Source organism: Delphinapterus leucas, chromosome 7, assembly GCF_059928025.1.
Source record: "Delphinapterus leucas isolate spDelLeu-1000000601 "Yukka" chromosome 7, BTC_Dleu_Yukka2, whole genome shotgun sequence".
Classification (NCBI taxonomy): domain Eukaryota; kingdom Metazoa; phylum Chordata; class Mammalia; order Artiodactyla; family Monodontidae; genus Delphinapterus; species Delphinapterus leucas.
This window is the reverse complement of record NC_143135.1, coordinates 103,499,855-103,621,750: the sequence shown is the minus strand read 5'-3', so window position 1 is coordinate 103,621,750 and position 121,896 is coordinate 103,499,855. Positions and strand designations below refer to the sequence as shown.

The 121,896-nt window shown below is 46.2% G+C and overlaps 1 protein-coding gene across 4 annotated transcripts; it reads left to right on the top strand.

Annotated features, from left to right (window-relative positions):
• The first annotated feature begins 2,168 nt into the window (after positions 1–2,168).
• ETS1 (ETS proto-oncogene 1, transcription factor) lies at positions 2,169–116,141 on the top strand. Of its 4 annotated transcripts, XM_022556292.3 has the most exons (9): positions 2,169–2,251; positions 16,266–16,410; positions 83,112–83,231; positions 85,035–85,235; positions 88,193–88,270; positions 89,187–89,435; positions 93,799–94,059; positions 110,931–111,049; positions 112,331–116,141. In XM_022556292.3, exons 1-9 carry the CDS (start codon positions 2,183–2,185, stop codon positions 112,544–112,546), a joined length of 1,458 nt encoding a protein of 485 aa, XP_022412000.1. In that variant the 5' UTR covers positions 2,169–2,182; the 3' UTR covers positions 112,547–116,141. The 4 variants fall into 4 exon arrangements, with proteins under 4 accessions (XP_022412000.1, XP_089771929.1, XP_022412002.1 ...); XM_089915803.1 differs by lacking the exon at positions 93,799–94,059; XM_022556293.3 differs by lacking the exons at positions 2,169–2,251; positions 16,266–16,410 and adding an exon at positions 50,120–50,511.
• The last annotated feature ends 5,755 nt before the right edge of the window (positions 116,142–121,896 follow it).

Below are 121,896 nucleotides of genomic sequence, written 5' to 3'. Positions count from 1 at the left end.
GATAGAACGTAAGGTCCAAGAGGTGCGGGGTCTTTGTTTACCTGTGTATCTCCAGCACCAGGGTAATTATTTACTGAATGATTAACAAGTTCCTGGCAAAGGAAGCCTTTGACGTGCCTGTTGAATAAATAATTGGGGTCTGTGATGACTCAGGGGGCCTGGGGGGGGGCTTTTTGGGAGGAAATTGGAGGGCTGGATGGGTTGCGCAAAGCAGCACTGCCACACCTGGACATTTCCCAAAGGTTTAGGTTGCCCTGTGGGTCCCTGGAGGGATGAGCAACTTCTCCCTACGGAATCAGATCTTGGTTATGCCGTTCTCAGTATGACACAATCTATGTTGTCAACTTTGAAGTCTCATCTCTGAGTAGATCCAAAACTGTGAAGTGCAGGTGGATGGGTGAATGATGACTCATTAGGACTTTAAAATTTGAATTTAAGACGAAAAGCAGCAACGCTTCTGTACAATATATGGGCAGTGTCCACACTGACCTGTGGTAGGCTTCTTCTTACTCCGGGCCCTCTACCCAGCGCGGGGTCTGATACTTGGTAGCTGCTTACTATTTTTAGAAAGAAGCACTGAAGAGGGGACCACGGCTCCAGATGGGAACATTGTCCTTGGACTAGAGACTTTGATCTTTTTCTACTCTTCCGCTTTGCCACCTGGGAATTCTTCCTAAGGGCCATTTTTGGCAATCAAGTCCCTGAAAAACTAGAAAACAACATCTTGAGAAACATAGGTACCCTTAGCTATTTTACTTTTAAAAAATTAGTATTAATTTGACTGCTTCTACTTTGGGGAGAAAAGACGTCATAAAAAGGTACCATTTTAGTTAAAAACAATAAGCACAGCTCTGGGATAATTTACGTCTTCAGAAGATTTTTAACTTACTTCTCAACTGTATGATATTAGTTGTTATGTGACGGTAGCCCTTAGTCAGTATAACTTTGTAGTGCAGAACTTTAATTATGTTATTTATTTATTTTTGAAGTCTAGCTTTTTTTTTTTTTCTCCTTGGCCACACTGCGTGGCATGTGGCATCTTAGTTCCCCAACCAGGGATCAAACCTGTGCCCACTGCAGTGGAAGCGCAGAGTCCTAACCACTGGACCACCAGGGAAGTCCCTTAACTATGTTATTTAAATACATTTCATATGAGAGAAGATATATACGCTCATTGGCTGTCAAGCTGTATCAAGATGGTGAACAAACTTGTAAATTGAACATAAGACATAGCGTATTCTTTATATTTCTTGAAATGGGGTCAGTGGCTTTAATTATTCCCAAGAATAAAGGAAAAGGACAGACAAATACAAAGTGGAAAGTAGCTAAGTGGAAACTCAAATGCACTCCCTAACGATAGGAATTTGGCCTCTGAATGACATACCTAGGAATTTAATCTTCTAAATCATTCAAGAAAGACATTTTTTTAGTGTGTAATATTGAACTTATGAAAGTGTGTAAACTAGTGTACTTTAGAGAGCGTTTGGCTCAACAGAAATGTTTGTATATAAACGATTTTCCTGATGACCGACAGCTAACTGGAAAGTCCCTTCGGCTAGAACATTCCTCAAACGTGATGGTCATTCAGACTTTGAATGGAGATAGTAGCTCTCAACAAGACATTTAATTAGCCCTTCTCCTTTTTTCAAGATGGATAATATTCACTCCCCTTTTCGGGTCTTCTCTCTGTTTATCTGTCTCAGCGTCCTGGTTGACGTGCCTCCTCGATGGAGGTTTTCCATTACTCTTTTCTCCAATCCTTTCTCTATTCCGTCCTTCATCAGTTGATAAATGCCACACTTCATATGGAGGGCCAGACCTGGTTGGGGTGGAGGGAGGGAGATACAGGAATGGAAATGTTTTTTAAAAAGACACCCAAGACCCATTCCTGCCCAGAAACCCCTTAAAGGGTTTTTTATGGACTCTGACTGCTTACTGTCTGCAGCCATCACCATCCAGGCTACCTTGCAGTCAGGGGACTGGCTCTGTCTGGGGTCTGCCTTACTCTCTGTTGGCCACTTTGTTTTTCTACGTTTTAATTTCTTTCTCTGTAACACAAAGAAGTGAACGCCATGGTTCCTAAGGAGACCTGCTCCGAGCCCTCCTTTGGTTGCTGGTCCACACATGTTCTGCACCCAGTGGCTCAGTGAATGCTTTTTCCCACACAGGTGCTGACAGCGTGATGAGCTACTTTGTGGAGTCTGCAGTCAGTGGCCCTGCCCCCTACTCAGCGGTGCGACCTGCAGCAGTGGTAAGTGGGACCCCTTCCCTGCCCTCCCCCTGCCCACCGTGCCGTCCCCTCTCCTCCCTCGGTTCCTGCTTTCTGATCTCTCCTAGACAGAAGCAGCTGGGGACCCAACTCCACAGTTGGAATGAGCTTTGAGTTTTTTGGAGGGGCTACATTGTGAGATTATCTGTCGTTTTATCACCATATAAAGTAAAACATCCAAGACTGATAGATTTACTGAGAAAGATTTTTGTGTTGCAGAGAATATGACTCAAACATGAGTAACGGTTAAAGCCAGGTGATTTTTCACAGCTCAGTTCATTTGGTGAAGACTTTTCACACATTGAGGTACCTTAGACCTATTCTTAGCATAATTGAACTTATTTTTCTTCTCATACATAAAAGCTAAAATATACAAGCTTTCTAATAACAGAATTTGAAACTGGAAATAAAGTACAACAACAAATTAGTAGGAAAAATTCCTGAGTCCTAGAATAAGAGGGGTAAAAGGAACTTTAAAATTGGACTAAAGGTTTTTTGCTCTTAGGGAAGAAGGCTTTCACACAAGCTATGTGCTGACCAGTTGAAATATTCAGCTAAATTTCTTATAAATTTACTGTGTGAGAGATCCCGTAATGCTGTCATTCATCGATTCCAATGTTAAGTGAACTTTTAATATTAGCATTGAATCATTAACTATTGATTCTAAATTCTGCATGTTTTTGTATAAAGATAGCCATCATAAATGTTGACCTTTTTTTACTTAATCTCGATATGGACAGATAAGTTTACTGTTAACTCTTCCAAATACGTTTATGGGTCTATATAGACTCCAGTCTACCAGAGCTCTTTTTTGACTGCAGGCTTTGTCCAGTCTGAGGTTCTGCAGAATTTTTAACTGGTACCCTTCAGTTTGCCATGACCTCTCACTGTAATTGTATATCAAAAGATCTGATGTGTTTGAAAATTATTTTCTGTAGTATTGAAAAAATAATTACTTAAAAAGGTATTTTATGTTCAAGGAATGATTAACACGTCTTCCTTCACTGGCTCTTCTGTAATACATATTTCTTCTTTTTTAAGTGGCTTCTGTTTTCATATAAACGCCATTCACTATTAAAAAATTAGAATCAGGAAAACGTTTAGAGTACAATTTACTTCAGAAATATGTGTAAAACACACACACACAGAACAAGTCCAGACCAAAAGTTATTCCATTCTGCTTAGAAATTGCCAAGAGGCTTGCTAAGGTCCATAGGGCTGGAGGCATTGCCAGGGAAAGGCTCCTTCTGCTTCTCACACAAAGGTTATCGTCTAAGGTCAGCACAAATGACACTAAAGTTTTCTTAAAGGTGATTTTGTAGAGATTTGTTAAAGTAAACAAGGATATTGTGATTTCAGGGCAAAATATGTCATTGACTTGGAAAGGTAGATTTAAAAGCCAGCCTATGCATATACACTGAGAAAACCATAATTCAAAAAGAGTCATGTTCATTGCAGCTCTATTTACAGTAGCCAGGACATGGAAACAACCTAACTGTCCATCGACAGACAAATGGATAAAGAAGATGTGGCACATATATACCACGGAATATTACTCAGCCATGAAAAGAAACGAAATTGAGTTATCTTTAGTGAGGTGGATGGACCTAGAGTCTGTCCTACAGAGTGAAGTCAGTCAGAAAGGGAAAAACAAATACCGTATGCTAACACATATATATGGAATCTAAAAACAATGATTCTGATGAACCTAGGGGCAGGGCAGGAATTAAAAAACAAAAATGCCAGCCTAATTCTTTTTGCCCGTATTGTAATCCAATTAAAAAAGTTCACTAACATGTCGGAAAAAGTGATGCCATGTGAATTTGCATTTATTTTATTTTAGGCACTGAAATAAATTTTATTACACGTATACACATTGCAGGTATAATATTAAGTTATCCTAGACAGCGCATCTGGAAATTGTATGAGATTTAGAAAAAAACCAAGAACAACTCTTAAGTGTGTATTTTCAACTGAAGACCCCAGCCCTGGCTGAATACCCTGGATATTTTTAAGGCCTTTTGAATGGTTTCCACTGGTTTCACAACAAAGAACCCATTTATCCCCAAACCCAGCAGCCATGCCTGAAAAACGTTATCAGCACGTGGGATCCTTTTCACTCCCATATTTCAGAGTTGCTTGGGTAATAGCAGAAAGTTACATGGGAGAACTTCTATGTCATTGTTCTAGCACTTTCACTCATAACTTCTCTGTGGGCCTCAGTTTCTCCATCGCTGGAACTGGTTAGGCAAACTTTCAGAACCATAGAACATGAAGAAAAGTCCTCTGACTTCTTCATTGACGTCCTTTTTAATTAAAAAAAAAAAAAAAAAAAAGGTAAATAGGGCTTCCCTGGTGGCGCAGTGGTTGAGAGTCCGCCTGCTGATGCAGGGGACACGGGTTCCTGCCCCGGTCCGGGAAGATCCCACGTGCCGTGGAGCGGCTGGGCCCGTGAGCCATGGCCGCTGAGCCTGTGCGTCCGGAGGAGCCCGCAATGGGAGAGGCCACAACAGTGAGAGGCCCGCATACTGCAAAAAAAAAAAAAAAAAAAAAAGATAAATAAAATTGATGAGTACAACCTCAAGTTCAATGAGCCAGCTGCTACAGACAACCTCCATCCAGCTTTAGGCTGGGCTGTAATAACAGTCAAAGAATTTGTACATTGCCTACAGAATGTAACTTTGGGACATTGGCGTATGAGAGGAACTAGCAAACCTCACACTCTCAATCCCAATCTAAGATTTCTCAGAGGAGTGAGTACAGATTCATTGACTTTCCCAGACAAGAGCTTTAACGTCCCAGGCACCTGAGTCTTCTCAGTTCTGTTGGAGCCTCACTGTCTGGAGCTCAACCAGTGGTGCTTAATCTGATCATTCAGGTCCTCCTGCCCGGCGCCCTGGTCTCTGGGTTAGTTAGCCTGCGCCACCAAGAAGAGAAACTGTCCCAGGCATGGGAAGTTTGAGGGTGAAAGGAAAACCATAAGGACAGTGGGTTTTTAATCTGGGGGTGATTTTTTAAAACATCTTTATTGGAGTATAATTGCTTTACAATCTGGGGGCGATTTTGTCCCCAGGGGATATTTGGTGATATTTTTGCTTGTCAAAACTTGACGGGCACGGGTGCTCCTGGCCAGAGGGTAGAGGCCAGGGATGCAGCTAAGCATCCCGCACCGCACCGTCCAGTTCCCCATGACAAAGAATTGTCCAGCCTCAAATGTCAGTAGTGCCGAGGTTGAGAAACCCTGCCCTAGAATACACACAAGATCAGGTTTGAAGGTGGGGTGGTACTGTGTGTATTTACTTGTAATTATTGCGTGAGAAAGGGAAATCTTAAAAAAGAAAAAAAAAGTGAGACTGTATCCATGTTATGAGGGGTTCTGCTAAGCAGGCTGCTTTAGTTGTCCAAGAAACAATCTTCTAAACTAGGACACGAATACTTTCCAGGCTCTGAAGACTGCTAAATCTCAGATTCCTTATTTGTGTGTTAGAGGTAGCATTAGCGTGATTTGATCATTTGCCGTACCAGGGGAAGCCTTAAAATAATCACAGCAACAGTTGTAAAATTCGTCCCATACTTCGGGTACTGGCCATTGTACACAGAACTCACATTATCTGCCTCGAGACCCCTTTGTCAAAAGCAGGACACAAGTTCTCTCCCTTGTAAGGTCAGCCTCTCGGGAGACCTTCATGAAAGAAGTGATATCACAGCTGGGGTGGTAGGGAAATGACACTTCTGGAAGTTGTCTGGCCATTGTGTTGGAGGGGGTGACGTTTTCAGGTACTTATGTGGGTTGTGTGTCAGGGACCCTTTCATCCAAGGGGAGGAAGCGCTCCTTCCTGTTATGCTGGCTCAGTGAGCCCGCCGTGAGCCCTGGAAGTCCCTCGAAGCCCTGGTCCTCTCCTGTGTCATCCTCCCCTTCGTGCCGCTGAGTCCGCAGAGCTGGGGGAGGGCCGGTATAGGAGGATGGGCCGCCCCTCATTTTGACCAAACACGTCCTTGTCCTTGGCTACCTCCCCAGCAAGGAGGATGCGGAGGAGGTCCTTGAGGATCGATGGCCCCCGAGCCATGTGAGCTTAGGAAGCACCTTGAACTGTACAGAGGGAAGGAATAGACGACCGCCCACTCACCTGCTCTCAGCGCTCAGGCCTTTGGGAATATAGCGATACGCCGGGCAAGTAACTGTCCAGGGGGCCAGACCACATGGAAGGCTCCGAGCCTTCCATCCTGGGCCAGGCAGCTGTGGGACACAGCCCGGCAAGTACCATGGAAGACACTTAGGCTTTGGAGTCAGAAAGACCTGAGTTAAATTCTGGTCTGTTACTCCTCAGCCATGTGACCTTGGGCACATTACTCCCTCTGAACCTCAATGTCCTCATCTGTAAAATAAGCACAGAGTGTAACTTACCATAGCAGGTCATTGTGATACCAGCCACAAACATGACCTCAGTTAATTCCCTTTCCCTGTGTTTACCATCACTTCTCTATTTTTCTCTGGATTATTTGATCGTGTGAGATGGCCACATACAGGGAGGAGTGGAGATGGTTCCACTGATTGCCCATACAAGGGTGTTTCCAGAGCAAGACGGGGCTCTGGGGGTCAAGATGGAGACATTCTTGTTGAGAAACCTCCTTGCTTCATCAGTACCCTGCACTAGAAATAGCTCCCCTGCCACCAGATCAAAGTTCTCTTGTGATGGGCTGGTGGTTTACAACCCCATTGTGTAAACAGACCTGGTTCTCTTATCTTGAGTAATTGCAGTTTAATTGGGCTTCCTTGGGAAGCAGTTCCCTTCTTAGCCAGTGCTGCTCTCATTCTTCACTCCACCCCACATGCCTTAGGCTGTGCTCACAGGGATGTCTGTGCAGTCCCTGCGCTTCTCGGGAATTTGGGAAGGGCTGGTGCTCGTTTCTATGAAGCTTAGCACACATGCCTTTTCCTTCTCTCTGGGAATCCTGGAGAGCAGTGGATAAGGTATTCCAGATTAGAGAAATGAGAATACAGAAAAAGAAATTTAGAATGTAAATGGAAACTGGAAAAGAAAATTTTTTCTTGTCGCTTGGGGTGGTGATGGCTTTACCTCTGGAGAGGTTGCTGGAACATTATGTTTAAGAAATGATCTATAGCCATAACTCTTAGTGGTAGTCAGAAAATGTGAAGGAAAAAAGAGAGATGTGTCTTTTTCCAGCATCTTAGAAAGTGGGGATTTTCTAAGATACTGGGTTCAGTTAGCACAAACTGGAGAATTTTAGAGCCAGACTATAACCTAGAGGCCATCTCCCAATATCAGGAAATTCAGGTCCTGAGAGGTTAAATTAAGTTGCCTGAGCTTAGAAGTATGATCTGGAATATGGTCCAGATCTCGCGGCTCCTGGTTTAGGAAACTCCTTACCATCAAACGCATCTTGATCATTCTTAAGAAATGTGGAGATGGATAAGAATTTATGACAATTCATGGATTCATATGCTTTATTCATGCTGAATTGAATTTAGGACAAAAAAAACCCCAGAACTCCATTTTGTAGAGCGCTGAGCAAATCGAAATTCCTGCCCAGTTTTTCCACCCTGGGAGGTTCTCCCAATGTCCTATCAGGAGGCTCTGAGTCAGCTTCACCCTCTGTCTCCACACTTGGGATGGATGCCTGGGGCTGGCACCCCGTGGAGTCACTGGGAGTCTGAAGGCTTCCCGCTAAGCGAGTGGAAGCTGATGTGTGACACGCATCACACCCCATATCTCTCAGCAAGAGAATGTCAAGTCCAGGCGCCCAGAACTGGGGCAGGTCCCACCGAGTAATGTCTTGAGTGGAGGGGGCTGTGGTCTCAGGCTGGCGTGAGAAGCTGCAGCATCGGTCACTGCCCCCCTCCCCTGCCTTGGTCTGCAGCCCCAGGCCTGGGGGCGTCTCAGGGTGGCCTCAGCTGTGGTCCACGTAGCCCGTGTGGAGGCCAAGCACAGCTTTTCATGGAGAGCAGAATCCGCTGTTCCCATCTCTGTTCTCTCTGTGCTTCAGATTCTTTTTTGTCTCAGAAACCTACAGTGGTCTGGCCTGCCCTTTCACCAAGGCCCAAGCCCATCACTCTTATTGTTTTAAAAAGAATTTCCTGGCCTTGAGTCTAAAATTAAATCGCCCTTTGAGGGTTTCCTATTTTGTCTGTTCCTGCCTCTCCTGTGGCTGCAGCACCCTCGCCCCCTCCCCCTTGGTGGGAGAGCTGAGGGGTGTTTCGGTGTTGCCTCTTTCCTTTCTCGAGGGAGCAGGATGCATGTGCCCCCTGAAGCAGAGGTGCCCCGGATACAGTTTGCCCCAGACTCCTCCCCAGCGATGCCAAAGCACTTCTCCGTGAATGTAAAGAGGTGCTGACTGGTCTAGCGTCTTCTCAGGATGAGGAAGCCCAGACTCGATGACAGGTCTGCGGAGTCGGTCAGGCCAGCCTGGGAGGGCAACTGCCTGCAATGAGGTGAAAGGTTTTAAGGTGAGAAGTTCCCCATTTATTGCACAGACTTGCACCTAGCATGTGAGAGCCCCTGGACGGTTCAGCAGCTAGGCAGGCACTTCCTAACTTCACTTTCTCTACTGAAAAATGGGAAAGGTGGTGGCAGAATGGCATGTGAGCACATTTCAGGGAAGAATGAAGACAACCGACATGAAGGTGTTAATGCATTTGAAGGGGACCTTGTATGTCATGAATCTAAATGATGACAACTTCCGGTTCTCTAGGCTTTTTTTTCCACCCTGGGGTGGCTTTTTTTTTTAAATCAAATGAAGGTTGTCAGTTACAAGGTCAGGAGAAAGAATGTGGATGGATCAGCAGAAAGGAGACTTGCAGTTGGAAAGGAACTTGGTGATCACTGGGGCCAACCTCCTCAGGAAGCAAAGGTTTAAGGAGGTTAAGAGATGGGCTGGAGGCTACGCAGCTCCTTAGGGGCAGAGCAGGACTCAGACCCAGGCTTCCTGATTTCCAGTCTCCTGTCTTCCTACCGGAGGGTATGAACATCTATGCCAGGCCTAGAATGATGTGGAGTTATCCCCGTGGATGGCAAACCCCTGCACTCATCCATCCAGTGTTAACTCAGCTTTGCGTCTGGGCATGTATATTTTTTTAAGCAGCAGGATCTAGAAATATTTATGTGTCTTATATGTTTATGGCCCGGTACTAAGGCTAAACCCTAAAATTCTGAAGTCGGTTAAACGAAAGACAGATGCACTCCCACAGAGTTTGTGCTCTGAGTGACACATACACGAGAAGGGTCAGGAAGGGTTTGCGGAGCAAATGCCTGGACATTTAAGGCTGCTTGGCTCAAGACAGAAACGAACTCTTACAGAAACGCCGCCGCCATCAGTTTGCGATGTAGTGTTGAAAAACTACTCCCCTGTTCCCTCTTTTCCAATTGGGGGGTCTTTGGAGGGGGTGGAGGAAAGGAAGCCTCTGGGCAGAGGCAATGCTGGGAGGTTTGGCAGGGCTGGGGGGTAGGTGAAGAGCAGCCACAGGGAGGGGGCCGCGTGGGTGGGGCGGGGAGACGGAGGTCCCTGGTGGAAGCATCGGAGAGGCGAACCGGCGGGACAGGGGAACAAGGGGGACGTAATACCATACATGAAGCCCTGACTGCAGCAGGGGGGCAGTGGTCGGCTGTGGTGATGACGTCACAGCTGGCTCATGTTGGAGCAGAGACAAGTGTGTGTCCCTCATCCTAGTAGTTTCCAGACTTCAGGGCTTTTATGCTATTTCTTTCCAGGATCGGAAAGCAAAGCATTTAGGCTGCAGGCTCGAGTCCTCTGAAGCCTCTCAGAGGACAAGGACAGCAGTGCTGGTCCCTGGAGATGGGGTGGGGAGGCTCATCACAGCGTGTGACACAGCAGGGCAGGAGTGCACGCTCTCCTGAGACACCCAGGGCACCCAGGCCCTCCAAGGCTGCATGGATACCACCCTCCCCTTAGCAGCCGCTTGCTAACCCACACGGTTCTGAAGCTCTGCCCTTGGTGTCTCCCACACCGAGCACTTTTGTGTTTTTCCTCCTGTGTCTTTAACTGGCCCTTCGTTGTTGTTTCTCCCTTACTTTTCCTCCCAACGACAGGCAACTTCATAGATCCATTTTTTCAAAAGTGAAATATAATTGACTTAATATTATATTAATTTCAAGTGAACATAGTGATTCAATATTTTTATACATTACGAAAAGGTCCCCACGATAAGTCTAGTAACTGTCTGTCCCCATACAAACTTATTACAATATTACTGACTATATTCCCTATGCTGTACACTGTAGTCTCATGACTTACTTATCTGATAACTGCTCTGAATCCCCTTCACTTATTTCACTCATCCCTCCACCCCACCTCCTCTCTGGCCACCACCCGTTTGTTTTCTGCATCTGTGAGTCTGTTTCTGTTTTGTTATTGTTCATTTGTTTTGTTTTTTGGATTCCATATGTAAGTGGAATCATACAGTATTTGTCTTTCTCTGTGTGAGTTATTTCACTCAGCACAATACCCTCTAGGTCCATTCATGTTGTTGCAAATGGCAAGATTCTATTCTTTTTCTTGGCTGAGTAGTATTCCTGTGTGTGTGTGTGTGTGTGTGTGTGTGTGTGTGTGTGTGTGTATGTGTACCTTATCTTTATCCATTCATCCATCAATGTGCAGTTAGGTTGCTTCTATATCTTGGCAATTGTAAATAATGCTGCAGTAAATATTGGGGTGCACATATCTTTTCAAATCAGTGTTTTTGTTTTGTTTGGGTAAATACCCAGAAATGCAATTGCTGGATGGTGTGGTAGAGCCATTTATGATCCTTTCTCTTTTCTTTTTTTTTTTTTTGCGGTACGCGGGCCTCTCACCGTTGTGGCCTCTCCTGTTGCGGAGCACAGGCTCCGGACGCGCAGGCTCAGCGGCCATGGCTCACGGGCCCAGCCGCTCCGCGGCATGTGGGATCTTCCCGGACTGGGACACAAACCTGTGTCCCCTGCATCGGCATGCGGACTCTCAACCACTGCGCCACCAGGGAAGCCCTCTCTTTTCTTTTTAACTGCCATTTTCCCTGACTCTATACTTTAACTAGATCCTTTACACTTCTAGATCTAACTGTATCCTTTCCTGTCTTCTCCTGTCATGCTGCCACCTTAAGGACCTCTGCACCAAATTGCTCTGCCATCTTTCCATCTGAACACAACCAAAAGAGAAATATCCTTCCAACCTCCTTACTTCCGTACTTAAACTCACCATTTTCACTATCATGAAAGCAAGCAATCTAAGCATGATCTTGGATCCCCCCTTGCCTTCATCGCCAGTGAGCCATAAAATCATGTTGACTCTTCCTTTGAAAGGTATCTTACACTTCTTGCTTCCTCTTCACCTCTACATTCATGACCTTAATCCAACTCTTCGTAACTGGCCACTGCTCAGCACTGGCACTGAGGGGAAGCATTCAAATGGGGGCAAAGCCGAAGGGTGGCCCCCAAATGCAGTACTCAAGCTACGTAAATCTTAATGCAATAATTTTGACAATCAAAATGAATGCAAAAATTATTAAAAGAACTAAAAAATTTAAATACAGTAGGGGGACTTCCCTGGTGGCACAGTGGTTAAGAATCCGCCTGACAACACAGGGGACAGGGGTTCAATCCCTGGTCTGGGAGGATCCCTCATGCCACGGAGCAACTAAGCCCGTGCGCCACAATTACTGAGCCTGCGCTCTAGAGCCCGCGAGCCACAACTACTGAGCCCATGAGCCACAACTACTGAAGCCTGCGCGCCTAGAGCCCGTGCTCCGCAACAAGAGAAGCCACCACAGTGAGAAGCCCGCGCACCGCAACGAAGAGTAGCCCCGACGTGCCGCAACTAGAGAAAGCCCGCACGCAGCAGCGAAGACCCAACGCAGCCAAAAATAAATTGATTAAAAAAATAAATTAATATAAATAAATACAGTTAGGATCGGTAGTACTGATTTTTCCCTTTACGCCTCAGGCTGTGACCTGGCTCTGCAGGCACCGTGGCTGCCTTGTCATCCTCCTCACCTGATCCTGCTAAGTCCATCCGACTTAGCGCTATCGAATGGGTCCTTCTAGGACATCTTGAGTCACCATGTCACTCTTACTAGCTTTAAGACAACCTCTAATGCCTTTCTCCTGCAGCCAAATTCTGGTCTGGTGTTTCTGGCCCTCAACACTGTCCCTCCAGCTCTCATTCTTGCTAGTTGCTCTCCATTGCAAGCGTTCTCATTGCCATGAGCACACTTTCCCCTCATGCTTGTCACTTCCAAACAGCAGTCTTTATCTCTCTATATCCCCAAGCCGAGTCTTTCGGATCCTTCCTTACATCGCCATCTACGTTCCTTGGCACCTTTAGGTGTGTCATCTTCTTCTGCTCTCTACACCTTCATGTTCTAGGCTAAATCTTACCTGACTTTTTGGTTATTACCTTAATCTGCTTCCTCTAGGAAGTCTTACCTGCTGTCACTCTCCTCCCCCTACACATCAGTACTTAACCCTGTCACATCTCCTTGCTGTAATTTCCTGTTTACTAGTTTGCACTGCTGAGGGTAAAGTTCATATATTGCTCATACTGTATTCTTAGCATCTAACATAATAGTTGGCACAGACTAGTTGTGTGATACAGATTTGTTCACAAGTGTCCATTATCATAATCCATCTAGTACTTACCATGGGATGGCAGCCTCCCTGCTTGAGCAATCCGAGCCACACAAGGTTCACATTGCACAGATACAGAAAAAGACAATCTGAAATCAGGTAGACCTCGACTAGAATTCTATCCCCATTGTTTTACTAGCTGTGTGGTCTTTGGAAATTTACTTGCCCTCTGCAAGCCTCAATTTGTTCTTCTGTAAAATGAAGGTAAGGATACCAATCTTGCACAGCTATGGTGAGGATTAAACATGACCATCTCTCCATCATGCTTAGATCACTGATGGGCATGGGGTGGTGTGCAATGTACGTTAGCTCCTTTCAATAATCCCCTGTGGGATGAATGAGTGAGGACCCATCAGATGGGTTCCCTAAACTGTGATGGGGGCTAGGAGGGTTGCTTGCATCTCCTGAACTCACCTCCATTCTCCAGCAGCCAGGAAAGGAAGATGTTGAACTTGTTTTGGGTGGTGCCCTTGTCAAGCATGGAGGTGGGTGCTTTGCTTCCCAGATTTCTGACTTGTTAATAAGCAGCTTCTTTCTCCTCAGCTGAGAAGGTTTCATAATGAATTGGAACTGGCTCTGTGGTTCTCTTGAGTAAAAATGTCATTTTCATACTCTGTGAAATAGGTATTCAGTCAGTTTGTGAAATGTCTAATAAACAGGCAGGTGTCTAGGTGACAAGGGTCATGATGCTCCCAGGAGCATCTGTGAGCAAAGATGTTCATGGTTCATGGTAAGCTTGGTGCATTATCTCCTGCTCATTCTTAAAAATAGGTTCCCCTGGCACCACTGAGGACAGCTAAGGAGGAAATATGTCTTAAAAATTGACTTCCCTCTATAAAATAATAAGTGAACCCTCCCTGACAACAAAGAGCCTGCTATGGGAGCTGGAGAGACTCCACAAAAAATGCCAATCACGAAACTCAAGGAGATGCTATATGTGGTTGTTGGTCAAAGCTGTGTGCTGACTCGCTGTATGGCCACGTGGTCATCACCTGGGTCTGGAACCTCATTGCTTTATCCCTAACCCACCACTTACTCCCACCCTCTATCTCCCCTCTACAGCGCTCTCAGATCATTTTCCTTCAACACCTCTTTGCGAATCATGCCTCACCTTCAGTGACCTTTCCTTAGCAGAGAAAGCCTCAACTTTTTCACCTGAATTCAAGTTCTCCTCTTGTCCCCACCATCCTAGCAGGGCCTGCACCAAACCACCCACCACCTGTCTACAAGGATCCTACTGGTACCACCTACTGCCTTCTTACAAGGACTTTGTGGTTTAGGCAAACCATGCACACACTGCTCCCAAAGAAGACAGGGCCAGGTCACTTAGAGTGCTCCTTTATGCCATTTAAATACAAAATTTCCTCGCTCGAGACCCTATTCCTACAACTCTGATACTTGACACTGAATTTTGAGAAATACTGTATATGAAAAATGGGGATAGACATTGAGAGCACAGAGCTCATCTAGGAAATGTGCTTGAAATTGATTCTGTTGCAAAGGATTGTCGGGGATCCAAAAAGAAAATCTTAATGTAGCTGCTTCAGGAGCTTACAGTATTAAAATACAATGTCAGCAATATGGTTTTATGCCAGAATTAAGGAAACGTTTTCTGACCGGAGCTCAGCTGAGCGTTCTTTCTGATGTTTTCCCTAAATCTCGGTCCCAAACACAAACGGCAGGACTGCCATTGCTCTGTTTGTATTCTTGTGGCTCTCACCAGGGCCTCCTGGTAGCAGAAGCCAAGGACATTAGCCTTTGATAGACAAGAACTCAATGTGACTCCGTTCAGTCCCCAGGGTTTTATTCCATTCTCAGCACCTTTAACCCACCTGGAAGAGGAACAGCCCCGAAGTAAACTTCATCCAGCCGTAGTCTGAATGATTTTATGAATATTATGAAAAATATCACGTAAATTAATGTGCACAAAACCTCCTTTTACATTTTGGTCTTGATTGCCATTTTTCTCTGTGCCAATATACCCTCTTATGCTATTTTTACTGAGCTTGAGCGAATGGATGGTTGCAAAATGGGGAAGAGACTGTAGACAGTGAATGATTGAGTCTAACGTAATAGGGCTGCCGCTCAAGGGGAGAGAGGATGTAAGAGGTTCTCCAATTAGAGGCTCTGACCGCGGGTTAGCAAGCTACTCTTCAGGGATGAGAATTCCACCTGAGGGGTTACATTTATTAATTAGCGCCTTAACGTTGATAGTTTTAATCACATCAGATTCTGGCAAAGTTCCGTTTCCTTAACTGGGGTCTTTATGGAGGTGGAGGGGCCAAACAGAAGAGAGAAAGAATAAAAAAGAAGAAAAGAAAGTTGAGGGTGGGCCAGTGTAGACTAGACTCCTATTCTTAGGAAATCTTCTTTCCATGAATTTGCTCCTTCTTTTGTGTCTTAATTGTTAACCTTCTTGCTTAATCCCAGGAATGTTAAGGGTCTTATATTAATACCTACTTTATATTAGGCTCCATGTACACTCCTTATTACATGCATTTAATATAGGAATACATAATTTTATGACATGCATTTCATATTTTGTTTTGCTTTATGTATTATTTTCTTACACATATTATTTCATTCAATCCTCCTACCTTATGGGGTAGGTATTATTATTTCCATCTTATAATTGAGTAAACTGAGGTTTAGATAAAGGAACAGGCCCAGGCCCCCATCAGTAAGTGATGGAGCCAGGATTTGAATCCATGTATATGTGGCTTCAAAGAATAGGGTCTTAAACACTTCAAATCATGGTCTCCCACACAGTGTATTTGTCCTACTTAGAGAGTACTGGGTGGAGAGTATATTTTGTGGATTCTATAAAACTGATAAGAGAGTTGCACAAGTACCCAAATGTTGGGAAAACCTGAGAATTCCAGTCTATCAATCAATATCGTTAAAACCTATGCACATCGATTAACTGAAAAAGGAGTGATTTGTATCATTTAGGTCCATTTTTTGTTTTTCCTTTGGCATTTGTCACCTATTGGTTCTATGATAATGGAATGTCTCGTAAGAATATCCTTTCATGGTATTTTTATAGAGTAAGGTTACATAAAAAAGAAAAAATGCCAGGACTGTGTAAAGATGACCAAGATTCTGCCTTGCTATTAACCATGGGTCCTTATTTGAAAATTTAAAAAATTCTTCAAATGCTTGGGGATGAAAATAAATGTATACATTGTCTAAGTCAGAAAGCCTTCCTATTCCCTGTGTCTTTTTTTTTGGGTGGGAGGTACTGATCAACAGTTGGTTCTATCCTGTTATCATCTGTGGATGAGTCCTACGTATGGATGATATGAAGTTGCTGTTCCATTAGGGAATCTTAATATATTTCCTTTTTCTCCTGATCACAGAGGCAGGGACCTCTCAGCTCTTACGAAGATCCTCGAATGGCCTGTGGTTTCCAGTCCACTTATCACCCGCCGAGAGCTTGCTACCCCTTCTGGGATGAGACGGCCACTCAGGAAGTGCCCACTGGTCTTGAACACTGCGGCTCAGGTAGGAACATAAACGGAGGCTGAGACTGAGGATGGAGTTGAAGGACAATGGCAATTGGATGAGGGCTGCATCCTTCACCCTCTGCTGTCACAGCTGCCCTGGCTCACGTGGGTACCAGATGCTATTATTCTATGGAAAGTCCCAGGACTTTTCAGTCACGTTGAGTGACTTTATTCTCCAGTGACAGGAAGACTAAACTCTAGGAACGGGCCCACGCGAGGTTGCTTTAGGTCTTCATTTTGTAGATAGTTCTCTCCACTGTGCCTGTCCCGAGCCTTATCCACTTCAGCCTGGCTGTTGACAAAGGACCTAGAAGGTTTGCAGTCATGAAGTGTGACAGATAGACAGAGGGTGTGTGAACTAGTCAGCCTTCTTACAGGACGTACTTTCTTCCATTCGTCTTCTCTTTCCGTCATCCTCTCCCGCTCTGCCCAGGCCCGCCTGCATCTGTCTTCTTTTCCCTCGTCCCCTTTCTCTCTCTTCAACTCTTCCTCACAGAAGCTCCTCTCGAAATTCCCTTCACTCCTAACCTGCTGGTCATGGTGCTGCCCTCTGGTGAACAGAAGCCACTCTCCCAAGGACTGGAGAAGTTCAAAGTCCTTACTCCATTCTTTTTTGCCAGAGTCACTGTGTTTCTCACAAATTCCATTAGCCCTTGCTTACCTGCCAGCTTTTTTTCTTTTTTTGGTTTATTTTTAATACAAAATGTAAATCATAAATTTAGGGCTTCTGAAATGATTGATTCTGACATTAAGTTCAATGTTTCATGAGATCAGGGTATGATAATATATCCAAGTACCAAAAAGCCAGTGTTTTCTCCCAGGATGAATTCTTAGCACAAGAAATTTCATAACTCTTACAGATTGAAAACATGTAATTCTGATGAAGTACATAGGGGAAAAGCCACTGGAAACTAACTTAAATGCAATTTTGTTTGTTCAGTATCTCTCTACCCTATAAAACTATATGGTAAACTTCTTTTATAATAGTGGAGAAATAAAGAAAATGTTTGCTTTGTTGTCCATACTGTATATTTCACTGAAAATAGACAGACACACAGTGAGATGCTGTAGCGCTTGGTGGAGGTTGAGAAGGATGGGAGTCCGCTTCTCCGGGGCAGAATGAAATCGACTCCTGTGTTCCATATTGTCTTGACTCAATAGCCCTTGATCTTGGAGGTATTCTTTGGTACTACCTTGGATCTCAGACAGGATAACATTTATGCTGCCACTTCCTGCCTGGCATCTCACTTCCCCCAGGCATAAATACAATGGTCTCGGCTATCTACCCATTTCATGAGGCGGCAGAGAGGATATTGTAGCTGCTCACAGGTTAGACTTAAGGACTTAAAATTTTAACAGATGAAAAAGCTGATCCTTTAAAATTCTAAACAAAATATAGATTTTGTTTGTATAAGCATGAATCCTGTTCATGCCACTAGGCTTTCTTTTTTTAATCAATAATTATCTTCTCTTCTTTTATTTATTTTTTGACATCTTTATTGGAGAGTAATTGCTTTACAATGGTGTGTTAGTTTCTGCTTTATAACAAAGTGAATCAGCTATACATACACATATATGTCCATATCTCCTCCCTCTTGCGTCTCCCTCCCACCCTCCCTATCCCACCCCTCTAGGTGGTCACAAAGCACAGAGCTGATCTCCCTGTGCTATGCAGCTGCTTCCCACTAGCTATCTATTTTATATTTGGTAGTATATGTAAGTCCATGCCACTCTTTCACTTCATCCCAGCTTACCCTTCCCCCTCCCCATGTCCTCAAGTCCATTCTCTACGTCTGAGTCTTTATTCCTGTCCTGCCCCTAGGTTCTTCAGAACCAATTTTTTTTTTTTAGATTCCATATATATGTGTTAGCATACGGTATTTGTTTTTCTCTTTCTGACTTACTTCACTCTGTATGGCAGGCTCTAGGTCCAGCCACCTCACTACAAATAACTCAATTTCTTTTCTTTTTATGGCTGAGTAATATTCCATTGTACATATGTGCCACATCTTCTTTATCCATTCATCCGATGATGGACACTTAGGTTGCTTCCATGTCCTGGCTATGGTAAATAGAGCTGCAATGAACATTGTGGTCCATGACTCTTTTTGAATTATGGTTTTCTCAGGGTATATGCCCAGTAGTGGGATTGCTGGGTCATATGGTAATTCTATTTTTAGTCTTTTAAGGAACCTCCATACTGTTCTCCATAGTGGCTGTATCAATTTACACTCCCACCAGCAGTGCAAGAGGGTTCCCTTTTCTCCACACCCTCTCCAGCATTTGCTGTTTGTAGACTTTTTGATGATGACCATTCTGACCTGTGTGAGGTGATACCTCATTGTAGTTTTGGTTTGCATTTCTCTAATGATTAGTGATGTTGAGCATCCTTTCATGTGTTTGTTGGCAATCTGTGTATCTTCTTTGGAGAAGTGTCTGTTTAGGTCTTTTGCCCATTTTTGGATTGGGTTGTTTGTTTTTTTGGTATTGAGCTCATGCCACTAGGCTTTGAAGTCTTATATCTCCCAGTGCAACAGAGATTAAAGCTCCCTTGCCTTAACGCTTTCAGCTCTGGATGGTGTTTCTGTAGCTACCAATTTACAGCTCACTACATCTTATTAATACATGCTAGGAGTAGCTGAGGTCATCTCCACACTCACCCATAGCCTCAGGATCAGAATGTCTCATATTCATAGCAAAAAGTCTTGGCTCATCTCTTGTTTTAGCTAAGAAGTATTGATACATAAATTCCCAAGTGAAGATGATTTTTGATTCTCCTCCTTGTCAAAGTTCTCAAAGGTAAAATAGTTTTTATTTCAGGGCCAATGAGACACAGTGTCTGTAAAGAATTTTAAGCACCTCAGGAGGAAGCTGCCTTAAAATGCAAGGACTGATAGTCGTGTAATAGAGTCTACTTTCCACAGTTTACTTGTTCAAGAAGGAGGAAGCCGGGGTCACCCAGACTGATGGTTCTTGGGTAGGATGGGAAGACGAGGGCACATAATAACCAGTCCTAAAATGACCTGGGTTGTCACCAACTGCAGCTTAGAAATGCTAGCAAGCTTCCATGTGGGAATGGTGCTTTGGTGGCACACGTGATGTCTGTAGCTCTCTCTGTCCTAGGCTTCTTCTGATGGAAAGATCTCGCAAGAACTTTTAGCTTTCCCAGCCCCTCCTTTGCCTTTTGAGCTGTCCAAGACTAAGGGGTTGCGATGATTATTTCTGGGCTGTGGTCCAGCCCTCCTCAGTGATGGGTGTCCTTTGGAAGGAGATCTTGGGGTTACAGAGAAGGAAGATGAAGACATAGACCAATCGATGATTTCTCCAGCTGCAGCGCATTTCCTTGGAGATGTGTTGAGTAAGAAGAAAAGAGAGAAAAAAATACTCTCCAGTTTTGTCATCTTCTTTTATCCTATTTATAACTTCAGTTTCCTTCCTGTCCTCCTGGCCACCCCTAGCCCTGCTTCCATCTCACGTTTGTGCTCTCAGAAGGGCTGAAGACACTTCTTTTGTAAGGACTACACGTCTGTCAGTGCCTGGAATGCCCGGCAGGAGGGGCCATCGAGGATTACGGTCCTTCCTCTGAATGTTGTTCCTGTTCTGAAGGGACTGAGGCTGAGAGGGGGGAGAGGAGTGGAGAGAGGGAGGGGGGGAGAGAATCAAGCTGAGAGAGAACGTGAGTGGGGGAGAGGTTACCAGGCGAGTGGGACAGAATACTCAGTAATCAAGACTAGTCGATAATCGGTTGGCTAGAATAGCTGGTTCTGAGGAAACAAGAAACGGTGTGTGGAAATGGACAGAAAAGAAAAAGTGGGCATTAGTAGAGAGATGGAGGATACAAGGAAGATAGACTGAAAGATGAATGGGAAGGGGAAAGAAGGGGAGGGGAGGATAACATGAAAGAGAAAAAGAGATGAATCTCAGGACATTAACTCTCCAGCTAAAAAAGGAAGCCACATTTGCATGCAATTGCCCGTGCAGCTGTACATTTCTTCATGACAATCTTGTAGTCATCATTTTCTTTCATTTCTACCTCCTCCGGCTCGCCTCTTCCCCCTCCTCCGGATCAGCCTGGAGCCATTAGCGAGAGCCAATGGGGACGGAGAGTGGGGTTCTGCATGAATGAATGGGCTCTTTCTGTTCTAAGCCTCTCCTCATCCCTCTGCCGGGGAGACTCGTGAATCAATGGAGCCCCTTACATGAGACACGGCTGAAATGTCTGTTGCTGTGTATAGTCCGACTAGAGTGGAGTCCACTGGCCCTGCCTCCCCTCTGTTCTCTTCCTCTGTTTTGTCCCCCAACCTCAGCCCTTTCTCTCAAGCATCATAGCAAGAAGCATTGTATTAAAACGTCAGTCTCTTGTTCCTCGTCTCCAGGAGGTCACCTGAATTTCACTACCATTAGCTGTCATGACTAGTTCTTATCCACGGCCCCACGGAAGGGATGGAGTAGATGGCAAACTATTTTCAGACAGAGGCAGTGAGCTCAGAGTGGTGCCCAGACCCAGCTGGAGTCATGCGATGCCTGCTTTCCACAGGGAAGCAGAGGAGCGACATCAGAGACCCAACTGAACACCCGGCCGCACGACCGCAGTCCAGCCCATCCACTGATAGCTGTCCAAATTTGACTTGAGCCTCATAGCTAGGATGACCGTGAAAGACAATAGTGTGTATCAGAAACTATGACACACTTTCAGAGTGATAGACTATCAAAGTAGTTTTCATTTCAGGGATGGATCTGTCTTGAAACAGCTAAACTTACAGAGGTGCTCTCTGACCAAAGTTCACTTTTGCAAAATAGTTGCTTAGAATTGGAAAGCAGTCTGCCGCTTCAGAACACAGTAAACCCAACTCACCCTCGTGGGACTGAACCTATGGTCTCGTTACCGTGGTCCTTGATTTGAGAAGCAAGACAATACTTTTTTTCTCCTTGTATCATGCAGTTTGGAATGTTTTTGTCATGGGTCACAGTAAAAATCTCATCTACCCACATTCATACTTCTCATTCTTTGTGAGAGAGGAAGTATACACAGTCTAAGGTGAAGACTCCAGCCTCTGGACCCAGATCGATGGGGCTTGCCCATCAGCCCTTCCTGACTGTGTTACCTTAGACAACTTACTTTATCCCTGTACTTCAGTCTCCTCCTCTAAACCAGTGTTTCCAAGTGTGTCAGAGTCACCGGAGGGCTTGTTAAAATTCAGGTTGTGGGGTTCTATCCCCACGGTTTCTGATTCGCTGAGTCTAGGGTAAGGCTCAAAATTTGCATTTCTCACAAAGTTCTCAGATGGTGCTATGGCTGCTGCTGGTCTGAAGACCATGCGTTGAGAACCACTAAGTTAATGTATGTCAATCGTAAAGCAGTGCCGTCACTAAGCAAGCGCGATATGAATGTTTGCCACTGTAACTCATTGTCCCAAAGTGCCTGAGAGTCCAAAAATGTCTGGGTATCATTGAATCAGAAAGTGACCCCTTGATGGGACGAACACTTTGGGTGGCCGGTACCAGGCACTGGAAACTGAGAAGATAGAGAGAGAAAGGGGAAGATTCATGCCTTGTCTCTCAGCAACTTTTATTCGGATGTGTATGTGAGGCTACATTTACGCGATGAGGAGAAATGGTTCCTAGATGAAATATCACACTTATTTATGAGATAAAGTTTGGGGTGACTTTGGCTCTCACTACAGTATTTAAAATTTCTAAAAGAAATTTACTAGCAAAGTTGTAGAACAAAAGAGTGTCTTTCCCAAGTAAACTTTGGAAGTTCAAGTGGGAGGTGTATTTAGAGTCCGAGTTCATGGTCTCTCCCAGGCCAGACGGCCAGGCGGCTGGGAGAGATCAAACCTGGGCCAGTGTTTGGAAAGGGCTATCGACAACCAGGTGGGAAGTTTCAGCAGGAAAAACAGATGCCTCTAATTTGGCTTTTAAGTGTTGAGATCATTGAGGGAATGCCAGAGAGGCTTGTTAAATGGAGATTCACCTTGCTCTGAAATGTTTATTCTCCTAGCAGCCTTGTTCTTTCTGCTGGCCATCTTAGACGGCCCTGTGGTTTAAAAAAAAAAACGGTTTTTCAAAATCTGTCTGCTGCACATATCTGTTCTTTCCTCATTTGCGGTATGTTTTCCTTTTCTAAAGGATCTGTTCCAGGTTCTCTGTTCTTCAAAACAGTTCTGATGCTGTGTGTGTGTGTGTGTGTGCGCACGTGCCTTTGTCTGGGATGTCGTAATGGGGACCGTTCCTCTCGGGGAAAATTTCGACCTTCTCAGAATCGGACTTGGTAGTTGTGTTTAGAAGGGGGAAACTGTAGCCCTGTCTTAGGTTTCAGCCTTTCACGGGAAGCTCCCGTTGGGGCCGAGATGCCCTGACAAGCAGCCTCCAGGGGACAGCGCTGATGGAAGCTTAATGCAGGAAACCCTCTCCTGACCTGCATCCCACCTCCGAGAGGACCAAAGACTGCAAGGAAGAGAGGCTGGAGGAAGAGCCGCAGATCTGCCTCGCCCTAGTAGTGCATTACGAAGAGCATCCGTGTACAAAAACTAGCCTACGCCCTTGCTCTATCATTTTGTTCTTCTGATCATGAGATTTCTACAAATGCCTGAACCTCTTCTCCATAAGTGAAGGATGTTTCTCTGGCTGTGGATTGAATTTGCTCCTATTTGCCAATGTTACACTGTCGCATCCATCCTATTCCACCCCTCCGCCACCACCTCGGTAGCTTTCCAGCCTCCACTATTTCATATTCAGATTACAATCACTTTCAGTATAAGTTTTTTTTTAATTAATTAATTCATTTTATTTATTTATTTTTGGCTGCATTGCATCTTCATTGCTGCACGCGGGCTCTCTCTAGTTGCAACAAGTGGGGGCTACTCTTGTCGCAGAGTACGGGCTCTAGGCAAGCGGGCTTCAGTAGTTGCGGCACGTGGGCTCAGCAGCTGTGGCTCGCGGGCTCTGGAGCACAGGCACAGTAGTTGTGGCGCACAGGCTCAGTCGCTCCGCGGCATGTGGGATCTTCCCGGTCCAGGGATCGAACCCGTGTCCCCTGCATTGGCAGGCGGACTCTCAACCACTGTGCCACCAGGGAAGCCCCAGTATAAGTTTTTGAGTATAAGCTGAAAGGTACTGGGTCCTAGCAAAGGGTTAGGGGGCGTGGTGGAAAGAGCAAGAAGTCACCTGGGATCTTGTCCCCTCACCTTTAACAGGTGGGATCCTTACACTTATTTCAAGGAGTTCTTGTGCTATTAAATGGGGTGCTATACCTCAAAGGGCCTTATAGAAGGTTATCAGTAGATGCTACCTTTTCCTTTCACCATGATCTGAGTGTGAATTTAAGTGACCCAAGAAACCTGGTGTCCCACCCTTATCTCAGGAGTCTTGCCCACGCTCACCCTGCCCCAGACTAATCTGACACCTGCCAACTTTACCTTCCCTTGTGTCCCATTTTACCAGTGAAAGGAGAAGGGAGCCGGGTGAGGACCAGAAAGAGAAGCTGCGGGTTAGAGACCTGTGTCTCTCTGCAGTGATTCCAGCAGCACAGAGTAGGAAGGGTTGTAAAGACCTTCACAAATGTAAATCACCTCTGTAGCTCCGCGGGAGGGAAGGTAACCTAGTGGGAGAAACCGGGGCCGCGGTTAGTGAGTTACGAAGAGGATGCGAGCTCTCAGTTGGCAGTCCTCCAGTGCCGCTTCTCAAAAATCCTAGGAAGTAACAGCATTGCACTGGAAGTCCCAGGGGGCTGGGGAGAAAAAAGTTCTCTTAACTTTTTCAAACCACAAATATTTGGTTCGAGTTGGGAAAAGGTCCCCGGGGCACGGAGTTCTTATTTGATTCAAGCGGTCTGACCCCTCTTAGGAACTCGGCGGGGGTAGCGGGGGCTGGGGACCCTGGTGGAAGCCGCCTGGCGTCAGTCCTCCCTCTGCCGCCCTCGGTGAATGAAGCGCTGGGTGGGTGAGGGAGCGGGGGCTGCAGTCCGGCGGGGGGAGGGATGCGCAGAGGCAGCCTGTTGTTCTCAGCGTCTGGCCGCCGACTCTTCCTCTCTCCAGATGTTCGCTGTGTTTATAGCTGCTGAAGCAGGAGACCCAGCTCCCTCATTAATAAGTTTCTTTCCTGCGCTGCGGCCAGGGGTCTCAGCCCCAGCCTGCAGCTGGGAGAGGCGCGGTGGAGGAGGGAGGAGGGGAGGCGCCCCTCCCCCCCTCCCGCCTCCGCGCGCCTCACCCCCTCCCCGCCTTCCTCCTCTGCAATCCTCCCAAAATACACGAGCACACAAAAAGAAAAACACCAGCAGATTTTTTATTTCAGAGAGTAAACACTTGGGCCGTGGGGGTCTGGAGGTTATGGGAAAAGAGGAAACCATCGGGCTAATCAGGCCGGCACACACTTCCCCTGCTGAAATAAAACAGAAATCATTGCTCCGCAGGCCGGCGGTTTAACCCCGGCGCTGCCAGCGAGGCGGGCGCAGGCAGGGCCCGCCCGGAGGGAGGCAGGGCGTCCGGGAGGACGGGCTGCAAGATCCCGGTCCGGGCGGGGAGGAGAGCCGCGAGGAGCGCACAGCCTTTCCATTCCGTCGTGGGTAGCGCATCTGCCCCGAGCCGAGCTTGAGAAACAGACGGTTGGAACAGAAGAGATTCTGGGCGTAGATTCAGTTTTGCAAGAGGCTGGAGGGAGCTCCAGATGGGTTGCGGAGATCCATGAGGTGGCTCAGGGAGACAACGCTCTGTCCGGCGCGCACGTGCGCACGGATCCTGCTGGGAAACGAGCTCGGGCGTTGCTGAGACTCGTCTGGACCGAGGTTTTCGCCCGGCCACCTCCCAGCTCAGCGAGCCTGGCCCCATCACTGACCCCTTCTGGGTCTCAGCGTCCTCATGTGTGATACAATAGTGCCTGCCTCACAGAATTACGGTGAGGGACAGGAAACCGTACTGAACGTGGAAACGGCAAGCACCAAAGCATGGCTCTCAATTCATGATTTCATAGATTACTTTCAACTGATCAGGTTCCTCCCTCCGCCCGCCCCCCTTTCCTTCCTTCTTCCTTCCGTCCTCTATTCAGTGCCTTCAGCTTCCATCTTCACTCACTCGCCTCCTTGCTGCCTGTCTGGAGATCGTAAATATCGCATGGGTCAGAGGTCATAAGTCAAACATGGGACCTAATTGCACTCTGCGAGAAATTACCTTCCCACCGATGTATAGGGCAACCTTTGGCTCTCTCTGAGGCTGCCAGTGTGAGAGGCCCGTCAGCTTCGGTTCTGACCCTGCCCCCATACCATGGTATAGTCAGCTGACCGTTCCCCAGCCCCCCACCCCCCTTCACTGTGAGGATGTGGAATGGGGACCCTTCCTCCACTGGGTTCCTGCACAGCCCGGTTAGATTCACTCAGCACCTCCACAGAAACATTTGACTCTTTTGGACTTTCTTGCTATTTAAGAAAACAGACCTTCGGAACCTCTGTTCATCCTTGCAGGGGGCATTAAAAAAAACAAAGAAACAGGGGGCTTCCCTGGTGGCCCAGTGGTTAAGACTTCGCCTTCCAATGCAGGGGGTGCAGGTTCGATTCCTGGTTGGGGAGCTAAGATCCCACATGCCTCCAGGCCAAAAAACCAAAAACGTTAAACAGAAGCAATATTGTAACAAATTCAATAAAAACTTTAAAAATGGTCCACATCAAAAAAATCTTTAAAAAAAGCAAAAAACAAAGCTACCAGTTCCTGAAGTTGTTTTTACCAGTCTTTTCCATACCTCCTCAGACTTGCTGAAGTGGACCTTAAGAAACAGACCCCAGTGATTTCAATATCCACAGACCCAGGGTTCTAGTTCCCTTTGCAGTTGTCACTTGATTTCTTACCTGCTTCAGACATGTTTTTTATCAACCCTGACAACTTTCTGCTGAGTCTCAGACCTGCAGATTCTCAGAGAGCAGGGGTGCTTGATGCAGATGAGTTTCGGAAATGTGGGATTCCCTCTGAAACTGTGTGCAAGGATGTTTCTAAGGGTCTGCAGCTTTCCTCTGATTCTCAAGTGATCTGAGGTCCCCAGGAGGTTAGGGTACCTTTGTACCCCCTGGTAGCACTTAGCATGTTGTACTTAGCGAGTACGCCAAGCATATTTTGTTGAACTGGGTTGAATTCACTTGTAAAGCTTCCTTCCTCTCAATCCCTTCTCACCACTCTGGTCGGTCCCAAGAGATTGTCTTTAAATCTGGAAACTGTTTCCATCCCATTGTCTCGGAGGCATTGGGCACGGACGCCTTGTCTGAAGTGAGGCCACTTCTCTCCTGTTTCCTTTTCAACATTTCCCTTTATCTCACACTCCTCAGAATGATCTCTCCAAACGCCCATGAAGGGTAGGGACCTGTGGTGTCTCCACTGGGAGGTGGAGGCGGGATGGGGCAGAGCCCTTGGGCCACTTCAGAGCAGCACAGGAGCATCACACTGTGATCTGCTTCTCACGGACTAGCCACTGAATGAGAGATTTTCCCAGCATCGCTGTCTCATGCAGTGGGGAAAAATGAGCGGTAGGGACGGTGCCTCTGAAGGGGGATGGAAGTCCAGAGCCAGCACCCCTCCCACAATGGGGGGAGAAGCCACTGCGGCACGTAGAGTTCCTTCACTCCCCCAGCCACTGCCTCTGATGCTGGCAGTCCTTTGGAGTCTTAGCTCTAATTTCTGTTCTTTACCTTCTCTTGGAACCATTGGCTGTTACATCCTCTGCCACAAACAAACTTAGACAAGTGGAGACCATTTTCAGAGTCTCAAATTGAGCACGAGGCATTACCCCACACTGGTCAGCTATTTGGAGCTGCCCAGGGATGGCTCAGCATTTCCTCCTATGGTCAGTAAAGATGGACATTCTTAACCGAGCAGGCCTATAGCCTGCATCCCGTTGATAGGCTGAATATTGGGTTTTACAATGAAAGTGGCTGAAATGCCTGTAGCCTGTTCCTGGTCTGTTGAGTAAAGATTGGAAATTACAGAAAAGTTGTCGTGTTTCCATCAACCACATCCAAAATATTCAGGCATTTCATCAGTACTTTGTGCTTTGAGTTTAAAGTTCCTAAACAACAAAACCAGCCTACCATGGTGCAAAGTTTGGTTGACGTTTAGTGGTAGTTTTTTGTTTTGTTTTCAGCATGGTTCAGATCCCTCAGAATTTTCAGTTAGATATCTGTGCTTATCTCTCTTCCTTGTTGCTTATCTACCAATCAATTAAGAAATTAAAAATGTAGAGTAAAAATAGTTCCTATCCCATTCTTCTTCAATTTTAAATAATCTTATTGTAGGACGTCCAGGAGAAGGTCTGCCTTTTTCTAGAACAACTTGAGAGGTAGAATAATTGCCATTCATGAAATACTTTCTCTAGGCTAAGGATCACACACGTGTGGTCTCTTTGACTCTCACAATATTCCTAAGAGGGCGATATTATTCCCATTTTACAGATGAGATGAATGAGGCTCAGAGAGTTACTTCCCCCACAAGTCTAAATATAATTCTCGAAGGTGAGGAGAGGGTCAGTCAAACTGGGATCTTCCTTCAAAGCCCATGCTCTTAAGCATTGTACAAACTTTACTGCCCAAACATTTTTTTTTTTAAAGTCTGCATCGTTGCCTAGTGGCTGATGTCCACCCTATAGGATAATATACGCTTTCCTAATTTCCCCACAAACTAGAGACCCTTAAAAACCTTGCAGAGGTGAAATAGAGGAAATGAGCCTCTGTGGTCTACTTTTTGGACCTTCTCTCTGGTTTCTGTTGGTTCCACATTGGTTCCTTAAGGGCATGAAGGAGCAAGGTCATCTGCAGAGCTGCCGTGGAGAATGGTTTCCTTTGCTGGCATTCACTTCGGGTTTGTCACCGAAGCATGGCATTCCCTTTGCCCCTTGCCCCCTCCTCCATCAGCCAGCTCTGTGAGCAGATAGAGTCGCTGAGCCCAACTCAACCCTGAGAAGTTTCTGAAAGGTTATACCCTTGAAGCTCTTCACAGTGCAGGCAGCACGTGCTGAAGTTTACACAGACTCCTTGGACCTCTGAATAGAGAGACTAATTGTGGGGAAGCTGCCTTTCAGCGCACAGGATGGGCTGTTCTCTGTGGGTTTTACTATCAAAAGGCTTTCAAAAGTGTAGTGGAGCCATTGTTGAATATTTCACAATGAATTAAATACCATTTCTCTCCTCACAGCTGTTCCATGTGAGTGAGCGGAGTGCTTTTTTTTTTTTTTTCCCTGGCAGAAGACGTCTGCTGTATAAACCTAAGCACTGGGGTAATGAGATTATTTGTGTGCGAATTCTTTAGGAAAAGCATTTCTTTATTTTAAACTCAATGTGATGCAGGGCTGCTGCTCCGGAGATGGCAGGGAGAGCCTCGGAGAAGAATGCGATGGAAATGTCTAAGCAGAGCTGGGAAAAGCAGGGGTGAGGGGCTCAGGGACCAGACCTCCAGCCTCTGTACATTCATCCACATTTCCCCAGGGCCGCCTGCATCTCCCAGACCTACTCACTGGGCTATGGAGGCGGGAAATTCCATATATTTTTTTAGTAACAATTAATCACTTTTCCATCTGCCCTTTCAAAATTCCTTCCTGATCTCACAAGTTTTTAATGGCATTGAAAGAACCCTTGTTTTGCTCTCTACCTATTTTTATATCAAGGAGCATTTAAAAACTTTAAAGTGTAAAAGACACAAAGAAAATCGCTTTCTTGTAACGTTGAGGGCGGTTTCCACCCTTAGGACATATTTGACCTTACTGTTGCTAGAACATTAAGTGCTTCACGGAGTATCCAGTCATCTTCCCTTGCTTGAATTACTTTCCTCTTCAAATTTTTCGTTGCCTTCCGTAGACATTGAGCTTCAGGTAATCAGTGAATTGGAACTAAGTATAAAATTGATTAAGATTAAATACTAGCGTAGCCTTAACTCTTCTTAAAGTATCATCGGGGAGTTACCAGCTATTCTTTAGATCCATTGAAATCCAAGAAAAAGACAGGGGAAAAAAATGGGAAGAAGAGGGATTTAGATTAGCCACGGTGAAATTTAGCTCTGAAATCTATTATTAAAGGAATTTGCAAATTGCCTCTCCCCTCAAATATCCTTCAGGATATTTCAGAAGTAGTTTAAGTAATTTTTTATTATCCTTCTGCTTCTATCACATAAGACAAAAATTTTGAACCTTTTGAGAGAAGTTCAGGAGAATGTTTCAGGATGCTATCAAATGGGTAAGAGTAGGCCAGATAGGAAAAGAAGAGGACAGAGCGTTTCAAATGTAATTCTGAATTTCTCCCATTTTGATCCCTTACTCCCTCCGCTTCCCAAATTTCCCAAAGTCTATGGCAGGGTGGGCAGGTGGGAATGAATCATTCTTCCCCTCGCTCTAATGGATGTGAAAGATCTGCTGGAAAGGCAAGAGCGAATCTATGCTGTTTCCGTTGCTTAAAAACACCTAATCTTTTCCCTCTTCCTGGCTGTGTACCTGTACTTTGCCATGTGCGTATATACCAGGCTTTGTTTATTTTGTTGTAACAATCACTATAAAAATAATACATCTCTTTAAAGAAAATGTGTAAATTAAAGACTAGTTGGGAGGGGAGGGGGAGGCAGTTCAGTTCCATCACTAATGGTTAACACATTGAAGTCTCTTCCGTGGATATTTTCTCTGTGACCAGTTCACCTGGATATCACACAGGTATCTCAGTTACCACTGGGCTTATCTCTTTCTCCTCTGCCTCTGTAGGAAGCCTGTCTTTACCCTCTACCCCAGTGTCACGTCCTCTGCCAATCACCAGGCTGGAAAATGGGGAGTTACTATCCACTCCTTGCTTTGTGCCTTAAGCCTTGTGTTGGTCAAGGCTCTTTTTGTTTGCAAGTGGCAGAAACCTGGCTCAATTTTATTTTATTTTTTAACTTTTTATTTTATATTGGAGTAGAGTTGATTAACAACGTTGTGTTAGTTTCAGGTGTACAGCAAAGTGATTCAGTTATACATATACACGTAGCTATTCTTTTTCAAATTCCTTTCCCATTTAGGTTGTTACATAATATTGAGCAGAGTTCCCTGAGCTATACAGTAGGTCCTTGTTGGTTATCCATTTTAAACATAGCAGTGTGTACATGTCAGTCCCAAACTCCCTAACTATCCAATTTCAGAAGGGGATTTATTGAGTTATAGAACTGAGAGATCCAGTAGAAGAGCCAGCCTGGGGAACTCTAGACAATCAAATAATCTTGTCAATTCCCCTTTTCTCCTCTCCCTCCCCCCCTTCCTCCTCCTTCCCTTCCTCCTTCTCCTCTTTCTTTAGCTCATGTCTTTGCTTTAGTAGAGGGGGGCTGGGAGGGGTCCCGTGCTGGAAGAAGAGGGGGAAACTCTCGGGAGAGAAAAACAGTAGATGACCAAGTCTGTCAACTTTATCTTCTAAATGTCTCCTGAATTTATCCCATCTTCCCTCTTATTATTGTCAATACCTTGGTTCAGGTCCCAGTACCGGTGAGCTAACCTTTTATTGTTGAGATCATCACAGTGTTGCAGTCACTGATTTTTGTCTTCCCTGTTAGTCTACATGCACCTTGAGGGTAGGGCTTTGTCCTTGTCACGTTCACAGGACGTGGCAGAGGGCCTGAACTGTCATAGGCACTCAATTCAGGTGTGTTGGGTAAAGAGACCAGGGTTATTAAATTCATCTGTCAGGATGATTGTGAAAAGGACCCAGGATTTTAAAATCAATTAAGTCGCTAAATTAAAAAACAATGAAACACCCCCTGCCCCAAACCCTTCAAAAGAAAATTCCAATATTGTCCCAGAAGGCCCTTTGTGTTCCGGCTCTTCTCCTTCTAAGGTCGAGGGACTTTACCATTTATTCCCGTGTCCCCAATACTGAGCCTAATACTTGCCATGGAGCAGAGCGTTGATCATTATCTGTATCCTGCTTGTCCAAACTCACCATGGCTTGTGGTGGGTGGTTGGTGGCTTGGTAGTCAACTGGATCAGAAATAATTCAGTTTTGGACTGGGTTAGGGTCTAAGTTGACCTTGGTTAGAGCCCTTTTATTCTGTCCTTCGTCAATCAGCACATACATATTGAGCTCTTGTTCTGCACGGGATACTGGGCCACAAAGTAGGGCGGCACACTTGTCTTCAAGGAGCACCAGCACAGCCTTGGTGGGGAGCTAAGGGAGACACAGCTACGCCGGGCAGTCGGGTGAGCCTGGGAGGAATGGGGATGATAAGGACAGCATTTTTGCTGCAAACTCCGGGTAAGGAGAGACCAGCACAGCCAGGCTCCCCCGGGGCCTCTTTCCAAATTGAGCGAAAGGGAAGGTGGTGTGGGGGGAATTCATCTTGAGGTTTGTGCAAACTTGGTCAGGGGAACAGGACAGAGTTCAATTTGAAAAGGGGCTGTTTTACTGATGTTTGGAATAGTGGCCGCTCTTGTTCTGCTTTATGTATCCTGGTTCCTTGTCAGTCTTTCCTGCGTTCCTCTCTGTTGATTTTCACCTCCCTGGCCCTAATCTGCCTGCCTCCAGAGATGAGTTTCTCCTCTCCTCGGGCTTCCCAACCTGAGTGCGACGTTCCATTCCCTGGGTCTGCTGCTTCTCACTTCGTTAGCGTTGCCGATGTTTATAAAGCCAGGAGATAATATTTTTAGGTTTCATTTGGAGTTTCCCGGGCAGCCGCTCTTTAATCCACTTAGGAAGTTTAGAAAAGAAGGTCACAGAAATGTTAGATGTTTTTCCACTGAACTTTGGTTAAGCACATGGTCTTGGGGTGATGTTCACAGACTCCACTGGGCAGACTTACCGGATGATTGGAACTCCTTTCTCTTTCTTTTATTCGTCTTGCTTCACCTCTGGAAAAGCACAGTTGTTTTGTTTTGTTTTTTTCTTTTTCAAACAACTTTATTGAAGTAAGCTTCACTGAGATACAATTCATTACACGATACAATTCACTCATTTAAAGTGTGAAATTTAAGGGTTTTTAATATATTCACAGTATTGTGCAATTATCACCATAATTTAATTCTAAAACATTGCTGTCCCTCCTAAAAGAAACCTCATACTCATTAGCAGTAAGTCCTATTCTCCCTCCACCCGCCCCCGCCTTGCGCTAGTAACCACTGGTCTAAGTTTGTCTTTTTAAATTTACCCTTTCTGGACTTCTCTTGTAAATGGAATCATACCATATGGGAGCTTTAGTGACTGATTCTTTCACTATTTTCAAGGTTCATCCATGTTGCAGCATATGTCAGTACTTCATTCTTTTTTAATCACTGAATGCTCTTCTGTTATATGGATATGTCACAACTTACGTGTCCATCATTTGATGGACATTTGTTGGCACTTTGTATCTGTTAGAAATAATCCTGCTATGAGCATTCATGTGTAAGTTTTTGTGTGAACATGTTTTCATTTCTCTTGGATTTATGCCTAGAAGTGGAATTGCTGGGTTGTATGGTAACTCTATGTTTAACTATTTGTGGAACTGACAAACCATTTTCCAAACTGGCTGCACCATTTTACATTCCCACCAGCAATATACAAGTGTTCCAGTAATGACATATCCTCACCTGGACTTGTTATTGTCTGTTTTCTGGTTAGATCTCATCACGGATATGAAGTAGTATCTCATTGTGGTTTTGATTTGCATTTCCTTAATGACTGATGATCTGGAGCACTTGTTCGTATGCTTATTGGCCATTTGTTTATCTTCTCTGGAGAAATGTCTATCCAAATCTTTGCCTGTTTTTTAATTGAGTTGTCTTTTTACTGTTGAGTTCATCATGTAGTTTAGACATAAGTTCCTTATCAGCTATATATATATATATATATGATTTGCAAATATTTTCTCCACTAGTATGAGTTGCCTTTTTACTTTCTTGATGTGATAATTTGCAGCATGAAAGTTTTTAGTTATGATTAGCCCAATTTATCTATTTTGGTTGTTTGTTTCATTTTGTTGTTGTTTGTGCTTCTGGTGTCATATCTAAGAAATCATTGCCTCACGCAAGGTTATGAAGATTTATGCTTTCTTGTAAGAGTTTTATAGCTTTAGCTCTTAGGTTTAGATCTAGGATCACTTTGAGTTCATTTTTGTGCAGTGTGAATAAGGGATCCGATTTTTTTCTTTGGCATATATATATCTTATTGTCCCAGCACTATTTGTTAAAAGATTTTTCTTTCCTCAATGTCTTGGCCCTCTTATAAATTTTAAATACATAGGCCCCCTATGTTTATGAACTGTCTTCTTAATCTATGGCATAAATAATAATTTGTAGGGCCTCCCTGGTGGTGCAGTGGTTAAGAATCCACCTGTCAATGCAGGGGACGTGGGTTCGATCTGTGGTCCGGGAAGATCCCACATGCCGCGGAGCAATTAAGCCCGTGCGCCACAACTACTGAGCCCGCGAGCCACAACTACTGAAGCCCACACAGCTAGAGCCCATGCTCTGCAACAAGAGAAGCCATCACAATGAGAGGCCCGTGCACTGCAAGGGAGAGTAGCCCCCGCTCACCACAACCAGAGAAAGCCCACGTGCGGCAACGAAGACCCAACACAGCCAAAAATAAATAAATAATAAATAAAAATTTGTATTAAGTGGTTTTTTCAACATTGTTCACTATGATAAATCAGTATTTTTTTGGTTTATAGTGAACTTGGTGGGTTAGGATACCAGAATTCTAAGTCTGGTTTGAAATGTGATTTTTTTGAACCTGAAAAATCCCCCAAATTGCCATTCATTGTTTATTTTGAGCCAGATACTGTCAAATATTTTACATATATTATCTTATTCAAATCTTACCAAAACATCCTGTGAGTTATTATTAGCTCCATTTCATAGATGAGGAAGCTGAGCTTTACATAGTTGAAGTAACTTGCCCAAAATTACACTGTTAGTAAGTTATAGACCCCGAATTTGAGCACAGGTCAACCTGACTCTGTAGCCTAGTATTAAACACTGTGCTGGGACTTGAGCAAGTTATGTGAAGTAATAGTAACCAGGAATAAGAAACAGAAAGCAGCCACTATGTGTGCAATTTGTGAAGAATGCAAAATCTGAAAATCTAGTTATGCTAAATGATTATCAATTTCCACATCTCTAAATAGGAACATAACACCTTCCCCTGACCTCCTGTGTTACAGTTAAACCAAGACAAACAGTATTTAATTTTGAAGTTACTTAGTGTATTTTAACTCCAAGGAGAAAAAAAAAAATCAGCAGATTTTTTAAGGAAAAAGTCATTATGGTTTTATGAATTAATTGTACAAATCTCAACTTAATGCAAGTGTGTTTGCCAAGACATCGATATTTCTATTTCATCCTTTTGGTCTTATGTTTGATAAGTTTCTAACAAAGTTACTAACAGTTGTCTGGAGAACGCCCTGAACTTACAGAGTTGACCATACAAAAGACTTTTAACCAAATTAATATGTTCAATTTGGGCATCTTGAAGGAATAACCACTGTGAAGCCCAGGGAAGCAGAAACCTGTATTTCTACTGTATTACACCTGTAATATTGGAGGTGTCAATACACAGAAGACCTGAAATCACCCCCACATCCTCTCTCCCATCTCTTCTCTCTTTCTCCCTTCTTTCCAGTGCTCACTTGCCTTTGGTGAAGAATTTGGGGCCTGTGACTTTACAACAGTGGAATGTCTCCCAGGATGTATTGTTTGTGTGTTTGTGATTGCCACGTCCTACTTGTCATGAAGTCTCTCCTGGAACGTGTTATTATAAAATCCCAATAAACATATATAGGTGGGAAAAAAAACTATTAGAAATATGTGTTTTGTGACCAGCTGCTCTTATTGCTAATGCGTCCCCACATTTTCCTGCTGTAGCTGCAAGGAGATGGGAGGTTGACTGGAACGTTCTGGGTGCAGGAATCCTCTTGTCAATTTCCCTTGCCCTGTAGTTCCCGTGGGAAGGGAGCTGACGCCATCCTCCACTTCCCCTTAATCCCCAATCCTGATCTCATTCCTCCTCTGGTTCATCCTCGAGTTCAGGCAGATGCATCACTGGGAGTCCTACTGTATCCTCCTCCCAATGACAGCTTCGCTTAATTCGATTTTGAGTGGAGATGGGTAGGAATTAATGCATGAATCGTCTTCTCTCCGCTGCACCACGCCTTCCCTCCTTCTCCCCCTACACACACTTTCTTGGTGGGAAAATGATGACTCGGTTTGTGATACGTAAGTGATAAAAGGTCTAATAAGAAATCCAACAAATGATGACAAAAGACTTGGCAGGAGAAAACCACATCTGAAAGTCCCCGAATGATAGAGGAGAGTAACTCGGGACATAGGAATAATCTGAAAGAGTTGCATGAATGTGCGCCTTCAGCATCTTGCACAGCTGACTTGGATCAGAATCATGCAGACTAGGAAAGTCTCGGTACCCTGGACGGATGCTGTATGCTGAGGACCAGGAGGCTTGCCTTCCTCTTGGACATTTCTCAGAGGTGCTGTGAGATGTTGATGGAAGTGACCTTCCAGGCTATAAGGTAAAATGTTGCTGTTATCTCAATCAGAGAAAAGGAACTGTGCTTACTCACATTTAATTCTGAGGTTTGGCACATAAAGGACTTAAAATGACCCAAACTCTATGAAGATAGTGTGAAAGGGATATCTCCTAGTTGCTCTTCTAAGGGACCCCATTTGCAGAATTACATGGCCAGCTTACCCTGAAGTCATTGCTTAAATAACCTGCTGACTGGAATGTATTGACAGGAACTATCAACGCAGCTTCTCCCAACGGTCAATTCCAATCTCTTCCTGCTCCAAATAAGAGGTTCCTTGTGTGTTTTGATTTGTCTATATTGTGCGTTTTAATATTGCTCCAAACCACAACTGGATTTAGAAAGCAGCCATTGCTATCACACATAATGTACGCTAGTTTCTAAGACCTTAATAATATTGTGTTTACCCGTTGTACTTAATTCTTGTACCCAATAGCTTCATGACAGCAGTCATATTTGCAATACATATTTCTTTCCTTATGTTCCTATTCTTTGATTAAAGTTCATTGATGATATACATCTGATAGTTCTACTTGATTAATGCTATGGCATTCACACCTACGTTCATTTCCAATCATTCGTCTCTTTCTACTATGTTTTCTATTTATCTTTGTTGTTAGCCGTTTATTTCTGCCATGTAGTTTATTTGATCTGTCCTTGATAAATTAACAGGTGGGATTTTTACACTCTCGACGCACAGTGGCTGCTTTGTTGTCATACTAAGTGGTACGTTGAGGAAAAAGATCGCTATAAAAATGCAGATCGATTTGCCTTCATTTATTATCCTACTTTATACAGATCTTAGAGGTCTTGGATGAGTCTTCCGTAAGGCAAGACCTGAGGATGGAGGCGCACTGTGGTAAAGGCAAGTAATAAAGAGCTTATTGCCAGCCAGAATCTAATTTTACAGCTTTCAATCCATTATGATCATTATAAAGTGGACATTCCACTTTAGCAAGTAGGAGGCTTGCCAGAACAGAGTGGCTGCCAAAGGAATGGCAGTGTTTTCTCCCTTGGTCTTAGGTTGGAGGTTCTGTACTCGCTGATATGATTACTCATCGCTGTAAGATCATGGAATCTTTCTCTGTGCCTTTATCCCCTTGCTTTCTCTCTATATATAGAAGGTACCCTCAAATATTAGAAAAACGCATCTTTCTAAATGTTGAGGTTGTGATGGTAAAATAACAAGGGAAGAATTGACCCCAAATGGCATTGTGCATGGAAGTGAATTTATACAAGAACCATCAGGGAGTGATTGTAAGGCTTTATGTTTTAGGGATGGGAATCATTCAGTGACTCTGACTGTTTTTAAATGTTTGTGGATTTGGCAGAGTTCAAAATCTGTTTTGCCAAGTGCTTTAATTTTTTTTTTCTGCTAATTTTGAGGTCCATGAGTATTACGTGGGAAACTTAAATTGTATATGGGATTACTTTATAATTTAGCCATCCATTCATCTGTATAGGACATTTGAGAAGATTGGTGACTCTTCTTAAAAACACTTAGAAGGAAATGTTGGTATGGTTTGATGATTAAATGAGCTACAAACCTCAAAGACTGGAGTTGATTTGAAAAGTTAAGCTCTAGAACTATTAAACAGATTTAGAAAAGGGCTGGTCTCCTTTCATTTTATTATTAAAAATTTTTTTGTGTCTGAAAAGTGTGTATGTGTGTGTATGAGATTGGACAATTTCAAATGGGGAGAACCATGTCATAAGGTAATAATGCCCTTTTCTAAACACGCAGGGCCATCTATAGTGAAGCTAGAGGTGGGCCTGATTTTACCATCTCAGGTCACTTCAAAATAAATATATTTTATTTATTTATTTGGTCGTGCTGGTTCTTAGTTACGGCAGGTGTGCTCCTTAGTTGTGGCTCACAGGATCCTTAGTTACTGCATGTGAACTCTTGGTTGCGGCATACATGTGGGATCTAGTCCCCTGACCAGGGATGGAACCCGGGCCCCTTGCATTGGGCGTGTGAGTCTTAACCACTGTGCCACCAGGGAAGTCCCTCAGATCACTTTTAATATCAAATGGTTGTTTTAGTCACTCCTCCATTTCTTCATGATTTCATTCATTTATTCAGTTATCTATTCTTTCAATATTTATTAAGCATTTACTATGTCACCAGGTCCAAGTCACTGTGTTTTAAACTGGAAATTAAAATTTGAGTAGAATATGACTCCTGACCTTGAAGGGCTGAGATTATTTTAAGCCAGGTGGTTAAGTGCTCAGTCAGAAGCCCATGGGCACTGACTTAAGTCAGTTTGTGTGAGAGTGCAAAGGAGGAAGTGCCTGATTTTATCCCAAAGACCCAGGAGACCTGCAGGGGGGTGGGGGTAGGGTGGGCAGAGTAGATGTGATGTTTGCTGCTGTTTCCTGATGGATGAGTGGGATGGGTGGACCAGGGCTTTCCAGAAAGGGAAAGGCCTGTAAAAGTACACAAAACGGTGAAACACTAGGGCATGTTCAAGGGATTCCAACAAGTCCAGGACTGTTGGAGAGCAGGGGAAGAAGGTGAAACCGGTCTGAGAGATGGGCGGGTGCCAATTTGGGCCATTTGCCCCATGCTTGGATTTCATCTGGTTAGCACTCCAGAGTCTTTGAAGGAATTTGTTATTTCTACATCGCGGTAAAAAAAAAAAAAATGGGTTGAGATGTTCCCTCATATCTCTGCTTTCCTATATAGTGTCCTTCTGAGAAGCTTGTGCTTCTGTTTCACGCAGGTCTGGGGGGATGTCTTGGCTGCATCCTCCCTAGGCTCCTCGACTTCCATGGAAAGTCCTTCGGAAACGCTCCACTGCTGGGGTAGCACTTCCAGACTGCGATGTGGGTGGATTCCCACTAAAGGATTTGCATTGTGACAGAAGTGTTGCCTTCCCAAATCATTTATTTATCTATTTATTTATTTTTGGCTGTGCCGCGGGGCGTGTGGGATCTTAGCTCCCCGACCCAGGGACTGAACCTGAGCCCCCTGAAGTGGAAGTGGAAGTGCGGAGTCTTAACCACTGGACTGCCGGGGAAGTCCCTTATTTTCAAAATAATATAAAATTTGTCTCTTTCTTTAAGCTGAGTATAACTCAAGCCTGAGCTCTGGATGAATGTGGAGCCTGAACAAACCCGGCAATACTGATACGGTGGCTTTTCAAAGGCCAGCGATCTGTGATGGGGGAACAGTAGGAGAAGTGGAACATTAGCTTGTCTATCTCTAGGCGCTTTGCAGAGGTTCTGGATGGAGGAAAGCTAATCAGGAGACCTGCATGGGGAGAGAGGCGTGTTATTTAATTAGCTTTACAATGGGCTGACTTGAAGGCACGTGGTGGTTTTAATAGAGGCAGATAGATGTCCTTTTTTGCAGGGCTAATTGTTGGGAAAAAGCAGCGTCTTTGTTCCGGCCCAGCATGAGGGCTCTGATCTCTTGGAGCCCAGGGCTGCCCCTGCTTATAATTTTAGACAGAGCTATTCAAGTCTGCCCTGTAGAGAAAAGAAGAACAAGAACAGTATTGTGTATGCAGGATCTGTGCCCAAACCTCCCCAAAGTCACTAGGAAAAAAAGAGAGAGAGAGAGAGAGACAGAGAGAGAGAGAGAGAGAGAGTAAGAGGACCCAGCCATGTACATCTTAGGGTATTTCCCCATCACTTATTTGCTATGTTTGTTGGAAAGGGCAAAGCCATCCTTTAATCAACTTGGAGCTGAGGTGGGATGACTAAACAATTTCAGAAATCCAATTAAGTCCACTTTCCCAGTGATATGGCATTAATCTTGCCAAATGGAGCAGGCAACTCGCAAGGAGAGTCTGTGCGTTCCATGGCCAGATGCCAGGCATTGGTGATGCCAGAGTATGAATTATGTAGCGGATGCCCCTAAATAGCAAAATCTGTGTTGCTGAGGGGCAGGGTGGGCTATCTTCCCTTAGGGTTCAACTGGTCGGCACAGGTAGTGACACAGCAAGTAAAACACTTCATCTGAATGCCAGGAGGCAAGTCCAAGCTCAGAGAGGGGCCGCTACATGGGCCCAGAACCCTGTAGCTAAAAAGGCATGGGTACAGCACAGTTAGAGATGGTTAGAGGTTCAGGTTTACAGCACAAGTTAAGTTGTTAGGAAACTTCTAGCTGTCAGAAACAGAGGGGATAACGTAAGAAAAGACTTCTGTGAAGTGACTGCAATGGTGTGTGGATGGGGGGCGGTGAGGTGCTAGTTTGGGGAACGCTTCAGGCAGCAAGATACAAGGTAAGTACTGGACAGTGTGTGTAAGATTCTGCTAAGTTAGTGATTGGCTCGGAAGCCAAATAGTGAGGCCGTTTGCTTGGGATCTTATTTTGCTCAGTTTGTATGAAATCACTGAATGGGTATCAAACATACAACCCAGAGTGGGGAGAACCCAGTATTGGAAGGAGTCCTAGAGGGTGTATCTTCCTCTCTGCCCTGCTAGTGTGTGATGTAGCTGTGACCATATGTTTAGAACTTCCATAACCATATTTCATGTCTATAGAATGGGTATCAACTCCCTTTCATCCAAGGGGCCTGGTGTCCGGATCTGCATAATTTACATACTCAGACTTAAAACTATCTTTATTATTATGTCATGACTTTCATGGGACCACCATATCCTCATCTCTTGGTGAGAACACTATCTACCACAGCTTGGATTAACTTCCATGAGAATTTTATGGTCACGAAATCCAAAGTCACGATTCCGATTTTTTAAATTATTAATAGCGGCGAAGCTGTGTCGAGTGCTCATTCTGCGTTAGACATAGTGCAAATGGCGTGGCACAAATTCATTCCATCCTCAGATCAGCTCTGTGAGCTGGGCACTATGATCAGCTCCATTTTACAGATGAAGAAACTGAGGCTTTCTGAGGCCAAGGGACTGACAGCTGGAGAGGGGCCAAGCTGACTCAAACTCTTGTCCACTGCGGCCAAAGCTTGTGCTCTTAACCGCTCTACCCCACTGCCTCCTCAGTTCTTTTAGAGTTTAAGGGCATTCCTTGTAGTTAGGAAACCAAAGCCTGATAGTTGATCTGGCAAAAAAATGGGCTCCTCGGAAGCAGGGACATTTATTTGGAATTGTTTCCTTATCTCCACACCTCAGTTCCATTCCATTCAATTAAAAAAATACTCTCCGGGAGAGAAAATGTTAGCTCAATAAAAATGGGGAGTATATGTGGATGCTGGGCCTTTCCTGGATCTGGAATGGTGGTTGCCAGCCATCTGGTCTCTCTCAAGGTTGTGGAGTTCCCTGAAAGAAAAGTCCATGATCCTTTTGATTTTTCAAAATTCTGAACATTATTTAGAATTTTTAATTCCTGGAAAGGGACCTCTCCTGGGAACCTGCCACAAGAGAGCCCCTTGCCGTTTGCCCTCCCACTCTCTGCTGTCAGCTCCCCAAGCAGCTGGACCTTCCTCCTTCCTCCTCCCCTCCCCTCCCCTCCCCTCCCCTCCCCAGCGGGTCCCTGGTGGTGCTTGCTTCCACCCAAGGCCTTTGTGTGATGAAGTCTTTCAAGATGGTCTCCCTGTCTGGGGAAAACACGTGTTTCTGATCAATCTGATGAAATACATTTCCATTAAGAAATAACTTCTCTGTTTTCTACTTTCTTCCTTCTCCACCTTACCTATCATTACCCATCGTCTCGAGCCCTCAAGGCTTGAAAGGACTTCCCCGGCCCGATTGATTACATGGCGCCTTCTTGCACGTCACATATGCTGGATTTGCTTCTCTCCTCTTCACCAGTGTGAAGGGAGAAAGGTTTTCCTTGTACAGGAGCCAATCCAGATAGATGAGATGTGAGCTGGGGTCTCTTCCACCATCCGCTACATTCCGACACCTTCATAAGGGGTGATGCAATGTGCCTAGTGAGCCCAGCTGTCTTCTTGTAAATTAAAGACGGCTTCATCTCTTTGGCCCTGGAGAACAGAGAATTAAATGGGAGCTGTAATCCCGGAGAAGTTGACATATCCCTTCTTGAGATTGTTTTTCAACTGTCGTTGTTCTATCAGTGGCATATTTGGGGCTCAGTACATTCTAAATATGAATAATTACTCAGGACACCCTAGAGTTGTTTTTATGGATTTGTGTTCCTGCATATTTATGAAACTTAGATTCTGTGCACATTTGTTTTCGGGACAGTACACATACAAAAAGAGATTCGAAACAGCAAAGGACTTTAAAAAGTGCTCTGCATCCCACTTCCTCTGTTACTAGATTTAGCATCAACAAACGGAGAATTCGTATAAATTCATTACGAGGCAGTGATGTTGTGCACTGGAGGATGCTGAAGGCCAGGGAGGGGTAGGTGTCTGAGTGAGATATTTGTAGATGACAGCTTCAAAGTATGTTAATTTTCTTGGCTAGTAAGACGTTCTCAGTGTGTTCTCACATTTCATTTTTTCTTGGGTCGATTATGTGTAACTAGCTCAGAGAAAGTGACGTAAAATGATGTGTGTCTCTAATTCTCTTCACAGCTTAGTGGCAATGGTGGACCCTAACCAAACCCATTACTTCCTTGGTTTCCATGGTTTAAAATCAGCCTGCATTGCCCTTGCAACATTTCCATTATTGCATCAGCAGATATAACAAATTAAGTGCAGGTAGGTGTCATCTGCTATGGTCCAGCCAGCCAGAGAGGTTAGGCCTTCTTTGAGTGTCTTTGTGCCACCTGCTAGGTGGTAGCAGCTCATTTGACTTTCCCTCCCCTCCCCTTTCCCATCATCTCTCAACATATCCCCTTTCTCACTGGAGAGGATGCCTATAGCATGGCCAAACAATTAGAAAAAAAAATGCATTGCTTCTGGGGACCTGACAAGTTATAGTAAATTTGAGAAGGTGGAGGGGATTTGTAACAGGCACTGGACTCCCTGTAAAGTGTCTAACTATTCTTTCTCACAAAGATGGAGAAAATTGGGTTCATTCCATGTATTCTCTTATCTTACGAACAATGGATATAGCTATTCTACACCTTCCCTTCGTGATAATCAGTGAAATAAAAGATTCAAGTTAAAGTTCAGAAATTCCTGAAGCCTGCTTCTGACAATATGAACAATGTGCTGTGTAAAAGTTCAGACCGATGACAAAATGACTGGTTTGCTTGGTGGTAAAGCCAAATGCCATTTTCCACAAACAGCTATACCTGTATACACTCAGATGAAAAACAAAATGAATACGGTGACCTTAACAACATTTTCCTTTAAGGGCATGAGAGGCAGGTGATGAGGACAGCAGAGTAAAACTTTATAAAGGCCTTTCCAGCTGGAAAAGAGTCACCCGGTTATCTCTTTAGTCTTAAACTTCGGGCGACTTTGAGTCTCACATTACACCAAAAAAAAAAAAAAAAAAAGACTGATATTTGAGTTCAAGATCGGTATTTGGAATTTTAGGAAGTTATCTGTTCATTAAGTAAATAAACAGCATAATTTATTGAGTTCATACTGTTTTGAGCTGAGCACTGGAGGTGATGACAGAAACTAATCACTGCCTTGAGGGAGTGTAGGAGGCGGACGTGCTTATTCAAATATTCCCTTGGGGTGTGCTTGGGCTGTTGGGCAGAAAGGGGCACCTTGTGGGTGTGGGGAGGAAAATTCTTTGCATACAGAAAATGTCCATGTTGGGGAAATACTGAGAAATACCCTCTGTGTTTGGTGTAGATTTTCAGCTTGACCTTCCCTTGCATCTTCTGTGGTCACCTCCTTTCACTTCCATTCTGCTCTGAATCCTTTGCAACTCTTCCAGCTTGAGGACCTCCTGTTGACTTGTTTGACTGTCATCCCTTGACTGTTGGCCACGCAAGTCAAAGAAATCGACTCTGTGAAGGTACTGGATCCATGCCCAGGCCTCAGTTTCATTTTGGAATCTTGGAGATTTAAGTCCCAGAATGACAAGGACATAGAATCCCTGGTGACTCTACCTTCTCGTGTCCCCCCTCACCGTGCATCCTTCCACTGTCCTCAGCAAAGTTCCCCTCTACTGCTTCCTCCTGTACTATCTTTCCTTTTTCTCTTAGAGCTATTCTTCTAGTACAATCTGCTTCCTCTGCCTAACTTCCAGCATCTAGAACTGGATGGAGAAACTCTCCACCCCATCCCCGCTCCTTCATCTCTAGGGTGGTAAATGCTCCTCCTTTGGGGCAATGGACTTGGCATTTCAAAATGAAAGGGGGAAAAGAAAGGGGAAGATTCCACAATAAAATTATCTTAAGATTTAGACCACAACTGCAAAGAACATCTGTTTTGAAATCTGGTGTTGTCTTTGTAACCCAAGAGAAAAGCAGGGTAAGATCAGAGGAAGGCCTTAGCCTTCCACCAGAAGAAACCACCTGCCGTGTGGGGAAGGAGCCTGGATCCTGTCCTCCTGGGGTTCAGAGCTCCCTGCCAGGAGCCTGGTTCTCTGCTTCCACCCTGTTATTAAAGAATATTGGGTCTCCTGCCATTTGTGCTAATGCCATCGTCCCTCTACCTCCTCCAGAGGCCAATTTAGGACAGCTTACATTGGAATTCATACTACATGATCCCAGAGGCTCCAGGGTAGCCTGCATTCTGCATGACCCAGGCCCAAGAGGGAGCAAAAAATCCTGGGAAATGTGCTCCGTTCGCTTCAAGGAAGCCAGCTGACCGTGGTGTGGAGGGAGCCTCCGTACCCTGCAGCCTTGATCGGCAGCCCCTCACCTCCTTCTGTGTGGGCAGAGCCTGAGCTGCTTCAAGAGGAATACGTGCCGTCTGAACTGGTGGATTTTCAAATGTCGCTTGGTCTGTGGATGAGGCCCATCCATCCCACATCGCTGGGGCTGAAGCTGCAGCTGAGTGGTTCATAATTACAGTCTAAAGAAACTGCAGACAGCAACAGAGCCAGCCCAGACCCTTTCTCTCCTCACAGCCCATGCCAAGCTCTCACCCACAGGGAATGCTGGTGTGGTTACTCTGCAGCGTGCTTGCCCAAAGACAACACGTCCAGTGCAGAGGAGACTGTTAGATTTCTAGAAATTGAGGCTGATCATCTATCTGTTCCTGTGTGCTTCCTTTCTCAAGAGTGTCTGGGAACAGACCAAGCTGAACTGCAGTGACTTCCCCTGCAGTGTGGTATCTGTAAACCCAAGGAGATGCCCGGAGAGAGGATCAGGGGATCCCATTCTAGAACCGACACTGTCTTTTTCAGGCTGTGTGGCCTTGGGCAGAATGACTTACTCTCTCACAGTCATTGTTTTCCTCTGGAAATAAGAGGGCTGACCTTGACTATCTCTAAGAGTCTCCATCTCACTCTAACATGTGACAAAGCCAAGACCTAAGGTTTTGTCACCACGAACGTGATCTTCCTTCTGAATTTGAAATACAACTTTTCGGTGACTCTTAAATACAAGTCTGCAGTTTTCTCTCCTAACCAGGTAGTGCTGGAATTTCTCACCTGAGGCCGAAGCTGGGCAGGTTCCCAAATCAGGAACTGAGGGGAGGGGCTTGGAGAGATTTTTTTCAATTAGATATGATCGTTCTCCTTATCTCTCCATAAGACAGTTCAGGTGAATAGGGGGTCCATGTTACTCTGTAAAGGGGCTGACCATGCAGAAGATTTTTATGTGGTTCCTCCTATAGCCTATGGTCTACTGGCTCTTAATAGCAGTAACAGTGATTTAACTTTGAGCTCCTCTTCTGACCTAGACACTGCTAAATGCTTTCCATGCACTATCTCATTTAATCCTCCAAAGGACCCTACTTTAAGCAGAGAGGGACTGAGGTTCAGGATGGTTTAAATGACTTCTGCGTAGTAATTCAGCTGCCTAGTGGGTAGAGCTGGAATTTGAATCTGAGCCTTATTCCAGAGCCTATGTTACTCACGCTCATCTTGGTTTTATCCTGGAGAACTTTCCCAGGGCAAACGGGCCCCGGTCCTCCCCTCTCCCAGCCCACCCTCGCTCTCCTCCCTGGCTTCCCTCCTTACTTATCGCTCATTGTTTATTGTACCTTCTAAACAATAGTTAATGAGTCTGTATTACATGGTCGGGAGAGCCAGGGGTGATTTTATTCCCTGAAACAGAGATGAGGTTGTGACACAAAAAGGTTAAGTGGCTTTGGTGAGGTCACAGAGCCAGCCTGCAGTCGGTGACAGCAGCTCCGATCCCCCACTTGGGTTCCTGAACTGACCCTAAGGCCTTTTGGCATCAGAGTTTAATTAAGAGAGTTCTTTTCATTTTCTCCAATTTTCCATTTTATGGCAGCTCCATAACTTAGGTAGATATCTAAGCCCCAGGCGTCTTTCTCCCCCCACGGTGCTTTTCAGTGACTCAATTTATCACACAGAAGCCACTTGCTTTAGAGCTAAGCTTTAGAAGCCTGTTTCTGTGTGTGATGGAGGACTGCTGCTTTTTTTCTCAGAGAAAAAACAACCACAAATGCAAAACGGGCAGGTTGTTAATCGAGGACTTTTTTTTTTCTTTTCTTTTCAATCTTACATTTAAGCCAGTAAATGAACATCTGTGAGTCATAAACTTGCTCTGGATCAGCCGTTAGTGGTCTGAATGTTTTTGCACCTACCTCTAATAAAGCATATTTTAGCTCAAAACTCAGAGATTCTTCGGTTTGTTGACGGTCAAGATGTGGGAAATAGAAAAGTAACTTATTCTAGCACGCTTCTGGAGGAGGAGAGTCTGTCTTTCAGGATTGTTTATAATTAGTTGTATTTTTATATTTCTTTTTTATTGAGGTTGGAGCGGGAGTTGAGGGAGGAGCATAAAAGGGAAAGTTTATGTTTTTTACATACTCTATGTTTTTGAGGGAATTCTTATAAAAAATGTGACTGTTTTCTTGATGTCATTAACGTCTAACTTCACACCCCTGTCCCTCAACTCCTGCTGGCTTTATTTTAACCCCTTTGACATGAGGCGTCTAGTTTAAGGAATTTCAGCCCTTGCTGGGTGTGATTCCCAAGTTTTGGGAATATTTGAAAATACAATTCTGGTTTCTCCCAAGTACGGGAGGAGCAGACTGCTGCATTACCGGCAAAAACAAAAAGTTGTCCCTTGGTTGATTTTTCTTGAGTGCCTTAAAAATTAGATACAGTCTTGAAACAACTTGCCCAAGGGGATGGAAGGCAAAGCTCCTCTGATCTTGTCTTGTTAGTGGGGAAACTGAGGCGCAAATGAAACCCAGTGGACAGGAGTGCTGGGGAACAGAGCTTCTGGTCGGCCAAGGCCAGACCTAGAGGCAGAGTGACTGACATTGTTTAGCTCATTTTCACAAGCGCTAGCATATCAAACTCACTTAACCTTTGAATTGGAAAGCCATGGTGGCAAAGTAAAAGCCCCTAGTGACCAGGAAGGTGATAGCTCACTATTCAACACTATTGATTGAGCATCTACAATGTGTCAGGCACCAGGCAAGGCACTGTTTTTTAGGATACGGTAAGATAGAAATATCATCTAAAGTTCACAGGAACATTTAGAAAAACCTACCTGTGTCCTAGAAAGAATAAAAATTTAGTTGATCAAAATTGATCAGATTAATCAAGTGGGATCATTGCAGGCCTGATCAGATCATTAATATCCCAAATATGTAAAAATACTTTCACTTGTCCCTATTAAGTGCTCCTTGTTTCCACCAGATCCGAGGTTAGATGCATAACTTCTGATAACATCAATACTCACAATTGGCCTCCTGCAGGAGTAACTTTCTTGGAAGTCTGTGGTGGCCTCTGGCTACCTTCCAAACCCCACTCCCTGATTTGCACAGTCAAACCTTTCAAACTTCTGTGCTTCAGGACGGGGTTAGAAAGGATGATTGACAAGTTGAGCTGTCATCCTTGAAGAACTGAAGGAATAAATTCCCCCATTGCTGAAGTGCACAGTGTTTTCGGATTCATCATGGCGGGCTCTTTTAGTGTCTAGTTTGGGGGTGAGGGAGGTAGCAGCCGTGTTTAGGCTAGCCTGGGAAAGAAAGCTGAGAAACCGACTGAGGGAGAGAGACAGGACTTGCTCTGAGGAAGCTGCTTTTGAAATAGAGCAGTCACACCTGGATTAAAAAAAAATACCAGCATCTCCTTAACATAACATCAATAAAACAAAACTCCACAAAGCAACTCCTGATTTGCACAGTTCTTTTGCTGATGTATTCACAGCGGGTAAGGCAGGATTGGTTCAAGATCCTTTCCTTTGCTGGTCATTTGAATGTGTAAGTGCACAATTCATTCATGCGTTGTTTCCCTCAGCTTTTCCCAGGATCAGACGGGTCTGTTCTTGTCATCTGGGGGCCAGCATTGTTTTCTGATACCTTTTGGAAACACAGCTGGATGACAACATTCCTTCGACAATTAGGATTATCACATACCAATACTTCCCTCTGGTCACTGGAAGACTAGCATAATCGGCAGTTTGAACCAGGAGCCTGAGATCTGAGATTTATCTCCTATTCTTGGCTCCTCCCCTCCTTGGCTGTGGGAAACCTGTAAGTTACTAATACTTCAAGGGGACAGAACTGGAATTAGATGAAGGTAAGCAGGTGTGTTAAAACTTATCAGAGCTTGAGGTTACAGTTACAGCCAAGTGGTGGGAGCTGAACATTTGCTTAGAAATCAGGAAACAGTATTAAAAATAGCTTTCTCTGAGGTTGTTCAGAAAGATTTATGTTTTTAAAAAAATTTTATTTATTTTATTTTTGGCTGCATTGGGTCTTCGTTGCTGCACGCGGGCTTTTCTCTGGTTGTGGCGAGCAGGGGCTACTCTTCATCGCGGTGCACGGGCTTCTCATTGCGATGGCTTCTCTTGTTGCGGAGCACGGACTCTAGGCGTGTGGGCTTCAGTAGTTGTGGCACGCGGGCTCAGTAGTCGTGGCTCGCAGGCTCTAGAGCGCAGGCTCAGTAGTTGTGCCGCACAGGCTTAGTTGCTCAGCAGCATGTGGGATCTTCCCGGACCAGGGCTCGAACCCGTGTCCCCTGCATTGGCAGGCGATTCTTAACCACTGCGCCACCAGGGAAGCCCCAGAAAGATTTACGTTTAATCTTTTAGTTCATCAGAGATAGCTATCAGTGCCTGGCTCCAGCTATACATATGTGTCTAGGGCTGCACCTCTATGTCTAATGCTTGATTTATTAATTCAGACCAACTCTCTCCATTTATGATAACCAGTGTGCCACTGGCAAACCATTAATTATGCAGGATCATGTTATGGTGTCTGAAGTGTCTGGGCTTCCCAAATGGAAAAGGGGTCTGTGTACTGGGATTCTGTCATGGCTGCGAATGACGTACTCCAGAAATTCGAAACCACAGAGCTTGTGCATCACATTTTTGATGGTGGTGCTAGGAAGGTTGTCAGTTCTTTCTAGTAGAGGAGAATCTGTGAAAGGAAAGACAAAACTTTTGGCCAATGGTGACATAATTAGAGGAACAGAATAATAGTTCTCCCTGCCACCCAACCACTGCTGTAGGGAAACTGGAAGCTTAAGGAAGCCCAGGAGTGGATGCTAGTTTGGGGGCCCTGTTCCTGACTCTCCCAGTAATAAAGACGACGTTGGGCCTTTGTTTTGGGTCTCCAGAAGGCTGCCTTGGGCTCCATCCTTATCAAGGGCAGGTCATTTTTAACTAATTTCTTAACGATGACACTTGTTGGCCCTTGAAAAGTCGAAGGCTCCTCCAGCAATCCAGTGCCGATCCCTGACTCATAATCGGCTGGAGTCCAATATTCCCAGAGCCCTTTGAGGACACTGGCTTGGAGCCCCCTGCGCTTGCTCGCACGCAGGCCCCTCCAGTCGCTGCCTCACGTCCTGTGTGTCAGTCTTTGTGAATGAATGATAGACACGCACTTGGAGAACTATGCCGCTCCCGGGACGGGGCGGGAGCGGGTGACCAAGCCCTCAAGAATGCGTGGAGAATCTGACGGACTTTCCCGAAGGGCCGGAGCGGCCTGGGCACCCGCTGGCTCCGCGTGCGGCTTCTCTGCGGCCCGGCTGCAGTGCCCGGGGGGCAGAGGGCGCGGCGGACGCCGAGCTCCGCCCAGCCTTCCTTTCGGTTTGGACCGCCGCCGGCGATTGGCCGCGGGTCCAGGGCCCCGCCCCCGGCCGTGCCCGCCCCTCGCCGCCCCGCCCCTCGTCCCTCCCGGCCCCCCCCCCCGCGGAGACCCTGGGGGAGGGGGCCGGGCGCGCAGACCCACGGCCGGGGCTCGGCGCCTCGAGTAACGCCCCAAAGAGGAGGGGAGAGCGCGCGGGCGAGGGAGGGAGTCGGCTCCGGAGAGCGAGGGCGAGGGCGAGCGCAGGCGGCTGCCCGCGGAGAGGAGGGAGCCGGGCCAGGACTAGGAGGTAGCCGGCGGGGCGCAGGCGAGGCGGGCACCCGGCGCGCGCACTTTCCCGCAAAGTGCCAACTACCCGGGAGAGAGTTCCGGCCGCTCACCTTCTGGGCGCCAGGGAAAGTCAGCGGGAATTTGAGATTTTAGGGAAGAAGGTCCGATCCCCCCGTCCCCTGTCCCTTGTTACTTATCCCCATTAAAAAGAGAAACAACAAGAATAACAGCAAACTTGCTCTAGTCCCGTCTGTCCCCCCACTCCTGGCACCATGAAGGCGGCCGTCGATCTCAAACCGACTCTCACAATCATCAAGACGGAAAAAGTGGATCTGGAGCTTTTCCCATCCCCGGGTGAGTGGTGACTGCCGAAGCCCCCACTCCAGCTCTCGGCCAGAGGCCGGGGTCCCCTCCGCTTCTACCCCCTTCGCTCTTCCCTTACAGGCAGTGGTGCGTTTCTGCCAGAGCTTCTGCCTGAGCAGGCGATGCTGGTGGCAGCTGGAGAGAGGTAGAGAGGAAGAAGAGGACGTTGGTGGCCCGAGACCCTTGTTTGGGGGGTGGTATTTATTTTCACAGCTGTGTTTTTGTGAGTAATGGGAAAAAGCTTTTAGAATGGCCAGCACTCCCATTCCTGCTTTTTTATTTTTCCAAATGAGCGGGAACCCTCTGGCCTTATTCCTTAACGTTAGGGGGGTGGACACGGCCGCCGAGGACATCATCCCCTGACCCTGCAGTCATGCCCCAGAACTGGAGCCGGATGGAGGGCCTTGGGTAGTAAGAACCCAAACGGTGTCTAACTGGCTGGCCTTCATGCACATTTTCAAATGTCTTGCCTTCCTGAGCTCCTCTGTCACATGTCCCTTTGCTATCTAGCTTCTCTTTTCTGGGTTGAGGATAGGGAGGTGGGAGCAGAGCTGAAATGATCATCTTAACTGCAGGAAACATCCCGATTCTGTTCATGCAGGTTACTCACTTTATCCATCTTTCTAATCTGCCGTAAATTTGTCCCTTGGTACCAAAGATCTGTTAGAAGAGGGAAAACCTCCCAACACCAAACGTGACTTTGGGTCTTTGATTGGTGTGTTATCCAACTCTTGGATTTGTAGGATTTGAAAAGGAAAGGGGTAGGACAGAAATTTCATTTTGTCTTAGACACAGTTTTTGGTGCCAAGCAGTTTAATGGACGCTGGAGCTCCAGAATTTCTGGAATAAATGCAATTGGAGAAGAAAAGATGCTTTCTTATAGGATAGGGAACTGCCAGCTATCCTTAAGAGATTCATTATTTTGGAGGTAAAGGTATATAGAAACATGTAGGGAGAAGGTGGTGCTTTTTGGAAAAAAATTAATCGCAGTAATGTGCTTCTCTATTGTATTGGATTATCAGTAAGTTCAGCGGCTCCCCATGTTTAAGACTTCTTTGCCTCCGCCATAATTAGTTGCTTATTTTAACCCTTTCTTAATCTGCTTAAACTTTCAACACAAGCCAAGCTGACGTTTTGTCATTTGGAGATCCTGCAGAAATCTTAATAAAGACATGGTAGTGGCTGGTGTCTTCTCCTCTTAGACCCCCTAACACTCAAGCCCAGGGTTGCTCCCTGGGAGGTGCAGGAAGACTAAGGCTGTTTGTTGTCACAAGGATGCTGAGATGAACTGGCACCTCGGAGACATTTCGGGTACATAGAGCTACAGTTCAGAAATGATGCTGCTGTGATGGTGGTTTTGGGGAGTTCAAGGCAGCCAGAATAAATTCTGTTAGTCACAATTGATTCAGACCATTTATAGAGGAAGTGAAAGGATAGTTCCCAGCAAAGATAGATCTCAACCAATAGGTCCTTTCCTTAAGTATGGCTTGTTTATATGTGTGTTTATGGGGAAGAGACAGATTTGGTCGTCTGGGAAATGGTGTCAATATGTCAGTCCACGAACCTACAATGGATTTGGCATGCTGGGAAGGAAAAAGAGCCCCTAGCAACACATGTTTTAGATCACAGTAAACAGCGGAAGCATTTTGGGGGAGTAATTTAGTAAACATTAGAGGTTTTAAGTATATGGTACCGTTCTGTTGATTATTGATAAAAATAAATCCTGAGCAAGTAACTATTCTTAGCTTTCCCATCTGTAGAATGGGGACAGTGAGGCCTACTGCTGCAGTCATACCCATTATAATAAGCAAATTTACAGTGCCCTTCTTTTGCAAAAATATTTTGTCAGCAACCTTCAATACAAGAAAATTTCAACTGATCAAAGAAATTAGGCAGTCTTCTGCCATTCATTGTAACGAGATTTGATTTCTGGCGCTATCAACTAAGTTTGAGATCATTTTTTTCTGGAGGTTTAGTAGCATATACGTGAATATTATTCCCATAACCCAGGAAGGGAAATGGAGGCACAGAGAAGGTAAGTTATTTACCTAAGAATGTCTAGTGAGCCAGCAGCTCAAGTAACATGCATCCCGGTTTCTACCATCTCAGTGTACAGTTGCCTTGAGTAATACTGCAAGTTAACTCTGTAAAGCTTAGCAGAGAAACTTCAGTTGAGACTTAAACTTGCAGGTGCAAGGATGCAGGAAGCATTGGCCAGGGCTGCTTGCTTTTGTTGGTGGGAAAAGACACTGACTGGCAAAGTGGGGATTTGCTTTGCCCATCAGACCATACAGGGCATTTTTAAAGTTTAACTTCTCATAGCGTGGCTTTGTGTCTACAGCTGTGACAAGTATTTGTCAGAATGGTTCTTTGGGTTGTTTAGTTTCTTATGTGTGGAGACAACTATTTTGGGAACTTACCTGGTTTAAATAATTAAACCAGGATTTCTCCCTCCCTCCCTCCCCTCATATATGAGGGCTGGAGAGAGGCAAGAGGGAGGTGGGTGTCCCAGCAGGAGCCTGGGTCATTTGCCAGTCTCAGTGGCTAGGACCTTATCAAGAACCTTTATTCACTTTGATTCTGGATTGAGACCTCACCAGGAGTTTTGACAGCTTCACGTGCCAAATTACCATATACTTGGAAATAACATTGGCATTGAATTTTCCTTGTAGGTGTAAAGTTGGATATATCATTTTGATTGTAATACATGATTGCCAGGTTCTCAGAGCTTAAATAGGTTAAAACAAGCAAAGCCGTAGAGTGTCCATGGAGTTCCCTCCTGGTGTGGAGTTTGCTGAGAAGGGGTGGAGGCTGGGTGCCAAAGCAAATACATTCCCCAGCCGCTTAATTTTTCCTCTCCTTTCCCACTCCACTTTCTCGGTGAGGTGAGCATAATGCCCAGGGAAGATCAGGAATTCTAATTCTGTTTGTTTGCGCTTTTACAAGAATGAAAAAGGATCAGCCCCCCTCCTACCCTAGGAAAGGATGTCCATCCCTCGGGGACCTGTATTGCCCTTAGAGATAGGAAGAAGCTCCGTCCCTCTCCCAGTGCCTTTGGTCAGTCTTTGTATCTTCATCTGTATGGACCAGAAAGAAGGGCAGAGCTTCCGGGCTCTTAGGATCGCCTGTTCACTGTGCTTCCAGACCCCCACGGACCACGCGCCATTAGTGAAAATGAGCCCAGCATTTCCGAGCAGGGACTCTGTAGCCAGCCTGTCTGGGTTTGAATCTCAGTTCTGCCACTTACTAGCTGTGTGACTTTGGACAAATTACTTCATCTCTCTCTGTGCTCCAGCTCCTGCATCTGTAAAATGAGTGGGATAATCCTTCTACGTCATAGGGTTGATGTGAGAATTAAATCTATTACTGTGTGCAAATCTTAAAACTGCTGATCCACAATAACAACACAAAATGACGACGGCTGTAGAATTTTTAGGGGCCCTTGAAGTGTTTTATAGGGGCTACAGCTGCCTATGCACCTCCCCTAATCGCTTATTTGAGAGGGAAAGAAGAGTAAAGTTAAAGAGAACCTTTTCACCTGCCTCACTGAGATCTCACACTCCATTCTGTGCCCCAGCAGCAAACAGCAAGCCAGGTAACTCTCAGAGTGTCAGGGCATCTCCGGGACCGGGCTGTCAGTTACAGGCTCAGGGATCAGTCAGTTACTGTGGGTGATGGAGATTGTCAGTGCTGCCTGAGAGCCAGAAGGCCACCAAGACTAGGGGCCGGGGAACATTTACAGGGTTGATGGAAATGTAGAGTTCTTCAGTTATGCAGGGTTGGGAAATGCATCATGTCCAGTTATTATAAAGTATCTCACATCTTATTTATTTATTTGTTTGGCAGAGCTCGCATTCCTGGCATTTTTGGTTGGTTTGTATTGCTGTTTTTTTGTCTGTGTAACTTTTTTTCTTTCTTAAAGAGACCAGACCACCCTGTAGGGGGATCACCTCCCCCTAGGAGACAAACCAGCCCGCGGTCAACCTCCCAGAGCCCAGCTTGCTCTGGGCTCCATCAAAATCTCTTCAAAACCGAGAGCTGGTTAGTGTAGGTCAGGATTATTTTTTTCAGGAAAGCGAGGCTCCCTATTGCAAAGAGCACAGATAACTCTACAATGGCGACAGCGACAGTGTAATTACAGCCGTCCCTGGTTTGCGGAATGAATCACCCATGGCTGTGGTGGCATTCCCTGAGCTTGCAGTGAAGGTAGATTCCTGCCGTTCCCAAGCTGTAGGGATGTTTCTGAAACACGTACTGAACCTGCATCACGTGCCAGGTTCTTTCCCACTTCACACCACTAACTCCGGGGCACGGGCACAAATTAGTACATCCACTGTTCACATGAGGAAGAGGATATTCTGAGAGATGCATAATTTGCTCTAGGCCGCACTGATAGAAATTTATAAACTGTTGAGTGTTGCGAGCATTTTCTACCTAATGTAAAGCACCGTCTTATTCACAGAAACTCAGGGAATCAAAAGAGGGGAGACGAGGAGGCACTGGTGGTCGGTGCTTTGGGGGTTGAGGCGTGCAGGGGACCCCTGCATGACTCCTCTGAGCTTGGGGTTAGGGCCTGTCCCATGAGCTCCCTCCAGGGCTGGCAGTCGAGGTGTGTTGCTTTAAGAAGATGCTCGAGGGTTCCAGCGACGAGGCTTGCCTGAGATCACCAAGCAGAGAACCAGGCTTCTTGCTTTTCCAATGTCTTCCAGATGTAGTTCGTTCTCTCACAGGTGAGGACGTGATTGTGTTCACTTCCAAGGTCACATCCTTCCCAGAGCCTCCCCATTCGGCCTGATTTACCTCTTTCGTCACGGACACAGCTCTGCATGTATCTCACTCACAATCTGGGCGACGAGAGACACAGATCAGCAGCAGTTTGTTTTCTTAGTACAGATGTGATTTAATTTTCCTTCCTGCAAGGAGGCCAGAGGTACCTGCCTTTATTGTCTGCACAGCAAATAAGTTTTATCTTTTTCCCTGCCTAAAATGTAGGGTTTTCAAGCCCATGCCATGGGTCAGGGCACATAGTATGTAGCTGTTCTGGCACAAGGAGGGAAGTTGAGCCCCAGGGTGCTACCTGGAGACCTGCCCACGCCAACCCACCCCCCACCCCCACCCCCACCCCGCTGGCCCACAGCTCAGTGGGAAACCAACAGACTCCCTGGCGACTTGTCCACGGGCGAGGTCTTGGTTCCTCTGTCACTGCCTTATGGGGAGCATTTTTTCCAAACACTTAATACCCTTGGGTCCCACGGTCATCCCAGAGAGGAATTTGTATATTCACAACACAGTCCTCATGTTTTTATCTGGGTGCTCCCGAATGAAGTGGGGGCCCCACCCCCCTGCTCAGACAGAGTCTCCGATGGGACTTGCCTCCCTGTTCACAGTATTCTAGGTTCACCCTTTGCTTCCAGCTGTTAAGCTCTTCTTAACTCTGAGTTAGGAATGTGGAGACAATCCCCAAATCTATCATTTTTCCTTGTCAGGTATCTACAGCTCCAGTTTGCTTTTTTTTTTTTTCAGTTGGGTTGAAGAGCTCTTTCTCCAGAACTTCAGTAGGTGTTTTTCACATTTGCAGAAACAGGCTATTTGGCTACTTTTCTTGAAGCTCTGTGCCTATCTATGTTACCTTTTTCTTTCACTTGGGTAGTTTATAGTCTCTATGCACGTCCAGAAGGAAATTGGTCTGTAGTGTAGGTTACAGCAGATCCAGTATCGCTGGCGGGGAGCCATGCTGACAGAAACACTCAAAATAGTGCTGTTTGAGCCATAAATATTTATTGATTATTTGGCCAACTTCTTCATATTTCTCAGGTGCTTTCCAGTTTCTGCTGCTTGGGGGCAGGCCTGTCACTGGGCACTGGGAAGGTGGCTTCTTACTGCCCCATCACCTTTTCCCCATTGTCCTTTTTCTGTAGCATTTCGTTTGGTCTCAGAGTTGTAAGATACTGACCCAGATGGTGCTTTAAGACCCAATGTAGCATTGGAAAGTTTTAGGGTACTGGATTTCAGATCTTGATGGTGTGTGCTTGTAATTTACCATCCAAACTGGGACACTTTTGAGAGTGTAATGGGTGCTGTTAATAATGACACCACAATGAGAGATAGACTAGGACTGTCCCTGGAAATGGGGCGCATACTACTTGGACACTGATTTGGGACAATAATATTCTTTATGATATCTACTTAGGCCACCCAGAGTAAGCTAAAAGGACCAAATTAAGAGTTTGAAGAAATTCAAGTTCAGTGTGGTTTCCCCCAAGCATGAGTTATATTTGTAAATGTGTTTTTTGACACATTATAATATTTCTCAGCACCTGGGAAACAACTAAAGATCAACCTCAAATGAGTTCACTTTAAGCGTTTGAAACCTCTTGGTAGCTTTGAGGAGCTATGCTAAGCTGTCGATTTTTGCTTTGCAGAGTTCTGCAGAGGAACTGTAAACTCTCTGCGTGTAGGGTGTGTGTGTGTGTGTGAAAATGAACTTTTGAGTTGGGGGAAACGCCATCATTACACACGTGAAGACAATGACATTTTTCCTTTGTTTTGTTTTAATGTTTATCCAAGATGAGAAGTTTTACGTTGGGATCAAAAGGGGCAAAAAAAAAAAAAATTTTTTTTTGTACTGTTAAAATGGGTAAAAACAAAAAGAAAAGTAAAACAGCAAGCCCTCAGTTTTTTAGGGCGGGAGGAAGGGAATGGAATAGTGGATTCAACCGCAACATCCCGTTTGGCTAAAAAAGAAGAGAAAAAAAGAAGAGAGGTGACAGGAGAAGAGTTAGAAAGTATGAAAGGACTAATGAAAGAATGAAAGGAGATAGTGAAAAAAAGATCAAAGAATTTAAGTGATATTTCATAGACTTTTGGAAAACCCCCCATATGGACCAAACATTGCACTTGGGTAAGAATTCTAGTCCAAGTGGCCAGGTGGGTAATCTGTTTCCACTCTTTGTCTCTGTAATCGTTTCTGAATACTTCACATGCTGCACGGCTGTATGGCAGGTCAGGGCAACCCAGAGGGAATAATCCTTGTGCTCTAGGTGCTTTCATGGGTAAAAGTGCAGGAGGAGCATCATTTGAACTTGTGGAAGTACATGGGGATCAATGATTCTATTTTCTGTGTCTGTTGGGCGCTTTCTTCCAACAGTTCTAGGTTAGAATAATTTCCTGGGTCAGCTTCAGGGAGACCATGGGTATTTCAGAAAAATTTGGAAGATGTGGTTAAAAACAAGGAGAGGAATATTTTAGATAGAGAGAACAGCGTGGGGAGAATGCTGAAAGTTTGGAGTGAAAGAAAGGCTTACATAAATATGAAGAAAAACACCTTGATTGTAGAAAGGGAAGAGAGTTGGAAGTGTGAGACCAGGACCTATGTGAGAGCGTTTTGCGTCTCAGGATGAATTTTGCCTTTGAAAGTAGGGAGATTTTAAGGACAGAGCAGTGTTATTGAAAAGGCTTATGAGAGAGGTGATTTGTTTTTTCTTTTGGTAGCATTACTTTACCTCCCAGTCATACTGTTAGTTGTTAAAACCTCTATATCAGTTTATCAGAATAAGCGTTAAACCTCAGAGAAGATGACAAATCAATCAGGTACATATTTTCAAGGTACAAATGGAAAATAAGAATCTAGGTTAGGCCACGGGGTTCCTAATCTGGTGAGTGTTTGTAGATACATGGTTTTTTGAAGTATATATTTAGAAACCCCTACTATGTGCCGGGTACTATACCTACTCTCAATTAATGATATTTTTGTGCAATTAGAGTTTTGTGCTGGGATAATCACTGTCGTTACTTATCATTCATGAGAGTGCGTGGTTGAGTTTGATTTTCAAATACCCTTCAGAAAATCCACTACAGGGCATTTTCAGTGGAAGGGTTTCCATGTGTTGACTTCTATACTTCTAGTATTTATTTTTCTTTTTCCTATCTATTGGAGATTCCCTGCCTAGGTTTTTTTTTTTTTTAATTCTATACATTATGCATTGGTTATCTTATATCATTGAAATACTAATTAAATGTGTGGAATGCAGTGAGGATTCAGGACTAATAAGGGGAGGTCTATCAGCCTAGTAGGAGTACATTTTGTGTATAAGCTAAGCTGAGTGTCTACTCCGGGGAACCCATCATTGCCTGGAGACCCAGGAGGCCTGGATTCTAGCCACGGCTTTGCAACTCTTTGTCTGTGTGACCTTGGGCAAGTCATTTCTTTTTTCTGAACCTCCAGCTCTTCATCGTTAAATAAACTCACTGGAGAAGATGACCTGTAAGGTTTCTCTTAGCGCTGAGAGTGTATGAATCTAGATAGCATTTAAAATAATGAAGGCTTAGAGAGAGCATGGAATGTCATTCAAGAGGTAGGCAAAATGGGGGTATTTTTCTCCTGGTCCCCATATTCTGTTCATCACAGTTCCATCATTGGGAGGATTTTGAATGCATTTGTGAAGATTACCTTTCATGGGGAGAGGCGTTAGGAATTGTCACAGGCCTTGCCTACGTTTGGAGAAACACATTGTCCCTGGGGTGACGCTGGACCAGGCGTCATACCTTCCTCTTGGTCCCTCTCCATGAAACAGCTTCCTTTTTCCATCAGCCTTTGCTACGGTTGCAGCGGAAAGCAGCTCCAGCGCGGGGGGTCTGCTCTGGAGGAAGGAGATGTAGGCTGGGGGTCTGGTAGGTGAAGCAGCCAGCAGCCCCAGCTGCATCCTCGGAGCCGAGCGTGTGGTCTGAGCCAGACCTGTTTCATCTCGGCTACTCCTTGTCAGGGCGCTGCTCTGGGCAGAAAAGGCCCCTCCTGCAGCAGGAACGCATTCTGCTCAAAGCCACCCTGGTGAGGCCCGTGCCTCTTGTGTGTACCAAGGCAGGGGCTGGGCCCCTGGCTGTTGGGCGCTCGGGAATGGGGTCTGGCCCTCCCGGAGGTGCTGGCTGCCAGGAGATCCCACCTGCTCTGGTTTCCCCGGGTCCAGGAAGCTGCTGCGAGTGTGTGCTGGGGTGTGGTGAGCACAGGCTGCCGGCCTTTCAAAGCCTGCATTTACAGCAGTGGAGGCACGGCGCCTGCGCACAGTCGTTATCTGAAAATCAGGTTCTGGATGTTATTGCTACGTTTTGAGAAAGGTCTGACACAGTTGCCCTTTTCTTTCAGGAGCAGGGACCTAAGATCGGCGTGCCAATTTGGGGGAAAAACAAGAAAAACTGCCACTGATAAGAGGGCAGAGTTGATCTATCCGTAATTGTGTAGGCATCTCTCATCTCGTTTTTACCTTTTTCTTGTTTTTTTCTTTTCTGTTAGTTATTGGATGCCAGCTTATTAACGTGCCAAGAACCTCATTCTTTTACCCCTATCCCTGATAGCTAACTAAGTATTCTTCTCATCTCTCAGATGGAGAAACCATGAGGTTAAACAATGTGCCCAAGGCCACACAGCGGGTGAGCGGAGTTTAGATTCAAGCCCAGCTGCAGGTCACTCCAAAGCTCACTCTTCTCAGAAATATTTGGATATTTGTTGACTTTGGGGAAATACTAAGGTCTGTTTGTGCCTATTGTTTACCACTTCACTTATTACTTGGTTGTGATCTGGTAGCATTTCGCAGTTGGACATGGGACTTACTCCCCCTTTTAGCTTCACAGTCCCTTGAGTTACAAATATGTTACAGGTAGGGAAACTGATGCCCACTTGTGGTGCCAGGTTCCTTTCCCAAGGTAACTTGGTAAGTAAGTGGCAGAGTTAGAACAGGAAGCTGGAATTCTCCAAACCCCTTGACATTTCCATTCGGCCACACACATTTTAAATATTTCCTTGATTGGATGAATACATAGTGCATTCACATTACTACTATGGCTGCTACACATTAGCCTGAGGTAGAAGTATTACCGAGGCATCCTCTGCTCTTTTGCTAGAGACTGAGTTCCCTGCATATTTTCTATGTATAGTTAGTCGGTCTCCTGTAGACAGTTGGCTGATGACTGAGCTTCAAGTGGGTTGCACAAATCACTACCATACGGGATCTGGAAAATTTGCACAGCTTTCCATGATGCCAAACCGCTGGCCAAACTTTAAGTAGGATGGTAGGTTAGTTCTTTCTCAAGAAGTAGAAAAAGGTGAGTTACCCCCCAGGCTTCTAGACAAAGATGCGGTTTTCCTCTGGGGTAGGCTGACTTTGGACTTTGAGAAATGCATTTTTTTTTGTTTTTTAATCTAAAGAGTTTTGAAAAGAATTCCTGTCCAACCCCCGTTTCCTTATATTGAAATATATGCTCATTGCTTTGGTCTTCTGAGCCTCAGTTTACCCTTTTTAGCAAATGAGGTCCACTTCAGGTAGGCAGAGGAGCACCTCAGGATAAAAAGTAAAACAAAACCGAGAAAACTTTGCACCTCATGCTGCATGCTATGGGAAAGAATTGTGCCAGAGAGGTGTACAAGAATTACATTTTCGGTGAGTTATGTTTTTCCCCTGTGAGTTTCCATTTGGGGCAGGGGCATTTGCTATGGCACCGGGTGTATACACTTGGAGTTTAGTGAAGTTATATTAGATTATCCCCCTAATACAATGTGTTGTTCCTTAGCAATAAAAATAAGCCTTCTTCCCCCTGTTTTGGTCATTCTGGAAGCAAGAGCATTGCAAAGCCAAATGACAGGTTGTTACACGGAGAAGTGGCCCCTTGGCATGTGGTTGTTTCCTTGGGAGTGAGTTTAATTCTGAATGGCCAGCAGTGCCCTCGGGGGCTTCTGGATTATTGGGGAAGAGGAGGTGGGGATGGCTGTAGAGCTTGGTACACCTGATTGCAGCCAGAATGGAGAATAGGTTTAAGTTCGGCATTTTTGAATGTGGGCACTAACTTTAGTCTTGTCAGGAACATTTAGTCTTGTAAAGCAAATCTTACTGTGGCTGCCAAGTGTCACCTCTTCAGAATGGGGTTCAGGCCTCCACTTCTGAGTCGTTTTGGTCAGGCCTGCAGTGTGCTTGGCCTTCCATTTTCCTGGTTGGAGCATTTTCTGTGTTGGTAGCCAGACAGGTCCACCCAGATAGGTGCTCATCCTTTACCTTCTGCCTGGCATGAGAATCAGGATACATGATTCACTTAGAGCTGCCAGACTCTAGCCACGTCTCTGCGTCACCTGTCACCTCCGTCAGCTCCGTATTCTTCTGGAAGAAGGGCGTTCCTGGTGAGTGAGCTGCCTTTGCTTGGAGAGAGTGGGGACATTAATGAGCTCACGTTTACAGAGAACTCTGGAGGCCTCCGTGCCATAAGGAGTGTTATTAAATTACTAGGAGATATGATACAGAGTGGCGATGCTGAATACCTAGGAACTCTCTAAGGGTGAATGGGTGTGTGTGTACAGGAAATGCATCCTTGATTTCACATCAGATCAAGAGTTCAATCTTACACCTTCCTTGCCTCCTAATGGAAATCAAACATTCTCCAGAACTGCTGGGTGCTTGTTTTTGGTCTCTGTACATATCTGTGCTTCAGTTTGGAGGCATGAGAGAAGTGAAACTAATAGTTCTAGAGTACCTGCTGTGTGCCAGGCACTTTGCAGAGTGCTTCACACAAATAATCACATTCTTTAAACAACCCTAGGATGTCGGTGTTTTATTTTTTTTCAATGTTTTCAAATTTTATTTAAAAAATTGTTTTTATTGAAGCATAGTTGATGTACAATATTGTATAAGTTATAGGTGTGCAACACAGTGATTCACAGTTTTTCAAGGTCATAGTCCATTTATAGTTATTATAAAATATTGGCTATATGCCCTGTGTTGTATTATATCTCCTTGTAGCTTTTTTCGTACATAAGAGTTTGTACCAAGGTTGGTGTCTTAACCCCCATTATGAAGGTAAGAAATTGAGTCTCAGAAAGGCTGCAATAATTTTCCCAAGAACTCTCAAGTCACAAATTTAAACTTAGATCCTTCTAATTACAAAGTCCTACCAACTTAGAATCTGTTTGGAGAGAAAATTTGCTAACATTCTCATCAGAGGCTTTGATTCTTGGTGCGTCCTTCTGCGCAGTGTGCTCTTTTGGGTTCCTCATTATTCTCAGGCTAAGAAAGAAAAACATCCAGTATATCTATAAATATATATCACTGGGATGTGTAATAGAGCGGAAGCCAAAAACATAGTTCCCATCGTTTCCATGTGCATTTTCAAATTCAAAGTGGACAAATGAAACGCAGGTACCTAAATTTACTAATGCATAGAGAGAGTTGGTGCTTTTGGCTCCATTTTCCAGATTGGGAAATCAAGGAATGAAGTAAGGGCTCCACCCATTCTTGAGAACCCTCCAGGGAGTGGATATTCAGAGGCACACGTCTAGGCCTTGAGGCCACTTGATGCAACAGGAATGTTGGTAGAAAAATAAACACACACATGGAACGAATCAATGTCTGCATGATGGACCTGGAGTTAGGCTCTGATTCATTTGGAGATTTAAAAAGAAAAAAAGAAAAATCTCTTTATTTCTGGATTTCTGAAGGCCTCTCTTAGGGGAGCCTTGTGGCTTTTCTGTGTCCTCACCTGTGATGGATGGCCTGATGGGAGAAATTTGAAAGTCCAGGCTGGCTGCAGTGTCTCCAAAGGGTTTTGGGTGCTGGATGAGCAAAACAGCAACTTCATGTTTTAGATGAGATCGGGCCCCGGCGACTTGCTGCTGGATTCACAGGGTCGGGTTGGCGTGAGCTACTCACGGGCATCGGCTACAGACAACGAGCGGTGACCGAGGAGGGTGAGTCCAGTCTCCAGGGGCCCCAGCTGCCTTGCTTTGTAAGAAAACACTCGCAGTGTTTTTATGGGCAAACCAGTTCCAAGGAATTAGTATTTGAATTTCCAAAAGCTGGTGCAAGATACGCAGGAGGCTCCTCCCACACAAACTAGCCAGGAATCTGAGCATCTTCTTCAAATTCCTGTTCTAATGGAGCCTAAATGCGGTCCACTTTTTTAGTCATTGGAGTTTGGTTCTTATATCCATCAGATGGTCTGTTTATGCCAAAGGTTTCTTAGCATCATCTTGAGATACAGACGCCTTCTCTTCCCACTCGGTAGATGAGGCCTCATAGTCACAGGGGAGGGATCCATTTCTTGGTGGCTCCGTAGAAAGTCCTCTTTGTCTGTGAATCCCACAGCCTCTCATTCATGACATTGGTTGTGATGATGGCTCTCCCTGTAGCCACCGCCCTGTCCTGGAAGGAGCAGGGTTTGGAGGTGAGACAGCCCTGAGTTTGAATTTTCTGCTTGCTAATTTGCCCTTCGGCAACGTATTTAACTTCTCCAAGCCTTCCTTGTGTAACCCTTACAATGGAGGTAATCATAAAGAGCTTTCAGGGCTCTTGCAAGGATTTGAGATAATGCCTGTAAGATACTTTTCCACTGACACAGGGTCTTGTAAATGGTGTGTTATCCTTGTGTCTCGTAGGCCGCCATTTCTGTACAGAGGCTCTTTGCTGACAGCGCCGTTGCTACTTCAGTGGTTGTTAGGACTGTGGTTACTGTGAACCTGGTTAAAGAAAATTTTCCACTCGACACCCCTGTAACCAAGTGGGCCGGAGCGGTCCCTGTGGCCACTGGTAGTGTTTTCTTCCTCTCACGCACACTTAGCAAACTTGAGCTTGGCCTCAGGTCATGGGTCCGACTTTAAAAGCATCATGTTCAGGCCCTGGCCAGGTCAACGGGGCTGGTTCTTGGAATTGTCGTTATCAGGATATAGAATTATTTTAATTGTCCTCTTCTTTTCTTCTGGGAGGGACCTAAGCATGTGAGGTTCAGGAGGAAACCTCTACGACCTGTCACTGCAGCTGGCCTGGAGTAGAGCTGCCTCCTTCAGGCTGCCCTCCACGTTAGCTTGCTGCTGGGAAGGGCCAGGTCAGTGAGTCCACGCGATGCCCTCCTAAAGATAACGAGCCTCGGGTCGGAAGAAAGACCACTGGCCTTGCTTCCTTCTCCACACCCCGTGTCCCTTCTGTCCCGCAGCAAGCGCCCAGTAGACCCTCGCAGTACTAGCCAACTTCCGCTAAAGCGCTTCGCAACTGAAGACGCCTTCTCTGGAATCTGCCTGTGGCCAATTGCAGTGGTTGGATTTACAGCCGGAATCCGGCACCTGGAAAAGGGGATCCTGTGTCTTTAAACAGCTGTGCTCCAGTGTGTGTAAATGTGCTTGCTAATCCAGTGACTAATTCTCTATATTATAAAGCAGCAACAGGCGGGCTGCCAGGGCGGGGCTGGATCCCAACTGGAGTGGTTAAGTGTTAAGTGTTAAGGCTCAGGGCATTCTTTCTTGAATTCTGCCACACCACCCGTCTCTGGAACGGACTGGACATCTCATCTGTCTGTTCCCTGCACCAGAATCAGCACTTGGTTCTCCGGATTCCCATCCTGCTCTCGCCTGCCCCCTCCCCTCCAGACCCTGGGTCAGTTTATTTACTCACCGGAGGGTAGAGCCAGCGCTGCTGCATCTGAGTCAGGGCTGGGGAACCAATCAGAGCTGCTCTGGGGCATTCCAGGGGCCCAAACTCATGATCCCTCTTGGAAGAGAACTTTCCAAAAGGTCCCATTTGGTCACAGTGTTGCGACTGCACCTTTTCTCGGTTCATGGCCAGTGAGCCTGGTCCCGTGTGTGTATGCCTGAAGCCCTTTTCTGTCTGCCCTTCCTTTTTTTCCCCAAGGGTTGGGAGAAAAACCTTCAGAAAGAGCTGGGTCTGATGGAGATTTCCTTCTCCTTCAACATCGAAATACACAAATGCTAATGTCACTCTCCGTGGGCCCTGGGGCAGCCTCTTCTGGGGATGGCGTGGGGTGAGGCGAGCTTGATGCTCTCTGCCTGTCTCTTGGAGTCTGTGGCCTCCCTCTCAGTCCTCCTGTAAGTGGTCCCAGAAGTTGTAGCCTCCAGGCATCCGCCTCTGGAAACGACCTCTCCCAGTGTTTCCGTGGCCTCCCAGTGAGTGGGCCTGTCTGCATCTCTTGAGGCTTCCCTGTGGCCGAGGTCACAACGATGTCTCTTCCCTCTCACTAATGCCACCCACCTGCCACTGGAGTTGTCCTTGACACCTTGGCCCCTCTTCTTCCTCACCCCCCTACACTCCAGACGTCGGCACCCTTGCCCCAGTGCTTCTGGAAGCCAGCCCATCACTGGAGAGGTGGAGAGGTGGAGAGGTGGTCTGTGTGCTTCTGGGAAGGGTCCATGTCTCCCAGTCACCGGGAGGTGTTCCCATTGCTTGGCTCGTAGCAGGTGGCTCATTAGCTCTTTTAAAAAATATATATATTGCTTTTTTAACTGAGATATAATTCACATAATATGAAATTCACCGTGTTAAAGAGTAGAATTCAGTGGGTTTTCGTACATTCACAGAGCTGTGCAACCATCACCAATAACTGACTTGGGTACATTTCTACCACCCCTGAAAGAAGCCCCCCCGCCCATGGCAGTCAGTAGCTCTTTTTGCGTGAAGGCCTGCTGGTCAGGCTGTCCAGCAGGGCACAGGGGGGCGTGGAGCTGTGTCTCCTGGTGAGAGCCCCCACTGCTCTCCCCTGATGCTCCAAGCACGGACCCACAGACCCGGGAAGCTGGGGACTCGCTTGTTTTGGCTCTGCTGTGTAGGAAGCTAGTGTCTGTCTGGGCACAGATAATGAGCCCTTTCACTAGCGGCAGGGCTGTTCAGTCCCGGAGCTTCGGGCTGTGGTGGCTGCAGTTTCCTAATGGCTTCTTGATGAGGCAGAGCCACTTTTCAGCAGCGGATGAGGGCTGTGTATCCGCACCGGGTCTTTCCCTTTCCCACCTGAGGCTGCGGATGGACAGTGGCTTCTGCTCCCTCCCCTTTTGCATTGATCATTTCTTCTCTGCTCTCCACCCGTTGGCCTATCAGACCCATTGATCTGGAGATGGGGTCTGCCTGGTGGCTTCTCAGCATCTTGGGTTTGCCCCTGGGAGAGGCCTCCGATGCTGTCTGCTCTGGGCCAGTGTGGGCGAGACTCTGGGGTCGCCTTAGGGCTGCGAGAATGCCCCGGGCTGGTTGTTTGGGGCCCCATTCTGAAAGGAGAGAGAAAAAAAAAAAACCTGTGGAGGCTACAAGAGACCACAGCACAACCCTTAGCTGTCTGCACTCTGGATGCATTTGCAGTTAGAACAGGAGCTGCTTGTATGGCTCCAGGACCTGGCCTTTTTGAGTTAGACTTATGGCCTTGTTAATTAGATGCATCAGGTTCAACTTACAGGCCAGTGCCCCTGATTTTATGTTCTGCCTTTGTCAGTGGGGTTGGTTGTATTCCCTCATTGCCATCACCGTGTCTTCTTTACCCTTCCAGCAGGACTGGAATGGTTGCGTCACAGACCTTGTGGATGACACGATGGTGCTCTCCTCTTCTTTCAGTGCTTTTTAGATGAAGGTCACTGGATCGCTGAAATTAACAGCCGCCTTCACTCTTTCTGGATCGATAGGAGTAGCACCCTCAAATTTTAGACCTGTTACGCAGAGTGGTTTCGTGCAGTTGAAGTTGGGTGTTGGAGATTCTTGCTTTATGATCCCTGGCATTCAGCTGGGATCCCTGCTGGCAGGAAGCTCTGCTACCGTAGAGCCTGGCCATCGTGATTGAAAATTTATAACCTAGAGCAGCAGCGGATCCCATCCTGGGCCCGTTATATCCCGTGCTTTTTAGATCTTTGGATGGCTTATTCCTCTGTTGTTCTTACGAACCTGGGGAGCAGTAGAGTTTGTCCCGAGTGATGACCAGGGCTTGATAGCAGCAAAGACAGGAGGGAGATGTTTCTCTCCCAATCCACCACGATAAGGAAACAGCAGTGGTGCAGAGGACAAAAAATACTGGCCTGGAGCCAAGAGGTCTCTAATTAGTAACCACGTGATGTCACTTCGCTGAGCTTCGTTTTCCCCATCCGTAAGAGAAAGGGGTTGAACTAGGTGATGTCTCAAGTCCCTTCTAATCCTGTGTGTTCCGGGATCGATCGGGAGTCCTGTGGGCCACCTGACCAGGGCGGGCACTCACCCACCCTCATCTCTATGGCAGCTTCCTCTCATTCATCTTGTAATTACGTCGAGTTGCCAGGAAGGGGAACATCCCTCCAAGGACTTGTTAAAGCTTTATAGCAAATTCTGTGAATTCCTCTTTTCCCTTTTTGGCCGAGGATAAGCTGTGTGCATCAGATAACCACAGCGAGGGCAAGACAGCGGCGCAGAGGCAGGGAAGAGTGTGAACACGCAAGCAGGGTGCGCGTGAGGTACTAGCTCCTACCCAAGGCCATGGAGAAGGCCAAAGCTGAAGAGATATAGGGGCCGAAGTTCTAGATCAGGAATACCCGGAAGCAGCCTCAGATGCTAGGTTGAGCAGGGAACCTAATGGTTTAGGGAGAGGACCCATAATCCCTTGAAGCTGTCTCTCAGGGTTCTAGGTACCTCCCTAGCAGCTCAGGAAACTTGAGCTGGGACTCAGATTATTCCCTAAAACCCTTAAAGCAACAGGATTTCTGACTCCTCGGTTAGGGATGTACATTTGGATTTACTGAGCTGAGTGGGGCCTTTATTTCACGAGTTGTTGAACATGTAAAGCCTGATGCTGTAAATTCCAGATGCTCCACGTTAGGGCACTGGCATCGGTTTTTGGTGCATGTAGCTGGTGTGCATTTTGGGGCACTTAGCCGGCGTCTTTGAAGACTGTGATAGGTCCAGAGGAGCGCTGTATCGTGCGCTTGCCAAATATACTATCGGTGGGAAGTTTTGCATCTCCTCTGATGTCAGTCTCTTAGGGGCGGGAACGTGTGTTCCTCTGCCTTCTCCCTATATTCCTGCCATGTGGCTCCCACGTGGTTCTCTTGAATGACACTGGGATGAGTCAGCAGGGCCCTTGGAGAAGAAGGGGATGCTTACTTAGCCTGTTGGGAGCAGGGGGTGGGGGAGAAGTCGAGGAAGCAGTGTTTGAATGAGGTCCTGGACCACGTTGGAGGGCCCAGGTACCCACTTAGATCTTCACAGTTTGGTGCCTTTTAGGTGGTCATAGGTTTCAACTGGGTTTCAGTCTCCACCATCTGCTTAGGACAAAAGTGTATAGGGGTGTTTGCTTGTCGTGGCCTTGTAGGTGGCATCTCAGATATCCTCGTATCTCAGGTTCACCAGGCCACCCTACAGATGGTCTGACCCCTAGACATCTGGATCCCTGCACTCCTGAAGCCAGCGAAGGGAGTGTGGGAAGGAACACGGTGCGTCACTTTTAATCACTCGCTGGTTACATCGGTCCCAGCTGTGTGCAGCACGTGCCTGCTCTGTGCTTAAGCTTTTAGATTACACGACATTTAAGTGCTTGTCTCCAGCTCCCTCCCGCTGTGGTGACATTACCTGGGACGTTCTCAGTGAAACACCCTAAGCTCTTTCAATGGAAGGGACGAAAGGGATCTTTTTCAGGTTCCTTTCTACCTACTTAGTGTTAGTTTTCCAGGAGCAAGGAGGTTGATGGCAGGAACTCGTAGGCATGCGTGGGGAGCTTAAAGTTTCCCTTAGGGGGGCGTCTGTATGAATCCCTGGATGTCTTGCCTTTAGGAGATTCCAGCTTTGCAGTTAGGATTCTGAAGTCTGTAAGCTTGGACTGGATCCAGGGCGTGCAGTTACTGACTCTGTCAGTTGCCGGTCAGTGCCGGGCTGTCGGTGGAAACTCACAGTGAAGCCCTGCGGCAGGAGGGCTGCTTGCAGGGCCTGCTCCAGGGTCCCTGTGCCTCCTTCCCCAGCCCAGGCCCAGGCTCTGCTCATTTTCGGTTTGGTGTCTATCACAGGCTTATGCAACCATTGCTGGTCCTTGTTAGTAAGCCTCTAGGAGGATTAAGACTATAAGTAACACAGCTGGGAAGGATTAAAATTGTCACTCCAAAGTTATGTCAGAGCAGAAGATGGCATTTCCAGAAAATAGAGAGACTGTCCAAAGAGGATGAACTAAAGGGGAGTCAGAGGCCTTTATAGAGATGTGGGGCACACATACATGTGAAGATCAGCCCTCAGCCTCTTTATGCACCAAAGAAATGAGGAGGGAACGTTCCCATGAAGAAACACTCTGAGAGGGACTCCAACCATGTGTCATTAACAGACCCGACGGGACCGACGGGGCTGTTGTCTCGGGAACAAGAGAGTGGACCTCCTTCTAGTGGTCAGGCTTTCCGTGCACCCCTGCCGTCATTGCTCTGGGCTGGGCCGAGCAGCAGTTACAGTCTGGACCTACCCCTTCTCCATGGTGGCTGTATTTTAGCAGTAGGCACGCACACTTCTTCACTTGGCTAAAGAGATCCTTTAGGCTAAGAAGAAACTACTCTGTGAGTGAAAAAGGAGCCTATTTCTAAGCAGGCAGTGTTCTGGGTGACCTCATCTTCCTCCCAGCCCAGATCCAGTTGGAGCTGTGCGTACAGGGCAGAAATCCAGTTCCTCCTGTCTGGGACTCACAGTGGCAGATAAAAATAGACCAAGACTTTGTCTGCAGCCATTGTTCTCTAAGTGCCCATTGTTTCTGGAAGCAAAGTGGCTGTGGCTCTAGAGCTTTAAGCTCTGTGCTCTCTCTCTCTCCCTCTCCCTCCCCCACCTCCCCCTCCCCTTCCCCTCCCCCTTCCCCTCCCCCTTCCCCCTCCCCCTCCCCTCCCCCTTCCCCCCTCCCCTCTCCTCCCTCTTTCCCTCTTTCATTGTGCAGGGATCAGAGTCCCGGCTCCCCCATTTCCCTCAGCCGCCTTTGCACTTGTCTGGAGCTCCCCAACTGGTAGATCAACAGACTCCACTGAAGATTTTGTCCAAGCCTTTCCATGATTTGTGGCCAAGATGTGGACCTGTGGATCCAATGACTGTAAAGGCAGGAGGATTTGTAACTGGTTGAGCAGCTAAACCCAAAGGGTCTTGATTAACGTGTCAGTATTGGAATGATGCCTCGTCTCTGGTGTTATGTTATGGGTCACAGTACTTGGTCGTTGACGTTTCAACGTTTTTATCAGGGGCTCAGGTTAGAGAGGGATGCAGAAAGTATACTTCAAAATTTCGAACGGTGCAAAGCTAATAGGGTGAGGACAGATTCATGATACAGAAAAGATCTCTACGCATGGAAAAATGGATCCAAACAAGGTGAAGTTCAGTATGGGTAAATGCAGCCTCTGCGTGAGGTTAATGAGACTCAGTTGGTAAGTGCAGAGCTGGCTCAATCGCGGCGCCCATGGAGAAGGTCTGGCGGAGCACTTCGAGTGAGTGGCTTTTGCAGTATGGCTGTTAGAAAGATCGGGGTTGGTCTGCACCAATAGAAATGCGGGAGTAGGCTGGTCATCTCCGTGTTCTCATTTGTCTCCTGAGAAGTCTGGTTCACCTGTGAATGTTCATGATGCTCTTTAGGGACACGGACATACAGGGATGACCCTGGGTGGAGGCATGGCCAAACCAGGCCATTGTGAATGGTTGCAGGAACCAAGGAATTTTAATACCTGGATGGAAGTGATGATAAAGGGATGAGTAAAAATATTGGAAAGCTGATAGATGAAGAAAGATTAAAATTGTACTGTTTGATTTCAGCCAACAGCACTGGAGCCAATGGTTGGAACTCATAAGAAGGCAGACATTAACTCAGTGTATGCAGTTGTTTTAAAATAATTATTGCAGTCCTTAAGTGAAACTGAGTGGCTCAAAAAGTAGAGAGTGGCTGAATGTCTTAAGTGAGGAGTTATACTAAAGGACCCCTCCAGGCCTTCCTGGGGAGTGTAGCCATCCTGTCCCAGATCCTGCCCTACCTCTGATTGTCATTACTTCTGCAGATAAACCTTTGTGGGTCTGGGAAGCTTGGCGGGGGCGGGGGGGGGGGTGGATCATGCACATAGAGCGTATTGCTTCAGTGCCTGTGGTTGGCATTTGGAAAACAGTTGGCATTTTGAGATCATTTGTCTCTGTACTGGGAAAATGGACATAGATATTCTTATTTTTCACTGCGGTTTCCCTGGGTTGAAAACAGACAGTTGCACTGTGTGAATGTCTATGAGTATGCTTTTGCCCTCTCTGTCCAGATTTATTTATTAAAAGAAAAACACATCTGCATAAAAAAGCCTTAGAACACAGGAAGAATGTCCACTTTGTTTTTCTTTCTGTAGCACCGAGACATGTGGGGTTTCAGCTTCCTCCAAGGGGTTTTTGAAGACCGGCTTTCATCTCAAACAAGGCTTTTTCCCATTGGAAAAAACAGCCCATTTTTTTGGTTTGAAAATATATTTATATAATGTATAAATAAATAAGAAAGATGAGAGAGAATTTCCTTTCAAAATTTATGGAAAAATGCTGCTTTCTGAACATCATTAATTGGGAGTAAGTTGCTGGCCCTTCCCAGCCCACTTCCACTCTGCCATGTGTCCCTTTATTCTGGTTTAAATTTTTCCAATATGGGCTTCCTCTGCTCTTCCCTTTCCTTCCCTCTGTTCCCTTCTCTGCCGTCCATCCGCCCTCCCCCATCTTCACTGCCCACTCTGCCTCTCGTCTCCTCTCCCAGCTGCTCCCTGTCCGCTCGCCCCCACTCCTCCTGCGTTGCTCCTAAGTCCCTCTTCTGCTCTCCCCGGCAGCCCTCAGCAACTAGAGCCCTCACTGGAAGAGGCCTGTCTCTGTGTTTGTTTCCTGCGTGGGAGGGAGAGGCAGGCCTTGAGAAAACAGTTCAAAAGTGCAGAAAAACTCCACCTCTTCCAGCCTAAATAAAGGGGCTCCACTCCATCTGTTTGCCCAGATTGTTCCTTTGCCCACCGAGAAAACTCATCCTTCACCTGGACCAGCCCAGTCTTCCTAGAAATGCTCAGACGCCCCCTCCGTGCCCGTCTTGCCCCCAGGCCAAGTGCGGAGGGGGCCCCGCGGGGGGGGCCTCTGACTCAGGGTCCTGGGTGGGAGCCACAAGCTCTGGTGTTGCAGCTGCCGTCTGCCAGGAGAGTCCCAGGGATGGAGGCGCTTCCTTTGTCATTACTTTCTCTGTAATGAAAATGACGGAGAAACATGAAAGGAAATGTTTTTGTGTCCATTTCTGCCTCCCCTGCTTTTAACTCTGTTAACAGGTACGGGTGGAAAATACCCGGCTTTCGTGCCCGGTGCTCTGGGTTTGAGTGCTGGTAAGATCAGTCAACTGGCCTGATTATCTTGGTTCAATCACCGAAGTACCCTTTGTGAGCCTTCATACCCTCACCTATGTGACAGAGAGAATACTAAACCCTTGGTTGTCCTCAGGCTCATAGTAGAATAGGGGAGAAAACATTTTCTAAAATGTAAACTTCTACTCAGAAAGCAGCACTGAAAATCATAGGTGGGAATCAAGTGACATGGAAATGCATTGGTCAGCCTGATTAAACAGCATCTCCGGGGCCTCAGAGGGTGAAGCATCAAAGAGTAATATGTAAACTGAAATCGCGGAAGCTGGGATAATAGCAAGATGTAGGATGTCAAATATTTTCCATAGTCTTCTTGAGTGGGGTTGTCCTTTGCCATGTTGTTGCCAAAAGCCTTCTGACCCTGTCATGAGTATTTTATTTATTTATTTATTTCCGGTACACGGGCCTCTCACCGCTGTGGCCCCTCCCGCCACGGAGCACAGGCTCAGCGGCCATGGCTCACGGGCCCAGCCGCTCCACGGCATGTGGGATCCTCCCGGACCGGGGCACGAACCCGTGTCTCCTGCATCGGCAGGCGGACTCTCAACCACTGCACCACCAGGGAATCCCTGTCATGAGTATCTTAATTGAAGGCAGGACGGGGCAGGAGTTTGCCCTGGCTCAGAAATCGAAGGATGGGGGGGAAACCAGTGAGATGCACCATGGCTCTCTGCGAACCTTGAAGCTGAAAGGACCCAATGTATGTTTTCTTCCAGAGTAATATAGAGACCTTGCCTCTGTGTTTTCCGTGACAAAAGAAGTGACACTGTTCTGGGACATCCAGGACTTGTAAAATGCCTGGTGTGGAGTCAAGTGTAACTTGTCTATGTAGAAAATGATTTGAAACATGTGATATGTTCTGTAAATGGCTTTGGATGACCATTAAAGAGCTTTATTCTTTAAAGTACCCTATTGAGGCTGGCCTTCTATGCAGGAATCCTAATCTTAATAGCTAAAACATTCTTTTAAACTGTGAGCATGTCATTCATTTAAGGGTATATGTATGGCTTGGGTAAAATGCAGCTTGGGTTCTGGTAAATACCAAACATGAAGAAAAGAGTTTTGAGCACAAAATTACAGTTTTGTTTTGTGCCATATAGACTCTAAGCTGGCAGTCTTAGGAAGTTTTCAAAACCAAAAGGCATCTTAGGTCCCCTGGATCCTGGAGCTGTTGTCATGGCAAAACACATATTCTAGATGATTACTGCTACAAAAAAGATTTCCCCCATAGCGGATTGGAGGATACAGAATAGGTAAGGAGTCAGTCTGTCTGCTAAAACAAAGAGCCAGATTCAGGGGATGTCAATTTCCATTTATATCTCAGAATCTGATTTTTACATTCATTTTCTCAGTTGCTTGGTCGTACGTCCCTGGGGAAATCGCCAGGTTCCTTCTCCTTGCTGTCTCTCTAAGCTTTGGGAAATAAAATCGCATATATGTTTTTAGTCTTTCTATTTTACAAGACACTTTTCAGTTCAGTTCAAGTCACCAATACTTTATTGAACACCTACTAGGCTTTGGTATTTTCACACATATTTAATTGAATCCTCACTGCCGGGTAGGTAGAGAATCCTAGCGAGTGAAGGATGCTCCTGAGCTCTCAGTGGTCCCCGAGGACTCTCCCACACACCCTCACTTGCCAGAGCTGCTGGAGAAAACACAGGATTAGGAGCCATTCCAGCAGGGCCCATTCATTCAGATATTTCCTCTTTCAGGCCATGTGCCCAATGTTTGGGGTGGGAGATCTGAACTGTTCTAAGTAAGGAAAAGAGCAAGAAAACGTAGCTGCAGGACCCAGGGGGCAGTTCTGCTTTCTGGCGCAGCTCCTGGAACGGAAGAGCCTCTCTGGGTTTCCCTGAACACCTGGGATTGATTTGGGTTTTGCTCTGACTTGGAAACATTTGCTGAGGTGGAGGTTGGAGGAGGGGTTGGGGAGGAAAGAAATAAATCCAGTGATTAAAAATAGCTTGTGCATGTCAGGTGCCTGAACGAATTGGGGAACACGCCCACAGTCCCTTTTGTCTGGCAGGTCTAAGCTCCTGGCTGCCGAATTACAACCGCTTTCATTTGTTTTTCCTGCTCCCCTACCATGTAATGGTCAAGGGCTCATTGGAACCATGTGTGAGCCTGGTGAGTCACCAAATCCTCAGGACTTCAGTGGTAATAATGCGTTAAAACTCCTTTTGGGGGATGGGACAGGGGTGGGTGAGGGGAGAAGGGAGAGGACTGAAGTCACTTCCTACAGATGTTCAGGGTCCTCGGCTGTCTCTGCAGCCTTGGTTCCCAGGCCCAGCTGCTGGGCCCGAGGCAGGCTTCCCTGGGCAGTCTGCAGCCTGCTTTGCCTCTCAGAGGACCATCTCTTTTGTCCTGGGACAAGTTCCCTCTGAGAAGAGGCATCTACCTTTGAGTTGGTACGCTGTACCCCAGCAGCGTGCTTCATTTCCCCGAGGCAGTAATTGGAGACTGGCTCGAATTTTTGGTCAGTCAGATCATTGGAGGGTGAATTGGGGATTTTCTGTGCAGCTTCTTTCTCCATCCCTCAGAGTTTTTTTTTTTTTTTTTTTAATTCGCTGGTGACTTCAAGGGCATTGGTATCAAGAGAAGGACCAAAGCCCAGTTGTGTTTCCCTGACTGATAAGAAAACTCTGTTTTGGGGTCAGGGTGTCCCATCATTTGGGGCAGCGATGGACTGCTTGGTTGGGTTGGGTGGTACAACCACGGCGCTGAGCTGTTCTTGCTGAGCTCTTGCTGGAGCCAAGGGTCCTGCTTGTCTCTCATCACTTTGTCACTTCATTAGGTTTGCGAAAATGGGGTCGAGGGGCCGAGGAGGAACACATTTCCCTTCTTTGCATTAGCCTCAGCCAGAAGCTTTGTGGATTATACTGACTTCCTCAACAGGAAGCCCTGCCTTGCCAACTTTCTAGCGCCTGTAACGGGATTTGGAGTCAGGAGTGTAGGACAAAGAGGACCCTTCCTTCCTAGTTCCAATGCCTCCTTGCATGAATGAGAGAAAGGTTGAATGAGATTCCTTTTCACAGCCTTCTGAGATATTAGTGTCTTCACTGGGTAAATTCTCTTAGGGACCAGTAACAACTTTCTAAGGACAATGTTGATTGTTCAGAATCAGTCACTGACCACAGCCATTTTGCCATTTCTGTTGATCTGAAGGGGTAAAGGTGCCTCCTCTCTTATTCTAGGCAGTTTGACATCTGCCCTTTGGGTGCTGGCCAAAATCCTCAGCTCTTTCTGCCCACTCGTAGTTACAGTTGTAAGTTCCTGAGGACCTTAGCAGTCAGGAGGAATTACCTCTGCAGTCTTTTGCTTGTAGGACGTGGTGGTCAAAGGAATGGCTGCCTGCCCTGATTTGAAATCATCCCTCTCTGATCCAACTTCATCACTCTCCAGATCATGATAATGTTGCTTTAAAAGAAGTTCTGTGGTTCGAGTGGACCAATGAATGAAATGTAGACCTAGATTTAAGCACCGTGGAAAGTAATCTGAAGCCCTTATTTTCTTTTTCCATGAGCTTATCTGTTTCTTGTAAGCTTTCATGGTATGATGCTCCTTTATCTCAAGAATATCCTCGTGACAATAAAATATTTGTGGGTGAAATGGCATGTTGCCTGGGATTAGCCTTACAGTTCTTCTGTGTTGGTGGGGAGGAGACGAAATCAAAACTGGTAGTGTTGATGGATTTTGAATAGGGATTTATTATACTAGTCTCTCTACCTTGGTGTGTGTTTAAAAATTGGCGTAATGAAAAATTTAAAACCCTATGAGGGATATAGACACTACCTATCAACAGACCTCTTTTTAACAATGCACTGATGGAGTGGCTTACCCAGCATGATTACATAAGTGGCAAAACTGAGAACCCGTGGGTTTTGACCAGCAAGCTAAGGCAGCAAGCCCAGTGCGTTGTCCCACTGTGTCTTTTCCCCCTGTCTTCAGAATCTTCTCTTTCCATTTGGGACAAGTGTCCTTTTTTTTCTTCTCTGTATGAATGAGAAGGTTTCTCCTTGGTCCTTTCACTTTAAGAAACCTATTTCAGCCAGACTTTATGTAACTAATTAACCTTATATTATGTGCACAATTGCGCATCAGGGTGACTCAGGGGTGAACACAGACAGGGAAGGAGGCCAGGTTGTCACTTACCGTGTGTTACTTTGTATGGAAGGAAGGAAGCCTCAAGACCCTTGGTTCCAAGAAAGGAAAAGATTACAGTCGGTTCTGTCAATGGCTTTTAATTATGTCTTTATGGGGCGAGCTATATGAAATCCTGGATTTCTTCGATCCAGAAATGGTCTTGTTTAAGTTTTTAATTTACTGACTCAAGTGTATCTCATTTTCAAACTGAGAAATAAAAGTCCCGTTTTCTGTGTCTCAGCTGTAGAAATGTTAGTGTTCTTGGATTTCTGATCCATTCCTGTTTGCAGCAGCAGTGGCATTGAATGGAAAGACCTTGGACGTGTGAGAGTTGAAAGATGGAGTTTAAGGCAGGCTCTTGATCTCTTGCAGTCTTGGTTTTCTGATCTGTGAAGTGGGGGTCCTGTAATACTTTCCCAGGCCCCCCGGAAGCTTTATGTTGTGAGCATATTGGGGAACAGTATATGGGAGGGGTCTCGGTGGACCGTAGCGGTTTTCAGATGTAAGGCGTATCATTCATTCCTGGTGTTTCTTTCCTGCTGCTATTGATTGGGGCAATACCCACCACCCGTGGCCGGTGTCGTCATGGTAACCCACCAGGCTTTGGCCAGTCCAATGGCTGCACAAGACTGGAATGTGCACCTTGGATCTCTAGTCCATCGCCTAACCCTCGGGTCCCAGATGCTCCAGTCTTCCTGCCATTTATTTGAGGATGGTGAGAGGAGGAACATCTCAGTTCAGCAAGGCCATAGGTCTTGAACTTCTCCTGGAACCAGCGCCACTTCAGGCTTAGACTCTAGGTAACATTGCTGATACGAGCCGTTCGGTTTCAAACGACTTAACAGAATGGTATGAAAAGTCACGTGACATGTCGTTGATGGGTTCTTGGGCGCTGAGCAGTCCTTAACTTTGAGTTCCATTATGAGTGAATTGAAACCCTTGTTCCACATTTGACTTAAAACATCCTTGGGCTGTGTAAGCTTTTGTTCAGGATTAGGTCACAGTGAAAAAGAAGCAGATGTTTCCCTGCATTGAAAAGGCCACAATTCATTGTGTTCCTACTGAGTCAAGAAAAACTATCTAATTTCTACTCCGATACTGTGCAGTCTTGACTGGACAGAGTTTGGGACCGTTATTTGCTCACTAGCTTCTGTACAACTCTGCTCTCAGAAATCTGGGTGATTCCTATAAATATTAACTCAGATTTAGGGTCCTGAGGAATAACCCCTGGGTCAGAAATCGAATATACTTGTAATATGTTTATGTTTCATAAATATACTTAGAGCCTCCACCGTATCAGCCTAGTATATTTCCAGGTCAGGTGCTCAGCATTTTGAAACAAATGTGTTATTGCAATTCAAGATATTGCAAGTACGATTATTAGCACAAAGGCAATTTTAGTTCTTGTCCATAAAATACAATTAGTTAACTTCTGTGGAGCATTGATTAATTTATAGATGCTGTTGCCAAAATTAGAAATATTTTTGGTACCTAATAGAAAAGTATTTTAATAGGTAATGAGATAAGGTGTGGTCAGAATAACAGAGATGCCTGCTTGGGCCAAACCATGTCAGCTTCTCCACCTGTGTAATGAGTTCATTATTTTTATTGGTCAGTGTAATTGACAGAACCGCCACAAACATGAATGAGCAACACAGAGGGCATTTTTGCATTCATATTCTTCATGATGAGAGTTTAGTGTTTTATGTTAATACCACTTTTGAAAGTGGTTATTCTTCATCATTTACATGCAGTGCCTGTGCTACTAAAAAAGACAATCCTGACTGATGGTTCATTCACTTACAGAAGAGTTTTGATTTTTTTTTTTAAACCTTCCATTCCACACTTCATGAAAATAGATAAAACTCTGACTTTCCTGTCTGAATCCTTTGGGTCCAAAGGCACTGACACGCCTTCTCCTGAGCTCATCAAGTCCAGGTGTCCCAAGTGTGTGGTGGGCTTTCCCCAGCGGGCCTGGGAGCACCTCTTCCAGAGACCCAGCGCTCTGAGTCCCCAGTCAGGGGCACAGCCTTTGGGTGCTGTGCAGCACCATGTGGACCAGGCTTTTGAGAATGGCACTGAGGTGGACAGGTACAAGTTAATTCCAGCTGCTTCCCTTGGAGAGAACAAGCCAGAACCTGGAAGTGCCGGCTCCCTGACAGGACGTGGAAACCTGCATGGGGAGTTGTCAGCCCAGAGGCCCTGTCCTGGCCGGACTGCTGGGGCACTGCTGTGATAGGAAGCAGGCTCCGGGCTCTCTGCTGTCATCCTCAGCCTTCACATCACCCTAGCATCCAACTTCCCAGGCTTTCCTGTTCAGAAGATGTCTGGGGCCTCCTAGCCTCATCCTTCAGTTCCAGTTTGCAGCAGAACCACTGCTGGTCCATTTGGCCTGGCCCACATTTTCCACATGCATTTTCCTGGCCCACTTCTGCCATCAGTAGAGTCCTTTTCATCTAGTCATAAATCCAGTGGAGGGAACAAACACACACAACAAAACCCACACAGTTCAAGTTCATGAATTGGTGTTGGATGGGAGCGAAGGGAAGGAAAGTTGATTCAGATTTGGAAGACTTTGAATTCATCCAGCGTTTGTTGATTGACTCCTGTGCTGGGAGCTGGGGTTGCTGCATTTGTTCCTTCTTGCAGAAGCGATACTCTTGGTTAAATAGAGAGCCCTTTTCTCTAAAGTCAAACTGACTTCCACTCTAAGGGAAGATCTCCTGGACCTGTCCCTTAGCTGTTCTTGGGTGAGGAGAGTGGGGACGAAGGGGGAGCACTGATGTCTTTCTTAGTGACTCATGTGATGATTATTCCATTGTTCAAAGGGCTGGATGTTATGTAATCAACATTTTATCCCATCCCCCTACTTTTCCCCCCTAACAATCTGGGATTTTCCAGCATTTTGTCAACCTTCCTGGAAGTGTGTTGATTTTTCCACTAGGCTTTTTTTGGGCATGTCCCAGGGCAACCCAAACTCTCCACTCCCTATAACTTCAGATCCCCCTAAGTGCAGGGCCTGGGAGAGCCACAGCAGTGAACCCTTCTGTTCTTCTAGGGCACAGAGCAGACTCTGGGCAGTTTCCTGATAGCACCGCTCAAAGCAAACTGAGGGAAAGAGCTGCCTGCCCTTCTTTCTTGCCACGTAATTTCCATTCATTTTGATATTCAGAGGCAATATATTTGTTTCTTTTTTCAGAGGTCACCAATTATCATTTTTTTTCCCTCCTATGTTTCCATTTTATCCAGCCAATAACACATTACTTACATCCAGGGAACTTTTTAACTAGCCAGGGTTTAGAGATGGCTGGTGGAGGAACTTCTCTAGCGGCCCCGCCATTTTCTGTCGGTTTCATATGAGACACTGAAGATTCAAGGTGAGCAGGCGGGCTTCTGGAAATTACTGCAGTAAAGTGCATTGCTGTCTGAAGGTCACAGGACACCTAGTAGGAATTCTCAAGTCATTTCTTTGCTTGTTTGCTTTTTGTTGGAAATTGTGCCTGAGGTGAATTTGGAGGATTTTTAACTTGAACCATATCTATGTATCTTGGCTTTGAACATGGTCTGCAAGTACAAGAGGGACACAGCAGAGATAAAGATGCATGTGGCAATAGCAAAGGAGGACGCATTTGTGGACCTGCAGGTGTTGATTCCTCATTCTTCTTCACCACCTACATAAATCAAGTTTTATAGGTGTTACCTCCTATATGCATGTCACATCTGACCACTTACATTTTCTGCAGAGCCATCTTCCTAGCTAAAGCCACCATCATCCCTCACCACAACTGATACAAGAGCTTTTTAACAAGTCTTCTTGCATCCATTTGGAGTTAACCTCCTAAACCATTCTTTACCGGCAGCTAAGGCGATCTTTTTTTTTTTTTTTTAACCCATTTTTAAAAATTGTGGTAAAGTGAACATAACCTAAAATTTACCAACTTAACTATTTTTAAGTTACAGTTTAGTGGGATTAAATACACCCATAATGTTGCACAACCTTTGCCACCATCCACCTCCAGAACCCTTTTCATCCTGTAAAACTGAAACTCTGTCCCCAGGACACAACCCCCCATTTCCTTCCTCCCTCCAGGCCCTGGAAGCTACCATTCTACTTGCTGTCTCTATGAATTTGACAATTCTAAGTCCCTTATATAGTTTGTCTTTTCAAGACTGGCTTATTTCATTTACCATAATGGGAAGGCTCATCCATGTTGCAGTATATGTCAGAATTCCCTTCCTTTGTAAGGCTGAATGATATTGTACTGTGTGTGTTTATACTACCTTTTGCTTATCCAACTCATCTGTTGATGGACACTTGGTTGCCTCCACATTTTAGCTACTGTGAAGAACGCTGCTATTAACATGAGTGTACAAATATCTCTTCAAGACCCTGCTATCAGCTCTTCTGGGTATATAGAGAACTCCTAAAACTCAACACAAAAAGACAAATCACTGTATTAGAAGTGATCAAAATGCTTGAATAGACATTTCTCCAAAGAAGATACACAAATGACCAATAAGCCCATGGAAAGATGCTCAACATCACTAATAATTAGGGAAATGCAGATCAAAACTACAATGTGATACCACTTCACATCTATTAGCATGGCTAATAAATGCAGAAGGTAAGTGTTGGCAAGGAGGTGGAACCCTTGTGCACTGTGGTGGGGCTGTAAAATCATGCAGCCACTGTGAGAAAACAGGATGGCAGTTCCTTGAAAATTTAAAAATAGAATTACCTGGGGCTTCCCAGGTGGCGCAGTGGTTAAGAATCCGCCTGCCAATGCACGGGACATGGGTTCAATCCCTGGTCCGGGAAGATCCCACATGCCGTGGAGCAACTAAGCCCGTGCGCCACAACTACTGAGCCTGCGCTCTGGAGCCCATGAGCCACAACTACTGAGCCCATGTGCCTAGAGCCCGTGCTCCGCAACAAGAGAAGCCACCGCAATGAGAAGCCCGTGCACCGCAACCAAGAGTAGCCCCCGCTCGCCGCAACTAGAGAAAGCCCGCGCGCAGCAACGAAGACCCAATGCAGCCAAAAATAAATAAATAAATAAAATAAAAATAGACTTACCGTAAGATGATATTCTTCAAACAAAATGTAGTCATGTCATTCCTCTGCATAAAACTCTCAATGCCTATTTTGCTCAGGATACAATTATAAATTCCTTAACACACTCCTTACTTACGTTTTCAGCCTCCTCTAAAGCTGCTGTCCCCTTGATCACTCTGCTCCAGTTGCATTGATCTTTCTGATACTAAAACAGGCCAAGGTTCCCCTCTTCCCCCATCTCAGGACCTTCATTTGTGCTATTCTCTTATCTCGGATCACAGCCCTCTAATTTTAGTGCTCATCAGGATTACCTGGATTCTGTGTTACGAACGGATTTCCGAGCTCCGCCCGCTCAGAGGTTCTGATTCAGGAGGCCTGGGTGGGGCTGAGTTCTCCCAGGTGATGCTGATATGGCTGGTCTGGGGACCACACTTTGAGAACCACTGGTCTGGAGTAGTTTTTTTAAAACTCCTGTGTATCCTTCAGGTCTCAGGTCAAACATCTCACTTCTAAAGGAGGCCTTCTCTGATTCCTCCAGACCTGCAGGACTCCCTGTTATGTGTTAACACTGCATCTTCTACTCCTCCTATGAAGCCCTTACTGACATTGTATTTGAACGTTTAACTGTGTAAATAGTTTTTTTAATGACTGATTTTCCTGCCAGAATCTGATATCCAGCTCCATCAGGGTAGGGATCATTACTGTCTTGTTCACTGTTCTTTCGCTAATCGCTTGCATGTAACAAATGCTAAATAATTATTTACTGAACGAATGTTGTTACTTCCTTTTCATAGGTAACAGCAAGTGCGTAGAAACATTAATATTCTCAGTGAGTGTGAAGGATGGGTAGGGGCTATGGGGGAATTAGTAGAGCTATACAGAAAGAATAAACGTATTTTGTCAGAGAGGCAGGGCGTATGAGGCAAGAGTCAGGTTTTTGGTTTTTTTGGTTTTTTTTTATGGGCCCTACCACATTGTGGAAAGCCCCCCAAATTTTACCTGCCCTGGTGAGGATGCTACTACAGTTATTTCTCAGCTTGTCTTCTTCAGACCATTCATGCTCCATTATATTTTATGGGTGGTTAATTACCTAGTTAGTTTTAGCTTTAAAATTGAGGTCTAAGTGACATGGAACCTTATGTTAGTTTCAGGTGTACAACATAATGATTTGATATTTGTGTCTATTGCACCGCCATCACCACCACCCGTCTAGCTAACGTCCATCACCTACTTCGTTTTTGTTAGTATTCATGTGCTATTTTTTCCTTACAGATATGGAATGTGCAGATGTTCCACTTCTAACTCCAAGCAGCAAAGAAATGATGTCTCAAGCCTTGAAAGCTACTTTCAGTGGTTTCTCTAAGGAGCAGCAACGGCTGGGAATTCCAAAAGGTAGGTTTTGTAGTTGGAAGGAGAGAGGATGGGATCAGACTTCGAGGTATGGTTAGTTTTCTTACCTGTTGAGTGAGATAGACCTTATTACTCACCGTGCTTCAGTCAGCAGCCACAGATCGTTGCAGACCTCTGTTGGAACAAGCATAGACGCATACTGATGCTCCTTCATCTCCCAGGCTTGCCCCTGCCATCTTGGTTTTAGGGCAGTGGTGCCCAAGCTTGTTTGCACATTAGACAGGGGATCGTCAAAAACTTCCACAGTCCAGGTCAGGTCCCAGACCAATTAAGTCACAATTTTTGGTCACATCAGTAATTCTGAAGCTTCTCAAGTGCCTCCATAGTACAGACAAGTTTGGAAGGCATGGTCTTGGAGTCATTCTGGGCCACCATTGGATGAACTTGATGAGCTGCATTTCTGGGAATCTACTCTTTTCTTTTCCGTGTCCTTTGGTGAAATGTATTTACCTTTGGGTGTTCTCATCCAAAAGGGTTTATTCAGGAATGTAAGGGGAAGTGACCTGCGTTGTCAGAAAGGAAAAATGATGCGGGAAGACTTAAGCCTTGGCCAAGCAGCATTTCCTGAACAGCTGAGAGCAGAAAGAACACTTTTCTATTGAGTCAGAGAAACAAAAGCTGTCTTTAGACCAGGCCAGTGCTACTGCTGCATGAGAGGCTTCCACCCTGCCAGACGAAAGCCTTTGGTAGATTCCGTGAGTGTATCTGTCTACCTTTCCACGTATTCTACTTTCCCACAAACCTCAGCTGACAGCGATGCCCAATCACAAGGCAGAATACAGCGAATTCTGACCACTGGGTTTTCCAACATCTCATAAAGTCATCGTCTAGATTGAAGGGGGTAACCTTGAGAGCAGGCATGCTGTCGACATCACAGCCTGCCATCATCTGAGCTCTTTAAGTGTCATTAGCTGGTGTAGTCATGTTAAAACAGGGGTCATGCGTGAAGATTATATGTCGTCTGTCCTACACTTCTACTCAACGCAGGGCCTGTGATGTGTATATATTTTGAAGGGTATCTGGTATAATACAGGTACCTAATAATGTCGTTATTACTAAGTATCATTCGAATGGCTTACTGTTAGTAATTGCTGTGATTACAGTCAGCCCTCCGAGGGTTCCTCATTGGCAGATTCAACCAACCACAGGTCGGATTTGGTTGGTTGAATCTGCGGATGCAGGAACCCACGGATACAGAGGGCTGACTGTACCCTGCCCTTTTATATAAGGGAGATGAGCATCCACAGATTTTGGTATCCGAGGGCGTTCTGAAACCAATCCTCCTTGGACACCCAGGGACAACTGGGCTAACCATGATTAACTAAGATAAAAATAATTAAGCATAACGGTCTCAAGTAAATTATAAGAGTTAAGAGCAGGGAGAGGTGAGTGCAACGTCCAGAGCACACTTGACTTTGTTATTATTGCTGTTAAAGAAGTCATTTGTTCCCTTGTCCCAGGCTTTAAAAGAGTCTGATGGAAATAAGGCAGTGAAAGAGGAGATTCCTGGAATCTTGGTCTGAAGATTCTAAGGGTGGAGAATTCTCTGCTCCTTTCTAGCTGATGACAGTGATCTTCTAGCTGGCAGGATAGAGAAGATGGGGCTGTTGGATGCGGGGCTGGGGGTGGGGGGGAGGGTTATGGAAGATGCCCCATCAGGCATTCCCAATTCTATGAATCCGAGAACATCCTCAGTGAAGGTCAGATGCTTTCGTGTTGTCTCTGAGGCTCGGGGAAGAGTTAAGAGCTCGATCTGCTGGAACGTCATTTGATCTCTCCCCGCAGACCCCCGGCAGTGGACAGAGACCCATGTTCGGGACTGGGTGATGTGGGCCGTCAATGAGTTCAGCCTAAAGGGTGTGGACTTCCAGAAGTTCTGTATGAACGGGGCAGCCCTCTGTGCGCTGGGGAAAGACTGCTTTCTCGAGCTGGCTCCAGACTTCGTTGGGGACATCTTGTGGGAGCATCTGGAGATCCTGCAGAAAGGTAAATGCATGGGGGCAGGGTGAGGTGGGAGCCGGGGGGGCGTGGCTTCGAGAGTAGGTCCGGGAGCGTGCCCAGTGGCGCAACGTCGATGCCATCACCTGGGCATCCAATCACAGCACGGCATAGACAGTGCCTGGTAAATAGCAAGTGTTCCATAAATGTTAGTTTCTTTTTCTTCTGTGTACTGGAGGTTCCAATTTTAATCTGTAGCTAGACTGTACTCCTGAAGCTTATTGGTATGCAAAGTTCTGATCCCAGACTTTATCTTAGACTCATGTACTGTTTGAACAAGCAGTGCCCACAGCCAGCAACAAGAGAGTTTTTCTTTCTTTCTTTCTCTCTCTCTCTCTCTCTCTCTTTTTTTTTTTTTTTTTGATAATCTTAAGACACACTGTCTTGATCCATGGCCACATCCAAGCTTCTTCGTTTCTCAGAGCTTCTTAATAAGCAGGCTCCTCTGCCCACTAACTAGATTGGAATTGCAGTCGCGAGGTACACCTTTTCCATCTGGAGCAGAAACCGGGGTTATGTCAGGACGCCGTGTTGCAACCTTGTAATGACATGGCCTCCCCTACCAGCCTCTTCCAACCTTTCTGGACCAAGTGACTCATGTACCACAGTCCTGGCTGAGTATAGAAACAGCAGCAGGCGGCAAACTTGGGTGTTTTTGCGCTTATTTTTCTGAATTTCTTCTTAAAATAAATTGCAGTTACCAGCAGTCAGCAGTGCCCTCCAGCTGACTGTAAGCCTAGAAGCCTGTTGCCCTCTCTGACCCAGGCCCACCCTTTCCCTGTGGTCACCAGCTCCAAGCCCTGGCGCAGACGCGGTGACGGGGGGAGGGGGTGGGGCAAGGAGCAGAACTCGGGCTTAGCACTTTTATTCCATATAATACCTTCCTTTGTTTAAGGATATTTTCCACTCTGCAATGCCCAGGAGAGACCCAAATTAGACTCCTCTGGGCACAGAAGTGTTATCTTTTTCTTTTTTCCCCTTCCCCTCAGCTTCTGCTGAAAAATATAAGCAGAGTCGAGAACTAGGTGAATCTAGCCTTCCCCGAAGCCACGCCGTGATCTCGGTGTAACTGCACACAGACGACTCACACGTGTTGACGTGAGCACCTGTGTATAGAGGGAAAAGATACAGCAGGCTCAGAACAGATCTGATGCAAGCATTGGCTTATAAACACAGCAGTGGGGGGCGGGGTACACCAGACCGTGTCGCCCCAATATATGCTGCTAATTCACCGTTTCCCTCCAGTCTTCACCCTGGGGCAGCCAGCTCTCCTGGAGTGTCTAAACCTGCCTCTGATCAGTTATAACTCATCTGTACAGCACCTCCTTGTTTCCAAAGGGCTTGAAACTCCGTTTTTCTCATAGGACTCTCAAAACAACCCTGGGACATGGGAAGGGCATGTTCTCTCGGTGTCCTTGTCTGTAAAATGAGGACAGGTTAGGTGGTTTCCTCAACATCACTTGTTTCCTTAAACCTAGGTCTTTTCAGTCGAACTTCCTGTCCTGTGTTCTTTGTGTAATGATGCGGACTCGTGGGGTAGCTTCTGGCCTACCTTCCTGCGGAGGAATAATACAAGCAAATTTAGGAGAATTGGGAAACAATGGGGTGGGTTTGAGAACATCTCACAACATTTTCAAGGGAGAGAGGCAGGAGGATCGTCCTTCTTCAGGTCTTTGAACAACTGAACGTGATGTTTGTATTGAGGCTACAGCTTTTGTTCTGTGATTAAACTAAGGCAACCCAGCGCCGAGAAAACATAGCTTTGCTGGGTGGGGTGGCAGGCCAAAGGTACAGGGGATGTTTCAATCTGATAAGCTGCTAAAGCCGAGTTTAATCATTTTATCTCAGCTGGGAACTGTTTTTCTGTGCAGGCATAAACTTGTTTTCCCAGCAGTCTCTGCTCCCAACAAGCTATCAAATACCTGAGGAGAAACCCAAACCAACCCTCTGTCTTTACGTCTGATCCTTACAGTGAAACGTAATCATACCGTACCATACAACGGTCAGGGCCCACCACCAGATTCCAGGGTCATTAGATGATCCACAAGCTCACCTTAGTTCCATGGAGAGAGCCTTCCTCTGCTTGGATACCTTCATCTATGTTCCATTCTCATTCCTACGGAGGTTGGCACCTGGACAGGAGTTTGGTTATGTGGCTCTTCTCTCTCTTTGTATGAGCCCTGTCATATTTCACTAAGTAGAGTCACCTTACTAGCATCTTATCTGGGCCTGAACTTGACATTTGAGGGCAACAGAAAAAACACAAAACAAAAACCAGACATCTGGGGCTTCCCTGGTGACGCAGTGGTTGAGAGTCCGCCTGCCGATGCAGGGGACACGGGTTCATGCCCCGGTCCGGGAAGATCCCACATGCCGCGGAGCGGCTGGGCCCGTGAGCCATGGCCGCTGAGCCTGCGCGTCCGGAGCCTGTGTCGGGAGGGGCCACAACAGTGAGAGGCCTGCGTACCGCAAAAAAAAAAACAAAACAAAAAACCAGACATCTATCTGTTGGAAGAAATGGAGGCTCTAAAATCTACCCGTCTAGAGATTGTCCTATATTTCTGAAAAGCTTTGGACCTGATCAGTTTGAGTATTGGCGACTGATTTTGGTAACCTCCCAAGATGCCTTCAAGCCTCGGCTGCTGGCAGCACACGCATGCATCAGAAAGGGGGTGAATGCCTTCCCACCCCTTAGAATGCGCTTTCCAAGATATTAAATCCCATTCTGCAGCTACTGGAATCATAAACTTAGCCATACTTTAGTGAGCTCGTCTCTAGACAAGGCCCCAGTCAGGGGAGACTCCGACACCAGCTCAGTCAGTGGACATGCAGATTTCTGCGAAGAGGGGCTGAGATCACTGTGGTCCTTTTGTCCAGGGTCCTCTTCGGCTGAGCGTTGCTTGCACGCTGACCTCTTTGTTTCATCCCTCCCCTGTCTGTTGCAGAGGATGTGAAGCCGTACCAAGTTAATGGAGTCAACCCTCCCTACCCAGAGTCGCGCTATACCTCGGATTACTTCATTAGTAAGTTCACCCCCTGCTCTTCCCCCCTCTTCCTGTCATGGGAACTTAGGAAAGGATCCCTGTCCTAGGCCATCTCAGGCCCCTGCCTGTAATTCTACAGAAAATAATATTTCCTTAAATGTAGACTCTTGGTTGTTTTGCTCTTCCCACAAAGCACAAGGCTTCAACCTATCTGCACATTTTATTCACCTGCACGCACCTACACTGGGGTCTTTCCCATGTCTTCAGCATGAAGGTCACACAGACAGACAATGACTTGCCTCCAAACTCTTATGTGCCCCATGGTGGCCATCAGAGGTTCGGGTTAGGGATTTTGCCCTGGACCTTTTTCTTTCCTTTTTACTGGTAGATGTGGCAGCACTTCCTCTGAAATCCTTCCTCCAGAGCATGCCCTGCAGCCTCAGGAACCTAAAGCCTTCTCCTTGTAGTACCTTATCCCTCACCAGGCTGCCTGGGTGGCCGGAGGGAGAGAATTAGCCTAGGGCTGTGCTTATCTGATGGCTTTGCTTTCAAAGGGTATCTTAAGCAGGTTTATTTTCACTTTATCTTTTTACTATTATGATTTTTATCCTAACAACAACAACGAGCTTATTGTGTGCTAGAAATGTTGGTAGGCTTTTTCCATGTATGCTGTCATTGGATCTGCATCGCAACACCCCGAGGAAGGTTGCCACCATTCCTATATTCGAGATGAAAAAATCAAGTCAGAAAAGGGAAGTGTCTCGTCAAGGGCCACGGCTCTTGAGTAGTGGAGCAAGGTTGAAAACCCAGGCCCTTTTCACTTAAAATATTTTTCTTGCATTCCCAAAGGCAGTCAGCTTGTTTGACATTGCGGGGCCCTTGTAAATGGGGAGGAACGGCCTGTTTCCGGTACTCATCTCTCCTCTCTCCAATTGCACATGCTCTGTGTTTCCAGGCTACGGTATCGAGCATGCCCAGTGTGTCCCTCCATCGGAGTTCTCTGAGCCCAGCTTCATTACAGAGTCCTACCAGACCCTCCATCCCATCAGCTCGGAGGAGCTCCTCTCCCTCAAGTATGAGAACGACTACCCCTCGGTCATCCTCCGGGACCCTCTGCAGACGGACACCTTGCAGACTGACTACTTTGCCATCAAACAAGAAGTGGTGACCCCAGACAACATGTGCATGGGGAGGACCAGTCGTGGTAGGTCGGATTTCTGCTCTAGAAAATTCTAAGAATTACCTGAGTTTGTGAGCTCTCCAGGTCCCACTTTTTCCCCCTTGCTCTTAGCCCCGGGCATTCCTGAGTTTTAGCCTTTCCGTCTTAGAATGTCTAGATATTAAGAACTTTGTATCATGGACTTTTAGCCAAGTCCTTCATCATGACAAAGGCTCTGGGTCCATGGTGGAACTGAAATCTGGCAGGAAGAACAATCGCCTTTCTTATTTGGGTAAAACATTTCACCACGTGATAACTTCAGGTGCTCGTAGCTGTTTTTTAAGGTATGCGTTATTTTCTTGGAGAGGATTTTGCTTAAGGAGGACACAATCACGTAAAAATGATTCAGAGACCCTCCTGGAGAGCCCTTATCTCTGCATCATCTGGTGTTCCAAATATTCCCGGTCAGACTGCACATCCTGGCTTGGTATCTGAATGACCTCTGCTTCTCAGCCTGGGCTTCCTAGCCTCCTGTGACTTCTTTGGTTTGGGAAGATAGAAGATGGTTAACCGACAGCTTATTTGGAACCAGTCTTCAGCAGTGTGGTGAAAGTGTGTATTTAGCTAGAGGACCAGGGAAGGAGGCGGCCAGAGGCTTCCAGAAGAAGGTACTCTTGTTGCCATGACTGTTATGACAATGATAAAATACTCACTGACAGTGAAATAAATGGTTCAAAATAGAGCTGGCTGACTTTATAAAGCAAAAAAGGTTAAATACGCCCAATTTTTAAGATCAGGACATAAACATTCAGAGGCACGGCTCACCTAGTGACATGTCCAGATTGTTTTGTTTCTGACAAAAGTGCAGTCCATTGTAAAGAGGGACTTGTTCATCCAGGAAGAACTATAGCTGATTTCTAACAAGTTGAAAAAGATGGCTATTCTGATGGATAAATGGGAGAGAATTACAGACAGGAAGAGGACAGGAGAAAGCCCTTCCGAGCGATGCTTGCGAGGCCTTTGGTCACGGAAGTCGGGCCTGGCCGCCTCGTGGTGATTTCTGCTCAGTGATGACCCTGCTCCTCTCCTCAGTGAGGCCCCAAAGGCCTCACAGGCCGCACACATTGTCATCTCCTTCAAGTGTTCAGGTTCCTACTTCCTCCCAGCAGGCCTCGAGATGACCAGCAAGCCTGCAGAGGGAAAGTCCCCAGCAAAATCGGAACCTGTAATCTGCCTTCTTGCAGCCCCGGGGTGTTTGTGTTTCAGACAGAAGGGGATGGGTGGGACCAGCTTTGCCTTCCCCTTTCTTCTTTATTTTTGGATGCCGGTCTATTTAAATACTTACACATATGTGTACCTTTTTTCTCAGGCGGGTCACAGCAACAGAGCGCCTTTCTTTCTCACGGGGCTTCCTGTGCGTGTGTCATGAGGCTGAGTGTGCGTGGGGACTCAGCCGTGGTGTCACTTTGGGCAGACCTGCTGCCAAGTCATTTACCAGTTGCGTCTGGCTTTGCATTTGTGCAATCCCCCCTTCTCCCTCTCCTTCTCTTGGTTTTTGGTTTTGGTCCCCACCCGCCCCGCGACCCCAAATGAATCCCGATGGACCAGACGGTGACCTGTACAAAGGGACAGGAGGGCTTTCTCTCTGGCCTCCTTCTCCCTCACTCGCACCAAGCTTCACACCACACAGACTTGAAGGGGAGACCGGTCCGTTCACGGCTGCTTCTGGCGAGTTAGAAGTGCCGCAGACAGGATGTATTCTAGGGGCTGATTGGCTCTGACATGGTAGGATCGGTCTAGACTGAAAGCATCACTGTGAGCTGCTTATTATCAGCAATCATCGTAGTGTCCGTGTACTGCATTAGGGTATACAGAGTGCTTCGATGTTCCACTTCTTTGGACTCGGAGAGCTGTCTTCTTTGTGCTAGTCTGTTCAGTGGGCCGCCGTTGTCCTCCCCAACCTACTGTTCTGGGTGCTCCGAGGTCTGTGTGGTGGAATAGCTTTGGGAGGACCTCGCTGAGACATTTCTCAGGAAAGCCAGCTGATGGATGGCGTGGAGGACACGAGCTTCCCTGCGTGAGCACAGTAGCCTAACCGAGTGTCTAATCCAGTTGGAGTCAACCCATTTTGGGAAAAAATACCCGTAAATGATGGTTCCCAGCTCCAGGATTGTGAAAGAGAGCTAAAATGAAAGTAGCCTACTGCTATAAACTGCAACTCTCCACAGACTTGCATTCGGTTCATGTTTGAGAGGCTGCCAGAGAGTGGTTCTGGCCTCGTTTAGTGCCCTTGCTTATTGGGACTCCTTGGAAGCTCAGCTGTCTTGCATGTGAAAATTCCAGTCTCTGTGCCCTCCAAATATAAAAATGACTGAGAGAATCATCTCAGGGACATTTGAGTATAAATACAGCCTCAACGTCGGTGACTTTGTGGGAGTATTCTTCATGAAAATATAAACTTTCTTTCTTAGGTTTTTGGTATGTGTAAGATGGATAGCTGGTGTGAGCAAATACCTTTCTATGAGAGACCACAAAATTTCCTGTTCTGTTGAAAAGAAGCTGTTGCATTCTTGGTTGGGGGCTGTTTTCTTGCGTCTTTTAATGTGAATTTCTGGAAGGGACAGTCCCTTCTTTTTTTATTTTTAAAATATTTGTATTAGAGTAGAGTTGATTTACAGTGTTGTGTTAGTTTCAGGTGTACAGCAAAGTGAATCAGTTATAGGTATACCTATACACACTCTTTTTCAGATTCTTTTCCCATGTAGGTCATTACAGAGTACTGAGTAGATAATAATAATAAAAAGTTGCAAATATGACAGTGGACTGGGTAGGCGGGGCCGATAATTCCATGAAGCTCTTCCATTTACCTACCTTCTGGGGATTACCCTTCTTTGAATGAGTGACTGGAAGAAGGAATGAGATGAAGCAGCTAAATAACTATGTTTCTGTTCCAAGCAGCATTGGAGGGATTAAGAGGTTCAGGAAATCTACAAGGGGAGATTATGCAAAAATTACATATTTAACTGAGTATCTTTTATCTGGGGTTAAAAAAAATTTCTTTTTGGAAGCAATGTATCTTCCTTCTTAATCACTGTATATTTAATTTTGGTTTGGACACCAAGATTAAATATTTGAATTTCACTGGTTTAACGATTTCCCTCTGTTATGAAGGGGAGAATACACCAGAGACATATTAGTATTACGTTGTGTATGCCAGCCCTTATTCTGGGATTGAAATTTCATGGTAGACCAGCCAGCCCTGACTCACAGGTATTTCTGCATACACATTTGTCACATCCTTTGGCTTCTTGAATTTGCTGAAGTGGCCATTTAATCTCCCATGATTTAATTTAGGTTGCCTGGAAAGTATCTGGAAATAAAACATAAAAAAATATTCCTGTGAGCCTCTTCAGTAGTTAGATGCATTTATTTTTGTCCCCCCCCCCCCGCCCCATTTTGTTAGGCTCCTTTTTAATGGCATTTTCGCCAGTGGAAATTTCTCTAGCAGCTATTATGCAATCATAGCAGCTGTTTATAACCTGGTTTGGGAAATTAATGAACTTGCATGATCTTGTGGTCAGTTAAGAATGCCTTAAGCAACTCATACAGTAAAGGATTTCTGACACTGCTATGGACCTTCACTCTTTAATCAACTTCTTTGTTTTTTATTGCCTACATTTCCCTAATAAAGTACAAATTTCAAGTACAAAGCTGCACTTGGAGAGGATAAAGAATATGGATTTCCATTTAGAAGAGTGATAGTGTTTGCTTTTTTTAACCTCCTGGAAAAAGCATCTCATAACTTCTTTCTCTGTTTGAGAAGGCATAGAGGCAGTACTGCATTTATTTCATTTTAAAAGAGTGTTTGGAAAAAAGGCTAAAATATAATATTTTAGTTCCAAGGTCAAGGAAGGTCAATCTGCTCTTAGTCTAATGGAATTTTTTTTTCTCATGACCAGAATATTTTGCCAAATGGGGCCTTTTGAAATCGTCTCCCTGGCTTGAGTTAGGATAGGGAATGAATTGAGCCTGACACTACTCAGATTTCTTCATCTACTCATTGGGTCTAATTCATCAGCCAGAAATCCCATCATAGCAGACATGATTCTCAGCCTGTAGATTTCTGGCTCTGGAATTCTTGCGGTCCCAAACACTGCTGTCTCCCTCTGGCAGATGGAAGCTGCGCCCGACTCTGAATCTCTATCCTAGGGGCTCTGGAGCAAGACGAGACCACGCAGGGGGCTCGCAGACTGGGCCCAGGCAGCCCCTCCTCCCCAGAGCAAACCCACACGCCTCCATCCCCACTGGCCACTCCCTCCATCCGTCCTGCGCATCCTCACCGAGAGGGTTTCACAGTGTCTCTTCCCATCCCTCCTCCCTGCCCTCCTCCCACCTCCTCTTCCTCCAGGCAAGCTCGGGGGCCAGGACTCCTTTGAGAGCATAGAGAGCTACGATAGCTGCGACCGCCTCACGCAGTCCTGGAGCAGCCAGTCATCCTTCAACAGCCTGCAGCGCGTCCCGTCCTACGACAGCTTCGACTCAGAGGACTACCCAGCCGCCCTGCCCAACCACAAGCCCAAGGGCACCTTCAAGGACTATGTGCGTGACCGTGCTGACCTCAACAAGGACAAGCCTGTCATCCCTGCTGCGGCCCTGGCTGGCTACACAGGTAGGCACCCGCCCCGCCTCCTGCTCGCTGAGGGTGGGCTCCCTGGAAGCTTCTGTGCACATTCCCAGCCCCTGAAGTCAGCCTCTTTCTTTCCGGGTGGCGGGTGGGGAGAAGTAGACTCGGAGAGGTTGGGTTAGCCTCTCAAGCCACTCTGTGAATAGCGTTGGCTTTTGGAAGCAAGCAGTGTCGTTCTGTCCCAAGGGATCCTTTCCAGGATTGGTAGGGAAAACTGATATTTTGGATATTTACCCCTCTCTGGGAGAAGGGAACTCTGTTGATTTGGTGTTTCTGGAACCTCTGCCTTGTGGTCTAGCATCAAAGGACTTCTCGCCTGCTCTTGGGAGGTCTCTCTAAACCCAAAACCAGCAGTGGCATCTCTCAAAGCCATCACGGAATGGCCTACACCCTGGACTCATCTGGAGTAGAATCCTCAGTATTCGGCTGGTCTCTCCAATGGGAAAAGTGCCCTCAGTCACCGGACACTCTGGCTGGATCCTGCCCTATATAGGAAACCTTTCTTGTCGCTTAGCTTTACTGTTGATTTTTTTCCAGGAGTGAAAGTTGTAGTAGTGGTGACCGAAGAAAGATCACAGAGGAAGGAAGATGTATGTTGAGAGTCTGGGCTTTGATTGAGAATCTGGTACTAGAGCAAAATGATTCATTGTCCAAGCAAGGTGTGGCCCATAGGCTGTCTAGCTTTGGAAGGGTTTGAAGAGTATATCTGACAACTGTCCAAGGAGCAGACGCATGTTAATGATCAGACCCTTTCCGTAAGATTGTCGTGTTTTGTAAACATTAGAAATTGTGTCACGAGCAGAGCTTATTTTAAGCTTGGATGACACAGCTGTGACCTTGCCCTCTGTTCTCTTACAGTTTATCCACCCTGGACAGGTCACTGGTGGGGACCCTTTGTATGGATGAAGACAGACAGCAAAATCTGTGTTTCTAGTGACGTGTCTGTCTGATCTGAAGAGCGTGCTGGATCCCTGTTCTTGTGTGAGGGAAATCTCAGGTCTTTACTAGGAAAGCCAGCTGACCTTTGAGAACAGCTCACATGCTTAGAAAAGTTCCTCCTCCTTCAAGGATCAGGGGTGTGTGTGTGTCTTTCACATTGCATTCTTCCAGCTCCCCATGCAGTTCAGTGCACGGATAGGTGCTCAGGAGTTAGGTCTGGATTTTGAGGTAGCGACAAGGTCTGTATATAGAGTCATGGGCCAGAAAGGAGCTTAAAGGTTCCCTACTTTTTTCTTGCTGCAGTATTCCCCAAGTCCTTGCTGGAACATCACGAGTAGATGGGAACTTGCTGCTTTGCCGGGGAGTTCCTTCCCATCTTGGGCAGCAGACAATGAAAGTTTGCCCTTTTCCATTAATGACACCTGGAATAAGGAAAGTATATCAAGTCTCTTTCAATAGGCACAGGAGTGCTGGCTCCTGTAATAACTCTTAGGTATTGTAAGAACTGGACTCCAGTTGGATACACTGATGAAGGAGGAGAGAAGTGCTGCTTAATTAGGAGGCGGAGAGGCCGGGGTAGCTCTGACATGACTCTGGGCTGTGGAGGTGGCAGACGTCTCTAAGTGGCTGAGCTTGCTTCTGTTTTTATGGCGCAGGTTACACTCGGCTCTGTCGTTTGCCCAAGTGTAAAGGCCACCTCTTCTCCTCCTTCTGCCCTAGCTTCCAGGACCAAATCCTCAACTTAGTTTCTCCTTATTAAAGGTCCTGCCTTATTCCCTCTGGCATAATCTCCACCATAACCACCATTACCAGGCACGATTATAATTTTTTCCCATATGACAATTTTCATCATTCTCTCTCAGCTTGGTGTACAATTCTGAAAATGTTGCTAGTTAGGGCGGTTTTGTGGATACTGATATTAAATAAACTGACTTTAAGTTCTAAAGTTTGGGTTCTGGCCAAAGAGAGTCTTATGATTTAGGTCAGCCTTCATGGGAAAAGATTCTGTTAAGGATTCATGGCTACACTACAGAAAGTATAGAAGTTTCTAGAAATGGTGAAAGCCTCATCTCCACCTCAAATAGAAACTCCTCTGAAAGGGGGTATATGTATATATTAGTTATTGGATTTCGTAGGTGGGAGAAGCTTGCAGAGCTAATAGTCTACAAGAGTGATTTAAAGGGTTTTGACTAAGATGATCTCAGTACCTTGGCAAGAATTATCTGAGAGTTGGGAATCTCTCCACGTGTCCCAGTTTCAAGAAGAGAAGGAAAAGGGTGAACTGGAAATTTTAAGAACAAGGAATGAGTGTGAAGTACAAATTAGGGACATGAGCTGCCGTCAACACCAAAATGCCACCTGTGAGGCTTCTCTGGCAATCCTAACCCAGAGGCAAACGGATGAGAACCTCAAAAGCTCTTTTCAGGACAAATACAGGAATGTCCTGGAGCTGTGAGTTATGTTTGATGTCATCCCTTATTTGGATAGATTATTTTTAATGGGTGCCCCTCCATCCCTCCCTTCCCCCCTCCGTCCCTCCCTCCCTCCCTCTCTTTTCCTCTCTCTTTCTCTGCCTCTCTATCTCTATCTCTGTCTCTGTCTCTCTATCTCTTTCTTTCTAGGGGAATAAAACTAATTCAGTGAATGGAAGCAAAGAGAGGATGATTATCAGTTAAAGATCTCAAAAATTCAAGTAGTCATTTGAACTAAAAAACCTGTTTTTAAGTATCTTACCATTCAGTTGTTTCTTCTTTATAACTGGGGATTTAACTTTTCAAACCATCTCAAATGGAGGTGCAAACAATAGCCCAGAAAACAGAAGTCCTCTGTGCTCCTCCCAGCGCTAACACACTGTGTGATTTCAGGCAAATTTACCTTGTACCCTCTTCTACTTTTAGTGAAATGGAAGTGTCCCTCCCTCTCTCGGTGGTAGGAGATCTGTGAAAATGTAATTGAACTAACTCAATTAACGAGACAAATGAGTGCTAGACATGGTGCTAGACCCAGGGGAGAGAGCTCACTCGTAACAAATCAATTATTTCAGCAAATCTGAGCCCATGTTGAGTGCAGACAAGTGTTCGTAGCCTTGGAAGGTTCACTATCTTGACGAATTCAAGACATTGTCATTGTCCTTAGACTTGAACTGGATTTTCTTATTGCTGTGGTTTGATGAAGGTCAGGAATTTGTTAGGCATGTCGGGAGTGGTCCAAATTTGGGTGGCTTTTCTTCCTGTGTTCAGTGCCTGGTGGACTTCTCCTGTCCGCAGTGCAAACTATATCTTGCCCCTCATTGTGACCCCTTATCATTTCACATACATCCTAGGGAACGGGGAAGGGGGATGGAACATGCTTACTCAGCCCCCTCCACCACGCGGGGAGCGTGTAGTGACTGGAGTTTTTATAAATGGATCTCTGAGTCTATGCAGACATGCTAAGATGAGCTGAAGTTTGGAAAAGTACTTTGGAAAGTGGAAATCATTGTATAAGTGTTGGCAAGACTTTTCATTGCTCATAAATGTCACACCTATTTTCTATCTCAAGTTCTGAGCTCTTTTTTTTTTTTTTTTATCTGTTTCCTTAAAATTTGACTAACTCCAGAGTATGTGTGGCCACACGGTAGGAGCACGTGTACCTTTTACATCACTATGACTTGGCTTGAACTAAAGGATGTACGTATAGGTTCCCTGTGCTGGGGTGTGAATCCATTTTCCTGCCAGTGCACTAGGAGCCTAGGTCTCTGTTCATCTCACTCTCAAAGGAATACATTTTACTTCTTCCAATGCTGTCTTAGTTACTGCACCGTAAGTGTGGAAATCAGTTAGAAACTGAATTTTCACATTCTCTTGCACAGTTGCATTCTTCCTCCCAAGATAAGAAAATTGCATCAACCTTCACTGGGCTCCCATGGCAACTTGTTAAATTAGGTCAAGATGTGTGGGCAGATAACATGGCTTGAAAGCCTGCCTGTTAGCTGAGTTAAGAATACATCAAATGCAGTGCTGGCTTCCGCCAAGAATGCACCTTCTTACCTTACTGGGACCGCTTTTGGTTATCAAACTGATACGATCAGAGAGCTCCATTTTCTTTTGTTCGAAGATACATTATGAACCCCGTCTGATTACAAAACAAACTGAGAGAAGTGGCCTGGTGTTTTCTATGTATTTGATGGACCTAAACAAAAAGCTTTCTAGATCCTTGACACACGTGGGCATCTCTGATTTTTTTTTTTTTTCCATTTCAGCAGGTGTAGAATAATATGTTGGATTGTCAAAGAGTATTTTCCCTTCCTCTCTGTCCCTCCAGGCCCCTCTTATCAATGATGAAACTGAGGCACCAAAAAGGACTTATTCCAGGCCTTCTGCAGGAAGGTAGCTCTTGAATTGACCCTTAAGTGCCAGGTGTCTCACCTGAGTACGAAATCTTTCTCCCTCTTAAAGAATGAGAACACTCATTGGTTATCTCAGTTGCTCCCATAGAGTAGATTAAGAGTCTTGTCTCTTGCTTGTCACTAATTCACACTGTGTGTTGGGGGTGGGGGAGGGGGGTCTTGGGGGCAGGAGGGAGTGGAGCTATTGCTCTGTAAATCAGCTTTATAGAACTTCACTCCAGACTGCCAGACTTTTGTTGCTACAAATAAGGAATCCTTTCCTATCACTTCTGCAGTTGGTATGGAGCAGGCCTGCTGGTAACTGTCGTGTTGTCGTTGTCTAGGAGAAGCCCCAGCTTCGTGTTGTAATTGTTGATGAAGTGGTGAGGGTCTCTTCTTTATCCTGGAGCCTGAGAAAAGCTAAGCCCAAAGCTAGTCAGTAACTATAACGAAAGTATGTTTTACCATGCTGGGCAGATTTGTGAATAGTTGATCCCTCAGTCTCCTAAAGGCTCGATATGGGACCGTCAGGAATCCAACTTGCAAATATTTTTGCGCGAGGCATCACGCGAAGCTGTACCAGCCTTGTAGAAATAGAAGCCCTAGGTATTCCCCTGTTGCTTTTGGCCTGAGATATACCTTCTTCTCGCTGTTTTGTAGATAAATTAGAGCCCGTCCACCGTCACACAATAACAGAGTCCCTGGGCCATGCCCAGAACCTGGGGGATCTGACTGGTCACTGAGTTTTAGGGTTCAGGAACCTAAAGCTACTGCTAAAACATGTATTTGAAAATAAACAACTTTCCTGCAAAAAGAAGTGCTTCAAAGCCCTTCAGTTCAGAATGAAACCTGAGATTGGATGGCATTTCCTGAAATCACAGTTTTCTGACGGAAAGCTGGATTGCAAAATCATCGCAGCGTCCTCAGGTACAAACAACCACCGAGGAAGCTTCTGGTGTGAGCCTAAGTCACTGACGAGGAAGGGGGGCGGTGCATCACCGGAGCAATGTAGTGCAGTGTGAATTTGTGCAGAAAATTCTAATGCTAGTCTACAGGTGGGTATGTTATTAGGAACAGCTTGGAGTTTTATAATTGGGGGAGGGTGGTTATTCCCTGAGCCAAGCTCTGGAATATAGTCTTTCCATGTCCCTGCTGTTGCGATAAGGGTGTGAATTGACTAAAGTCAAGAAGAACCAGCTTGCTGACATGAGTGTAGAACTCTGGTGCCTGTTGTGTGCAGTACTGCCTATTACGGGGGCCCTGAGGTTCTTGGCCCAGGCAAGGCTGGGCCTGGCCTCAGGCTTACAGGAAGCATCACAGTCTTGGTGTAGACCATCCTTGGGCAGCACCTGGGTGGCTGGGAAGAAAAGAGCTTGGCGGTGAGAAAGGCAGACGGAGCATCTTCCCTTTCCTCCTCACAGGCCCCTGTGAGTAGCAGGCTGTAGGAAGCCAGACAGACCCCCTGAGCCTAACTGGAGGCTTGCTGCCAGAAGCCGGGGGGGACTCTGATTCTCTGTGCTGTGTTTGGTGCTGGGTCCTAAGGGGGTGTGTGGAGTGCGTTTTGGATCTCACTGGAGTAACGGGTTAACATGCTGCTCAGTTATGAGGCTGCTGGGGAAATACTTTGGAGCCTGGGGAAGGAGAACTCCCTGGCGGCTCCGGGCTGGAGGGGGAGGGGGGGGCAGAAGCCCCTTGGTGTTGCCTGCATGGACGTTCCACTGCTAACGCCTCCTGACTGGTTCGCTTTGGGACCATTTTTCTTAATCACCTGTCACCCGTGGAAAAGATCACACGGTGGGAGGATCTGGCCTCACTCTTCATTTTTTTCTTCTAACTGGCTTCGGAAATATGGACAGGGAGGTTCCCTGTTTCCGTCAGTTGCCCTTGAAGACCGCAGCTGGCTGAGCCACCCCGGGGTCTGGATGCAGCTACGGTAGCTCCGGCGAGCTGCCTTTGGGGCAGAGAGGCCCCTTCATACTTTACAAAACAGAATCTCAGACCCTGGTGTTCCAGCTCGCTGAGGCCTGTGGGTGCCTGGATTAGGAGGCAGGAAACTTACACGATGACACATCTCTTCTGGGGACCCAGTCCCCCAGCTTTAAAGGAGTCTCTGAGTCTCCCATTTATTTGGGTCACTGTTTCTTTAACAAAACCTAACTCCAAGTGGTGGAACTGGGTGGTGACAGTTCTGGAATTCCACTCTGTCTCCACTTTGAAGCTCCACCTTTTTGTCTTTGAAGTCAGATGTTTCCACTGAACAGAATTCAGCCAGTGTGTTGCCGAGGCATCCACACAGGTCCTGTCGGCCTTGAACAGCCGGCCTGGAAACTCCCGCAGCCTCTGCTGGGAAGGGCTCTGTTAGATTTCGCCCCTTGGCATCTCCTGGTTCCCTGGATGCCTTTGCCTCTCTGGACACTGATTGACCAGTGGTTCCCCGGCGTGGAGACTCCATTCAAGAGGTGCTACAATTGACCTTGAACACCACACGGGGGTGAGGGGCGCTGACTCCCACACAGTCAGAAATCCCAGCATAATCCCCAAACTGGACTACTAGCCTACTGTTGACCTGCTAACATAAACAGTCGATTTACACACATTTGGTCTGTTCTGTGTACATCTGCGTATATTTTATGCATTCATGGCATACCGAACTTTTTTCTTAGTTTTTCCATATTTCTAGGCTATGCGGTTTGTCTGAGTTTTTCTCAAATTGTTGCAAATCTACAAAAAAGTTTTCCAATGTATTTATAAAGAAAAAATCCATGTATAAATGGACCCATGAAGTTCAAACCCCTGTTGTTCTAGGGCCTCTGTATATCCCTCCCTCTTCTCCCTAAAGTGACTTTCATGTGATGCTTACAGATAGGATGGTTATCAGCGCCCCGTCTGTCCCTTTTATGCCTTCAGACTTAAATCCAGGTTAAGCACATGACAGGAGACCATCCAGGCTGTTTGACCACTGGGTATGTTGCAGAGGTTTCATCGTGGTGGGGTTAAGAGCATGGACTCTGGAGCCAGGCAGCCTGAGTGTGTCTTGGCTTTGCCACTGACCAGCTGCGTGACTGTGGGCAAGCTGACATCTCTGTGCCTCAGTTTTCTCACCTGCAAAATGGTCATAATAGGAGTTCCTATCTCCTAGGATTATTGTGGGAATTACATGAATAGCTTATGGAAAGCACCCGGCACAGTGCTAGGTCCACAGGAAGCACCCTCTAGGTGCTCGTTGTTACCACTGTTTCGTATTATTCTCCAGACCTTCTGTCCTTCAATACAGTTCTACATTCTTTGAGGTCAGGGGATGATGGATTTGACTTACAGAATTCCAGTAATTCCGGGCAGTATCTCGGGGGCACAGCCAATATTTCATATCAGATTAGGTCCCTTCAGCTATTCAGCTCAACCCACATGTGTGTTGAGCTCCTACTATGTGCTAGACTCTTTCATACACATTCTTTTTTTTTTAACTGTCTCCAATGACCACATGAGGAAAAATCTGTTATCCTCACTGTACAAAGGAGGGAATTGAGGTTCAGAGGGGGAAGAAGTCTAGCCCAAAGTCACACGGCAAACAGCAAAGGAGAGGCCTTTCACAGGTTTTCACAACGTCAGACAATTTGTAGGAAAATATCCAACGTTAGTAGCATGTTAGTTTGGGTCTGCAGATGCCAAGGCACGATTAGACTCGGGGGAGAACATCTGAAGGACACAGTGGGAAGAGGAAGAAAGGGCAGGGGAGCCTTCAAGCTGTGCCGCAGGTAGGAAGGAGGTTTGTAGGAAGAGCCTCCAACTGCAGCTCAATTCCAAGAGAGGTGTGGCCAGGCTGATGGGACTCCTCGGTCAAAGACTGGGGAGCTCTCTGTCTTGCAGGAATGGCCTCATGTGCCCTCTGTGCCATCCCTGGCTGGAGCAGCCCCAGGAAGCCTGACCTTGGTTGGGGACAGGGTGGATGGAGTCACATGTGCTGCCTGTGGCCAGAGGGCCCAGCAGCATGCGGTCATGGCCCCATCATCCCTGACTGATCAGCGTGGTGTCTGGCTGGTCGTACCGCAGGACTCTAGACCATGGTCCCGACGCTCTTGGTGGCCCATGACGGGCTTCTGGATTCAGTGCCTATTGCTGACTTTAACTTACCGAACTGCATTGTTTGCTGTGTGACTCACCTCTCCCTGAGAGATAATGAGAGTGAAAGTTGCCCTAAGGTGGGTGAATGTGAAAGTCTGACCTCGGTGAGGAAGCTGGGACCTGCTTGGCGGGAGAGGTGCTCTTAGGGCTGGGCTCCGTGGAGGTGTTTGACCTTCAGAGCTGAGATGGGTGCAGTTTCTCGTGAAGGCCCCTCAAGGCTGGGTTCTCGCTCCTCTGTTCTTTAAAGGCGTGGGTAGCGCCTTTTCAGCTCATCCCATTATGGTGGAACAGAAGTGTTTCTTCTGCTGCCTCTATGCTGCTTTTAATACCCTCTTCTGTTATTCCACCCAATCTGGCTACCATGCTTTACATTTGAGGGGTGTTCAGAAATTATTTGCTAGATAAAGGCTTGAAAAGTTATATGCTCAAATGATGGCTTAGGATCTAGTCACCTCCCCAAGAATTTGAATACGTTAACTAGTCATTTCTCGAGGGGGAAACTTGGTACGAGGGGGAAACTTTACCCCCTAGGATAAGATAAAGCTCAGATTGCATTTGAGAACCTACTAGAAAAGGTCCAGGCTTCAGAACTCTCAAGTCCTATTTTCTAGTTCTAATCAGTGAAGACCTCCTTCTTTCTTCTTGTCACCTACATACTTAGGAAGGCATTTTCTTTTGACATTTACATTAGTGACATAAAGCTTTTTTTTTTTCTTTCTGTTTTGGTTTCTAAACAAAATTTTCACTCCGTACCCTCAAATCCAAACCTTACCCATTTCTGGTGACTTCTTAAAACAATCAGTTACCTCGAAGACCTCAGGAGGAAAAGCTGTAAAGAAGCCCGCTTCCTGGCTTCAGCTTTGCTGGCACGCTATCCAAGTGTGTGTCTGAGTGGCAGATTGAACATGGTTAGGCAGAGTTCCTGGGTTTGGAGGAAAGGTGCCTGCATTCGAGTACAGGCTGCCCCTTTAAGAGAGGAAGGGTCTCCTTTCCCTGCGGCCACTCCCACACATGTGTACTTTGAACACACGTAGGTGTAAGGAGCCCAAGCAAAAACAGGGGCCTTTCCTCCAGACACTTAAGTGTGTAACTGTCTTGTTCTCAGGCCCCAGGCAGACTCAAGTGAGCCTCACTTTCGTCTTTCCCAGGTGGGGCAGCCCGGCTGACCCATTGCCAGCCCCAGACTCACTGCCCAGACTGTCCTGGACATTAATAGCTGGGCAAGACTTTCTGCTCTTCCTTCAGTTAATAGTGATGGGATCTGTTTCTAGGGCCAAACTACAGACATTTGTGGGGAATGCTGGACTCATTCTAGCTCAGCCCTACATAATTATTAGGTGGAGTGTGCTTTGGTGATGAGTATAAATGATTAGGAGGGGAAAAACGTGCACTGGGGGAAAGAGGATCTAAGTCTGTCTGTGGCCAAGATTTCCCCAAACCATAAAATGTCGGTGATACTTTCACTTGCAAAGCAGTTTGCATCTGCTCTGTCTTTTTGTGCCTGCCTACTTTGAATTAGAGCAAGAACTTCAGAGTTATCCCTCACTTTAAAAAACCTTAACCGGTTATTCTCATCTACAGTGTTTAAAACATTTCACACGTACATACTTTAACCATTTTGTCTTAGCTTCTAACTTTCTCCTTTTTCAAAGTTGCCATATAAAAGGCCAGTTGAATTCTTGGAAGAATCATTGAATTTGATCTAGTGCTTTTTTTTTCAACTCCATCTCTTTTTTCTCTTGTTTTCCTTTTGGAAAAGTCTGCTTTTAAAAATATTTTTTTCTGTTGTTTAATTCTTCCATTGTTGTGTTTTATTATTTTATTTTATTTTTTTGGCTGCGCCGCACAGCGTGTGGGATCCTAGTTCACTAACCGGGGATTGAACCCGTGCCCCCTGCAGTGGAAGCGCAGACTCTTAACCACTGGACCGCCAGGGGATTCCCTCTATTGTCGTGTTTTATGTTGTTCCCAGACTGCTCTGCGCTGTGGTCAGCTCTTTATATATATACGCATATATTTATGTTTATTTTTAATAATAGGGACTTGATCTACATCTCTGTAAAGTAGAGAGGAGCAGGGATAACTATTTTCATTTTAGGGATAGATAAACTAAAGCCCAGAGAGGTTAACCAGCTGCGTGAGATCACTCAGTGAATTGGGCAAGAATTGGGATCAAAGCTCTAGACGCTTGACTCCCTGTTTTGGGCGTTTCCCACCATCCTGTATATATTTTCATTTTATGCGGTACTATTTGCTGTTATCGCTCTGTCAGTATGTCCAATGCCCGACATCTTTGTTTGTTTGTTTGTTTAAATTTTTTGAAATGCTTCCTCCTTTCATTTGGTCTAACGTGTCAGAGACATGGACTTGACATCAAAAGCTGGTTTTAATTGTTCTCTAACTTGTTTCCATTGTTAAGTCCTGGCTGTACCAGCAATACATAAACACAAGGGCACGAACATGTTGCCCCTCATGACGTCCATGAGGTGTGTTTTTCAAGTGCCTGTTAGAATGTTGTTTGTGGTTATGAGTTGAATTATTGGAACTCGTATCCCTGATTGCTGCCCTTGTGTTACTAGCCCTTGATAGAGGAACGTGTGTATAGAACATATTGATCTACAGTGATTCATTGAACCGAGGCACCTTGGCCAGTTACGGAATGTATCGTACATATACAGATTGTGTTGGGGGTGAGGTGAAATTGGGTTGAGTTGAGGGCAAAGGAGGGACATAACTCAGAAGAGGTGGGAAAAGGCACCTACAGGCATAAAGCCGTGCCAAAGTATGAAGCAGTCTCTACTCTTCCTTCTTTTGAAAATCCCAGCGCGCTGGATGCCAGACCAGCCAGCAGTACATCTCTTGGCTCATTCATCCTCAGGCAGAAGACGGTGCAGCTTCATGTTGAGTTTGGCCCAGAGGGCAAGAGACTGACAGGATGCTTTCTGTTCAATTTGTCATTAAACGTCATTTCATAAGGACTGAATGGAAACAGAGGGACTTGGAGATCTTTTGTGAATGATAATTTAGAAGGGGGTTGGCAAGAAGGGGGTGATGCTTAGAGACTCCGGGGTGACCCACCACCCCCAGAGGTAGGCACTCCTGCAGTAGTCTGAAAGACAGTTCACACTTGTGAACAGATGGGTCATTTCTGGATTTGAGTGTTCTGTTTTTGCCATCATCGTTTGGCTGTGGGTAGAGACACCTGGGTGAAAGGGAGGGGCCAGTCGGTCCCGTTCCTCTGTTTTAGAACCACCTGTCAGATGTGTGCTATTGGGGCAGAGTGAGCCCTGTTGCAAGGGTGACCAACCATGAGAGTTTCATAGGTTAAAATAAATGTGGTGTCCTGCCCACACTGAGGTATTTGACTTTGAGAGTCGAGCTGCAGAGATTAGATTCTCAAAGTAGCAAATGAATTCCCCAAAGGACAGGAGGTGTGGTCGTTTTTATTTTGGGGACCATGTTGATGAAACGTAGCCTGGGAGTCACCCATATTGTTTGGCCCCAAATATAGTTTAATAGAGAGAAGCAGTTTGGGTCGCTTTTTAAACCCTGACACCTTTCTGCAGAGGACGGTTGTTTTGAATCATGCAGTTCAGTAAATGTTTACCGAGCACCTGTCCGAGACGAGGTCCCAGGCCTGGCGTTGAACACAGAAGGGTCAATCAGACGCAGCCCAGGCTTGCAGGGAGCCAACAGCTGGAGTCACTTAACAACAAATAGCTTTTTGATAGCTGGTGTTTGTTGGTGAGGCACCATCCCAGGCTTTGGGTTACAGCAGTGAAAACACACAGTCCCCGCCCTTGGAGCATGTGTTCTAGTGGTGAGAGAGATGCAGGGAGAACAAAGCTGTCGGAGCCGGTCTTGGTGCAAGCAAAGCATGATGGGAGGCTGCCCGAGAGAGCCGCTGCCCCGGGCTCCACTCTTGTGTGTTAACCTCGCGCTGGGCACAGGTGACAGAGTGAGAACTTGCAGCTGAACTGGAAAGGAAAAACTGAAGTCCCACCCTGACCCCCGTTCATGAGCAGTGAGCTCATTGCCATGGCAGGCAACCCCCAAGCCTAGAAACTGAGAAGATACCTATACGTGGCCACACGGAAAGAATTATGATCCTGAGCATCTGGAGCGCCTTTCTAACATCCCATCCTAGCCCGTTGCTTTCCTTTTACCGAAGTTGCTCACTTCTTAGCCTCGGAGCAAGGGAGTAAAAAAGCAGGGGCTTTTAAATAACCATCCCTGTCTCATTGAGATGGATATGGGGATCTCCTAGTCCCTAGACAAAGAAAAGGGACATAAACAACCAAATGAGTAAGACTTTACTTGAAGCTTCGCCTTAACAAAAAAAGAGATTGTAGCCTTGGATTTGAAGTGCTTTGAGGGTCGCCTCTGAAGGGAAGCATCCTCGTGAGACTTGCTCTGTTGGCCTGCGGTCCCTCCAGGTACCCACCTGATATTATCTCTTCTGAGATTGTGTCACAGTCTTCAGATCAGGACTGTCAGTGTTGCGCTAAGAGTTTTCCTCTTCCCCCCAGAAGCCGAGAAGAACAAAGCAGTCAGAGGAAATTCCCCACTGCGGCCAGGGAGGGGGCCGATGGCGGGGTAGGGGGTGGTGTGTGTGAGTGGGGCAGGGGCCCTCCCTCCCGCACCGCCTGGGGGAGAGACTTCCTTCTAACAGGGACCCCTCTGTTGTTGCGGTTCAGAGCTCTGAAGCATAGTTTCCCAGTGATGCCACTGGATTCCTGAAGTGTGACACCCCAGGGCAGCCTGGTGAAGGCCGCTGTTGACTGCCTCGGGGCCCCTGGACAGGGACACCATTGTGAGTCACATTTGGTGTATGAGCTCCCCCTTCCCATGACTGGCACTATTCTTAGTACCATTCTCTGCTCCCTGGGACAAAGGTCATTGGGACCACAGTCCAGTTGGGTGGGTGTGTGGGCCTGGGCCCAGAGCGGAGAGGAGGTGCCAGGAAAATAGAGGAAAAGGCTTTACCACGTGAGGGCGTGTCGGAGGGAGGGCACGGGATGGAGCCCGGCCCTGAGGATTTGAACAGACCAACTCCAAGCGCTGCAGAAACAGCCCCTGGGAGAGCTCGGACCGGGAGGGCCAGCCTCAGCCATTGTTTGCACAAGTCTGGGGCTTGAGAACTTCCCTTGGGGCTGGACTCGGGTGCTGGCCAGGAGGTCAGTGTCACCAGGGACCCCAGAGCCACCTCCAAGTGCTGGCCTGTCAGGTGGCCCTGATTTCCCCTCCCAGGCCCTCCCACAACCCCGTTGTTGTGGAAACAGGCTCCCGTGTTGGACTGTCCACTGGTCCAGCCGGCGGACAAGCCGTCCTGACGCCCACATTCCTGCCCTGACCCAGCGTTTCTGGCCGGCAAAAGAACCCCACGTCCTTCCCATTTCTGTTGCCTCCACAGCCAAAAGGAGGGTCGGGGTGTCAGCAGAAGTGTACAAGAGAGGAATCTCTGGGAGGCATCACGGACCCCTTTCGTTCGGGGTCACCGTGAGCGCTTTCTGAAGGGTTAGCAGCAACTTCCAGAAAGCCCTGGGTGGGAGCCCTGTGTGCGTGGTTGGCCTGAGTGGGCTGGCTGGATTCTTCCTCAAGGACTGAGGAAGGAACCTTGAGCTGACATCACCGCTGTTTTGACTTTGCAGCCCAGCAGAGACTCCCCATCTCAGGCCCTGTGCTTTCTTTAGGCATCTGGTTTTCGTATTGATCCTCCCCCTTCCCTTCTGTAAATAGGAAAAGAAAAGAGTTAGAGGACACCACACCTAGGACCTGGCCTCCCAGTTCCCAGATTTCAGTTTTATGTTCCTTATGAGCAAAGGAAGACTCACAATGACGGAAAAGCGAAAACACCCACATGCGAGGGCTCACCCCGCCCTCGGCCACATCCATAGACACCAGGGGTCAGAGGCACACAGAGAACAGTCTGGAGCTGCAGGGCCTGCGGCTCAGACATCTCAGTTCGGGAAGCGGCAGCATGAGCAGTGGCAATAGTTCTGTCTGACGTCCCTTCCTCACGCGCCGGTCCCAGCGACGCTAATCAAAGCCCCTTCCCCACTTGATGGCCGCACGTCTCGAGCGTGGAGGACGGAGGTGGCTCTTGGACCGCCCTCCCCGGACTCGGGACGTGCTTGCTGTTCCCAGCCAATGGCCAGGACTTGCCTGGGGACAAGAATCCCCATATTTCTTTCCCTTTCCTCAGCTTGGTATAATTAGCCCCCCTTGTCTCCCCAAAGGGATTTTAAGACAAGTAGTGTGGGAGAGGTTTTAAGGTAACTAGTGGGGGCAGAAATAATGGAGTTACGCAGGCTAACGGCGACCACGAGGGGACCTGACTGGGCTGGAAGTGCCACCTGTGGCGGTGGACACCAAGGTCACTAGTGACGGCTGTCTGGAGGACCACTGGCCGCCCAGTGTCCTGGACTGCTTCCTGTGAGAAGCGGGCAAGAGAAGATGTGTTTAGAAAGCCGGGTCCTTTGATCCCTGGGACCACTGCAGCCAGCGGGCAGTTTAGATGCCAGCTTCTGGGCTGGTCTTGCCTAGGGGCAATGGAGTGTCGAGATGAAGAATTTGGGCGTCAGGCTGCCTGGGTTCCAGCCACACCACTTCTGACCTGCGCGGCCTTGGGCAGGTCATATAGCCTCACAGTGGGTCAGTTTTCTCTGCTGTAAAGTGGGAGAAACGAATACGATAACAACAGCCTCCACCCATGGACTTACTGTGAGGGATAAATAAGATGCTATAAAGCATCGCATGTTACTACGGTACATAGTAGGTACACGATAAATCATAGCTGCTGTTCATATTTTCCTTTGCCAGGTGCCTGAAAGCAGCACCCCACTCTCTCTCATGTCTGTGTTATGTGGTATTGACCCAGGAGAGGACCGTGAACTCCCTGGCTTATTTACATAGTTTTGGACCGTAGTAGTTGATTTTTCCTTACATGTCTCGTTTCAGGGATCCTGTGAGTATCTATACTCATTCTCCACTTCTTCAGGGAACCTATTATGTCACAAGGGCTATTATAACTGCGTTTTTCTTATTATTTTGCCACCAAAAATTCCATAGCGTTTCTTAATAGAAATCTCTTTTCTTACTCCTGTCCATCCGGATGACTTCTTAGTGATTCCTCATAGGAAGTCACTTTAGGACATTACTCCAGGCAGAGGGTGGTAGCTGGTGACTATTCAACTGCTAAGAAAGCTGCAAATGTGTCCGAGCTGTCCATGAAATTGTTCTTCAGCGAGGGGTAGAAACAGAGAACCGTAAGGCTTTACCGGTGTGGCTCCTGGGACTGTTTCCTCAAACGTTAATATATTTTGTAGGCATTTGCTGAATCATTTAATTCTAGAATTTGTGTAAGCTGTTTCTTGCCAGATGGGTTTAAAGTACTCAGAGTGAGAATGAGGTAGAGATATTTCGTTTTCCCCGTTGAGCCTGGTCTGTGCTGAGGAGGGACCACTAGGAAGCTGTTGCTATAGCAGTTGCTTCTTTGGGCTGTCCCAGACAGAGCTCAAAGGAAGCTCCCCGACCAGCTGCTCTTTGCTCTCAGGCGTCCATCAAGGTTACCCTGGTGCCTGGGAGTCAAGGTCCGGGCAGTAGGCCCACCATTCTCTAATTGTGCCTGGAGCAACGTCACATCACTTTGCTGAGCACCTTTTTCTGCACCAGTAGAATGGAAACAGTCAGCCCAGTGGGCCTTGCCTATAAGGAGGGTAGAGAGAGGCTTTTAGGAGCAAGCAAGGTGGTGCATGTGAACGTGCCTTATAGACGTGTAAGACGTAACAAAAGTTTGCCCTTAGAGGTCGTAAAGGACATTTCTGTTTTAGACTGAGAGGCAACGTAAAGCTTGTTTCCTATTGAATCTCAGTTTACTTTGGATCAGACAAATTTGAAACTCAGGTTGAAGATTAGAGTCTAAAAAAAGTCAAGTTTTCCTGTATGAGTTAGAGCGTGCCAGGCTTTCTTCATCTACATGGACTGGGTCTTTCCTAGCCGCACTGTGTCCAGATTGCTTACGGGCTTTGACTTCTGATTGGAACTGGTAAAGGCATTCCTTGCTTGGTTCATACCTTGAGTCCTTTGTAAGGCAAAAATAATGACTTGCTGCCTTGGAATATCTCAGAGGAGCGATACAGTGTTTTCTTTCTGGAGTTTGCTTAGCAATAAAAACGGACTGACCCTTAAGTCGATCCAAATAGGGCACTTGCTATTGTGTGTTAAAGGCTGTTCTGGTAGGAATTCTTCACCTGTTCCGTCTGTTCAAGCTGCTAGCGCCTCCTGTACCGCTTGCGCTCTGTGCCGCCTTCATTTTCCCCTGGCTGATGGGCTGAGAGGGGAGGGGTCGGGAGTGCCCTGCGATGGGACTGGCTGCTGAGAGCGTGGAGCATCTGGTATGATGATTCACCGTGGCTTGTGTCTCCAGGCAGTGGACCGATCCAGCTGTGGCAGTTTCTCCTGGAACTACTCACCGATAAATCCTGCCAGTCTTTTATCAGCTGGACTGGAGATGGCTGGGAATTCAAGCTTTCTGACCCAGACGAGGTAAGAAGGGAGTGACTTCACAGAGTCTCCTGTTGAGGGAGGATGGGAGAGAGCTCTGGAGATGGGTTCTGGGGGGTTGATGACATTTTCTAGGGTCCAAATCCCAGCTCTGCCACCTGCTGCTTGGGTGACCTCGTCTGAGCCTTACTTTCATCATTTGGAAAATAGTGAAAATATCTACATTGGCCATTTGTTTTCCAGGATTAATTGATATGATGCCCATAAAGTGCCTGGCACCTAGTAGGCCCTTTGTAGACACAAGTTGCTTTCTCTCACTTTGCGCCCTCCCTGGTCTTGTGGCTCTGTGAATATGGAAGGGGTCTGACAATTTGAGAGGCCTTGGAAGATTGGTACAATTTTCACATTAACTTGTGTTTTCATTAACAAATGCTTTAGTGAGGGGAGGAGGAGTAAATTGAGTTTGGGATGAACATGTACACGCTACTATTTATAAAATAGGTAACCAACAAAGACCTATTGTATACTACAGGCAACTCTACTCAATATTTTGTAATAACCTTTAAGGGAGAAGAATCTGAAAAAGAATATATATATATATATAATATATATATATATAATATATGTCTTATATATATATAATATATATATTATATATATAATATATATGTTTTATATATATAATATATATATATAAAAGTGAATCATTTTGCTGTACACCTGAAACTAACACAACATTGTACTCAATTATACTTCAATACAAAAACAAAACAAAACAAAAAAACGCTTGGCGAGTGGTTGCTCTGTGCCACGCCCAATTCTGAGGATAAAGAACAATGAACAAGAGAGACAACCTCTCTCTTCCGGCAGACATGAGGAGCCCTGTGCCCAGTACAAAAAAAAATGCTTCCTGTTGATGAAAGGCAGGTGTGATTGCAGCTCAGCCGTCCATCCCTTGCATTAGATTTCATGCTTTCAAAGCAAGGACATTCTATTAATAATACAGGGTGAGAGGAGACACTATAGTGTTGCTTTTCTTTTTTTATTTTTTAAGATCAGATGCTTTAACTCCATTCCCTAGAAGTTCAGGGCCACTGTGTTTTCATCAACTCAGAGAATCAGCTTCACTGTCATTTTTGCCCAACGCTTGTAATTCGGAATTCGGAAAAGATTGGTCAGAAAAGTAACTTCTATGTACGTGAATCTCTAACCCTTTCTTGAACATCATGGGTCACCATGGACGGGTGCGGGCAAATAAACATGTACATTTGGATTATCCTGTAGATGTTTACCCCTCTTCCTTTTCTTAAAATCAAATTTCAGGTGGCCAGGAGATGGGGAAAAAGGAAAAACAAACCTAAGATGAATTATGAGAAACTGAGCCGTGGCCTTCGCTACTATTATGACAAAAACATCATCCACAAGACGGCGGGGAAACGCTATGTGTACCGTTTTGTGTGTGACCTGCAGAGCCTCCTGGGGTACACGCCCGAGGAGCTGCACGCCATGCTGGACGTCAAGCCTGACGCCGATGAGTGATGGACACCAAGGGGCCAGAGAAACTCTGCTGAGACATTTCAAAGAACAACCACGTTGGTCGGACTCTTAATTTTTAATTGTTATTCTATTTTTAATTTTCCAGAACTCATTTTTTTACATTCAGGGGTGGGAGCTAAGTAAGCTGCAGCTATAATCAATTGTGCGCCGTTGGAGGAGGAGAGCCAGGACTTGTGGGGTGGGTGGGACGGGAAATTCTTGAGCGGATTTTCAGGAGAGAGACAAGGGCCTTCTTAGAAGCTTGAAGGATCTGGCTTAAGGGAGGAAGAGACTAACGTGTCCAATCATTTAAAAAAAAAAATCATCCACAAAAAAATAATGTGTCTTGAGTTACGGACCTATTAGCAAAAGAAATTGATGCATCAGGAGTCATGAGACTAATAAAAGGCAATTAATTTCCTTTTGTTGTTAGGTCTGGGAGGGTGAAAAAGAGGGAGGTGGGGTAAAGCCTTTTTTTGGGGGATGCACTAAAAACCAAGGACTATTTACCTTTTATTCTACTTTCCAAACAAAGATGGACTTCAGTGGGGAGGGACCAAAACTGTTTTTGTGTTAAAATTTATTCTATTAAATTTTGTGCCAGTATTTTTTTTTTTTTTTCTTAAAAATCGTCTTAAGCTCTCAAGTGGTCTCAGTATTGCTGTACCATGCAATCTTGTTCTTATATGCTGGCTGAGGACTCTGTCACAGTGAAAGGAAACTGTTTATATAGACCCCACTGGAAAGACAAAGCGCTGTCACTGAGATCGGGGATCCCAAATTCATGTGACTGATGTATGGAGGGAAAAATAAGGCTGATTTGGGTACAAGGGAACTGTGCATGTGAATTTCACCTATAAGTTTTTAAAAATTGTGATCACACCCTTCTACTTACTTGTCATTAGTGGATTCTCAGAGTCTGGACTTAACGTTGAGCTAAGCATTAAGTCTTCGAACTGAATGTATTTTGCAGCCCTGGTTTTGCACCACAGTAAATGTAGGAGCACTGTAGAAGTCATGGAAAGGGGATCGAAGGGGGAAGATGGACCTGGTTCTTTACTGGTTTTAGACCTGTAACGTACATGACTTGGAATAAAATCTGTGTGCATGGGCATTACCCCTCAGGCCTTAAGAAATAAGTCCTGAATGCATGTCATTCCCAACTAACACTGTGTACTTTCTCCTTTGTGTATTATTTTCCCAGCATCCCACATTTATTGCTTCCCCCACTCTGTTGTTCAGTAGAGAGAGATGTACAGCTTTCTGATGGGTGAGTGAAAGAGTAACTACAGACATGACATGAGTTGGAGAGCGTCTGATAAAGCCATTTAGATGTCCTGAGTTGTAGGAGCCATGGAAATGAAGGGAGCCTGTGAATACAATGGGGCTTGGCTGTCTTTGGGAGAAGTGCAAGGCTTTCCTTTGAAGAGTTTAAGGCAGCTGAGTCGGGTGTCAGGTGAGACTGGGTGGGCAAGCAAGGTGCATAGCACAGATGCTGTGGGGGCCCCGTGCTTTGGATCCCTTATTCTGGCACAGGGTAAGTGAAGGTTAGTAATTGCAGAGGAAGGAAGACTCGAAGGGATATAGGAACTATTAGGAAAGGAGCTGGGGTGTAGGAATAAGGTGGTCCATGGGATTCAATCTACTTTTAGTTCTCCCAAAGTTGAACTACAAACATAATCAACTGTGGTGTTGTAAGGGGTCATCTGAAAATGGAGTTTGGGGAGAGAGGACCAACATCTGACCACTAAGGAAAAGCGCCTCCTATAACTAGGATCCTCCCCCCTTCCCCGGCTGTACAGGTGCCTGATTCAAAGGAAGGTGACAGAGGGATGGCTTTTTGGGCTTCAGTGAGGAAGGGGAAGAAACATTTAGGACGGGCTCCAGCTGAGAAACTGGAAGTACTAACTACCTTCTAGCGTAGCTTCAAGAAAGTGGATTGTTTTCTCCCAGGTCCCCTTGCAGACCCCGAATGATCAGGAACTTAGCTCTGTGATTCACGCGTTTCCTCATACTGAGAAATCGGAGCGTCCGCTTGGAAAGCAAAGGCTGAATTTAGCCCAGCTGTGTATTTTGATCTTCTTCCGGATGCAGGTGCCTTAATGAAGCTCTCGAAATATTTTAGGAGCTGCTCAGGGAGTGTTAGGCAGAACTGTTTGGACTACATTGTTTTCTCTTAGATGATGTGATCTCTGTTGGGCACTGGCAAAGATGTGTGTACGCCTGCGTGTGTGTGCATGCGTGTGCGTGTGCGTGTGCATGTGTGTGTGTGTTTGCAGACATGCAAAACTGCAGCTGAGATAATCCCGGGGCTTTCTTGTGAAGTCTTTCCACATTTCAGTGGTGGGTGAGAGTAGGACCAAGGCCGGGCATCGGTCACTGCTTGTTTGCCACCAGGCATAAAATCACTTTCTCAACTCATCAACAGCCTTCCCTCGTACAATGATGCTGAGAACTCCCCCGTGTGAGTCCTGCCATAATTCCCTAGCAGATAAGATGTAAGCAAGTGCTTCCTCATGCCCTTCAGCTGCTTGTTTGCTCAGATGCCCTTTCTCTCTCAGTGCACCGTTTTCAGTATTTGTAGATAGTGTATGAGTTCAGACAGCTTTGTCGATCTGGCCAGATGCTTTTTCTCCTTCTGTCCAAAGGCCAGAGACCATCCCAGGAAGAGTGGTGGGTGGTTTATACACTGGAAATGTAGCAGAATTGTTGGAGTTCTGCTTTAAAAAAAAAAACAAAAAAAAAACATGTTAACTTCAGAGGAAGGATGGGCAAATCTGGTTGAGCTGGGTGAAACTCTTATTTTCCTGGAGATGCCTTAACCTGTGTTGGTTTTGGCTGTAGGGTTCAGGGTCACTTTTGTTCCCTTCTGCATTCAGGGGAGGGACTTCCCTACACAGAGCCCTGGTTTTGTGGCTTTGGGGATTGGAGGTAGCATTCAAAGATCAGATATGCTTTTCCTCACTTTGGAGACGAACACTCTGGGTTTTAGAGCATTAACCTGCCTAATCTTCATGGTGAAAATGACACCTTCTCTATCCTAGTCATGCTGTGCATGCTGCTTTCTCTGTTGGGGTCTATATAAATGTGTTGAACTCTTATCTACATTCCAAAGAAGTTTCGAGGAACCATAAATATATGTATACATATACATATATAAAATATATATATTAAAAGGAAATTATCTCTATCAGGAATACTGCCTCAGTTATTGAACTTTTTTTAGAATACTTTTTTTTTAAGCTCAGAAGTATGGGGTGAAAAAGATGTTATATTGTGTTTGACTATTTTCCAACTTGTATTTTCATATAATTTATATTTTTTAAAAGCTGAAAATTTAAAAGCAAGATGAAAAAAAGGAAAAGCAGGTGCTTTTTAAAAATCAGAACTGAGGTAGCTTAGAGATGTAGCGATGTAAGTTTCTATGTGTTTTTTTTTTAAATGCAAAAAAATTTCTTATGGGGGAGTTTTTTGTTCGTTTATTTTAGTAGCTGATGCTGGCACATCATTTTGCTGGAGAATTTTTTATATACTGTAGCCTGATTTCATATTGTATTTTAAACTGTGTGAGATTAAAAGCAAAGAAATTCATTCATAATGATGTGGGTTTGGCTTCAGTCTTTCCTGTCTGGTTCATGCGTGAAAGCAGGACAGATTAACCAACCAGAGACAAGCACAGGAAGGAACGCAACTCTGTCTTGCTGATCTCAACTTGCTCTACACCATTTCAGATAAAGATTTCCTAATAAAGTGAGAACTATAATAGGAATAGGGGGAAGTGTAATGTGACATCCCAATTAGAAATAGATGGTATCATCCTTTGTGGAATGTCCCCGGCCTCATCATACCGCATTTTGATCGCGTCTGGAGAACTAAGAGGCACATGAAGAAAATTTTTAATGACTCAACAGATAAACATTTGATTTCAACTAGGTAAAGTTTCTGATATTAACACGGGGAGTTGAACATCTTTGGTCCATGCTCAGGAGCAGCATTCTTCTCCCTCCTTCTGACATTCATTTTGTCCTGTGCCAATGCGGACCCATCCCATCCATCTCCTTGGCCCCAGCTCTTTCACTGGGGCTGAAAACTGGGAATGATAATATCCGTCCGAGCCCCCAGCAGCCAGTGTCATCAATCCGATCGTATTTATAGGTGCTTTGGGGAGGAGGGTTTAGGAACACATCCTGCGTGGTGCTTTTCTCTTGTTGGAACTGTGGAAGGTGTATGTCTTTAAAACACCAGCATTTGCAACACAAATCCCAACTCACAGCTGGAAAGCGAATTTTTGCTGAATTGTTCACAAAGAGAGCTCTGTTTTTGGAAAATCGGTTTCTTCAGGCCTGGAGCCTGAGGTTTGCTGAGTGCACGTTAAACACCGACTGTGTGGTCCAGTGGTCAGGGAGCTGGCCTGGCTGCGAGGAGGGATCCGGTCTACAACCCAGTCAAGCCACCGCCACTCACTGGGGCACTGTGGGGAGACGGCTGGAGGTCCTTACATTTTTCAGTCTTCAGCTGCCAACCTGGGCAAAGCCACAACTCCGCAGCCAACCCGAGGCCACATCTAAGCTCTTCTCCCCCTGAATCCACAGGACACAGAGAATAGGTTTCTGCCTCAGTCTAGGATTTGGTCAGAGAACTTTCCTTCAGTGACAAGTTGCTGTTTATTCCCCCAAAGTACGTGATTTCATGCTGACCAGGTTAAAAGATACAAGATACACTGGAACGAAAACAGCTTAGGTCTCTGTTTCTCAAACTAGGAGCTAGAGTTTAGCTGGGGAACTCTCAGACACCTGGGCTTTGGTGCTCTCTTAATGACACTGCTGGGACCACCATATTGGAGTTGGGGTGGTGGAGAGACAGTATCTTCTAAAACTCCCTCCAGATTTGGGGGAATGGGATAAGGTGAGAAGGAGATGCAGGGAAAAGAGGAATCATTCAAAAGAAGCTGGTGGTCAAAATTCTACAGATTTTGACAGGCTTTTGGGCGGTTGTAGGGTAAAGTAATGGCCGAAGCCTAGTCTGGCTCCAGACTGCTATGGGTTTGGAGCAAGCTATAGCACCCATGCTAAAAATAAATTAATAAATCATGACCAAAAATTGGCCAAAAAGAGCTTACCTGTATAATGAAGTATAACTATTTTAACCTGGAAAAGGAAGAGGATTGTGATCTGTACTTTGAGTGAAAGAAGCCAGGCAGTGGAGACTACAGGGTACACACACAGGTTGACTGAGGACTGAGTCTATGCCACAGAGATGTTCAGTGTGGCCTTCACAGTGTTGGGACTCACTTCTGCAACTCAAGTGAACAGTGTCCGGCAGTAAGGCCATGGGGTGGTCTTGGAATCCTGTCATTCCTGTAAAGCAAACACCCCTGGACGCTGAGTGGAGGCTGCCCACTTCGAGATGCACAGGAATCTCCTGTTTTGTCTGCATGGCTCAGCCCCACACATTTACATCCCTGCCTCATTGCTGTAGAATGTGAGTTTGTCAACCCCGTGAAGGTATCTCTGCACCTCCCGTGTTTACTTGGCATGAAACTTATTTTATTCTGGAAACCAGCAGTGGAAGAGAGCACAAGAGGTCATCAGGTTCATCAGAACCATCTGACTTCTAAACCCTTGTTGTCTCCATGACGCCATGTTGCCACCCAGGAGCTCTGAAAGGTCTCCTTTGATGATGCTGGCTGATGGCTCACCCTCCATGGAAGCCACAGCCCTGGTTACTAAGAGGGATGCTTCATGCACCGCGTGTGGAACAAGGACAGTCTTCTTTCAGTAAGGAAGCCTTTTCCACTCCCACAGCCCTTTCCAACCTCTGCTTCTCCCCAGCGCTGCTCTGGGTGGTGGTTTGTGGTGCAATTTCAGTTGTACAGAGGCCTTTCTCTAGCTCACGTTGTAGGGCTACTTGACCCTCCGAGGACTGGCCGATGCCCTTTGATGGGCTTACCACTCAGCACACTGCTGGTTATCCACTGCTCTTTGGGATTCCTCCCAGCTACAGGGATCCTCTCCAGAAACCGCAAATATCAGAAGAGAAAAGTGCTTTCTTGGCTTCTCTTGCAATGAGGCAGGGATTTAAGAAAGTCTGATAAAAGCAGGTGTTGATTGACCAGTGAACATTTTAAAAGGCTTGAAATTGAGGGGGGAAAAAATCCCATTTATTGGGAATTGACAACTTCAAATTAGCTGGGAAAGGTGGCTCTGGCCTCTCTGCCCTTTGGTCATTGCCATTTCCTGTTTTACTGAATGCCCCAGCCCCTTTCGTTTTTCTTTCCATTTTCCTGGAAAATATTTCGCCCTGGGAAAGCCGGCTCCATTCGATTGCCCGGGGCACCTCAACGTTCTGATGCCCAGCGTAATGACAGGGATCCATCTGCCCGGAGCAGCGCTGGGGACTCAACAGTGGCCGGCTCTCACCAGCTGCCGGGCAGTCCCCAGAGCCTTGGTGAATTGCTGGTCCTGTGCTTAATCTCTCTTTTTTTTTTTTTTTTTTTTTTTTTTGCGGTACGCGGGCCTCTCACCGTTGTGGCCTCTCCCGTTGTGGAGCACAGGCTCTGGATATGCAGGCTCAGCGGCCATGGCCCACGGACCCAGCCGCTCGGTGGCATGTGGGATCTTCCCGGACCAGGGCATGAACCCGTGTCCCCTGCATCGGCAGGCGGACTCTCACCCACTGAGCCACCAGGGAAGCCCCGCTGTGCTTAATCTCTTATCCTGCCATCCAGGCTCTAGTGGGCTCTCGGCCATAGCATCTTTCAGAACTTTGACGTCAGGTTGGCTCTGGTCTCTCCACATGATAGCATGTGGAGGGGCAAGGAGGTTTTCAGTAGCCACTTGTGAGAGCTGCCGGGGGCCAAGAGAATGCCGCCACCTTCTCCCTGCCCATTCTACGCTGTCAGCTCAAGACACTGGCCCTGGGCAGGAACAGGCAAATCCTGAAGTTTCATTCTTGACTCTAATGCCCTTCCTCCCAGCCTCAAACGGCTTCCTCTACTCATTAAATCTCATTCGCTTTCCAGGCAGAAAAACATCCCGGCATAAAACTGATTGATTCAGAATTGATCGTGACAGTAATTTCTATTAGTTCTGATGGACTCCAACAGTCTGCTAAGCGCCAGTGTTCAGGTTGGATCCTGGGGTGGTGGAAGGCTTATATCACTGGAATCATTCCTTTGATGTGCACCTCAGCTCTCTGGGGCCAGTATCCTGCGCTTTCTCATCCCGGGTCTCCTCAGGGTGCACCGTGAGGAGTGGCTGCAGCCTGATGGCTGCTAGATGGCAGGTATTCTTTCCTTCCTGAGTTCCCCCGGGGCTCACCAGCTCACATCCATTGCAGTGGTGGCCGCAATCGGTGATGACTGCGACATCCTTTGTTTACTGACCTGGCAGGAAAGATTCCATTGCTCAGTCTGGAAGTGGTTCTGTGGAAACAGCGCTGGGTGCGAGGAGTCATGGTGACAGGCGAGGAGGGGAGAATGGGGAGGAGATCATTCAAGGCCTTGTGAGCCAGGTGAGAGTAAGGCGGGACCCTGAGGATCTTCCCACAGGCTAAGTCACATGTCCTTAGAAGGACTATTTTGCCTGTAGAGCAGAACAGATCAGAGGGGACAAGGATGGAGGAAGAGAGACCAGCTGGCAAACGATTTCATTTGAAGCCTGCCAGAGTGTCAGCCGTGAGCAGATGAGCAAGGTGCTCAGGTGACGGAATCCCTGGGACTGGGTGGGTGGTGGGCTGCTGTACGAGCACGGGGATTTGGGTGGTACCCAGAGATGACTATGACAGTCCTTGTGCTCGGTCACCATATCCCCAGTGCATGGATGTTACATCTGGGAAGAACTTTAGAGATAAATCCAGTCCCCTCATCGTGTAGGTGAAGGGGGTTTAGGTTACTGGTCTGAGGTCCCATAGCTAACTGGTGACAGGCACAATTAGGTCTTAGCTCTGCTGACTCCAAGGCCAATCCTATGTATCCCGTGAAGGTTGAGGGCTTGTCCCTCCAGCACAGGCAAGAAAGAGTCCACCTCTTCCTTTCCTCCCTCCCTCCCTTCCTTCTTTCCTTCCTACCCTCCCTTCCTTCTGAGAACAAGAGCTATTTAGCTTACAAATGGGTGTGACAGGCCTCCCGGTGTGATGACATAGGCTGTCTCCTCTCATCAGGGTGCTGATCTCCATGGAGCCCTGGGCACCCGCCTCCACCCCAGGCTGAAATTGAAGAGAAAAAGGAGGTGTTGGTTTCTCTGCTCCAGTGGTCACTCCTCCGCCCGCTGGGAGCTGTCTCAGCCCCCCTTGCTTCGCAATCGCTGAGCATTATTCCCAGAATCCCGTTTGGCGTGGAAGAAAGAGCAGGGGTCTGACCAGCTCTGTGACAGCTTCCCTTCACTACCAGGCCATCTTACCATCTCTATATCTTGGTCTCACACCGCTTCTCTGAGACTGACAGGCTCCTGCTTTTTTTTTTTTTTTTTAAATCTCTCTGTTATGCCAGTTCTTGGTGACGCCTCCTCTTTTTCTCACCCATTCCCTTTATTCTCCACCTGAGTTTCCTCTCTTTGTCTCTCTTATCTTATATATCTAGAGAGGAAATGTCATAGGCTGGAGAGAAAAGGCAGTGACTTTTAAGAGTAGAGACTCTGATGCTAAACTGCATGGCGTTAAGTCCTAGCCCTGCTGCTTTGGGGCTGTGTGACTTTGGGCAAGTTAATGAACCTCTCTGTGTCTCGATTTCTTCATCCATGAAATAAGGATGATAGTATCAACGGGACAGGATTGGTACGGTGATCGCCATTTAATATGTGCTGACGCTTGACACATAGTAAGTGTTATGTAAGGGGACCCGGTAGTAAATGAGAAACTACAGCTCGAGAAAGTCTTTTTCTCCCTTTTGGGAGAACGGTTTTCTCCCCTGGATTCCTGGGACAAGGAGAAGACTTCGGCATTCAGGGTAAGGGCTCTGAAGGGGCTGTCTGCAGAGTCAGGTGTGTCTGCTCTGCCCTCCCAGGCCTCAGGACGGAAGGTTCTAGTGCCAAGGCTCCCCTGCCTGGCACGGCCAGCTTGCTGTCGCAGCTGCAGGTGGGCAGAGCACTGGCTCCAGGCTTGGAAAGGCGGACGCTGTTCTGGCCAGCTCCAGGACTCAGCGTTTTCCACTACTCTTCTCTCTGTTTGTGTTCCTCTTTGGGCTCCCCCCGCCTAGCGGGGGCTTCTGAATGACGTCCAACAGCAACGCTGGGCCGGCTCCAAGGCCTCCCCGTCTCCTCCCGTCAGCAGGCGGAGGACCCCGGGCCTGGTGGCCCCTGCACAGAGCTCTCTCCCTCACAAAGTGCCATTGTACGAGTTGGTCTGCGGGAGACAAA

What these genes read in the sequence shown, in the direction of transcription:
- ETS1 (XM_022556292.3), top strand. Translation starts at nt 2,183, where the DNA reads ATGAGCTACTTTGTGGAGTCTGCAGTCAGTGGCCCTGCCCCCTACTCA. An exon ending in CGGTGCGACCTGCAGCAGTG is followed by an intron (nt 2,252 to 16,265) that starts GTAAGTGGGACC and finishes TCCTGATCACAG; the next exon opens with AGGCAGGGACCTCTCAGCTC. An exon ending in GGCCCTGGCTGGCTACACAG is followed by an intron (nt 94,060 to 110,930) that starts GTAGGCACCCGC and finishes TTGTGTCTCCAG; the next exon opens with GCAGTGGACCGATCCAGCTG.